This window comes from Coregonus clupeaformis, chromosome 21 (assembly GCF_020615455.1).
Source record: "Coregonus clupeaformis isolate EN_2021a chromosome 21, ASM2061545v1, whole genome shotgun sequence".
Taxonomy (NCBI): domain Eukaryota; kingdom Metazoa; phylum Chordata; class Actinopteri; order Salmoniformes; family Salmonidae; genus Coregonus; species Coregonus clupeaformis.
In genome coordinates, this window is record NC_059212.1 from 4,557,056 (window position 1) to 4,701,234 (window position 144,179).

Here is a 144,179-nt window from a genome sequence, read left to right on the forward strand (position 1 = left end):
ACAGTTTATCCCTTTATGGGCCGGTAGTTGAATAGCCCTGCAGAAGAAACCACTTAATAGTGACGGCCTGCACTAAAAAGTCCTGGGTTGGTAATGTCCTCAATGGCACACTATTCCCTATATAGTCCCCAATGGGACCCTATTCTCTATATAGTCCCAAATGGGACCCTGTTCCCTATATAGTCCCAAACGGAACCCTATTCCCTGTATTTTGACAATAGGGTGCCATTTGGGACGAATCCCGTGCAGGGTTCCTCACCATCATTGTTTGAGTCCATCTGTCTGAAGATCTTGTCTGTCCTCTTCTCAGGCGTGGACTCGTCCTCTGGCATCTTCATGACAGAGGACACCATTTTGTAGATGGCCTAGGGAGATGGCACATAGATGGATAGAAAGAGGACCAAAGGAGTAGAGAGTTAAAGCTATTTAATTGAAACAATAACAAAGCAGACACCCCGCCTCTGTTTTGTTAAAAAGCTGAAGGATGTATACATACAGTATAACCCCTCAAATTCATAGAGCTATGGATAACAGGACTGACCGGAAATTATAGTTTTAACCATGTTTTGTTTACATTTGTAATGTTTACAAACATTGGAGTAAAACAAGCTTATATTTAGGATCTGATGGGGTACGACAGTTGGACTAAGCTCATGAGTAGGGGCCATGCTTTTTGATGCACTTTGTGGCACTGTGCTTTTACCGGTATTTCTAGCATTATCCACTAGTGTTGCTGCAGGCAGAAAATCCTAGGAAATGTTCTATAATTGACACAAGCTGTCTCCAATCAATCAATGTCTGGTTGTGTGTGTGTGTGTATTTGGTGGGGGGGATTGCCTAAACCAAGTTTTCAATATATATAACTTTCAAAACACAGAAAGTGTCACAGTATGATGCGTTTTGCGTCAGATGACTTCTTGACGAGCTCGCTAGATGTTGGCTTGACCTTTTTATTCCAGTGGGCTAAATCAGGGTCACAAAGTGTTCCTTTGTAGTCTTAAACAAATCAACAGTAGTGGTCAAAAGTTTCGAGAATGACACTAGTATCGGTCTTCACAACGTTCGCTGCTTCAGTGTTTTTAGATATTTTTGTCATATGTTACTATGGTATACTGAAGTATAATTACAATCATTCCATAAGTGTCAAAGGCTTTTATTGACAATTACATTAAAGTTTATGCAAAGAGTCAATATTTGCAGTGTTGACCGTTCTTTTTCAAGACCTCTGCAATCCGTCCTGGCATACTGTCAATTAACTTCTGGGCCACATCCTGACTGATGGCAGCCAATTCTTGCATAATCAATGCTTGGAGTTTGTCAGAATTTGTGGGTTTTTGTTTGTCCACCCGCCTCTTGAGGATCGACCACAAGTTCTCAGTGGGATTAAGGTCTGGGGAGTTTCCTGGCCATTGACCCAAAATGTCGATGTTTTGTTCCCCGAGCCACTTAGTTATCACTTTTGCCTTGTGGCAAGGTGCTCCATCATGCTGGAAAAGGCATTGGTAGTCACCAAACTGTTCTTGGATGGTTGGGAGAAGTTGCTCTCGGAGGATGTTGGTACCATTTTTTATTCATGGCTGTGTTCTTAGGCAAAATTGTGAGTGAGCCCACTCCCTTGGCTGAGAAGCAACCCCACACATGAATGGTCTCAGGATGCTTTACTGTTGGCATGACACAGGACTGATGGTAGCGCTCACCTTGTCTTCTCCGGACAACCTTTTTTCCGGATGCCCCAAACAATCGGAAAGGTGATTCATCAGAGAAAATGACTTTATCCCAGTCCTCAACAGTCCAATCCCTGTACCTTTTGTAGAATATCAGTCTGTCCCCGATGTTTTTCCTGGAGAGAAGTGGCTTCCTCGCTGCACTTCTTGACACCAGGCCATCCACCAAAAGTCTTCGCCTCACTGTGCAAAATGTTTTTGGGGGATTAAGTTCATTTTCATGGCAAAGAGGGACTTTGCAATTAGTTGCAATTCATCTGATCACTGTTCATAACATTCTGGAGTATATGCAAATTGCCATCATAAAAACTGAGGCAGCAGACTTTGTGGAAATTAATATTTGTGTCATTCTCAAAACTTTTGACCACGACTGTACTAAAGAAAAGTACACACCTCACACACATGGTTATGGTCTTTAAAAAACGAAGACACCTGTACCATTACAGATATAGAGTTGAAATGTATTACCTTTTGAGTTTGCATCCCAATATTGCACTTTATACACATCACAGAAGACTGAAATATAACAAAATGCGCCATCCCACTTCTGACACCAATGTAGTGAATTCGGGTAGAAGCCCCAAATGGGACTCGAACCCGGATCCCACGTCTGTCAAGCCAACACCTTAACAGTTACGCTAAGAGGTTCGTAGTAGAGACTGTACATTCACACAGTAAATCCAAAACTGTATGTAGCAACTGCAGATTCTAGCTTTAAGGTGGATAAATGAGGGATACATTGATTAGCACTGTGTCTTCTTACTATGTGATAGATGCAGTGTTTTGACGCTTCTGTGTTGGTGTGAATGCTCTGCAGTCTATTAGCTTCCACAAGAATGAGTCATTTCTATAATCCATAGGTCATTGTGTTGATTTTAGAACCAGCTGCTGCTAAATTATTCTCCAGCACTCAAAAGACCTGGTTTGGTCAACATAAATGCAAGAGAATAGAGAAGTGAACATGTTCCAAGAGAGGAAGGGGAAGGTGTTGATTCTAAATTCAGTCATACAATGCTCTAGTCTACAGTGTGACGTTAAAATCTTAGTGTGTTTTTAGGCCCTTGAAGTCCATAAAATAAAATACAAATGCCTACAGGCATTGAAATGACGTCACACCCTAAAGTATAACGATGCTACAATACACCGGTGGAACATAGGTGCTTGAGACTGACCTGTACGATCTCCAGCATCTCCGCGCGGCTGATGTAGCCGTTCCCGTCCAGGTCGTACATGCTGAAGGCCCACTTGAGCTTCTGCTCCAGCTTGCCGCGCGACGTAACGCTCAGCGCGATGATGAACTCCCGGAAGTCTATCGTCCCGTCTGCGTTGGTGTCAAACGTGCGGAAGACGTGCTCTGAAAACTTGGAGGCGTCACCGTAAGGGAAGAAGTTGGCGTAGATCTTCTTGAACTCTTCCACAGTCAGGTGGCCCATGGGGCAGTCTTTGAGGAAGCCTCGGTACCACTCCTGGAGCTCGTGGTCGGTGAACTCTGTGTTCTCGCGCAGGTCGTTCAGCACCTCCGGCCGTAGCTTGCTGTTCTGTTTTCCCATGGCTGAGGCAGCCCCTTCCTCTTGACCAGTTGCTGTTTCTTTTGACGTTTTCTTATTTTTCTTTCAAAGTCTTGCGTTTTCCTCCACTCTGCTGCTGACTCCTTATTCCTGCAGGGGAATGGGCAGCGGGGTTGACCGAGGATATAGCCTATAGAGACAGAGAAGGACAGAGAGAGAACCTGGTAGTAGGGGTAGGTACAGTAGTTATCTTAAAAAATATATATATTTTTTAAATATATTTTAGAAGTCTAGGATCCAGAGTGTTTGGAAAGAACCCATGACAACGTCTGGCCAACTCTGCGGTAGCATCTGCTTGCGTGAATGAGTTATGATGTCATACATGTCTAATTGATCAACAGCACTGCCACAAGCCATCAACAGCACTGCCACAAGCCATCAACAGCACTTCCGCAAGCTTAGTTCTCAATCAATGAAAACTAAGCAGAAGAACTGCAGTCTTCAATAGTGGTATAATCTGAAATGAGTCGACTTATATCTTGAAAACTTCACTGCTGACATACTGCACAGGTTTTTGGGATTGTATTAACATTGGTGTAATGAACAAAATGTAAAAATATCGTTTTTGAGTTAACTATCCCTTTAAAGGTAGTGTAAACATTCTCAAATGAAACAAACAAGAGGTTACCAAGGCAACGAGCAGTTCAAAATATGAAACTCCAGCTATCCGTAATGAAATACAATGAGATCTACATTCATAGATAATTGGCTTCATGCATCTGATGGAAAATCTTCTACAAGACATAAATTAGCTGGTAAATCCTGACTAATTTGCCAATTAATTTGTCAATTAGGAGATGAAAACTTCACATGGAGCACATATTTATTAGCCATCTTTATTAACGTTCAAGAAAAATGAATACATCATAAGAATGTTTTAAAATGATGTCTAAATGGATTTTTAAAATGACTGTCTACATGGATTGTCGTGGAAATTCACTCAGCATATTTATACTATCGCTACGGGTTACACAAAGATAGCCAAGTGCATCCTTTTTCATTAAAGCGTTTGCTCCCAGAGACCAGCTGCAGAGGAGGAGAACACCTGGCAACAACAGTCTGGGCGTTCAGCCAATATTTCCACTCCCGCTGAGCCGACCTTCTGAGAGCAAACCTCAGACACCCTGTCGGACTACAACAGGCCATTTCTAAGTACGCAACAGGTCAAACATGTATGATAAGTATGAGACACTGAAAAAGCAGAAAGAGACACAGTACAATTCCACTACAGGATTTTCAAAATGACTATGTCTGAATGGATTTTCAAAATGACTATGTCTGAATGGATTTTCAAAATGACTATTCCTAAATGGATTTTCAATACGTGTGTGATTTTCCATTGTCGTGAGTGTAGCTATGCACACTGATGTTGAGTGTATTAGTTGTGTGTATGCCGTTTTGAGTGTCTTATAATCCATTAATTAATAAAACTGCATTAAGATTAATAGGAAATGACTACCATCTTCTATTAAAAACAATTGCTAGTTTCAGATGAACTACAGAAGGATGGATGGTACCATAGAGGACATGATGATCTACAGGAGGATGGAAGGTACCATAGAGGACATGATGATCTACAGGAGGATGGAAGGTATCATAGAGGACATGATGATCTACAGGAGGATGGAAGGTACCATAGAGGACATGATGATCTACAGGAGGATGGAAGGTACTATAGAGGACATGATGAACTACAGGAGGATGGAAGGTATCATAGAGGACATGATGATCTACAGGAGGATGGAAGGTACCATAGAGGACATGATGATCTACAGGAGGATGGAAGGTACCATAGAGGACATGATGATCTACAGGAGGATGGAAGGTACCATAGAGGACATGATGAACTACAGGAGGATGGAAGGTATCATAGAGGACATGATGATCTACAGGAGGATGGAAGGTACCATAGAGGACATGATGATCTACAGGAGGATGGAAGGTACAGTACCATAGAGGACATGATGATCTACAGGAGGATGGAAGGTACAGTACCATAGAGGACATGATGAACTACAGGAGGATGGAAGGTACCATAGAGGACATGATGAACTACAGGAGGATTGATGCTACAGTGGCTTGATAAAGTATTCACCCCCCTTGGCAATTTTCCTATTTTGTTGCCTTACAACCTGGCATTAAAATGCATTTTTGGGGGGTTTGTATCATTTCATTTACACAACATGCCTACCACTTTGAAGATGCAAAATATTTGTTCTTGTGAAACAAACAAGAAATAAGACAAAAAAACAGAAAACTTGAGCGTACATAACTAGCAAGTGTCTTCACTGACATTTTCAAACTCTCCCTATCTGAGTCTGTAATACCAATATGTTTCAAGCAGGCCACCGTAGTCCCTGTGTCCAAGAACACTAAAGTAACCTGCCTAAATGACTACCGACCCGTAGCACTCACATCTGTAGCCATGAAGTGCTTTGAAAGGCTGTTCATGGCTCACATCAACACCATTATCCCAGAAACCCTAGACCCACTCCAATTTGCATACCGCCCCAACAGATCCACAGATGATGCAATCTCTATTGCACTCCACACTGCCCCTTCCCACATGGACAAGAGGAACACCTATGTGAGAATGCAGACTACAGCTCAGCGTTTAATACCATAATGCACTCTAAGGTCATCACTAAGGTAAGGACCCTGGGGCTAAACACCTCCCTCTGCAACTGGATCCTGGGCTTCCTGACGGGCCGCCCCCAGGTGGTAAGGGTAGGTAACAACACATCCGCCACGCTGATCCTCAACACGGGGGCCCCTCAGGGGTGCGTGCTCAGTCCCCTTCTGTACTCCCTGTTCACCCATGACTGCATGGCCAGGCACGACTCCAACACCATCATTAAGTTTGCACCCCCCTCCAGTGTTATTTTACTGCTGCTCTTTAATTATTTGTTACTTTTATTTCTTATTTTTTAGGTATTATTTCTTAAAACTGCGTTGTATTCACCTGCTGTATTCGGGTCATATGACAAAATACTTTTGTTTTGACCTGAGCTCAATTTCGAATCTCATAGCAAAGGGTCTGAATACTTATGTAAATAAGGTATTTATGTTTTTTATTGTAATAAATCTGCAAGGATTTCGATAAATCTGTTTTTGCTTTGTCATTATGGGGTATAGTGTGTAGATTGATGTGTCTTTTTTAATCCAGTTTAGAATAAGGCTGTAACGTAACAAAATGTGGAACAAGTCAAGGGGTCTGAATACTTTCCATTGTTTTTTACAGTTTAGTCATTTAGCAGACGCTCTTATCCAGCGCGACTTACAGTTAGTGAGTGCATACATCATTTTTTTTTTTTTTATGCATTGTATGTCCGCTATGTTGTTCTACATAAATCCAATTGCCTTTTTGACTGCAACCCTTTTGATTTGAACCCCAAAATAATTATACATGTTTGTCATGTGGAACGCTCTTGTGGCTAGCCTCATTATGACAGTCATCAATCCTATCTGCCCAAAATATTCCCTCTCCTGGGAATGCTTCATCCAAGCCAGGGCTGTTCAATTACGGTTCTGAAGGGCCAAAACATTTCTGTTTTTTGTTTCTGTGGTAGTTATTTGCACTCACCTGTCCCAGGTCTGAATCAATCCCTGATCAGAAGAGGATGAAAACCAGAAGTGATTCTGCCCTCCAAGACCGACATTGAACAGCCCTGTCCTAGCTTTTCAAATCTAGGCCCTGATCAGTCCTGATCTCCCTCACTCACTCAATCATTCTATTTGCCCTGCGAATATAGTGCAACAATATGTGCACCCTTCTGCTCTCCTGGCTCGGCTGGGTATTGTGTTGGCAGGTGCTTGACACCCCCTGGCTTGGCTGTGTATTGTGTTGGCAGGTGCTTGACACCCCCTGGCTTGGCTGTGTATTGTGTTGGCAGGTGCTTAGCACCCCCTGGCTCGGGTCACGGTGATCCCTCAGTGTGACGGTACAACAGCTGGCACGATGCCGTCACAGCCTTCTGGGACTTCCCTGGGTGGTTTTCTGAGGACTGCTGCACTCACTTCCGCATAAGTACAAACTGGTTGAATCAATGTGTTTCCACGTAATTTCAACAGAAAAATGTAATGTTATGACGTTATGGAAAACATCGGTGTGCATAGCTATATTGTGGAAAACTGGAAAACGGATTGGAAGTCATCAATGTAAAGGAATTTGGCAAATGTGTCTTTTTTTATCCAACTTTTAATCTAAATCCAATGACATGGTTACATTTCTTGTTGATTTCATGTTGAATTTTTGGCTGAAAATGCTATCTGCTGTAAATCAAAACTAGATATTTGTCATGCCCTGGCTCTGGGGACTCTTAAATGTTGAGCCAGGGTGTGGAGTTTCTATGTCATATTTTCTATGTTGTGTTTTCTAGATCGTGTTGATCTATGTTGGCCAGGGTGGTTCCCAATCAGAGGCAGCTGTATCTCGTTGTCTCTGATTGGGGACCATACTTAGGCAGCCTGTTTGGCACTAGTCGGTGTGGGATCTTGTTCCGTTAAGGTTTGTTGTGTGTAACCTAGGACTTCACGTTTCGTTTGTTTGTTGTTTTGTCGTGAGTTAAGTACGTAATAAAATGTACGCTTATCACGCTGCGCCTTGGTCCGTCTCATCAGTAAACGATCGTGACAATATTGAACTGAAGGGATATTGTTTCACCTCAACAACAATGAGCGCAGGGTTCAGTCTGTTCAACCAGGCTAGTTTGACAAAGGATTTAGTAGTTCAATCAAATCTGCACAAAAATAACAATGTTCCTGCCTGCAACTTGAAAAGGTTTATTTGATCATATTACTGGGACTATGCTAAATGGTTTGGGACAGGTCAACTGTCATACATTTCAAATGTATGCATGTACAGTACACTGAACAAAAATATAACTGCAACATGCAACAATTTCTAAGATTTTACTGAGTTACAGTTCATATAAGGAAATCAGTCAATTGAAATAAATTCATTAGGCCCTAATCTATGGATTTCACATGAGTTGGAATACAGATATGCATCTGTTTGTCACAGACACCTTAAAAAAAGGTAGGGCTTGGATCAGAAAACCAGTCAGTATCTGGAGAGACCACCATTTGCCTCATGCAGCGGAACACATCTCCTTCGCATAGAGTTGGCTGTGCGAAGTTGCTGGATATTGGCGGGAACTGGAACATGCTGTCGTACACTTCGATCCAGAGCATCCCAAACATGCTCAATGGGTGACATGTCTGGTGAGTATGCAGGCCATGGAAGAACTGGGACATTTTCAGCTTCCAGGAATTGTGTACAGATCCTTGCAACACGGGGCCGTGCATTATCATGCTGAAACATCAGGAGATGGCGGTGGATGAATGGCATGACAATGGGCCTCAGGATCTCGTCACTGTATCTCTGTGCATTCAAATTGCCATCGATTAAAACGCAATTGTGTTCATTGTCCGTAGCTTATGCCTGCCCATACCATAACCCCACCGCCACCATGAGGCACTCTGTTCACAATGTTGACATCAGTAAACTGGTCACCCACATGATGCTATACACACTGTCTGCCATCTGCCTGGTACAGTTAAAACCAGGATTTATCCGTGAAGAGCACATTTCTCCAGCGTGCCAGTGTCCATCGAAGGTGAGTATTTGCCCACTGAAGTCGGTCACGAAGCCGAACTGCAGGCAGGTCAAGACCCTGGTTAGGATGACGAGCACACAGATGAGCTTCCCTAAGACAGTTTCTGACAGTTTGTGCAGAAATTCTTCAGTTGTGCAAACCCATAGGTTCATCATCTGTCCGGGTGGCTGGTCTCAGATGATCCCGCAGGTGAAGAAACTGGATGTGGAGGTCCTGGGCTGGCGTGGTTACACGTGGTCTCCGGTTGTGAGGCTGGTTTGACATACTGCCAAATTCTCTAAAATAACATTGAGGCGGCTTATGGTAGAGAAATGAACATTCAATTCTCTGGCAACAGCTTTGGTGGACATTCCTGCAGTCAGCATGCCAATTGTACACTCCCTCAAAACTTGAGACATCTGTGGCATTGTGTTGTGTGACTAAACTGCACATTTTAGAGGGGCCTTTTATTGTCCCCAGAACAAGGTGCACCTGTGTAATGATCATGCTGCTTAACCTCTTAAGGATCGGACCCTTTTTTTCCAATTTTCGTCTAAAATGGCATCCCCAAATCTAACTGCCTGTAGCTCAGGACCTGAAGCAAGGATATGCACATTATTGATATAATTTAAGGAAACACTTTGAAGTTTGGAAATTAATGTTGGAGAATATAACACATTAGATCTGGTAAAAGATAATACAAACAAAAAAACATGTGTTTTCTATTTTAATTTTTTTGCATCTTTGAAATACAAGAGAAAGGCCAGACAGTGATGTAAGATTCTAGATGTAATTTAGGAGTTGTCCACCAGATGGCAGCATTGTCCGTGCAAAGTTTCAGACTGATCCAGTGAAGAATTACATCACTACACAGTTTTTTGTCTGCCAGGAGTTTTCCCAAATGTGCTGAATTGGTTTTCAAGTACATAACTATAGAGAACATATGAAAATGCTATGGTAATACAACATTTAAGTTTGCACACTCCCAGGAATGTCATAAATGATGGATCATTAGCTTCCCTACAGAGAAGACACTAACCTTCACACATCTAGATGGCCTGGCGGGGTGGGTGTGGAGTCAGAGGTCAAACTGTAGAACCCAGTTCCTACATTTTAATATAAAAATGGATTTAAAAAAAACCCAAAACTACATTTTATACCTCAGGATGACAAATCAGAGCTAGATTACTGAATGTAAGTACAGTATTTACATTCAAAGGTGAATGTACATTTACATTTTACATTTTACATTTTAGTCATTTAGCAGACGCTCTTATCCAGAGCGACTTACAGTTAGTGAGTGCATACATTTTTTTCATACTGGCCCCCCGTGGGAAAGGAACCCACAACCCTGGCGTTGCAAGCGCCATACTCTACCAACTGAGCTACACCGGGCACTATGCACAGCTTTCACGGGCCTTGTTCCTTGTCGATCTGCGCACCTGGCTCTGCGTCTTCATTTCACAGACTGTGTGCTGGATGGGTGCGAGGGGAGGAGGCGGTGCGGCCTGGTCCTCATGTGGTTCTTACGAAGCTCCAATGCCAGATCCATGATGAAATCGCTCCTCGGCACGGTCTTGCCGGTGCATTGAGTGAACAAAACATGTGCGTTGATTGCAGCCAGGTCGAGAAGGTTGTAGAATACACCAACAGGCCAGCGGTGTGAACCTCCTTTCTCCAACCCGGTCACAACCTCCACCGTATACTGTCTTGCCATCTTATTTACATCAACCATGTTGCAATTATAGAACGTCACGGTCTCCGGTTCTCTCCTTCCGTCGTTCCCGATGGCGACAGTCGGATGTATAGTGCTCAGGATACAGACGTTCTTTCTTGGTTCACTTCTGTAAACCGTAAGTGTTGCTTTGTCATGCTTTAGCACGGTAGTGGAGTATAGCTTTGTCTGTGCCTGATTGCACATCACCGGAGGCAGCTCTCGTCCGCAATGGCTCACGGCCCCGACCATGTTGGTTTTGTTGGCAAGCAACTTATTTGCTAAAGGCAGTGATGTGCAGAACTTGTCCGTGGTGACATTTCTCCCCGCGCCGAGGTAAGGTTCAACAAGCTTCAGTGCCAGATGTTCAGGCTTCTGAATTACATGAGGGATGACATTTAGCACGTACTTGCTGTCTACGTCAGCGGTCAACGAAAACTTGATGACCTCCCCACTTGTGAGGAACCATTGCTCCTCGACAGAAATGTTCAAACCTGGCTTGTAACATGCAACGCAGTTCTGTACAAACGCGTTCCAAACTTTCTGAGACCACGGCAAATTTGTTCGAATTTGTCATGGGGCGTCTGATCTCTCTTGTGTCAAAACGCAGGTACCGCATGATTTCTGTGAAGCGGTCAATTGGCATGGTATCTCGAAAGAAATCCAACTTAGAACATGACCAGAAGACATCCAAAGACGCTAGTCTATTGCCGTATAGCCCACGGACATACAGGAACGCAATGAATGCTTGCAATTCCTCCACAGACAAGTCCCATGTCCCTGATGCGTTGCAACATCTCCATGTCACATAAACAATGAAAGCTGCCGTATGCACTGTCGATTTTGTCTTTTGCATATGGTGTAGGGCCTGACTCCACTCTGGTTTCGTTCTGTGTTGATAATCGACCCGTGGCGTTACCAAGAGGCTGTTTCATCCAAACTGTGCCGTCCATCCCCGTGTTCTCTCTCTCCATCTCAGGTGGGGCTTTATTGCGCCCATGTTGACTATAGTGGCTGCAGGAGCTTTGCTGCTTGCGTTGTGGTGCCGCTGGCACCCTGGGAGGGGTCCCATACGTCTCACAGTCAGAATCGGAATCTACTGAAAAAATGCCATATTTATCATCATAGATCTCTTGATACATCTCATCAAGTTCCCCCCTTGCGTCTGAATCCATGTCATCCATCTCAAGCATCGCAAAACATTGTAGAACTTCTCTTCGCATTTGCCATTTCGCCATTGTAAAATTTCGCATTTGCCATTTGCCATTTCGCCATTTGCCATTTCGCCATTGTAAAATGTACCAAGCCGTGATGTGTTTTGTTGTTGTGCACTATCCTCAAACAATAGCATGGTATTTTTTTTAGCTGTAATAGCTACTGTAAATTGGACACTGCAGTTAAATTAACAAGAATTTAAGCTTTCTGCCCATATAACATTTTACATTTTAGTCATTTAGCAGACGCTCTTATCCAGAGCGACTTACAGTTCGTGAGTGCATACATTTTCATACTGGCCCCCCGTGGGAAACGAACCCACAACCCTGGCGTTGCAAGCGCCATGCTCTACCAACTGAGCTATTAGCATGTCTATGTCCCGGATGGTTGGCTGTTGTTTACAACACCATTTTAGCCACATATCGCATATTGTGCAACAACCGTCCCGTATAAGGGACACGGATCACGTAGAGGTTAACCAGCTTCTTGATATACCACACATGTCAGGCGGCTGGATTACCTTGGCAAAAGGAGAAATGCTCACCAACAGGGATGGAAACAAATTTGTGCACAACATTTAAGAGAAATAAGCTTTTTGTGCGTATGGAAAAATGTCTGGGATCTTTTATTTCAGCTCATGAAACATGGGACCAACACTTTCCATGTTGCGTTTATATTTTAGTTTAGTGTATTTTTCTCAATGCAGAGAAATGCGCTTTTCGGAAGTGCAGGTTGTTTTTGGACACCAAGGTTAGAACACATTAGTGTAACGTTTCTGAAAGATTCTCTTCATAACATAAAGACAACTCATACTGTAACGTTTAAAGTCACATTGCTCAATGCTCTGGCCACATCTACGGTGACCGAGGGTTAGCTCAATGCTCTGGCCACATCTACGGTGACCGAGGGTTAGCTCAATGCTCTGGCCACATCTACGGTGACCGAGGGTTAGCTCAATGCTCTGGCCACATCTACGATGACCGAGGGTTAGCTCAATGCTCTGGCCACATCTACGGTGACCGAGGGTTAGCTCAATGCTCTGGCCACATCTACGGTGACCTAGGGTTAGCGCAATGCTCTGGCCACATCTACGGTGACCGAGGGTTAGCTCAATGCTCTGGCCACATCTACGGTGACCGAGGGTTAGCTCAATGCTCTGGCCACATCTACGGTGACCGAGGGTTAGCTCAATGCTCTGGCCACATCTACGGTGACCGAGGGTTAGCTCAATGCTCTGGCCACATCTACGGTGACCTAGGGTTAGCTCAATGCTCTGGCCACATCTACGGTGACCGAGGGTTAGCTCAATGCTCTGGCCACATCTACGGTGACCGAGGGTTAGTTCAATGCTATGGCCACATCTACGGTGACCGAGGGTTAGCTCAATGCTCTGGCCACATCTACGGTGACCTAGGGTTAGCTCAATGCTCTGGCCACATCTACGGTGACCGAGGGTTAGCTCAATGCTCTGGCCACATCTACGGTGACCGAGGGTTAGCTCAATGCTCTGGCCACAGCTACGGTGACCGAGGGTTAGCTCAATGTTTGTGTTCATGTCAGAAAAAGTTGATCTTTATACATAATTTACTTAATGGTTTACCTTCAACCTGACAATGGTGTTAGTTTGACATTCACTTTTAATAATGCTTTATGACATTACATTCACTTTTAATAATGCTTTATTTCTTCCCCTCCTCTAATCCCGATTCCCTCATTTACTGAGTGCCTGCTCTACCCTTATCTAATAACCAGGAAGGAAGAATAAGGAAGGAGACCTAGATACCAATCTCTAGCTTCCTGGGATACAGACACACACACACCATAAAAACATTGATGGACAGACATTCAATTAATGGCTCCAGACTGATTCCTTGACCGTTCTTTTCAGGATCTGAAAGGACGAGACTAATATCAGCAATATGCGTTTACATGGAGATTCCCTCCTATTGCTCAATGCATCCAGTCATTTCACTGTGTAGGACAACAAGGAATAAGAAAAACAGGAAGTGAAAAATCGGGCAGTCCCAAAATATCCTTTGGGCTGCTGGGTAACAAAAAGGGCTATCCACTTCCTGGTGTGGGGTTTTGGCCATTGCCTCCGTTCCTAGAGGGAAGGAAGTCATTGTGGATGACAATAGGGTTGGAGAGGATACCCAGCCTGGATACACACACACACACACACACACACACATACATGTACAAAACAAGCACGCACGCATGCACACACACTGTGTGAAGGAAGGATCTCTTTTTATACTACTTTAGCACATTGATTGAAATGTAAAGCCTTGTGTCCTGTGTCCCACCACATTAAGTATTTTATATAAATAACTTCCTTCATTTCTTTCTCTCACCTTCTGTGTCTGTGTGAGGGGGTATGCCTTCTCCCAGGGTGCACCACACATGAAATGAGGTGACACTTCACACTCTTAAAGGCCCGATGCAGTCAAAAGTGTGATTTTCCCTGTGTTATATTTCCACACTATGAGGTTGGAATAATACTGTGAAATAGTGAAAATGATGATAACGCCCATTTAGTGTAAGAGCTGTTTGAAAAGACCACCTGAAATATCAGTCTGTTTTGGTGGGATGGAGTTTTGGCCTGTGTGGTGACATCACCAGGCAGTAAATTAGTTAAAGATGCACTCCAGGATCTTAACCTCAACAAATTTGTAACATATAGTACGAATTGGATTTGTGATGTAGTACACAAAAAAAACGGGGACCACTTTTGATTCATGAGCACCACTTTCAAAACTACTGGCTGAAATTATGCAAAAGTTAGAGAGTGCATCTTTAATAGACCAATAAGAAAGAGAGTACCAAACCTCTCTGCCAATAACAGCTACTTTTCAGTTTCCTCCTCCCCACTCAGACCACTCCCAGAAAGTCCAAGCTAAATTCTTGCGTGAGAAATTGCTATTTTCCAAGAAGCTATTTTTGTGTCTTTTTGACTATTTTAGTTTAACACAATCACAGTAAGGTACTTAATTGTTACCCAGAAATGATTTGATATTGAGATAAAAACAGCTGCATTGGACCTTTTAAAGCAACACTACAGGGCAACATTCAGTAGCCAAACGTTATCGAGCATTGCAGATAGAAATGCCACAAACAGCCAATGGGATGCTTCAATCAAACAGCCAATGGGATGCTTTAAATGTGCATACATGTCAGGCATGATTGTTCTACATAGCATATTCCTATCTGAACATTTCAAAAAGGTTTTGTCCTGCTGAATGTGCCCCAGGACGGAAGGGCGAGAGATTTCCTGTCAAACACGATATTAGGAAACGGAATTCCCTACTGTACCTCTCCCCTATCTTAGGGACACGTTTCTGAACGTCTCCATGTTGCTAATGACTTACTGTAGCACGTCTACCTGCATTCGTCTCTCCTTTTGAAATTGAACCTCTGTTTTTAGTTGATACAATGCACGGAGACCAACAGAGACCCTCCAGTTGAGCGTTAAGTTCTAAAGCTGTCAATCACAGGACATGAACGACGCCAGTTCCTAAATCATTATCAGTGACAGTCATGATGTGTAGGGCAGCTATAACCTTTTAGAAAGTGGGCTAACCACAAATTGCTCAGTAAATCAGGACATTGCTAGACTTCAGTGGTCGAGACGGTTCATAGCATTTATCATAGACTCCCTTTGCAATGTTAAAGAAAGAACAAGGAGTTTACACAATAACAGATTGCCTGATGGGTGTCTTGGCCACGTCTGTGTTCAGCACCACTCTGAACTACAATCCAACTCAGTGTTCTGAAGCACATTTCAGGGAATCCAATCAATCCCAATGTATTCACACAGAGAGAGATTATCCCTTTAGCTCTGGGCTCAATTGATTCCTCTGGCATTTGCAGGCTTCTTGTGTGTACTGTGTGGAATCTATAATAATCTGCTGTAGGTTTCTAGCTCACTGTCCGTCTAAATGCATGTCCTTGGCTTGAAACACCATTATATTTATATTAAATGAATGTGTGAATAAAATGTAAATAGTTCACTATCAGACAATTCAGGTGACGTACTGATTTAATCAAAGCAGCAAATGTTTTGAAAATGCAGGACTGATGATTTTGTTATGTCAGTTCCAAATTAATTTCCAAATGTGTTAGTGCAGGTAAATTCATTTGTCCACCGCTCACAGTGGACCTTACTAACATTAGCCATGTCATATAAAAAATAAAAAAAATAAAAAGTACAGTTAGACCCTTTACATTTTTTTTAATGCCAGTTGGCAGTCCCTGAATCAGTTTTTGACTTTCTCCAATTCAGATTTCACCTAAAAAACAGCAGTCATTTTCAAGCTTTTGTATGACAATGACCATTCTTACAAGCAGTCTTAGTAACAATTGACAATATATACAACATCATCAACTATTCGTAACGGCCAATTACAACAGCAAAACTCACAATCAGACAGACAGACAGATAGGACACACAGACAGACAGGACACACACACACACACACACTCCAAATAACAACTATTCATGCCTTAGTTTTCCATTGTCTTTCAAATTTTCTCTCACTTTCTCTCTCGCAGAATAAGCGTGCTTATCTGGTCAGCTTACCACATGGAACTCTGTCTCCCTCTTCCCTCCTCTGTCTTCTCTAAGCCAGAGTGCAACAGGATTCAGAGCGGCTCATCTGATTTGATCATAGTCGAGGCCCCCAGGCAAAACCACCGCTCCTCCACACTCCAAGTACTGACTAATGACGTCACTCCTGGGAGAAATAGAGAGAAGTGAGGGTAATTCTCTCACTGCGGCAGGCAGGAGACATTCACCAGATCCACACACATCCCCCAATCCCTCCCTCCTCCTCTAACATGGTCACTACCCCTCCCAGCACTCACACACACACACACACACACACACGTACACATACACACATACACACACACACACACACACGTACACATACACACACACACACACACACACACACACACACACACACACACACACACACACACACACACACACACACACACACACACACACACACACACACACACACACACACACACACACACACACACACACACACACACACACACACACACGTACATATACACACATACAGACACACATGGTCACTACCCCTCCCAGCACTCACACACACACACACACACACACACATACACACACGTACATATACACACATACAGACACACATGGTCAGTCCTCCTCCCAGCAGGCTTGACGGCTAACACACACTGCAGTTAGTTCAGACATAAGTTAACATACTGTATTAGGACACATTCAGACATAACATACTGTATTAGGACACATTCAGACATAACATACTGTATTAGGACACATTCAGACATAACATACTGTATTAGGACACATTCAGACATAACATACTGTATTAGGACACATTCAGACATAACATACTGTATTAGGACACATTCAGACATAACATACTGTATTAAGACACATTCAGACATAACATACTGTATTAGGACACATTCAGACATAACATACTGTATTAAGACACATTCAGACATAACATACTGTATTAGGACACATTCAGACATAACATACTGTATTAAGACACATTCAGACATAAGGCACATCAAATAATACTGACAAGGCCAAACTGGTAGTGGGGAAGTGGAGTATTTATTTTTTTTCCAATTAAAGAAGAGAGATTTCACAGACTTGATGAGGAGAGCCTTTGACCGAAAGAAAATAAACTGCAATTAATAACAATATACAACGTACACAACAATGAGAGAGGAGATTTCACACACTTGACTAGGAGAACCCTTTGACTGAAATGTTTCTCACATTTTAAAGAAACATTAAGATCTTACAAACTCCACAAGTTTATTCAATGAAAAGACAAGGATATGCAGAGATCTAAACGTGTCAAGGTCTGGTGCCTTTAAGTAAGGATACACAGACTATCAAACTCTGTGTTATGCAATAGTAGTCATTTTACTATTTTAGCCCTACGTTTATTGTCATCAACTCCGCCAGACAGACACTTGCTTTCCACTCCATTGTTTTTTCCATGAGACCCTGAAGGTTTTATAGTGTATTTATGTACATTTCTGACAGTTAAATCATTGTGAGAAATTAGACCTAGAATACTTTTTAATCTTGGTTTAACATTCTATTGGTGTGGCTTAAAAGGGTCAAGTGAGAGTTGGTTTCAGCTTTATATCAATTGTCGTCACCCCAATCTGCTTATAATAATAATAATAATAATAATAATAATCATAATTTATTCAACTTGTATAATGCTCTTCATTACATAAAGAATCTCAAAGTGCTTTAAAGCAACAACAAAAAAGACAAGCAATTTAGAAAATCATTCATAATGTTCATAATGCCATTTCAAACACCTCTTCAGTAGCCCCGTTTATACCTGGTGCTAACATGGGTCCTTCGTCCTGATCTTGTCTACATTCTGATTGTGTCCACATTTCCAGAGATATGTCTACACACGGTACTAAAATGTGTCTGTTATCTGTCCACAGTGTCCACAGACTTTCTGGCCGCTTGATATGAAAATTATTTCACAGCTATTCTTTCAAAATAATGTATTTATTTATTGTAAGACATATTGATGTAATAATATGCCATTTAGCAGACGCTTTTATCCAAAGCGACTTACAGTCATGTGTGCATACAGTTTTACGTATGGGTGGTCCCGGGGATCGAAACCACTACCCTGGCGTTACAAGCGCCATGCTCTACCAATTGAGCTACAGAGGGACCACATTAATGAGTCAATGGTGCCACCTGTCAATGATTTAAATAGTTTCTCTGTCCAGATCTGTCTACACTCAATGCGTGTCTGACTACCTCCGGAGTTAGGATGCAAATCCAAGCCATTGGTTCCAGTAACCACCAAGCCCTCATCACTAATAGATGTCAGTCTGATGTCCCCATCACTAATAGATGTCAGTCTGATGTCCTCATCACTAATAGATGTCAGTCTGATGTCCTCATCACTAATAGATGTCAGTCTGATGTCCTCATCACTAATAGATGTCAGTCTGATGTCCTCATCACTAATAGATGTCAGTCTGATGTCCCCATCACTAATATATGTCAGTCTGATGTCCTCATCACTAATAGATGTCAGTCTGATGTCCTCATCACTAATAGATGTCAGTCTGATGTCCTCATCACTAATAGATGTCAGTCTGATGTCCCCATCACTAATAGATGTCAGTCTGATGTCCTCATCACTAATAGATGTCAGTCTGATGTCCCCATCACTAATAGATGTCAGTCTGATGTCCCCATCACTAATAGATGTCAGTCTGATGTCCTCATCACTAATAGATGTCAGTCTGATGTCCCCATCACTAATAGATGTCAGTCTGATGTCCCCATCACTAATAGATGTCAGTCTGATGTCCCCATCACTAATAGATGGCAGTCTGATGTCCCCATCACTAATAGATGTCAGTCTGATGTCCTCATCACTAATAGATGTCAGTCTGATGTCCCCATCACTAATAGATGTCAGTCTGATGTCCCCATCACTAATAGATGTCAGTCTGATGTCCCCATCACTAATAGATGTCAGTCTGATGTCCCCATCACTAATAGATGTCAGTCTGATGTCCTCATCACTAATAGATGTCAGTCTGATGTCCCCATCACTAATAGATGTCAGTCTGATGTCCTCATCACTAATAGATGTCAGTCTGATGTCCCCATCACTAATAGATGTCAGTCTGATGTCCCCATCACTAATAGATGTCAGTCTGATGTCCCCATCACTAATAGATGTCAGTCTGATGTCCCCATCACTAATAGATGTCAGTCTGATGTCCCCATCACTAATAGATGTCAGTCTGATGTCCCTCATCACTAATAGATGTCAGTCTGATGTCCCCATCACTAATAGATGTCAGTCTGATGTCCTCATCACTAATAGATGTCAGTCTGATGTCCCCATCACTAATAGATGTCAGTCTGATGTCCTCATCACTAATAGATGTCAGTCTGATGTCCCCATCACTAATAGATGTCAGTCTGATGTCCCCATCACTAATAGATGTCAGTCTGATGTCCTCATCACTAATAGATGTCAGTCTGATGTCCCCATCACTAATAGATGTCAGTCTGATGTCCCCATCACTAATAGATGTCAGTCTGATGTCCCCATCACTACTAGATGTCAGTCTGATGTCCCCATCACTAATAGATGTCAGTCTGATGTCCCCATCACTAATAGATGTCAGTCTGATGTCCCCATCACTAATAGATGTCAGTCTGATGTCCCCATCACTAATAGATGTCAGTCTGATGTCCCCATCCACTTTCACTCATAATAGATCAGCAGAAACCAGACCCACTCGCAATGCTACACGGCACTCCACACACACACACACACACACACACACACACACACACACACACACACACACACACACACCAGGGGGACAAAGAGAGGGATACAGGAGTGGAAGAATGGGGGTAGTGTAGGAAAGAAAGAATGAACGGATGAAAACCGGAAAGATCCGATGATGGAAGACATGGACGATGGGCTAGAGAGAGATAGCCACTGGAATAGTTAGGATCAAGCTTGGGGTTAATTCACTCGGGAAATGTTCCGTGAAAATTAATTAATTAATGGTGATTTGTGCCTGAATCAAATTGATGACACCAGTGACCCAATAAAGACATCAGAATGCACATGACCATGTGCTCTCTTTGACACCTGGGTTCACCTGGGTTCAACGTGGATTCACCTGGGTTCAACATGGGTTCTCCTGGGTTCAACATGGGTTCAACTGGGTTCAACATGGGTTCACCTTGGTTCAACATGGGTACACCTGGGTTCAACATGGGTTCACCTGAGTTCAACATGGGTTCAACATGGGTTCAACAATAGCATTGTGTGAGACATACTCATTTGAATTAATATACTTTTTCTATCATTCTATGGTTTTGACAAAGACAAACATATAGGCACCTAAAATGCTTTATGTACTGTGATGTCACGAGAGGCTGTGTCCTGGAGGGACGTTACATCCCCCTGAGGTGGCTGCAAACCCAGACAGCTATGGCTCCATCTGCTGGTATGGTCGGGAACTCCACCCCTCTATGGCCAATCTTCCCACGCAGCTGAAACAAATGAGGAGCTGATGAGCTGAAGGTTTGGGAAGGGAAGAGACACAGTCTCCAACCTGGGCTCTCTGGAGGACAAGAGTGCTGCACGTCCACTTCCATGAGGAATATAAGGATTTGGAGATACTTACCTTTGGGAAATACTCACCTTTGGATATATGCACCTGTGGAAATACGTGTGGGACATTTGGAAGGACGTTTTGCTGGGTTGGCCACTAGCTGCAACGTGGAAGACAGTAAGACTGGGGAAAAGTTATTTGAGCGAGGGAGAGTTATGATGTTGGATGTGGAAGAGACATCCCTGAACTGTTAACCCTTAAGAGCCACCAGAGAACAGTATTGTGTTATACTTTCGTTAGTTTTCCAAGACCTTTAATAAAATCCTTGTTTTGTTTGAACCTTGTCTCCTTGCACTACTTGAGCAATCCCGCTGAAAGCTGTGTAGCCTCTCGTGACGTCACAGATGGTGGAGAATACGGGCACGCTCAAGCGTTAATAGTGCATGTCAGAGGAGGATACCGAAGGTTTGATCACCCAGTTTTCCAAGTTGGCCGTAGGCTCCCCGCCGACTGAAATGGAGGACATATTGAAAGCCCTTGTTGCTGGCCAGCAAGCCCAGATGCAAGCAACCGTGGCTCTCTTGGAGGAGCAAAAGAAAGCCAACCTTCTGAAGGCAGAGGAGTTGCAGTTGCAGAGACAGAGGGTGGTCCAAAATACCCGCCCAATAAAGGCAAGTGACTTTATATCTAAGATGGGAGCTACCGATGACATTGAGGCATACCTGCATGCATTTGAGGCCACGGCCACTAGGGAAGCCTGGCCCAAGCAACAGTGGGTTGGTCTGTTAGCCCCCTTTCTAACCGGGGAATCACTGAATGCTGTCCGGGACCTGGGCCCTGACCAGGTTACTGACTATGATGCCCTGAAGTCTGAGATCCTCAGCAGATATGGACTCACAAAGTTTGGTATGGCCCAGCGCTTTCACAGCTGGACCTTCCAACCAGACCAACCTCCTCGGGCGCAGATGCATGAACTTGTCCGAATCGCAAGGAAATGGCTGGATCCGCAGAGGAATACAGCAGCGGCGGTGGTGGAGGCCGTTGTGGTGGATCGTTACCTACGCGCCCTGCCTTATGAGGCAAAACGGGTCATCAGTCAACAGGCCTTGACCACGGCTGATCTGACCGTGGAAGCTGTGGAAAAGTACCAGGCCACAGCGGAGATGCTGAATGCTTCCCGAAAAGACCCCAGGAGTGCGGCCCCACCACAAATGGGAAGAACCCGTCCAAAGGACCCCAGGTCTCGAACCCAGCCACGTCAGGACTTATCCCGGCTCCAGGGGGAGCCAGAAACCAGGCGGGTCCAAGAAGAGTACACCAGGAGGGGGAAACTCGACAGTGTTACCGGTGTGGGGAGATGGGACATATCTCCTGGCAGTGTGGGAAACCAGCCGATGAACCTATGCCCACTGCGGAGTCCTCCAGCTCAGCACCCACACACCGTGTTGCCTCGCTCTTGGGAGTCGTAGATGGCGGCCCAGATCGACCCCCCCACCTGCCCGGTAACTGTGAATCACCATGATGTGGAGGCCTTACTGGATTCTGGTAGCCGGGCCACCCTGGTGCGTAAGGATTTGGTGGGCCCAACGTGTCTGACCCCGGGAAAGTCCTCCCAGTTTCCTGTGTCCATGGGGACACCAGAGAATACCCCATTACTGAACTTACAATGACCAGCACACGGGGAACCATACACACGACGGCGGGGGTGGTTGATTCCCTCCCCGTCCCTGTCCTAATTGGACGAGACTGCCCAGCCTTTACCCACTCTGGAGAGTCTCAGGAGAGGGATAACCCGAGTACCTCGGAAACGGAGAGGCAAGACTCATCCTGGGAAGGCTCCGGTGCAATCCTCCGAGTTACTCACTCCCGCCCGGGCTCTGATAGGGATGGCAGGTGCCCAGACCGACACAGAGACGGAGCTACAGAATCTGGACAAAGAACTGTCTGGTCTGAAGGGGACCGCTGAGAGGTATCGTTTGTTAAAGCAACAGTTAGACATGAAGACAGAAGAGTTAGATATCCTCCAGGCTAAACTCCAACAGAGCTCCTTCCCTAAGCAACAGGAGGAGCTGGAGAGGCCTGCGCAGGACCATCGAGGAGTGTGAGGAGACCCTGCGCAGGGAGTAAGGAGGTCCAGAAGAAGGCAGAGGAGAAGTACAAGGTGTTGGAGAACAAGATGAAGAATGCGGAGGCAGAGAGAGAGAAGGAACTGAAAGCTGCTCAACAGAAGCTAAACTCTGCTAAAACCAAGGCTGATGCGTTCAGTAAGAAACTCAAGGAGAGACAACAGGAGGCTGAGTCCCTGGTCCTAGAGTTGGAGGAGTTGAAGAGAGAGCAGTCTGGCAAGCACCACGGCAATGCGGACGCCTCTCCCGGCGTGATGCCTTCTTCGCTGCCTTTACCCCGACGAGGACGTCGGTCCCGAGGAGGGGGGGATGTGTGATGTCACGAGAGGCTGTGTCCTGGAGGGACGTTACATCCCCCTGAGGTGGCTGCAAACCCAGACAGCTATGGCTCCATCTGCTGGTATGGTCGGGAACTCCACCCCTCTATGGCCAATCTTCCCACGCAGCTGAAACAAATGAGGAGCTGATGAGCTGAAGGTTTGGGAAGGGAAGAGACACAGTCTCCAACCTGGGCTCTCTGGAGGACAAGAGTGCTGCACGTCCCACTTCCATGAGGAATATAAGGATTTGGAGATACTTACCTTTGGGAAATACTCACCTTTGGATATATGCACCTGTGGAAATACGTGTGGGACATTTGGAAGGACGTTTTGCTGGGTTGGCCACTAGCTGCAACGTGGAAGACAGTAAGACTGGGGAAAAGTTATTTGAGCGAGGGAGAGTTATGATGTTGGATGTGGAAGAGACATCCCTGAACTGTTAACCCTTAAGAGCCACCAGAGAACAGTATTGTGTTATACTTTCGTTAGTTTCCCAAGACCTTTAATAAAATCCTTGTTTTGTTTGAACCTTGTCTCCTTGCACTACTTGAGCAATCCCGCTGAAAGCTGTGTAGCCTCTCGTGACGTCACAGTACCCAATACAGACAGACAGACAGACAGGCAGACAGACAGGCAGACATGCAGACAGGCAGGCAGACAGACAGACAGACAGACAGACAGACAGACAGACAGACAGACATGCAGACAGGCAGGCAGGCAGACAGACAGACAGGCAGGCGGACAGGCAGACAGACAGGCAGGCAGACAGACAGACAGACAGACAGACAGGCGGACAGGCAGACAGACAGGCAGAGCAGACAGACAGGCAGACAGGCAGACAGACAGGCAGACAGGCAGGCAGACATGCAGACAGGCAGGCAGGCAGACAGACAGACAGGCAGACAGACAGGCAGACATGCAGACAGGCAGGCAGGCAGACAGACAGACAGACAGGCAGGCGGACAGGCAGACATGCAGACAGGCAGGCAGGCAGACAGACAGACAGGCAGGCGGACAGGCAGACAGACAGGCAGGCAGACAGACAGACAGGCAGACAGGCAGACAGACAGACAGACAGACAAGGCCCCAAAAAACAAGCACCAATACACACAAACGACAACCAACTTGTTTCTACAAAAGAGGGCTATCGGAAGGTCAACTCTCCAGACTCAAAACCACTAGTTCAGACAGATAATTCAATTGGTGCTGAAGAGAATACTATTATAATGTGGCACTAGCCCAGAGACCTGCTGACGTCACAACCAGACACACCAGATAATAGCCAAGCCACAGGGTCAGTCGCCATTGATCCTGCCACCCTATCAGGGCTGACGTCTCACATGGCTGTAGGCCTGAACTCCCAAAAGGTGGGTGCGTCAGACTTTAGTATCTTAAACATTCCAAAAGTTTGTCAATTACAAAAAAAGTATAGGAGCAAAGCAGCTGATAATGATGTCGTTATCAGAGTTGCTGTTAGCAATAAGCATTATCACCTGTAGCCTAACTGATGAAGCATAGTGGCTATAGCATGTGCATAGGCTGAAGCATGGGGGTTTGTCCATCTGCATTTACCCCAATCGACACAACATCCTGATTGTTATTATTATTATTATTATTATGAGTCATTATTTTATTATAAATATATAAACCATTACTCATTATTATTATTCACTCGAAAAATGTATTTTTTTTTTTTTTCTATTACAAAGTATGTAATTGCCTTTTTAAACGCCATTGTGCCTTTGAGCTCTGTTCTGTAGTGATGGGCATTCCGAGTATTTTCTGTGAGCCGAATCATTTGGCTCCCGTTTACCCAAAAGAGCCGTTCATTTGGCTCCCAAACGGCTCTTCGTTCAGTAGAAATTGAAAAATCATAAAAAAAATTGTCAGCATCTAATTTAAACCCTTAAATGCTGCCTAACATGATGTCATATAGTGAAATGTGAGTTCAAATAATTTACATTCTTACCTGACCAAATTATTAGATGGCGTGTAATTTTCTAATTACGCACTGAAAAAATGTGTTCTACCAAAATGAGGCTCTCTCCTAACTATATTGTTCCTCAAATCAAATAACATTTTATTTGTCACATGCGCCGAATACAACAGGTATAGATCTTACCTTGAAATACTTACTTACAAGCCCTTAACCAACAATGCATAATTGGTCCAAAGTAAGTAAGAAAACTTTGCTCAAGAAACGAAAGGAAAAATCTTAACACAATAAAATAACAATAACGAGGCTACATCCAAGGGGTACCAGTAGCGAGTCGATGTGCAGGGGAACGGGCTAGTTGAGGTAATTGAGGTAATATGTACATGTAGCTAGGGGTAAAGTGACTATGCATAGATAATAAACAGAGAGTAGCAGCAGCATATGTGAAAAGTGTGAAGGAATGTGAATGTGAATGTGTGTGTGTGTGTGTGTGTGTGTGTGTGTGTGTGTGTGTGTGTGTGTGTGTTGGAGTATCAGTGTAGTATGTGTGACTGTGTGGTTAGAGTCTAGTGAGTGTACATCGAGCCTGTGCAAGAGAGTCAGTGCAAAAAATAAGAATAAATATTAATACAATAAGGGGGTCAATCCAAATAGTCCGGGTAGCCATTTGATTAACTGTTCAGCAGTGTTATGGCTTGGGGGTAGAAGCTGTTAAGGAGCCATTTGGTCACAGACTTGGCGCTCTGGTAACGTTTGCCGTGCGGTAGCAGAGAGAACAGCTGTAGAACCTTTTGAGGATCTGAGGTCCCATGTCAAATCTTTTCAGTCTCCTGAGGGGGAATAGGCGTTGTCGTGCCCTCTTCACGACTGCCTTGGTGCGTTTGGACCATGATAGGTCCTTAGTGATGTGGACACTAAGGAACTTGAAACTCTTGACCCGCTCCACTAAGGCCCCATCAATGTGAATGGGGGCCTGCTCGGCCCTCCTTTTCCTGTAGTCCACCATCAGCTCCTGCACTGAGGAATTACAATCTTCAGAGAATGTTTTTATAATTTATCTGCGGATAATCGATGTCTGGAGCTCAAAAACCTATAGTAACAGTATGCAAATCAGGGGAGCCAAATGAACGGCCCTTTCGCATACCGTACGGGATTCGGTTCCCGACGTTCACCAAAAAAGAGCCATTCAAAATGAGCTGTTCAAAAAGAGCCGTTCGTTCGCGAACGACCCATCACTACTGTTACTCAGCTGCTCCATGCTTGAAACTCCAGTTGTAACTGATTCTGTAGGGGTACAGAAATAAAAAGTTTTTTTTTTTTTTTTTACAAAGGTTACTGCTTTCAAAATACAATTGCCAAAACTGTTTTCAAAAGTGCGTTGACCGCTTGTCAGAATACATGTTTTCCTACCTATCGCAACGTCAATGCGACCTCGAGATTAATATTTCTCTCATAGAGCAACACAACAACAAGCCAACTAAACTATTCTACGTGTGGGGTAGTCTGATTCTGTTTTAATAACATTACATGGCGAAAATAATAGCACTGGAAAGTTCCATCCTGACCTGAGTGATAGGCAACGCCGTTGTTTACGTTGAGCACCGCGAAAGGGCGATGACTTTTTTTAAAAACATGTTGGAGTAACGCAGCTAAGCGTCTCATGTTATAGTATAAAAGTGATCCTTCTTAACAGGGGAAATAACATATTTGGGAATTTATTTCGTAGAACAGACATGCTTCTGTAGAAGGCTATGTCATCTCCAAACCATTATTGCGGAGCTACACTGATCTCAAAAAAACGACCTCTCCAGAATCCATATGATGGACATCTGTCGCAGTGACAGAGAACTTTAACGCCTGCCCTAATGTGTGAGCGAGCAACACCTTTGTTACATGCTTCTCCCTAATGTTACTCTTATGCACAGCCAATCAACACATTTCAACAGCAAACATCCCCCATTTCCTGCCAAGGAAGCAACCCCTTTTTTCAAATTAGTGAGTGGAATCCAACTGAGAGGAAGCTCATCATCTTCACACACACACACACACACACACACACACACACACACACCGTACGCACACACCATCATGCTATGAAAACACGTATGCATACACGTTACTCACTGTGGAAGCACACCACACACACACTTGCCATCATCCCCTCGTGGAAATGGCGCAGGTTGTTGACCTATTTCCTTGGGCAGCCAAACTTGAGGACAACGTCCCACAGGAGCTCTCTGTTGAGTGTGTCAAAGGCCTTGGAGAGATCAACAAAGGTCCTGAACAGATCCTGGTGGTGCTTCCGACACTTCCTCCTGAAGCTGCCATGTTCACAGCGCTCCTGGTTCTCCTGAAACCACACTGTGACTCAGGCAGCAGGTCTTCAGTGATGTTCTGCACCAGTCTGTGGAGCATTACTTTGGCTGGGACTTTTGTCTTCAGTGATGTTCTGCACCAGTCTGTGGAGCATTACTTTGGCTGGGACTTTTGTCTTCAGTGATGTTCTGCACCAGTCTGTGGAGCATTACTTTGGCTGGGACTTTTGTCTTCAGTGATGTTCTGCACCAGTCTGTGGAGCATTACTTTGGCTGGGACTTTTGTCTTCAGTGATGTTCTGCACCAGTCTGTGGAGCATTACTTTGGCTGGGACTTTTGTCTTCAGTGATGTTCTGCACCAGTCTGTGGAGCATTACTTTGGCTGGGACTTTTGTCTTCAGTGATGTTCTGCACCAGTCTGTGGAGCATTACTTTGGCTGGGACTTTTGTCTTCAGTGATGTTCTGCACCAATCTGTGGAGCATTACTTTGGCTGGGACTTTTGTCTTCAGTGATGTTCTGCACCAGTCTGTGGAGCATTACTTTGGCTGGGACTTTTGTCTTCGGTGATGTTCTGCACCAGTCTGTGGAGCATTACTTTGGCTGGGACTTTTGTCTTCGGTGATGTTCTGCACCAATCTGTGGAGCATTACTTTGGCTGGGACTTTTGTCTTCGGTGATGTTCTGCACCAGTCTGTGGAGCATTACTTTGGCTGGGACTTTTGTCTTCAGTGATGTTCTGCACCAGTCTGTGGAGCATTACTTTGGCTGGGACTTTTGTCTTCAGTGATGTTCTGCACCAGTCTGTGGAGCATTACTTTGGCTGGGACTTTTGTCTTCAGTGATGTTCTGCACCAGTCTGTGGAGCATTACTTTGGCTGGGACTTTTGTCTTCAGTGATGTTCTGCACCAGTCTGTGGAGCATTACTTTGGCTGGGACTTTTGTCTTCAGTGATGTTCTGCACCAGTCTGTGGAGCATTACTTTGGCTGGGACTTTTGTCTTCAGGGATGTTCTGCACCAGTCTGTGGAGCATTACTTTGGCTGGGACTTTTGTCTTCAGGGATGTTCTGCACCAGTCTGTGGAGCATTACTTTGGCTGGGACTTTTGTCTTCGGTGATGTTCTGCACCAGTCTGTGGAGCATTACTTTGGCTGGGACTTTTGTCTTCAGTGATGTTCTGCACCAGTCTGTGGAGCATTACTTTGGCTGGGACTTTGGCAGCAACAGCCAGTAGTGAAATGACACAAGTGGACTTGTTATTGTAGGTGGTTATTATGTTGGCGTGCCTCCACTGCTGGGAGATGGTTTCACGCTCCCAGACTTTGGTAATAAACAGAGTGTGCGGGTGCGCAGGTTGCCTCCCTGTTTGGACATCTCAGCAGGGATGCTGTCAGAGCCAGGGGACTTGTTATTCTTCAGGGATTTGACTGCGGATCTCTAAGGTTGATGGAATCTCCAGGTCTTGGCCACAAAGAGGCATAGTCTAGTCTAGTACAGTACAATAGTATAGTCTAGTCTAGTCTAGTATAGTACATTATAGTCTAGTACAGTATAGTAAAGTATAGTACAGTATATTATAATAATAATATAATAATATGCCATTTATCAGACGCTTTTATCCAAAGCGACTTACAGTCATGCGTGCATACATCTTTGTGTATGGGTGGTCCCGGGGATCGAACCCACTACCCTGGCGTTACAAGCGCCGTGCTCTACCAGCTGAGCTACAGAGGACCACCATAGTACAGTATAGTATAAGGGTCTTGATGCAGGAGAGGCTCTGTAATGGCAAGGGGATATACTCACCATAACGGCTAGCTAGCGGCAGTGTCCTCTGCCCTCCTCTCTCTCTCTCTCTCTCAAGGTTTTCTACTTTCCTATTATTCTCGCTCTCTGCCGGTCCTATTTCCACCTGTTCATTCTCACACCTTCTCCATTCTCTTCTCTGTTCACTTCAGCATGACAAAAAGATGGAGGAAATTGTAGGGGTGCTGTGTGACTGTCATTTTCATGGTTTATTCTTGTCTTTCTGAACAAAAAGGCTTACTGTTTGAACATCTTCAAAATCAGGAGAACATCCACCAATCACACCGTTGAAGGAAAAAGAAGAAGAAAAAGGGGAAATGGAGGACGCCCCATGATGTTGGTGAATGAAATCTTTGGAAAAAAATAAATATTCCAAGAACTGCTACACTTAACTGAAATATATAGATATTCCCATGCAGCTTGTTCTATTGTGCTACAGTACAAGTTACATTTAAATACCCAGAACTGTCCAGAAAGGACAGGCAGGGTAAAGTGGCAGACGTCTCTTTGTCCATGTTAAAAGGAAGTAAGTAGCCTTGGCTTGAGCCAGAATGGCTCATAGGAGAGGAGCTCATCTCCTGTTTCTGTAGTGTGATTAAGCTTGACGTACAGGTACACACCCTGGACAGGATGCTAGCCTGTTGCAGGGCCTTACTCCCAATCTACATTCACACATTTTAGTCGTTTAGCAGACACTCTTATACAGAGCAACTTACAAGAGCAATTAGGATCAAGGGCCCTGCTCAAAGGCACATTGACAGATTTTTCACCTAGTCGGCTCAGCGATTCAATCCAGCATCCTCTCAGTTACTGGCCCAACGCTCTTAACTGCTAGGCTACCTGCCGCCCCACAGTGCATTCGGAATGTATTCAGACCCCTTTACTTTTTCCACATTTTGTTACGTTACAGCCTTATTCTAAAATTGATTAAATTGTTTTTTTACCCCTCATCAATCTACACACAATACCCCATAATGACGAAGCAAAAAAAGGTTTTTTAGAAATGTTTGCCAATTTATTAACAATAAAAAAATGAAATATTACATTTACATAAATATTCAGACCCTTTACTCAGTACTTTGTTGAAGCAACTTTGGCAGCAATTATAGCCTTGAGTCTTCTTGGGTATGATGCTACAAGCTTGGCACACCTACAGTACCTGTCAAAAGTTTGGACACACCTACTCATTCCAGGGTTTTTCTATATATATATATATTTTTTTTTTAACCATTTTCTACATTGTAGAATAATAGTGAAGACATCAAAACTATGAAATAACACATATGGAATCATGTAGTAACCATGAAAGTGTTAAACAAATGAGATTCTTCAAAGTAGTCACCCTTTGCCTTGATGACAGCTTTGCACACTATTGGCATTCTCTCAACCAGCTTCACCTGGAATGCTTTTCAAGCAGTCTTGAAGGAGTTCCCACATATGCTGAGCACTTGTTGGCAGCTTTTCCTTCACTCTGCGGTACAACTCATCCCAAACCATCTCAATTGGGTTGAGGTCGGGTGAACAAATGACAGTCCCACTAAGCGCAAACCAGATGGGATGGCATCTCGCTGCAGAATGCTGTGGTAGCCATGCTGGTTAAGTGTTCCTTGAATTCTAAATAAATCACTGACAGTGTCACCAGCAAAGCACCCCCACACCATCACACCTCCTCCATGCTTCACGGTGGGAACCACACATGGAGATCATCCGTTCACCTACTCTGCGTCTCACAAAGACACGGCAGTTGAAACCAAAAATCTCAAATTTGGACTCAGACCAAAGGACAGATTTCCACCGGTCTAATGTACATTGCTCGTGTTTCTTGGCCCAAGCAAGTCTCTTCTTATTATTGGTGTCCTTTAGTAGTGGTTTCTTTGCAGCAATTCGACCATGAAGGCCTGATTCACGCAGTCTCCTCTGAACAGTTAATGTTGAGATGCCCATTTATTTGGGCTGCAATTTCTGAGGCTGGTAACTCTGATGAACTTATCCTCTGCAGCAGATGTAACTCTGGGTCTTCCTTTCCTGTGGCAGTCCTCATGAGAGCCAGTTTCATCAAACCTTCAAAGTCCTTGCATTAAGAAGGAAATCAATTCCACAAATTAACTTTTAACAAGGCACACCTGTTAATTGAAATACATTCCAGGTGACTACCTCATGAAGCTGGTTGAGGGAATGCCAAAGCTGCCATCAAGGCAAGGGGTGGCTACTTTGAAGAATCACAAATATAAAATATATTTTGATTTGTTTAACACTTTTTTGGTTACTACATGATTCCATATGTGTTATTTCATAGTTTTGATGTCTTCATTATTATTCTACAATGTAGAAAATAGTAAAAATAAAGAAAAACCCTGGAATGAGTAGGTGTGTCCAAACTTTTGACTGGTACTGTATATTTGGGGAGTTTCTCCCATTCTTCTCTGCAGATCCTCTCAAGCTCTGTCAGGTTGGATGGGGAGCGTTGCTGCACAGCTATTTTCAATTCTCTCCAGAGATGTTCGATCAGGCTGGGCCACTCAAGGACATTGAGGGACTTGTCCCGAAGCCACTCCTGTGTTGTCTTGGCTGTGTGCTTAAGATACGCCCCAATCTGAGGTCCTGAGCGCTTTGGAGCAGGTTTTCATCAAGGATCTCTCTGTACTTTGCTCCGTTCATATTTTCCTTGATCCTGACTAGTCTCCCAGTCCCTGCTGCTGAAAAACATCCCCCCACCATATTGCTGCCACCACCATGCTTTACCGTAGGGATGGTGCCAGGTTTCCTCCAGACGTGACGCTTGGCATTCAGGCCAAAGAGTTCAATCTTGGTTTCATCAGACCAGAGAATCTTGTTTCTCATGGTCTGAGAGTCCTTTAGATGCCTTTTGGCAAACTCCAAGCAGGCTGTCATATGCTTTTTACTGAGGAGTGGCTTCCGTCTGGCCACTCTACCATAAAGGCCTGATTGGTTGAGTGCTGCAGAGACGGTTGTCCTTCTGGAAGGTTCTCCCATCTCCATAGAGGAACTCTGGAGCTCTGTCAGAGTGACCATCAGGTTCTTGGTCACCTCCCTGACCAAGGCCCTTCTCCCCCGATTACTCAGTTTGGCCGGGCGCCCAGCTCTAGGAAGAGTCTTGGTGGTTCCAAACTTCTTCCATTTAAGAATGATGGAGGCCACTGTGTTCTTGGGGAGCTTCAATGCTGCAGACATTTTTTGGTAGCCTCCCCCAGATCTGTGCCTCGACACAATCCTGTTTCAGAGCTCTACAGACAATTCCTTCGACCTCATGGCTTGGTTTTTGCTTTAACATGCACTGTCATCTGTGGGACCTTATATAGACAGGTGTGCGCCTTTCCAAATCATGTCCAATTAATTGAATTTACCACAGGTGGACTCCAATCAAGTTGTAGAAACATCTCAAGGATAATCAATGGAAACAGGATGCACCAGAGCTCAATTTAGAGTCTCATAGCAAAGGGTCTGAATACTTATTGAAATAAGTTTTTTAAATTTTCTAAAGACATTTTTGTAAAATGTTCTACAAACCTATTGTCGCTTTGTCATTATGGGGTATTGTGTTTAGATTGATGAGGAAAAATTAAGGCTGTAATGTAACAAAATGTGGAAAAAGTCAAGGGGTCTGAATACTTTCCAAATGCACTATATCTCCTTAATGCTGAGTGCCAAGCAGAGACATATTGGACTCCATTTTTACAGTCTTTGGTATCACTTGGCCGGGGATCAAACTCACAACCTTCCAATCTCAGGGCGGCACCTTAACCACAAGGTGACCGAAGTGGTAGTGGTAAGGAGCAGGGCCGGCCCTGCGGCATGAGCAACAAAGGTGGTTGCCAAATTAAAATACTTGGTTGTGCATCAGCAGTTTTCCTCTTGTTATGTCAGTCACTGACAGTCACTCAATTAGCCCATGTCGGCAAAACATTTTTTGATTGGTAGTTAGTCTAGTTAGTCTACCCAGCTATCTAAACTTGTAGTAATCATGTCCGAATTACCGACCAGACACGAAGGACACGTGCTCAGGGGCCCTGACGTCCAGGGGGCCTGTCATGCCAAATAGTGTCCCCCAGCCAAATAGTGTCCGCCTCTGCGTCACAATGGGATTCTATGAGTTCTAGATTTTGTTGCTAGGGCTGTTGCTAGAACTTGCAAAATTCTGACTGGATTACGTAATGACCCAAAGCATCCATTGCTATGCTGGTTGCTTGGCTCTATTTTACCTAGTAGCGGTCACGATGGAAGGAGGATGCCGGCAATTCTAGTTCTATTTCACCTCAGAAGCGCTCGCTCAGTCCACGCTAAATTATTACCTCAGAATTACCTTCCAAGGACAGTATTTTTGACGGTGACAACCTGCTGACTACCTGCTGCTTCAGAGGACTTAAAAGACTGGAAAGAGAACACTCTTTCTTTACCATATAATTGTCTATATATATATATTAGAATATATAGCTAAATAGGAATAAATAATTTAAGCCGTTTTTAGATTGACGTTGCTAGCTACTGTTCTTATTTACCTCAGCCTACCTAGTCAGCTAGCCAGACAGTTTTATTTAGCTAACGTTAGCGAGCTAGCTACTGTAACTGTTATTGTAGCTTTCTGTTTCTATGTTGCTTGCACTTCAATGGCATCCCTCGAGGAAATGTTATTTAATCTTTCCAACCAGGCGAAGTACTATGAAGGCTCCGCTGATCTCGACAAGAGGCGCAACATTCAGAGAAATGCACAATTCAGGGTAACGTTAAGCAGTTAACTTCTATTAGATAACTGGATGGGTTTAGCTATGTACAACCATTTTTCAACACCCATTTTCCAACTAGCTAGTTGGTCATCTACATGTCACTAGCTATACATATAGTTCAGTGGAGGCTGCTGAGGGGAGGATGGCTCATAATAATGTCTGGAATGGAGTCAATGGAATGGTATCAAACACGTGGTTTCCATTCCATTGGCTCCATTCCATTGGCTCCATTCCATTGGCTCCATTCCATTGACTCCATTCCATTGGCTCCATTCCATTGGCTCCATTCCATTGGCTCCATTCCATTTACTCCATTCCATTGGCTCCATTCCATTGGCTCCATTCCATTGGCTCCATTCCATTGACTCCATTCCATTGGCTCCATTCCATTGGCTCCATTCCATTGACTCCATTCCATTGGCTCCATTCCATTGACTCCATTCCATTGGCTCCATTCCGTTGACTCCATTCCAGCCGTTATTATGAGCCGTCCTCCCCTCAGCAGCCTCCACTGATATAGTTATGTGTCTGTCATATTGAGGTATCTAGCTATAAGTTAAACCTGATCAATCAAATGGATAGGTGTAAGCAATTATGGTAATTCCAAATGCCCTTAACTAGGTGTCTTCGCTAGACAGACACAGAGAGGGAGGGGAGAGGGCACAATGTTTCAATTAGTTACTTTTTGCTTAAAAGGTCAGTACCCTGTCTAGCCTGCCAGAAGTTTGTGAGGGGCGAAGGCCGTGGCACTGGAGTTGAGGCCCATTATAGTTGTTTCACCATGGCACATGATCGGTAAGTGTCCCAATTCAAATTCTGCCCTGATAAGTTGTTTTGTAATGGCTGCTTTATTTGACCTCAGCAGAGTTCAATATTATAGAATGTGAGTGTGTGTCAGTATCCTTACTTAATCTGCATACTGTATGACACGTTGTTGTACCCTAGGACATACAATAGATACATATATATTCAACCACAAGGGTGTACTAATGAGCTATGCGAGATAGAAAAAAATGAATCATAAGAGGAATACTGAAATTATATTAATTTCAGTGTAGACAAGGGAAGGTCAGGTTAAAATAAAAACATGACGGCCAGACAAGCCAGTGTATGAATCAAACGGATTTGGATATGAATGGAGTGGAAATTAGCTGACTTCGTGATCTGTAAGGTAAGTAACTTTAATGTGTCAAGCAGATTACAGATTACAGATTATTTCGGATTTAATGTTGTAATGTTAACAAGGACACCAAAAAGTAGTTCGAAGTAATATAATTAGCTAAACAAAACTTGTTTAAACAGCGAAATTGTGACTGAAATCAGCCTCGTTTGCGTAGCGATGATGAAAAGAATGTCATTTAGGCTGTAAGGATCTCCAGAATTCTAATTATTAGGTCATCACACCGTTGATATAGCAACAGATGCTAATAGTTTATCGAATGCCATTGTGGCGCATAGGGGGACACTATTTGGCCGGGGGACATTATTTTAGCATGACAGGCCCCCCCTGATTTTGTTAGTCACTCTCACTCAGATATCCTATTAACATGGCATAGGTCATGGCATCAGAAATGGCTAAATGTGTAGAATTGCAGGAAATTAGCTTTAAAACTACAAAATGTTTTCACTCCGCCCCATTGCAAAACAAGTAGAATTGCATGAAATTTGTTATAGAATTGCAAAATGTTCTCTTCGCCCCATGGGAAAATGTGTAGAATTGCAGGAAATTAACTTTAAAAGTTACTTTTTCAACCAAATCTCGCATAGGGCCCCCAAAAGGCTAGGGCCGGCCCTGTTACGGAACTTATAACGATCACCCTGTCAGAGTGTTTGAGTTTTTAAATGTTTTGTGTATTTTAGTTCTAAAAATGCTTATAAAGTTTTTAATTCACAATTAAAAATATCAGACTTGATTTGCTAGAAGAAAATAAATGTATCAACCCCTACAAAAATGTCCATTAATTATAATCCACATAATAATTCACATTTCCTGTTGCTGTAGGATTATTTTCCTGCTGTGAGAAACTGGTCAAATTAAGATCCTATTTATTATATCTGTATCTCTCTATTCTATAAAATAAAATAATCTTACATGTTAAGAGGAGAGCATGTAGTCGTATTTTGAAATGTGTTATCTTGAGTTTCACATCCCCCTTTCCTTATTCGGTGGTGAGTGGAAACCCAGAGCGGATGCTTCAGGTTTTAACCCCATGTGTAATCTGTGTTTCCCCTTTTATCTGTGGTAATACTGGGCTGACACTGTTCCACTCCCAGCCTGTTATTTCAATACTGTGTCAGGAGGTCAGGTACTGTAAACAGTAAAAATATATACACATTTTAGCTGATACAAAATGTTTGTTGGGGGACTTTTATTTTGAAAACTCCCAATGAATGATGTTGAATAAATGTGTTATGAAGGTTGTTATGAATGATACTGTAACAGTAAATGTGTTATGACTGGTGTTTAGAAAGGCGTAATGTATACCCCCTTCATATAAAGTGTTACTCAACAAGCTTTATAGTTGGTAGCAAAAAACTGTGTTGAAGCAATCGAAGTTACAGCAGTGGCGAATCCAAAATGTACCATTGAAGTCTATGGAGCTTTTATGCAAATGTTTTAAATGGTTATAGTCAAAACGTACACATGTAGTATCCATATACACATACCGTACGCAACAGAATACAGAATAGAAAGTCAGGAGCCATAAAGATGTACCATAAAACCATAGCTCAACCATAGATCAACCATAGATCAACCATATATCAACCATAGATCAACCATAGCATATATAACAGCAGCATCAATCAAACAGCATTAGTAAATACATACTGTACCACAATAAAACACAGTACAACCATTAGCATCAAATATAGAATCAATGAACCAACAAAAACAGACAATTACCATCGTAAGATACCATCACTAATACAAATATTGTCATCCTTAGAAACCAGGCTACTGCACATAAATCAACATATGATCCATCTCATAGATCCATTAAAGAATCGTATTGCAGCCAGTACTAAATAAATATCGCTGTAATCTCTCTGTTCCTTAACAGAATAAGACGTCCGCTGACGGTGCTTTGCGGCTGCAGCAGGACATTGTGCAGGGGCAGAGTCACAGTTCAGAATTGTCCGTGTTTTCACCCCCCTCCTCCTCTCAACTATGACCTCCAGCGGTCAAGCTTCAGTCCCATCCAGAGTCGACTTTCTTGACCAGCGTGTCATTTGAAAAAAAAAAAGAGAGGACACTGGCCAATACACTCTTTCCAAACGTAAAAAAAGCAACTCCGGTTTCTTAAATAGAACAGCCTGTGTGGCCGTCACAATTATCATGACAAACTTATGACTGTGTTTCTTTGAAGGCTTTGGTGTCTACATGGCACAGGGTCACTGAAGAGCCAACCCAAAGCCTAAACCCTGGGTAAAGAGGCTCAGTGAATTTGGCTTGGAACGTGTGCAGGAGAGTTGCTGTGTCTGAGGAGACGCTGTAGAAGGACAGAGTGCCGGCTGGCCAGTCCAGATACACTCCTACTCTGTTGGAGCAGGGGACCGGTATGAAAGTACTCTTATTATTGTACAAGGCAGTGTACCTGTGATCAGAGCACAACATTCTCCAGGACTTGTCATTAAATCCAAACCCACAGTCTTTCCCCACTCCTTTCCTGCCGATTCCTTTATATGTTACTGCTAGATCAACCACATCTCCACTCCACTCTGCCTCCCAGTAGCAGCGCCCAGTCAGACCTTCTCTACAAAGCACCTGTGTCCAGTCCATAAATCTGTCTGGGTGATCTGGATACAGTTTCTCTTCTTTCTCCCATGTCACCTTTCTGTTGTCCTCAGACAGAGAGAGGTGTCTGTATGCTGTGTTCGGGTCCAGTGTTAGCTCACATGCAACTAATGAGGTTAATCAAGGAAGAACAGAGCATGTAAAAGTCATTATGGAATGCGCTGTAAGTATCAGAAGAATTTTCAAAACATTAGTGAAGACGGACGACCGACTTCATTGGTAACAAACCTGATAAAGCTACATTAAAAAAATGTGTTGTTCCTTCATACACTGCAATGAAAAATTACAAATGGAATGAAGTCATGGTCGGCCGCCCGTCTTCACTAGTGTGCTGTTTTTACATGCATTTTTGGATACTTATTCAAGACGTAAAAGCTTGATTTAACAGCAAATTACTTACATCTCTGAAACAGCAAAAACCCTTCAACGTGGCCACTGCAAGAAAAGCACAATGATATGAAGTGACTCTGAAAACCTTATGATATACAGTGGGGGAAAAAAGTATTTAGTCAGCCACCAATTGTGCAAGTTCTCCCACTTAAAAAGATGAGAGAGGCCTGTAATTTTCATCAACTATGACAGATAAAATGAGATTTTTTTTCTTCCTGAAAATCACATTATAGGATTTTTAATGAATTTATTTGCAAATTATGGTGGAAAATAAGTATTTGGTCAATAACAAAAGTTTCTCAATACTTTGTTATATACCCTTTGTTGGCAATGACACAGGTCAAATGTTTTCTGTAAGTCTTCACAAGGTTTTCACACACTGTTGCTGGTATTTTGGCCCATTCCTCCATGCAGATCTCCTCTAGAGCAGTGATGTTTTGGGGCTGTCGCTGGGCAACACGGACTTTCAACTCCCTCCAAAGATTTTCTATGGGGTTGAGATCTGGAGACTGGCTAGGCCACTCCAGGACCTTGAAATGCTTCTTACGAAGCCACTCCTTCGTTGCCCGGGCGGTGTGTTTGGGATCATTGTCATGCTGAAAGACCCAGCCACGTTTCATCTTCAATGCCCTTGCTGATGGAAGGAGGTTTTCACTCAAAATCTCACGATACATGGCCCCATTCATTCTTTCCTTTACACGGATCAGTCGTCCTGGTCCCTTTGCAGAAAAACAGCCCCAAAGCATGATGTTTCCACCCCCATGCTTCACAGTAATTATGGTGTTCTTTGGATGCAACTCAGCATTCTTTGTCCTCCAAACACGACGAGTTGAGTTTTTACCAAAAAGTTATATTTTGGTTTCATCTGACCATATGACATTCTCCCAATCCTCTTCTGGATCATCCAAATGCACTCTAGCAAACTTCAGACGGGCCTGGACATGTACTGGCTTAAGCAGGGGGACACGTCTTGCACTGCAGGATTTGAGTCCCTGGCGGCGTAGTGTGTTACTGATGGTAGGCTTTGTTACTTTGGTCCCAGCTCTCTGCAGGTCAATCTCTAGGTCCCCCCGTGTGGTTCTGGGATTTTTGCTCACCGTTCTTGTGATCATTTTGACCCCACGGGGTGAGATCTTGCGTGGAGCCCCAGATCGAGGGAGATTATCAGTGGTCTTGTATGTCTTCCATTTCCTAATAATTGCTCCCACAGTTGATTTCTTCAAACCAAGCTGCTTACCTATTGCAGATTCAGTCTTCCCAGCCTGGTGCAGGTCTACAATTTTGTTTCTGGTGTCCTTTGACAGCTCTTTGGTCTTGGCCATAGTGGAGTTTGGAGTGTGACTGTTTGAGGTTGTGGACAGGTGTCTTTTATACTGATAACAAGTTCAAACAGGTGCCATTAATACAGGTAACGAGTGGAGGACAGAGGAGCCTCTTAAAGAAGAAGTTACAGGTCTGTGAGAGCCAGAAATCTTGCTTGTTTGTAGGTGACCAAATACTTATTTTCCACCATCATTTGCAAATAAATTCATAAAAATTCCTACAATGTGATTTTCTGGAGAAAAAAAATCTCAATTTGTCTGTCATAGTTGACGTGTACCTATGACGAAAATTACAGGCCTCTCTCATCTTTTTAAGTGGGAGAACTTGCACAATTGGTGGCTGACTAAATACTTTTTATCCCCACTGTATTGTACACATGTATACATTTTACAGTTTAAAAACAAATCTGTTTTACCTGACTGTTTTGAGATGATATTGGGGATCCTCCAGGGCAACAGTGAGCAGCTCAACTCCTGGGTCTCCTGGGTGATTGTAACTCAGGTCCAGTTCTCTCAGGTGTGATGAGTTTGAGCTGAGAGTTGAGGAACATTCTTCCAAGTTTCTCTCTGTGATGTTACATCGGTTCAGCCTAAAAAACAAACAAAAAAAGCTATATCTTAGTGGCTAATGTAATGAAGTAGAATTGTATTGGGGGCTGCCACTAACGCTAGGGTTATCAGGAGGGAACTATTTACAGAGCTATTTGTTTTCTAAACAAATTGTTTTATATTCAGTATGATATATTTGATTGATCAATTTTAACATTTGCTCCAACTACATATGCTATTCTATCCGGTAAATAGATGCAGAACCGTAGCCAGGGAAAGCACACTAGCCAGTGCGCCAGTCAGAGACCCAGATCGGCTACTTTATTTTATTTATTTCACCTTTATTTAACTCGATAAACCAATTCACATTTGCAATAACGATCTGGCTACACTGAGAAACATACAGTGATACACATAACTACTCATTTGACAACAGCAGCAATCTGCTACATCATGAGGTTGGAGTAAGATCTTTCAGATACAGTGCCTTCAAAGTATTCACACCCCTTGACTTTTTCCAAATTTTGTTGTGTTACAAAGTGGGATGAAAATTGATATAGTCGTAATTTTTTTGTTAACGATCTACACAAAATACACACATTTCAAAGTGGAAGAAAAATTCTAACATACTTATCTAATCAAGATGTGTTAGTGTTTTATTTTTCATTTTTATTTATGATAGAATCACTTTTGGTTGTTGATCATTGCTAGACAGCCATTTAAGTCTTGCCATAGATATTCAAGTCGATTTAAATAAAAACTGTAACTAGGCCACTCAGGAACATTCTATGTAATCTTAGTAAGCAACTCCATTGTATATTTGGCCTTGTGTTTTAGGTTAGGTTATTGTCCTTCTGAAAGGTGAATTTGTCTCCCAGCGTCTGTTGGAGAGCAGACTGAACCAGGTTTTCCTCTAGGATTTTGCCTGTGCTTAGCTCTCTTCCATTTCTTTTTCTCCTAAAAAACTTTGTAGTTCTTGCCGATGACAAGCGTACCCATAACACGATGCACACACCACCATGCTTGAAAATATGAAGAGTGATACTCAGTGATGTGTTGTGTTGGATTTGCCCCAAACATAATGCTTTGATTTCAGGACATGAAGTTAATTTCTTTGCCACCTTCGTTGCAGTTTTACTTTAGTTGATTATTGCAAACAGGATGCATGATTTGGAATAGTTTTATTCTGTACAGGCTTCCTTCTTTTCACTCTGTCATTTAGGTTAGTATTGTGGAGTAACTACAATGTTGTTGATCCATCCTCAGTTTTCTCCTATGACAGCCATTAAACTCTGTAACTGTTTTACAGTCACCATTGGCCTCATGGTGAAATCCCTGAGCAGTTTCCTTCCTCTCCAGCAACTGAGTTAGGAAGTCCATCATTACTTTAAGACATGAAGGTCAGTCAATGCGGAACATTTCAAGAACTTTGAAAGTTTCTTCAAGTGCAGTCGCAAAAACCATCAAGCGATATGATGAAACTGGCTCTCATGAGGACCACCACAGGAATGGAAGACCCAGAGTTACCTCTGCTGCAGAGGATAAGTTCATTGGAGTTACCAGCCTCAGAAATTGCAGCTCGAATAAATCCTTCACAGAATTCAAGTAACAGACACATCTCAACATTAACTGTTCAGAGGAGACTGTGTGAATCAAGCCTTCATGGTCGAGTTGCCATATTATTATTATTATTATTTAATTGTTAATATTATTAGACAGTAGTTGCCATATTATTCGTGTTACTAAGTGTTGTTTGTTTGTTTTGTTGTTTCCATTTGGACACTTGAAAACGAGATGTTGCATCTCAAGAGATTTCATTCTGCAAAATGTCTAATAAATAAATAAACTACAACTGTTTTTTTAAAGTCAGTTCAAGCCCTCTGATGTGATCATACATGAGTTCACTTCATAAATCTGACATGAATGTTAACGTGCATGCAGCCTGAAATTAACATAATTACACACCCAACATCACCATATTTGGGTAGAAAAATCCACTATTGTATAGACAGTAGAGCAGAGAGGAGAGAAGAGATGTCAAGAGGTGACCGTAACAAATTGATATTCTATGTACAGACGTTCACTTGTTCACCAGTAAAACTGAGTGTACGCACATCTCAGAGCAGACATGGGATTCATTTGAACACACCATATGATCACGTTGATGTTGATAAATACAGAATCTTGCTTGGAAATAAGCGCATGTCCACTTTACTATCTGTCACCTTCATTTGATAAAGGAGGGCCAAAGTTAATATATGGTTGTAAAGTCAAGTCGCTAAATAATTCACCTCAGCGTCTCCAGTTTACACTGCAGACTCCCCAGTCCAGCAGACAGCAGCTCCACTCCTGAATCCTGCAGGTCATTGTCACTCAGATCCAGCTCTCTCAGGTGTGAGTTTGAGCTGAGAACCGAGGCCAACTCTTCACAACATCTCTCTGTGAGTTTACATCTATTCAACCTAAAAGAAAACAAGTTGGACAAAACAAATTGGATCAAAATTCACAGGTATTTGCACAGTGTAACACCAGAACTCCCTGAATATATATTTATTTTAAAAGCTTAGTCACACTTCAAAGGAATTCAACAAGGTTCTGCTTATCAATAATGCCAGTAATACTGACCTCAGTGTCTGTAGTCTACAGGTTGAACTCCCCAGTCCGGCAGAGAGCAGCTTCACTCCTGAATCCTGCAGGTCGTTCACACCCAAGTCCAGCTTTCTCAGGCATGAGGAATTTGAGCTGAGAACTGAGGCCAGTGCTTCACAACATTGCTCTGTGAGGTTACATCCATGTAGCCTATAATATAAATAAATTGTTGAAGTAATTACATTTTATACAGCATTTAGGCCTCAGTTTTCGATGTATTCCTATTTTTTAGACGGTGTGCAGGTCTCCATCTCTTCCAGTATTCTCATTTTGATACTACATGGAACCCAAAAGTGTTCCACCTGGAACCAAAAGCGTTTTACTTGGAACCAAAAAGAGTTATTCAAAGGGTTCTCCATTGGTGACATCCGAAGGACCCTTTTAGGTTCTAGATATCACCATTTTTTCTAAGATACTGTTTGTCGTCCAACATTTCTGTCATCCCTCTCCATGTCTCTAATCACTTCTTTTTCAAAAATCATTTTCTGTCTTCCAACCCCACCCACTCAACCCCTACCAAGACGGTTACATGCGGTCGCAACCTTCGCTCTCCCTCTTCCACTTCGCTCTCCTCCTCTGCCCTACACTCTTAGAAATAACGGCGCTATCTAGAACCTGGAAGGATTCTTCGGCTGTCCCCAGAGGAGAACCATTTGAAGAACCCTTGTTGGTTCCAGTTAGAACCCTTTTGGATCCAAGTAGAACAGTTGTGGGTTCCATGTAGAGCCCTTACCTGGAACCAAAAAGGGTTATCTTATGGGAACAGCTAGGGCTGTTACGGTGACCATATTACTGCCACACCAGCGGTCACGAGTCATGACGGCAGTCAAATTCCACGTGACCGTTTAGTCACTGTAATTGGGCTTCTCCAAACTCTGATGCTGCTGATGGTCATTAGCAGCCTACCAAACTTGCTAAAACTCTGGTACCCAGAACTCTATTGTCCCTCTAATCACTCTGACATCAAGTCAAATGTAATCGAAAATCAAATCAAACACTTCATGAGAGCCCATGAGCTCATGTTGCGCATCATTTCTATAGGCTAAGCAATTGTGTAAGAAAACAGAGTGATGGCCTCTATTAAAAAGAGGAGGATCCCATCAGCTTTCTATAGGCTAGGCCTACTATAGTTATTTCTCAACTTTCCTAATATTAAGCACATTGCTTATCTTTACAACAGGAGTATAGCCGACCTGGCTGGCATGAAAATGAACCAAGGGAAAAGCGTCCTCCATTCTTTATTTAAGTGCATAGATGACATGTATGTTTTCCCCTGCCCCTGTTTCCAGACAGGTGCATGATAATGGTCCATTCTAAATCACAACACATATTATTTAGTATATGTAAAGACAAAATTAAATCAAGAATAGTGTGATGGGTGACACTATTAGCTTATCACTGAAGGCAAGAAACAGCACATGCTTTTTTTGGTGACTTTTTCTAAAACTACTTCCCGAGGGGGAGAGCTCAACATCGTCAAGGAGCGGGTGATCAGGACAGTTAGCTCTCTTCACCACTTGCTTGCTGAACACCTCCAAGAGCTGTACCTGCTGGTAACCGCCCTGTCTAGCCTGTTTTTGTTGCCAACATCAATATTACCAAACCAGGCCACCGTAGAAAAAGTCTAATTAAATAAAACTCCTATAAAACATTATCATCATTGTCTTGCTGACATTAAAAGAGTTAATCTTTCTCAGAAAGAAAAGTTGCTGCTGTCCTTTTTTACACACTCTTAGAAAACAGGGTTCCATTAGGGTTCTTCGGCTGTCCACACAGAAGAATCCTTTTTGGTTCCAGGTAGAACCATTTTGGGTTCCATGTAGAACCTTCTGTGGAAAGGGTTCTACATGGAACCCAAAATGGTTCCACCAGGAACCAAAAGCGTTCTACCTGGAACCAAAAAGGTTTCTTCAAAGGGTTCTCCTATGGGGACAGCGGAAGAACCCTTTTAGGTTCTAGATAGCACCTTATTTGCTAAGAGTGCTGATGGCATCTGTGTTCTCCTCAAAGGTCAACTGATTGTCCACAAAAAAGTAATAATAATTGCCCGCGCTGCAGGCGGCTATATCGGTCCGCAAATATAGGACTATTAAAGGCCCAGTGAACTGCTTTTGTGAAAAAAAGATTTCAACAACAAAAAATATATTTTATTAATATATTTTATATTTATTGTGATTTTTCAGGGGGTGTTGCAGCACCCTCAGCATCCCTACTTCCTGCGGCTCTGCCACCACCGTTCCCAGGTACTTTTAAGCACTGACCAGCTAGCTCAATGTACTGTAATTGTCCATAACCACAGCGGGCGTGGGGTTCTGTGGCTGCCTTCTAAAGTCAAATGGCCATGTCTCTAGTTTTGGAGACATTCAGTTGGAGGAAGCAGTTCTCACACCATGACACAAAGTAATCTACCACAAGCCCACGCTCAGACTCTCCATCCTGTAGTAGACTGATAATGACTGAGTCATCAGCAAACTTGATGATGTCTGTTTTCGTATTACAATCATTAGTGTAGTATGTACGGGAAGGGAGAGAGCACGCAACCTTGTGGGGATCCGGTGGAGGAGCAGAGCTGCTTCCACATGACGCCATTTACTCTCACTTGTTGGGACCGGTCAGTAAGGAAGTCCACTATCCAGCACAGGGAGACACCATCCAAAGTGTAATGAATAACTTCACCATGCTCAAAGGGATATTCAATGTCTGCTTTTTTATTTTCAACCATTTATATTAGTTGTATTGGTAGTTGTAGCAGTAGTTTATATTAGTTGTATTAGTAGTTGTAGCAGAAGTTTATATTAGTTGTATTGGTAGTTGTAGCAGTAGTTTATATTAGTTGTATTGGTAGTTGTAGCAGTAGTTTATATTAGTTGTATTGGTAGTTATAGCAGTAGTTTGTATTAGTTGTATTGGTAGTTGGGGGGGGGGAACTATTTCATCCATTTTAGAATAAGGCTATAACGTAACAAAATGTGGAAAAAGTCAAGGGATCTGAATACTTTCCCGAATGTACTGTATTCCTCTTTTTTGACAGTGTGCGAATCTCCATCTCTTCCAGTATTCTCATTTTGATACCTACGCACCTGGAACAGACTTGATTTGGTACAAAGGACATTTAAAGAGTGCAGATCCACTATTGTATAGACAGTAGAGCAGAGAGGAGAGAAGAGATGTCAAGAGGTGACCGTAACAATTTGATATTCTATGTACAGACGTTCACTTGTTCAACAGTAAAATTGAGTGTACGCACATCTCAGAGCAGACGTGGGATTCATTTGAACACACCATATGATCACGTTGATGTAGATCAGGGGTGTCAAACGTACGGCCCGCGGGCCGGATCAGGCCCGCAAACGGGTTTAATCCGGCCCGCGAGATGATTTTGAAAATAAATAAATTGTAAAGTATAAAAATGCTTATAAACGCAATAAAATAAACTGCTGTTCCAATTGCGTCCACTGGATGGCGCAATAGCAATTGTGTTAAGCAAGCAAACTGTTTATACTGGGGCAGAGCAAGTAGGTCAAGCACGTGCAGCCAATGAGCTACTTTGTTTTGCCCGCGATATTTATTACGGCTTCTACTTTTAACATTATGTGCTTTGGCACCCTCATTGCCCCAATATGTCTCTGTCAAAAAAGAGAAAAGTGGACGCAGAGTGCAGAGTGTTCCAAGAAAAATGGTCATCCTATTTAATCACGGAATTGAATGGGAAAGCTGTATGTTTGGTGTGTTCAGAGCATGTTGCAGTGCTGAAAGAATATAACCTTCGTCGCCACTATGTGAGTCTTCATGCCGACAAATATGACAACTTTCAAGGACAGCGGAGATGAGAGAAGGTGAATGAACTGTTGGCGGGTCTGAAGAAACAGCAGTCTGTGTTTACTCACAGCCGAGACATCAGTGACGCTGCAGTGAAAGCTAGCTACCTCATTGCTAATGAAATCGCAGTGGCTTCAAAACCATTTAGTGAGGGTGAATTTGTAAAAACATGCATGATGAAGGCAGCGGAGATTGTGTGCCCTGAAAAGCGGCAGGCTTTTGCAAATATCAGCCTGACAAGAAACACAGTTGCAGACAGGATTTCAGATCTTTCAGTGGATTTGGACAGCCAGTTGAAGCAAAAAGTAAAGTCATTTATTGCGTTTTCGGTTGCAATTGATGAAAGCACGGACATTACAGATGTTGCACAACTGGCCATTTTTTCATCCGCGGAGTTGATGACACATTGACCGTCACCGAGGAGTTCGTGGAGTTGGTGCCGATGACAGATACAACGACAGCAGCTGATATTTTTACCGCACTCGTCGGCGCGCTGGACAGGGTCGGAGTGGACTGGTCCCGCGCTGTCAGCCTGGCTACAGATGGTGCGCCCTCAATGATCGGGAAAAAAGCAGGCGTTGTGACAAAGTTCAGAGAGAAAGTGCAATCTGCAAATGAAGGACGTGATTTTTTGACTTTTCACTGTATTTTGCACCAGGAGGCTTTGTGTTGCAAGTCATTAAAGATGGATAACGTCATGAAGGTGGTCATCCAAACTGTTAATTTCATCCGATCCAGAAGCCTGAATCACCGTCAGTTTGACAGCCTTCTCAGAGAGAAAGACCACATCTATGGCCTGCCATACCACACTGAGGTAAGATGGTTAAGCCGAGGTGCTGTGCTGAGGCGTTTCTTTGATTTACGAGAAGAAATTGAACAGTTCATGGAAGAAAAGGGCAAACCAGTGTTAGAATTTCATTCCGCAGAATGGATGCCGGACCTTGCATTTATGGTGGATGATACAGAGCACCTGAATAACTTGAACAAACAGCTGCAAGGGCGCAACAAAGTTGTCACGCAGTATTATGACAGCATACGTTCTTTCAAGTTAAAGCTGTCATTGTGGGAGACGCAACTTGCCAGTGGTGATGCAGCTCACTTCCCCTGTCTGAAAAATGTGTGCGCGACCCAACATGTGGCAGACATGAAGCGGTTCAAAGATAAAATAACGGGACTGTTACGGGAGTTTGAGCAACGCTTTCAGATTTATGTTTATATGTTTTTATGTTGATGTGCTATTGTTTTTAATTGATTTGATTTGATTTGTATATTTAACCTATTCTTGACTCTGTGGTTCTTGCACTTGTTTGGGGAACAGGATTTCATTATTTTTATCTACATTTCTGCCTGAGAAATGACACCCTGATATAGTTCTGTGATCTGTGATATACTTCTGTGAATCACTGAGTTATTGTGTGTTTGTGTGTTCTTTGTCCTCAGAACTTTCAAATAACTTGAGGTGTTTTATGATTAATAGTGATGTTGTGCTTTTGGACACTGTCCTCAGGCTCCAGCTTTATGTTTATATGTTTTTATGTTGATGTGCTATTGTTTTTAATTGATTTTATTTTATTTGTATATTTAACCTATTCTTGACTCTGTGGTTCTTGCACTTGTTTGGGGAACAGGATTTCATTATTTTTATCTACATTTCTGCCTGAGAAATGACACCCTGATATAGTTCTGTGATCTGTGAAACAGTTCTGTTAATCACTGAGGCATTGTGTGTTTGTGTGTTCTTTTTCTTTAGAATTTTCAAATAAACTTGACGTGTTTTATGATTAATAGTGATGTTGTGCTTGTACTATTTTGGACACACTGTCCTCAGGCTCCAGCTTTATGTTGTATGTTGATCGTATTAAAACAAAGAAAACAATCTGAAGTTGTTGTTTTTAAGTTATATATATCATGATTTTTCCGGTCCGGCCCACTTGGGAATAGATTTTCCTCCATGTGGCCCCTGAGCTAAAATGAGTTTGACGCCCCTGATGTTGATAAATACAGAATCTTGCGTGTAAATAAGCGCATGTCCACTTTACTATCTGTCACCTTCATTTGATAAAGGAGGGCCAAAGTTAATATATGGTTGCAAAGTCAAGTCGCTAAATAATTCACCTCAGTGTCTCCAGTTTACACTGCAGACTCCCCAGTCCAGCAGACAGCAGCTCCACTCCTGAATCCTGCAGGTCATTGTCACTCAGATCCAGCTCTCTCAGGTGTGAGTTTGAGCTGAGAACCGAGGCCAACTCTTCACAACATCTCTCTGTGAGTTTACATCTATTCAACCTAAAAGAAAACAAGTTGGATACAAATGATCCACTAGTTAGATTCTACTCATTAAACTCTTAGAACCTAAAGTAACAGGACATTATCACTTCAGAGGCAGAACAATAGACTGATTCATTAACCACATTTCCATTCACAGTTTTTATGCGAGTAAAGTCATACCGTATTTTTAAAAAATCACTACAGCTGTGCTGGAAACAAGAAGTTTCGGTACAATTTTATAAAATGGCAACAGATCATTTGTTCGTTCGACACGGTGGGATCTTTTTGTGTCGGTAAAAACAATGATATCGAGAAATGGCGGTGGAAACACCTTTATGCACAAATATTGATATGATAACCATCCTATAGAAGTAAACTTGGAGTCACGCGATGATATGTTGTGTGGTCCTCCCACTACATCTCAGGAAACCATGTAGTTTATTAGGCTACAGATGAACTAACTGATGAACGTCACAGGGTGGTGAAAGTGCACGGTGATCTTGATGCTATTTTCCAATAAATATCAAGGGTCTGGTTCTGGTGACATGATGATCGATGCTTGGCTGCCATTTTGACACATACTAATATTCTCTCTCTTATCCATAATATTATCATGTAGACTACCCTACCTGCTACTCCCTACCTACTTACCCGCACTGTATATGTGAGCTGTTGCACGTGCCAAGACCAGAGAAGCCACATAACATGTTGCTATTTAACGCAACAGTTTTTGTGACAAAACTATTGGTAGAGTTGAAAATGTGATTGAAACACATTGAACTTTAGATTTTTATTTGGGTACAAAAAAAAAAAAGTACATTTTGTGTACACTACGTCATCACACACTGATTTTTATCCGCAACAAGTCAGTTTGGTGGAAACACACCACTGGTGGGAAAATGCACATATTTTCTTTATGCAGATTTTAGAATATTTGCATGAAAATGTGTCGCCAACTGGATGGAAATCTAGCTACTGTTAGCCTTTATACTTTGGATGGGCAATTTTGATGGGGGTGGGGCCACAAAATAGTTTTACTTATCATGAGGGGCCGCAGTGGCTCGTGGGTCTGCGTCAGTGGCGTTGCGCAGTTTCACGGAGCCCCCCCCCCGCAAGGTCTGAGCAAGCCCCCCCAGAGAGAAAAATTTGCAGTTATATAGCTAATCTCATGCTATTTTACATATTTTGCCATGAGGCTGAGAAAAATGTTTGCTGCTTAAGAGCTCAGGGATTCTTGAAAGACGGGACAATCAACTTTTTTTCCACAAATATTTTTCTTTAGGCCTTATCACTTGTTGGACTATAATTGTAAAAATGAAAGACTTTATGGTCTCTGACGAAGCTGACATAAATCCAATGAGTTGCTGTCACGTCTCCTCCCGTTGCTCGCCTCCAGCGCTCTGATTCGCCGGTCTACTGAGCCACCGGTCTGAGCGCACCACCTCGGCAACACCGGAATGGAAACCCAACGCACCCTAATCACCTCCAGCGCACCTGCACCTCATCATCTCATCACTACCCCTATACAGCCCTGGACTGTTCAGTGTTGTGTTGTGTGATTGTTAGTGTCGTGTACTCGCTCTTTGTTGTTCTCTTGCTCAGTGTTAAGGAAACCTTTACATTGTTGATTCCTGCGTCTGCTTCCTGCCTCTTCATATTTTCAGTACTCGTCAAAGTTATCTTATATGTTTTGCTTTTTTCTACAAAATTAGGAGGTTGTTCCTTTACATGGTGTGATAGCTGATACTTTGGTCTATCAAAATATATATTTCAAATGTTGTTAATATTGATTGTTTAATTAAACATTAGATGATTGAAATATGTAATACAAATCTCCAAACTTATTTTTGTTTTGCTTTATAGTACTATTAAATGCTCCAGGGTTAATTTCGTTAGCTTTTTGCCATGTTTTTCTAGCTCAGCAAATACTTCAATTGTTTAAGCATATGTTGCAGAACAGTGATTAAAATATTATTTCAGAATATTGACCAAATAAATCTATCTTAAGGGGGTTAGCCATCAGTGACGGAGTTATCAAAAAGCCACTGACAGAGTTGACAACAGATACTCAAAACAAACATATTTCTGCATCTAAAAGTCCAATACGAACATTTGTAAAATATGGAAAATGATTCATTTGGAATTCCCCAATAAAAACGACCTTTCTATCAGATCTTTCAGCACTCTTACGGAGTGGACGTTAGACTTAAATCTGACTGTGTTTATGTTTTACGGAGTTGACAAAAATGGCATTTTCTTCTTCATTCAAGTGGTATACACAGTAGCAATTTAGTTTTTCCTCAGTAGTTTTATGACCCCTAAACCTAATTAAATGTAATATATTTGAACCAAAACTCATATTTTATCTTAATCTATCAGGCCGATGGAGTTGATAGTTTATGGTTGTGACCATGGTGATTCCAATATTGTTTGTTTAAATAATCAAAAGTAGAGAACTTTACAGATCATGAGTGGTCTTGTTGCACTACATGTAATGAGGACATGAAGAAGGGGTCCTCGTGGTAAAGCTGAACTTGCTAATTCCTGATTAATCAGTTGAGTTGACCAAATCTCCTGACACATCTTTTAGGGATCACAGTTTTTAGAGAAATATTCTCTGGCCTCAAGCAGCAGTTATTGGAAACGCGGAAAGAGCCAAAACAGGAAATGCAGTGCAAGGAGGTTGGTTGTGAGGGGCAAGGGTGTGATATGCAGGACTCGTAATCCACGAGCGGCAGTGGTTCAGATCCAACAAAGGTGCATGCCTGAGTTATCAAAGTTTTGTATTTGACGGACCTGATTGTCCCGAGTTAAATCCGAGTTCAATGTTTACCTGCATGCGACATGAAACTAACATAATTACTCACCCTTACATCGCAATATTTGGGTCGGAGAATACACTTCACGATCATATCAGCGCACCTTTATTTGATAAGGGCCAATGTAAATAACTCACCTCATTGTTTCCAGTTTACACTGTGGAATCCCCAGTCCAGCAGACAGCAGCTCCACTCCCGAATCTTGCAGGTCATTGTCACTCAGGTCCAGTTCTCTCAGTTGTGAGGAGTTTGAGCTGAGAGCTGATGCCAACTCCTTACAACATCTCTCTGTGAGTTTACATCTGTTCAACCTGAATAGGACATCAATTGAAATTGAATCAACACAATGTGAACATTTTCAAACAGAACTGCCAAAATATTCAAATCTAACACACCCAGCCAAGTTATTAAACCATTATAACTACTTACAGAGCTGTTCTGGAGGCTTTGACCACTGGCAGCAATCTCAGAAGACCCTCCTCTGATCTGGAGAATGTATTTAGGTCAAGAACATCCAGCTCCTTTTCTGAAGTCAGCAACACAAAGACCAGAGCTGACCACTCTGTATCAGACAATTTGGCTTCTGAGAGACTTCCTGAGTTCAAGTAACTTTGGATCTCCCACACTAGATAGTGGTCATTCAGCTCATTCAGACAGTGGAACAGATTGATGCATTTCTCTGGTGAGGGATTCTCCCTTATCTTCTCGTTGATGTACTTGACTGTTTCCACATTGGTCAGTGAGCTGCTCCCCGTCTGTGTCAGTAGGCCTCGTAGGAGAGTCTGATTGGACTCCAGTGAAAGGCCCAGAAGGAAGCGGAGGAACAGGTCCAGGTGTCCATTCTTGCTCCGTAAAGCTTTATCTACTGCACTGTTGTAGAAGTCGATCGTAGATTTGTGTCTGATTGACGATTCCTGTTCCCTGAATGAAGATCTATTTTTGACCAGTGGATTCTCTCTGCTTTGGTTGAATGTGAGAAACACATATAATGCAGCAAGAAACTCCTGGATGCTCAGATGCACAAAGCAGTACACATTCTCCTGGTGTAGCCCACACTCCTCTCTGAAGATCTGTGTGCACACTCCTGAGTACACTGATGCTTCTCTGACATCAATGCCACACTCCTTTAGGTCTTCCTCATAGAAGATCAGATTGCCTTTTTCCAGTTGTTTGAGGGCCAGTTTTCCCAGAGAGAGAATTATCTTTTTATCCCAGTGTGGATCTCTGTCATGGTCTTCAAGATACTTTTGAATCCCTTGTTTGATGTGAAATACCAGGAAGTGTGTGTACATTTGAGTCTGATTCTTGGGCATCTCTCCACTCTCTGCCTGACACAACAGTCTCTCTAGAACAGTGGCCGTAATCCAACTGAACACTGGTATGTGGCACATGATGTAGAGGCTCCTTGATGACTTAACGTGGGTGATGATTCTGCTGGCCAGGTTCTCATCACTGATTCTATTCTTGAAGTACTCCTCCTTCTGTGGGTCGTTGAAACCTCGTACCTCTGTCACCTGGTCAACACAGTCAGGAGGGATCTGATTGGCTGCTGCTGGTCGGGATGTTATCCAGAGGAGAGCAGAGGGGAGCAGATTCCCCTTGACGAGGTTTGTCAGCAGCACGTCCACGGAGGTTGACTCTGTGACATCACAGCAGCTCTCGTTGTTCTTGAAGTCTAGAGGAAGTCGAAACTCATCCAGACCATCAAGGACAAACAGAACTTTGTAGCTGTCAAAGTTGGAGATTCCAGATTCTTTCATCTCAATGAAATAGTGATGTATAAGTTCATTCAAACAGATTTTTTTATTTTTCATCAAATTCAGCTCCCGAAAAGGAAGTGGAAATATGAACTGGATATCCTGATTGGCTTTTCCTTCAGCCCAGTCCAGAATGAACTTCTGCACAGAGACTGTTTTTCCAATGCCAGCAACTCCCTTTGTCAGCACAGTTGTGATAGGTTTGTCTTGTCCAGGTGAAGGTTTAAAAATGTCATTACATTTGATTCGCGTCCCTTGTGCTGCTGATTTCCTGGACGCCGTTTCAATCTGTCTCACCTCATGTTCATTATTGACATCTCCGCTTCCCCCCTCTGTGATGTAGAGCTCTGTGTAGATCTTATTGAGAAGTGTCGAGTGTCCTTGTTTAGCCATTCCCTCAAATATGCACTCATTTCTCTTCTTCAGGGTAGATTTGAGTCGGTACACCAGAGGAAGTTCATCTATTTGTTGAAACAATTATTATAATAGCAAAATCCTTAACTTTACGGATGTAGTTTGTCAGATAATTACTAAAGTGTAGTGTACCCCTCAATTTTTTAAGAATGCAAATTACAAATATATTTTCAGCATCAGTGTTCAAATAAATGTATTTAGGAGGAATAACATGCAGTCCTATGGACTCTCAACATTAGAAACACTGACATGAAGGATGGTAAGACTCCTCATTTTGATTTGTTAGCTCTATCAGTATAGAGGATAATTAAAAAGGGATGTTCCACTCAAAATACAATCTTACATGATTTGTCCACTTACCTTGGCTGTTTTTGGCTTTTGGATATGTATTTTGCTTACTTCTGTATTTGATAGATATGCTAATTTATCAAACAATCGCAGAAATAAGTGTGGATTTGAGCACAGATGTGGTTGTACCCAAAAGTGTACATCTGATTTATCAAAGTTTTGTTTTTGACTGATCTGAGCGTAAACGAGTTCACTGCTTAAATACATTTTACATGATCATTTGCTTGCGCGCAAACAAACAAAAATTAACATCATTACAGATCCATACGTTGGCCAGATATGAGCAGAATATTCTGCTCCATACTTGAGAAATCCACTTTAGTTTGCAGAATGCTGGGTGACAGTAGAGTAGAGTGGGGATGAGAGATACTACAGTAATACAGGAGGAGACATTATCAGACTACAGGAGGAGACACCAGACGACAGTAATACAGGAGGAGACAGACTACAGTAATATAGGAGGAGCCAGACGACAGTAATACAGGAGGAGCCAGACTACAGTAATACAGGAGGAGACAGACTACAGTAATACAGGAGGAGGCAGACTACAGTAATACAGGAGGAGACAGACTACAGTAATATAGGAGGAGACAGACTACAGTAATATTGGAGGAGACAGACTACAGTAATACAGGAGGAGACAGACTACAGTAATACAGGAGGAGACATCATCAGACTACAGTAATATAGGAGGAGACATCATCAGACTACAGTAATATAGGAGGAGACAGACTACAGTAATATAGGAGGAGACAGACTACAGTAAAATATAGGAGGAGACAGACGACAGTAATACAGGAGGAGACAGACTACAGTAATACAGGAGGAGACAGACAACAGTAATACAGGAGGAGACAGACTACAGTAATATAGGAGGAGACAGACTACAGTAATCCAGGAGGAGACATCATCAGACTACAGTAATATAGGAGGAGACAGACTACAGTAATATAGGAGGAGGCAGACGACAGTAATACAGGAGGAGACAGACTACAGTAATCCAGGAGGAGACATCATCAGACTACAGTAATCCAGGAGGAGACATCATCAGACTACAGTAGTACAGGAGGAGACAGACTACAGTAATATAGGAGGAGACAGACTATAGTAATACAGGAGGAGACAGACTACAGTAATATAGGAGGAGACAGAGGACAGTAATACAGGAGGAGACAGACGACAGTAATACAGGAGGAGACAGACTACAGTAATATAGGAGGAGACAGACTACAGTAATACAGGAGGAGACAGACGACAGTAATACAGGAGGAGACAGACGACAGTAATAAAGGAGGAGACAGACGACAGTAATACAGGAGGAGCCAGACTACAGTAATCAAGGAGGAGACATCATCAGACTACAGTAATATAGGAGGATACATCATCAGACTACAGGAGGAGACATCAGACTACAGTAATCCAGGAGGAGACATCATCAGACTACAGTAATCCAGGAGGAGACATCATCAGACTACAGTAATACAGGAGGAAACATCATCAGACTACAGTAATCCAGGAGGAGACATTCAGACTACAGTAATACAGGAGGAGACATCATCAGACTACAGTAATATAGGAGGAGACATCATCAGACTACAGGAGGAGACATCATCAGGCTACAGTAATACAGGAGGAGACATCATCAGACTACAGTAATATAGGAGGAGACATCATCAGACTACAGTAATATAGGAGGAGACATCATCAGACTACAGTAATACAGGAGGAGACAGACTACAGTAATATAGGAGGAGACATCATCAGACTACAGTAATCCAGGAGGAAACATCATCAGACTACAGTAATATAGGAGGAGACATCATCAGACTACAGTAATACAGGAGGAGACATCATCAGACTACAGTAATACAGGAGGAGACATCATCAGACTACAGTAATACAGGAGGAGACAGACTACAGTAATATAGGAGGAGCCAGACTACAGTAATATAGGAGGAGACAGACTACAGTAATATAGGAGGAGACAGACGACAGTAATACAGGAGGAGACAGACTACAGTAATACAGGAGGAGACAGACTACAGTAATATAGGAGGAGACAGACTACAGTAATCCAGGAGGAGACATCATCAGACTACAGTAATATAGGAGGAGACAGACTACAGTAATATAGGAGGAGACAGACTACAGTAATACAGGAGGAGACAGACGACAGTAATACAGGAGGAGACAGACTACAGTAATCCAGGAGGAGACATCATCAGACTACAGTAATCCAGGAGGAGACATCATCAGACGACAGTAATACAGGAGGAGACAGACGACAGTAATACAGGAGGAGACAGACGACAGTAATAAAGGAGGAGAAGGTCGACAGTAATACAGGAGGAGACAGACTACAGTAATCAAGGAGGAGACATCATCAGACTACAGTAATATAGGAGGAGACATCATCAGACTACAGGAGGAGACATCATCAGACTACAGTAATCCAGGAGGAGACATCATCAGACTACAGTAATCCAGGAGGAGACATCATCAGACTACAGTAATACAGGAGGAGACATCATCAGACTACAGTAATCCAGGAGGAGACATTCAGACTACAGTAATACAGGAGGAGACATCATCAGACTACAGTAATATAGGAGGAGACATCATCAGACTACAGTAATACAGGAGGAGACATCATCAGACTACAGTAATCCAGGAGGAGACATCATCAGGCTACAGTAATACAGGAGGAGACATCATCAGACTACAGTAATATTGGAGGAGACATCATCAGACTACAGTAATACAGGAGGAGACATCATCAGACTACAGTAATATAGGAGGAGACATCATCAGACTACAGTAATACAGGAGGAGACAGACTACAGTAATATAGGAGGAGACATCATCAGACTACAGTAATATAGGAGGAGACATCATCAGACTACAGTAATATAGGAGGAGACAGACTACAGTAATATAGGAGGAGACAGACTACAGTAATACAGGAGGAGACAGACGACAGTAATACAGGAGGAGACAGACTACAGTAATCCAGGAGGAGACATCATCAGACTACAGTAATCCAGGAGGAGACATCATCAGACGACAGTAATACAGGAGGAGACAGACGACAGTAATACAGGAGGAGACAGACGACAGTAATAAAGGAGGAGACAGTCGACAGTAATACAGGAGGAGACAGACTACAGTAATCAAGGAGGAGACATCATCAGACTACAGTAATATAGGAGGAGACATCATCAGACTACAGGAGGAGACATCATCAGACTACAGTAATCCAGGAGGAGACATCATCAGACTACAGTAATCCAGGAGGAGACATCATCAGACTACAGTAATACAGGAGGAGACATCATCAGACTACAGTAATCCAGGAGGAGACATTCAGACTACAGTAATACAGGAGGAGACATCATCAGACTACTGTAATATAGGAGGAGACATCATCAGACTACAGGAGGAGACATCATCAGACTACAGTAATACAGGAGGAGACATCATCAGACTACAGTAATCCAGGAGGAGACATCATCAGGCTACAGTAATACAGGAGGAGACATCATCAGACTACAGTAATATTGGAGGAGACATCATCAGACTACAGTAATACAGGAGGAGACATCATCAGACTACAGTAATATAGGAGGAGACATCATCAGACTACAGTAATACAGGAGGAGACAGACTACAGTAATATAGGAGGAGACATCATCAGACTACAGTAATATAGGAGGAGACATCATCAGACTACAGTAATATAGGAGGAGACGTCATCAGACTACAGTAATCCAGGAGGAGACATCATCAGACTACAGTAATATAGGAGGAGACATCATCAGACTACAGTAATACAGGAGGAGACATCATCAGACTACAGTAATATAGGAGGAGACATCATCAGACTACAGTAATCCAGGAGGAGACATCATCAGACTACAGTAATATAGGAGGAGACATCATCAGACTACAGTAATACAGGAGGAGACATCATCAGACTACAGTAATACAGGAGGAGACATCATCAGACTACAGTAATATAGGAGGAGACATCATCAGACTACAGTAATACAGGAGGAGACATCATCTGACTACACTAATACAGGAGGAGACATCATCAGACTACAGTAATATAGGAGGAGACATCATCAGACTACAGTAATCCAGGAGGAGACATCATCAGACTACAGTAATCCAGGAGGAGACATCATCAGACTACAGGAGGAGACATCATCAGACTACAGTAATCCAGGAGGAGACATCATCAGACTACAGTAATATAGGAGGAGACATCATCAGACTACAATAATCCAGGAGGAGACATCATCAGACTACAGTAATATAGGAGGAGACATCATCAGACTACAGGAGGAGACATCATCAGACTACAGTAATACAGGAGACATCATCAGACTACAGTAATCCAGGAGGAGACATCATCAGACTACAGTAATCCAGGAGGAGACATCATCAGACTACAGGAGGAGACATCATCAGACTACAGTAATACAGGAGGAGACATCATCAGACTACAGTAATACAGGAGGAGACATCATCAGACTACAGTAATACAGGAGGAGACATCATCAGACTACAGGAGGAGACATCATCAGACTACAGTAATACAGGAGGAGACATCATCAGACTACAGTAATACAGGAGGAGACATCATCAGACGACAGTAATACAGGAGGAGACATCATCAGACTACAGTAATATAGGAGGAGACATCATCAGACGACAGTAATACAGGAGGAGACATCATCAGACTACAGTAATACAGGAGGAGATATCATCAGTTCGCTGCAGCAAGCGACTGGAATGAGCTGTAAAAAAAACACAAACTGAACAAATTCTTATTTTCAATGACGGCCTACACCGGCCAAACCCGGACGACGCTGGGCCAATTGTACCATGTTTTGTGCTGCTGCCATGTTGTGCTGCTACCATGTTGTTGTTTTTCCCCTCATCAGTTAAGAATGTATTCTTAACTGACTTGCCTAGTTAAATAAAGGTTAAATAAATAAAAATTACAATAAATTAGACCACAGTAATATAGGAGGAGAAATCAGAATACAGTAATATACAGTGCCTTGCAAAAGTATTCACCCCCCTTGGCGTTTTTCCTATTTTGTTTCATTACCTGTAATTTAAATTGATATTTTTTTGGATTTCATGTAATGGACATACACAAAATAGTCCAAATTGGTGAAGTGAAATGAAAAAATAACTTGTTTCAAAAAATTATACAAAATAAAATCACGGAAAAGTGGTGCATGCATATGTATTCACCCCCTTTGCTATGAAGCCCCTAAATAAGATCTGGTGTAATCAATTACCTTCAGAAGTCACATAATTAGTTAAATAAAGTCCACCTGTGTGCAATCTAAGTGTCACATGATATCTGTATATATACACACACACCTGTTCTGAAAGGCCCCAGAGTCTGCAACACCACTAAGCAAGGGGCACCACCAAGCAAGCGGCACCATGAAGACCAAGGAGCTCTCCAAACAGGTCAGGGACAAAGTTGTGGAGAAGTACAGATCAGGGTTATAAAAAAATATCCAAAACTTTGAACATCCCACGGAGCACCATTAAATCCATTATTAAAAAATTGAAAGAATATGGCACCAGAACAAACCTGCCAAGAGAGGGCCGCCAACCAAAGCATTAATCAGAGAGGCAACAAAGAGACCAAAGATAACCATGAAGGAGCTGCAAAGCTCCACAGTGGAGATTGGAGTATCTGTCCATAGGACCACTTTAAGCTGTACACTCCACAGAGCTGGGCTTTACGGAAGAGTGGACAGAAAAAAGCCATTGCTTTAAGAAAACAATAAGCAAACACGTTTGGTGTTCGCCAAAAGGCATGTGGGAGACTCCCGAGTGGCGCAGTGGTCTAAGGCACTGCATCGCAGTGCTAGCTGTGCCACTAGAGATCCTGGTTCGTATCCAGGCTCTGTCGTAGCCAGCCACGACCGGGAGACCCATGGGGCGGCGCACAATTGGCCCAGCGTCGTCCAGGGTAAGGGAGGGAATGGCCGGCAGGGATGTAGAGCATGGCGTTTGCAACGCCAGGGTTGTGGGTTCAATTCCCACGGGGGCTAGTATGAAAAAAAAAAAAAGATAATGTAAGTCGCTCTGGATAAGAGCGTCTGCTAAATGACTAAAATGTAAATGTAAAAATGAGACTCCCCAAACATATGGAAGAAGGTACTCTGGTCAGATGAGAATAAAATTGAGCTTTTTGGCCATCAAGGAAAACGCTATGTCTGGCGCAAACCCAACACCTGTCATCACCCAGAGAACAACATCCCCACAATGAAACATGGTGGTGGCAGCATCATGCTGTGGGGATGTTTTTAATCGGCAGGGACTGGGAAACTGGTCAGAATTGAAGGAATGATGGATGGCGCTAAATACAGGGAAATTCTTGAGGGAAACCTGGGACGGAGGTTCACCTTCCAGCAGGACAATGACCCTAAGCATACTGCTAAAGCAACACTTGAGTGGTTTAAGGGGAAACATTTACATGTCTTGGAATGGCCTAGTCAAAGCCCAGACCTCAATCCAATTGAGAATCTGTGGTATGACTTAAAGACTGCTGTACACCAGCAGAACCCATCCATCTTGAAGGAGCTGGAGCAGTTCTGCCTTGAAGAATGGGCAAAAATCCCAGTGGCTAGATGTGCCAAGCTTATAGAGACATACCCCAAGATACTTGCAGCTGTAATTGCTGCAAAAGGTGGCTCTACAAAGTATTGACTTTGGGGGGGGGTGAATAGTTATGCACGCTCAAGTTTTCTGTTTTTTTGTGTTATTTCTTGTTTGTTTCACAGAAAAAAGTATTTTGCATCTTCAAAGTGGTAGGCATGTTGTGTAAATCAAATGATACAAACCCCCCAAAAAATCTATTTTAATTCCAGGTTGTAAGGCAACAAAATAGGAAAAATGCCAAGGGGGTGAATACTTTCGCAAGCCACTGTAGGAGGAGTGTCACACCAGCCTTTGCTTTGGCTCCTCCTCCTGTCCAGCTCAGGCGTTCGGCGTCACCGGCCTTCTAGCTGCTGCCGAACCTGCTGCTGGCAAACGCCCTTCACTCATCAACCCCGGACTTGTCTCGTCATCATTACACACACCTGGTTCCAATCCCCACTCTATCACTGTATATATACTTCCTCTGTCATTTGCCTTTGTCAGTCATTGTATATGTTGCTTGTTTTCCTGAGAGGAATCTCTCCTACTATTTCCTGAGTACTTTATATTTTGCACTGTGGGTTTCGTCCCGCTTTAAGCTATGGTGCTTTAATAAATTCAATAGTTTTTTTTCAAACAAAGTCAACACAGTAGCCATTGCTAGCTAGCCAACACGACCAGCTAACTGTACTGTAGCAGCTAAATACAATATATTTGTGCTAGCTAGCCAACGTTTAATTATTGCTGCGTTATGAAAGGAACTAGACACGGACACGAATTATCTGTTTAGTGTGTTAACACACTATTGGTAGTTTGTTGTAACCAAGTATTGGTGCTAAACTGTGTGTTATTGGATGCTAGCATGCTAGTTAGCTATGGCGTCATAGTTAGCTAGCTGAACAAAGTAAGTTGAGTCTATTCCTTGAAACATTGAACCGCTGTAGTTCACAACAATTCTAATTTCTAAAGTGGAAGTTGGGAGAGTTTTTATTCGGGTGGTTCAGTGAAACAATTATAGTTTCTGAGGTGGAAGTTTTGGTGAGGGAGGCCCTACTCTCTCCTTTCCCAGATGTTTAGTTAATTTCATTCCGATCTCCTCTGCATTATTGTAGCCATTTGCTACAGCCTGTCAACTATGCCTCTGCCTATCCCTGTTCTCTCCTCTCCGCACAGGCTACACAAACGCCTCACACCGCGTGGCTGCTGCCTCTCTAACCTGGTGGTCCCTGCACGCATCCCACACCTGGAGTTCCAGGTCTCAGGCAGCCTCTGGAACTGCCGTTCTGCTGCCAACAAGGCTGACTTCATCCCAGCCTATGCTAACCTCCAGTCCCTCGACTTCCTGGCGCTGACGGAAACATGGATTACCACTGAAAACACTGCTACTCCTACTGCTCTCTCCTCGTCTGACCATGTGTTCTCGCATACCCCGAGAGCATCTGGTCAGAGGGGTGGTGGCACAGGAATCCTCATCTCTCCCAAGTGGACATTCTCAATTTTTCCCCCTAACCCATCTGTCTATCTCCTCATTTGAATTCCATGCTGTCACAGTCACTAGCCCATTTAAGCTTAATATCCTTGTCATCTATCGCCCTCCAGGTTCCCTTGGAGAGTTCATCAATGAGCTTGACGCCTTGATAAGTTCCTTTCCTGAGGATGGCTCACCCCTCACAGTTTTGGGGGATTTCAACCTCCCTACGTCTACATTTGACTCATTTCTCTCTGCCTCCTTCTTTCCACTCCTCTCCTCTTTTGACCTCACCCTCTCACCTTCCCCCCCTACTCACAAGGCAGGCAATACGCTTGACCTCATCTTTACTAGATGCTGCTCTTCTACTAATCTCACTGCAACTCCCCTCCATGTCTCCGACCACTACTTTGTATCCTTTTCTCTCTCGCTCTCCTCCAACACTACTCACTCTGCCCCTACACAGATGGTAATGCGCCGCCGCAACCTTCGCTCTCTCTCTCCCACTACTCTCTCCTCTTCCATCCTATCATCTCTTCCCTCTGCTCAATCCTTCTCCCTCCAATCTCCTGATTCTGCCTCCTCAACCCTCCTCTCCTCCCTTTCTGCATCCTTTGACTCTCTGTGTCCCCTATCCTCCCGGCCGGCTCGGTCCTCCCCTCCAGCTCCGTGGCTTGATGACTCATTGCGAGCTCACAGAACAGAGCTCCGGGCAGCGGAGCGGAAATGGAAGAAAACTAAACTCCCCTGCCGACCTGGCATCTTTTCACTCCCTCCTCCCTACATTTTCTTCATCTGTTTCTGCTGCTAAGGCCACTTTCTACCACTCTAAATTCCAAGCATCTGCCTCTAACCCTAGGAAGCTCTTTGCCACATTCTCCTCCCTGCTGAATCCCCCCCCTCTCTCTCTGTGGATGACTTCGTCAACCACTTTGAAAAGAAGGTTGACGACATCCGATCCTCGTTTGTTAAGTCTAATGACACTGCTGGTCCTGCTCACACTGCCCTACCCTATGCTTTGACTTCTTTCTCCCCTCTCTCTCCAGATAAAATCCTGCGACTTGTGACTGCAGGCCGCCCAACAACCTGCCCGCTTGACCCCATCCCCTCCTCTCTTCTCCAGACCATCTCCGGTGACCTTCTCCCCTACCTCACCTCGCTGATCAACTCATCCTTGACCGCTGGCTATGTCCCTTCCGTCTTCAAGAGAGCGAGAGTTGCACCCCTTCTCAAAAAACCAACACTCGATCCCACTGATGTCAACAACTACAGACCAGTATCCCTTCTTTCTTTTCTTTCCAAAACTATTGAGCGTGCCGTCTTTAGCCAACTCTCTTGCTATCTCTCTCAGAATGACCTTCTTGATCCAAACCAGTCAGGTTTCAGGAATGGTCATTCAACTGAGACTGCTCTTCTCTGTGTCACGGAGGCTCTCCGCACTGCTAAAGCTAACTCTCTCTCCTCTGCTCTTGTCCTTCTAGACCTGTCTGCTGCCTTTGATACTGTGAACCATCAGATCCTCCTCTCCACCCTCTCCGAGCTGGGCATCTCCGGCGCGGCTCACTCCTGGATTGCGTCCTACCTGACCGGTCGCTCCTACCAAGTGGCGTGGCGAGAAGCTGTCTCCGCACCACGTGCTCTCACCACTGGTGTCCCCCAGGGCTCAGTTCTAGGCCCTCTCCTATTCTCCCCTATACACCAAGTCACTTGGCTCTGTCATATCCTCACATGGCCTCTCCTATCATTGCTACGCTGACGATACACAACTAATCTTCTCCTTTCCCCCTTCTGATAACCAGGTGGTGAATCGCATCTCTGCATGTCTGGCAGACATATCAGTATGGATGACGGATCACCACCTCAAGCTGAACCCTGGCAAGACGGAGCTGCTCTTCCTCCCGGGGAAGGACTGCCCGTTCCATGATCTCGCCATCACGGTTGACAACTCCGTTGTGTCCTCCTCCCAGAGTGCGAAGAGCCTTGGCGTGACCCTGGACAACACCCTGTCGTTCTCCGCTAACATCAAGGCGGTGACCCGATCCTGCAGGTTCATGCTCTACAACATTCGGAGAGTACGACCCTGCCTTACACAGGAAGCGGCACAGGTCCTAATCCAGGCACTTGTCATCTCCCGTCTGGATTACTGCAACTCGCTGTTGGCTGGGCTCCCTGCCTGTGCCATTAAACCCCTACAACTCATCCAGAATGCCGCAGCCCGTCTGGTGTTCAACCTTCCCAAGTTCTCTCACGTCACCCCGCTCCTCCGCACACTCCACTGGCTTCCAGTTGAAGCTCGCATCTGTTACAAGACCATGGTGCTTGCCTATGGAGCTGTGAGGGGATCGGCACCTCTGTACCTTCAGGCTCTGATCAGTCCCTACACCCAAACGAGGGCATTGCGTTCATCCACCTCTGGCCTGCTGGCTCCCTTCCTCTGCGGAAGCATAGTTCCCGCTCAGCCCAGTCAAAACTGTTCGCTGCTCTGGCACCCCAATGGTGGAACAAGCTCCCTCACGACGCCAGGACAGCGGAGTCACTCACCACCTTCCGGAGACATTTGAAACCCCACCTCTTTAAGGAATACCTGGGATAGGATAAAGTAATCCTTCTACCCCCCCGCCCCCTCCACCCCCCCAAAAAAAACAAAAAAAACACATATTGTAAAGTGGTTATCCCACTGGCTATAGGGTGAATGCACCAATTTGTAAGTCGCTCTGGATAAGAGCGTCTGCTAAATGACGTAAATGTAAATGTAAATAGTTCTAAACCTGCGACTGCCTCCTGCCTACTCCTTTCTACACTTGTGACAAGGAGACGTCAGACTACAGTAACCATTTGCTGTCCTCCACACCGACTATTTAGTGAATAAATGATTGTATCATGTTTCACTGCACCATGATTTTTGTGAAAATTAAGTATTTAAATGATTTGGGCGTCGACTGGGGCGTCGCGACAACAGTAGGTTTTTAGCTGCTACGTTGTGTCGTAGCTTTGCCGGCGTGAAGAGCGCGAGACACTATCAATTGTTATCAAAATGCACACAACAGCTTTCCTGGGGATTCGACTACAGCCAAGATAAGTGGACAAATCATTAAGCTGTATTTTGAGAGAAACATCCCTTTAAACTATGTATTATTTATTAATTATTTAATTTAAACAATCATAATGATTCATTCCTTTTGAATTGATACCAAGAAAGGATTACAGCCTTACCAATCAGTGAACAAGTGTACTGACCACTGGGAATTTCTGAATCTGATCTCTGCTCTTGGTCACCAATCGTTCTGAAAAAAAAGAAGAAGCAATTCAGAATTAAATAAAATACAATTTTTAATGCACTTTAAATAAAAATGTGATTTGATTTAGTCCTATTCTTTAACTTAGATTTTTGGTTGAGATGGAGAAGTGAATCCAACAAATAAATTATTAATTTGTAGACAAACTGGAATTAAAGCAAGACTAAGTCAGTGGCCCAATGAAATCATTCAAGCAGAAGATACATCTCCTTCAAATGTTGATATTTGGTTGCGTTGACAACCAAACACAATTCAATATCACTAAATATAATTCAATTTTTAAATCAACCAGAGCTTGAAACCCTAGGCCTATTCTATTGGCTATTTTTTGTTGAATTCTGGGTTGAATTCAAACAATTGATGTTGATGGCTTTGCAAATGCTATACAGGCCTAAATAGCATCATTGATGATTGATCAAGTATTCTCACATTTCATTTGCTCTGTTAAACCTACCCTTCAGAATGACTTCGATAGCAACAGTGAATCTATTTTGATTTTTGAGCGATCTCGACTTAAAAACTTTCTCACGATAGCACATTGGTAATGGTCAGAGACAAATATCGTAGCTAAGCAGGGCTGGGAATGGTTAAAACCTTGGATGGGAGACCAAATGGTAGCTGTAGATAAATACATTCTCCCCTAGGAGGTGCGAACCAATGTACTGTGTTTTTTTCTGATAGTAGATTTAACGTTGAAAATCTGACATTGTTTTAAAAGGTGCACATTCAACATATTTTATGTAAGGTTTGTTAATGTTGAAATTTGGTTACCCTGCTGATATATCCTGTGGTTGAAATTTCACCCTCAAAACAACAGTTGATTACTTTTTTCAAATCCAATGTATATTCCACGTAGATTCCATGTCACAATACATTGACAAATTAGGTTGAAACAACGTTGATTGAACCAGTTTCCAGAGTCTAATGTCAAGATGAGTCCATCTGTGTTTTGTACATCAGATGGCTGAAAGGAATCGGACAATGTGACTTCGATTTGAGTGCAATTCATTTATTCCAAATACAGTGCATTCAGAAAGTATTCAGACCCCTTGACTTTTTCCACATCTTTTAAGTTACAGGCTTATTCTAACATGGATTAAATTGTTTTTTCCCCCCTCATCAATCTACACACAATGCCCCATAATGACAAAGCAAAAAAAGGTTTTTAGACATTTTAGCAAATGTATAAAAAATAAAACACTGAAATATCACATTTACATACAGTTGAAGTCGGAAGTTTACATACACTTAGGTTGGAGTCATTAAAACTCGTTTTTCAACCACTCCACAAATGTCTTGTTAACAAACTATAGTTTTGGCAAGTCGGTTAGGACATCTACTTGTGCATGACACAAGTCATTTTCCCAACAATTGTTTACAGACAGATTATTGCACTTTAATTCACTGTATCACAATTCCAGTGGGTCAGAAGTTTACATACACTAAGTTGACTGTGCCTTTAAACAGCTTGGAAAATTCCAGAAAATGATGTCATGGCTTTAGAAGCTTCTGATAGGCTAATTGACATAATTTGAGTCAATTGGAGGTGTATCTGTGGATGGATTTCAAGGCCTACCTTCAAACTCAGGCCCTCTTTGCTTGACATCATGGGAAAATCAAAAGAAAATCAGACAATACCTCAGAAAAAAAATTGTAGACCTCCACAAGTCTGGTTCATCCTTGGGAGCAATATTTCCAATCGCCTGAAGGTACCACGTTCATCTGTACAAACAATAGTACGCACGTATAAACACCATGGGACCATGCAGCCGTCATCCCGCTAAGGAAGGAGACGCGTTCTGTCTCCTAGAGATGAATGTACTTTGGTGCGAAAAGTGAAAATCAATCCCAGAACAAGAGCAAAGGACCTTGTGAAGATGCTGGAGGAAACAGGTTCAAAAGTATCTATATCCACAGTAAAACGAGTCCTATATCGTCATAACCTGAAAGGCCACTCAGCAAGGAAGAAGCCACTGCTCCAAAACCGCCATAAAAAAGCCAGACTACGGTTTGCAACTGCACATGGGGACAAAGATCGTACTTTTTGGAGAAATGTCCTCTGGTCTGATGAAACAAAAAAAGAACTGTTTGGCCATAATGACCATCATTATGTTTGGAGGAAAAAAAGGGGTTGCTTGCAAGCCGAAGAACACCATCCCAACCGTGAAGCACGGGGGTGGCAGCATTATTGTGTGGGGGTGCTTTGCTGCAGGAGGGACTGGTGTACTTCACAAAATAGATGGCATCATGAGGAAGGAAAATTATGTGGATATATTGAAGCAACATCTCAAGACATCAGTCAGGAAGTTAAAGCTTGGTCACAAATGGGTCTTCCAAATGGACAATGACCCCAAGCATACTTCCAAAGTTGTGGCAAAATGGCTTAAGGACAACAAAGTCAAGGTATTGGAGTGGCCATCACAAAGCCCTGACCTCAATCCTATAGAACAGGGGTGTCAAACTCATTTTAGCTCAGGGGCCACATGGAGGAAAATCTATTCCCAAGTGGGCCGGACCGGAAAAATCATGGTATATATAACTTAAAAACAACAACTTCAGATTGTTTTCTTTGTTTTAATACGATCAACATACAACATAAAGCTGGAGCCTGAGGACAGTGTGTCCAAAATAGTACAAGCACAACATCACTATTAATCATAAAACACCTCAAGTTATTTGAAAGTTCTGAGGACAAAGAACACACAAACACACAATGCCTCAGTGATTAACAGAACTGTTTCACAGATCACAGAACTATATCAGGGTGTCATTTCTCAGTCAGAAATGTAGATAAAAATAATGAAATCCTGTTCCCCAAACAAGTGCAAGAACCACAGAGTCAAGAATAGGTTAAATATACAAATAAAATAAAATCAATTAAAAACAATAGCACATCAACATAAAAACATATAAACATAAATCTGAAAGCGTTGCTCAAACTCCCGTAACAGTCCCGTTATTTTATCTTTGAACCGCTTCATGTCTGCCACATGTTGGGTCGCGCACACATTTTTTCAGACAGGGGAAGTGAGCTGCATCACCACCGGCAAGTTGCGTCTCCCACAATGACAGCTTCAACTTGAAAGAATGTATGCTGTCATAATACTGCGTGACAACTTTGTTGCGCCCTTGCAGCTGTTTGTTCAAGTTATTCAGGTGCTCTGTAACATCCACCATAAATGCAAGGTCCTGCATCCATTCTGCGGAATGAAATTCTAACACTGGTTTGCCCTTTTCTTCCATGAACTGTTCAATTTCTTCTCGTAAATCAAAGAAACGCCTCAGCACAGCACCTCGGCTTAACCATCTTACCTCAGTGTGGTATGGCAGGCCATAGATGTGGTCTTTCTCTCTGAGAAGGCTGTCAAACTGACGGTGATTCAGGCTTCTGGATCGGATGAAATTAACAGTTTGGATGACCACCTTCATGACGTTATCCATCTTTAATGACTTGCAACACAAAGCCTCCTGGTGCAAAATACAGTGAAAAGTCAAAAAATCACGTCCTCCATTTGCAGATTGCACTTTCTCTCTGAACTTTGTCACAACGCCTGCTTTTTTCCCGATCATTGAGGGCGCACCATCTGTAGCCAGGCTGACAGCGCGGGACCAGTCCACTCCGACCCTGTCCAGCGCGCCGACGAGTGCGGTGAAAATATCAGCTGCTGTCGTTGTATCTGTCATCGGCACCAACTCCACAAACTCCTCGGTGACGGTCAATGTGTCATCAACTCCGCGGATGAAAATGGCCAGTTGTGCAACATCTGTAATGTCCGTGCTTTCATCAATTGCAACCGAAAACGCAATAAATGACTTTACTTTTTGCTTCAACTGGCTGTCCAAATCCACTGAAAGATCGGAAATCCTGTCTGCAACTGTGTTTCTTGTCAGGCTGATATTTGCAAAAGCCTACCGCTTTTCAGGGCACACAATCTCCGCTGCCTTCATCATGCATGTTTTTACAAATTCACCCTCACTAAATGGTTTTGAAGCCACTGCGATTTCATTAGCAATGAGGTAGCTAGCTTTCACTGCAGCGTCACTGATGTCTCGGCTGTGAGTAAACACAGACTGCTGTTTCTTCAGACCCGCCAACAGTTCATTCACCTTCTCTCATCTCCGCTGTCCTTGAAAGTTGTCATATTTGTCGGCATGAAGACTCACATAGTGGCGACGAAGGTTATATTCTTTCAGCACTGCAACATGCTCTGAACACACCAAACATACAGCTTTCCCATTCAATTCCGTGAATAAATAGGATGACCATTTTTCTTGGAACACTCTGCACTCTGCGTCCACTTCTCTCTTTTTTGACAGAGACATATTGAGGCAATGAGGGTGCCAAAGCACATAATGTAAAAAGTAGAAGCCGTAATCAATATCGCGGGCAAAACAAAGTAGCTCATTGGCTGCACGTGCTTGACCTACTTGCTCTGCCCCGGTATAAACAGTTTGCTTGCTTAACACAATTGCTATTGCGCCATCCAGTGGACGCAATTGGAACAGCAGTTTATTTTATAAAAAATTGCAGCGCATTTTTATACTTTACAAATATATATATATATATATATATATATTTTTTTAATCATCTCGCGGGCCGGATTAAACCCGTTTGCGGGCCTGATCCGGCCCGCGGGCCGGACGTTTGACACCCCTGCTATAGAACATTTGTGGGCAGAACTGAAAAAGTGTGTGCGAGCAAGGAGGCCTACAAACCTGACTCAGTTACACCAGCTCTGTCAGGAGGAATGGGCCAAAATTCACCCAACTTATTGTGGGAAGCTTGTGGAAGGCTACCCGAAACGTTTGACCCAAGTTAAACAATTTAAAGGCAATGCTACCAAATACTAATTTAGTATATGTAAACTTCTGACCCACTGGGAATGTGATGAAAGAAATACAAGCTGAAATGAATCATTTTCTCTACTATTATACTGAAATGTCACATTCTTAAAATAAAGTGGTGATCCTAACTGACCTAAGACAGGGAATTTTTACTAGGATTAAATGTCAGGAATTGTGAAAAACTGAGTTTAAAAGTATTTGGCTAATGTGTATGTAAACTTCAGACTTAAACTGTAAGTATTCAGACCCTTTACTCAGTACTTTGTTTTAGCACCTTTGGCAGCGATTACAGCCTTGAGTCTTCTTGGGTATGACGCTACAAGCTTGGCACACCTGTATTTGGGGAGTGTCTCCCATTCGTCTCTGCAGATTCTCTCAAGCTCCGTCAGGTTGGATGGGGAACGTCGCGGCACAGCTATTTTCAGGTCTCTCCAGAGATGTTCGATCGGGTTTAAGTCCGGGCTCTGGTTGGGCCACTCAAGGACATTCAGAGACTTGTCCTGAACCCACTCCTGCATTGTCTTGGCTGTGTGCTTAGGGTCGTTGTCCTGTTGGAAGGTGAACCTTCGCCCCAATCTGAGGTCCTGAGCGCTCCGGAGCAGGTTTTCATTAAGGATCTCTCTGTACTTTGGTCCGTTCATCTTTCCCTCGATCCTGACTAGTCTCCCAGTCTCTGCCGCTGAAAAACATCCCCACAGCATGATGTTGCCACCACCATGCTTCACCGTAGGGATGATGGCAGGTTTCCTCCAGACGTGACGCTTGGCATTCAGGCCAAAGAGTTCAATCTTGGTTTCATCAGACCAGAGAATCTTGTTTCTCATGGTCAGAGTCCTTTAGGTGCCTTTTGGCAAACTCCAAGTGGGCTGTCATGTGCCTTTTACTGAGGAGTGGCTTCCGTCTGGCCACTCTACCATAAAGGCCTGATTGGTGGAGTGCTGCAGAGATGGTAGTCCTTCTGGAAATTCTCCCATCTACACAGAGGAACTCTGGAGCTCTGTCTGAGTGACCATTAAGTTCTTGGCCACCTCCCTGACCAAGGCCCTTCTCCCCCGATTGCGCAGTTTGGCCTGGCGGTCAGCTCTAGGAAGAGTCTTGGTGGTTCCAAACTTTTTCCTTTTAAGAATGATGGAGGCCACTGTGTTCTTGGGGACCTGCAACGCTGCAGAAATGTTTTGGTACCCTTCCCCAGACACAATCCTGTCTCTGCGCTCTATGGACAATTCCTCTGACCTCATGGCTTGGTTTTTGCTCTGACATGCACTGTCAACTGTGGGAACTTAGACAGGTGTGTGCCTTTCCAAATCATGTCCAATCAATTGAATTTACCACAGGTGGACTCCAATCAATTTGTAGAAACATCTCAAGGATGATCAATGGAAACAGGATGCACCTGAGCTCAATTTCGAGTCTCATAGCAAAGGGTCTGAATACTTATGTATATAAGGTATTTCAGGTTTTTATATTTTATAAATTTGCAAACATTTCTAAAAACCTTTTGTGCTTTGTCATTATGGGTTATTGTGTGTAGATTGATGGGGATTTTTAAAAATGTAATCCATTTTAGAATAAGGCTGTAACTTAACAAAATGTGGAAAAAGTCAAGGGGTCTGAATACTTTCCAAATGCGCTGTATATAGTCATATATAGATATATTGTTTTACTGTACCTTTGTTCATGGGTAAAGTCTCCACCACTGAAGTTTATTGGCATATATATAGACTGTTCACTCTTCATAGATACACAGCTGGGTACAGGTGAGCCTGGTCTCTCCTGATGGACCCTGATAAACACAAAGACACTAGGCTCATTCCATATCAAAATGAAACTATGGAGTCATTTCCCATCTGGATTCTGTTTTGTGCTATGTCAAATTGCAATTTAAGGAATGACACTTCAAGTTAAAAGGGACATTACACTCCAAAATCACATTCTGCAATGTTGTGGTTGATATTTATTGTCATGGATCTTGCCCTGGAGGCAGAACTGAGCGATTCCCGCTAAATGGGCCAGCTGCAAAGTCAAAATTGGCAACATCGTAAATATTTATGAAAACAAAAATACACTTTTTGGTCTTAATTTAAAGTTAGGGTTAAGCATTAGGATTAGCAGTGTGGTTAAGGTTAGGGTTAAGAGTAGGGTAAGGTTTATGTGCAGAGCTGCCTCATGACAATAAATGCCAACCTGCACGTTTTGAGACCTGAGAGTTTTGTATATCGGAGGTCTGACAATGTGATTTTGAAGTGTAATTTAGTTTTACATTTCGGTACGCAACATGTATTTTTTGTTAATCTATTTTAATGAATAAATAATAATAATAATGAGTGCTATAATGAAAAGGGCATGTGCAGTTTCTGTCTAGTTTGAGAAACCGACTCCTCAAAGGTCCTCAACTGGCAGCTTCATTTAATAGTACGCGCAAAATACCAGTCTCAATGTCAACGGTGAAGAGGCGACTCCGGGATGCTGACCTTCGAGGTAGAGTTGCAAAGAAAAAGCCATATCTCAGACTGGACAATAAAAATAAAAGATTAAGATGGGCAGCCTGAGATATGGCTTTTTCTTTGCAGCTCTGCCTCGAAGGTCAGCATCCCGGAGTCGCCTCTTCACCGTTGACATTGAGACTGGTATTTTGCGCGTACTATTAAATGAAGCTGACAGTTGAGGACCTTTGAGGAGTCGGTTTCTCAAACTAGACAGAAACTGCACATGCCCTTTTCATTATAGCACTCATTATTATTATTATTTATTAATTGGCCTCAACTGGCCTCTTCACTGTTGACGTTGAGACTGGTGTTTTGCGGGTACTATTTAATGAAGCTGCCAGTTGAGGACTTGTGAGGCGCCTGTTTCTCAAACCAGACACTCCCACTCCTCTTTCTATTCTGGTTAGAGCCAGTTTGCGCTGTTCTGTGAAGGGAGTAGTACACAGCGTTGTACGAGATCTTCAGTTTCTTGGCAATTTCTCACAAGGAATAGCCTTCATTTCTCAGAACAAGAATAGACTGACGAGTTTCAGAAGAAAGTTATTTGTTTCTGGCCATTTTGAACCTGTAATCGAACCCTGATGCTCCAGATACTCAACTAGTCTCAAGAAGGCCAGTTTTATTGCTTCTTTAATCAGCACAACAGTTTTCAGCTGTGCTAACATAATTGCAAAAGGGTTTTCTAATGATCAATTAGCCTTTTAAAATGATAAACTTGGATTAGCAAACACAACGTGCCATTGGAACACAGGACTGATGGTTGCTGATAATGGGCCTCTGTACGCCTATGTAGATATTCCATTAAACATATACAATAGCCATTTACAACACTAACAATGTCTACACTGTATTTCTGATCAATTTGATGTTATTTTAATCTACAAAAAAAATGCTTTTCTTTCGAAAACAAGGATATTTCTAAGTGACCCCAAACTTTTGAACGGTAGTGTAGAAACAAGAATGGATTTGAGCACAGAAAAAAGCAGTTTGTAAAAAGTCTGATTTATCACAGTTTCGTATTTCGCTGATCTGGCCCTATGAGTTCACTGTTAACAGCTGCAATATGTAACTTGTAACTTTTTGGGCGACCCGACCAAATTCACAGACATTTTAGTTATACAGTAGATCTGTCATTATCATTGAAAGCAAGTCTAAGAAGCGGTAGATCATTTATGTGCGCTATTTTTATCCTTCCCGCCAGTATGAAAAAATAAATAAATAAATGTATGCACTCACTAACTGTAAGTCGCTCTGGATAAGAGCGTCTGCTAAATGACTAAAATGTAAAATGTTAACTTTCGTTTTTTGCATCTTACACCGGCTTCAAACAGCGAAAATATAATATTTTTGGTTATGGAAAATACATTTCACAGCGGTTTAGACGGTTCAATGATTCTCGACACTATACTTGCTTGTTTTGTCACAAACTGAAATTAGGCGAACTATTAAAATTTTAGCAAAAAGGAAATGGCGGAGCGATTTCTGCATAGTGCATCTTTAATGAATCAGACTGATATTTTGTCTGCACGCTACTTGAAATGAATATCAGATATGGGTAGACAATTCATGATCCATTCCTTAAAAAAGGCCAGTGATATGGTATTTTTCGTAATCTTGACATGCCAAAACTCTGGCCAAGATTGTATTTGTTGATTTTGCGAGTGAATATAATACAAATCTCCCCCCCCCCCACCCCAACAAACACTTACAGTAACTTAGCAACTTACAGTGGATATCTATGCCCACATCCCCCTTTTCTGTTGATCTCCATCTGGCTCCTCGGGTGAAGTAAAAGGAAATTGACAAACAAGTTACTGGTGGGATCGTACTTAAAGCTATTTTCAGGTCTCTCCAGAGATGTTCAATCGGGTTTAAGTCCGGGCTCTGGTTGGGCCACTCAAGGACATTCAGAGACTTGTCCTGAACCCACTCCTGCATTGTCTTGGCTGTGTGCTTAGGGTCGTTGTCCTGTTGGAAGGTGAACCTTCGCCCCAGTCTGAGGTCTTGAGCACTCTGGAGCAGGTTTTAATCAAGGATCTCTCTGTACTTTGGTCCGTTCATCTTTCTCCTCGATCCTGACTAGTCTCCCAGTCCCTGCCGCTGAAAAACATCCCCACAGCATGATGTTGCTTCACCGTAGGGATGGTGGCAGGTTTCCTCCAGACGTGACGCTTGGCATTCAGGCCAAAGAGTTCAATATTGGTTTCATCAGACCAGAGAATCTTGTTTCTCATGGTCAGAGTCCTTTAGGTGCCTTTTGGCAAACTCCAAGCGGGCTGTCATGTGCCTTTTACTGAGGAGTGGCTTCCGTCTGGCCACTCTACCATAAAGGCCTGATTGGTGGAGTGCTGCAGAGATGGTAGTCCTTCTGGAAAGTTCTCCCATCTACACAGAGGAACTCTGGAGCTCTGTCTGAGTGACCATTGAGTTCTTGGCCACCTCCCTGACCAAGGCCCTTCTCCCCCGATTGCGCAGTTTGGCCTGGCGGTCAGCTCTAGGAAGAGTCTTGGTGGTTCCTAACTTTTTTCCATTTAAGAATGATGGAGGCCACTGTGTTCTTGGGGACCTGCAACGCTACAGAAATGTTTTGGTACCCTTCCCCAGATCTGTGCCTCAACAAAATCCTGTCTCGGTGCTCTACGGACAATTCCTCTGACCTCATGGCTTGGTTTTTGCTCTGACATGCACTGTCAACTGTGGGAACTTAGATAGACAGGTGTGTGCCTTTCCAAATCATGTCCAATCAATTGAATTTACCACAGGTGGACTCCAATCAATTTGTAGAAACATCTCAAGGTTGATCAATGGAAACAGGATGCACCTGAGCTCAATTTCGAATGTCATAGCAAAGGGTCTGAATACTTATGTATATAAGGTATTTCAGGTTTTTATATTTTATAAATTTGCAAACATTTCTAAAAACCTTTTGCGCTTTGTCATTATGGGTTATTGTGTGTAGATTGATTGGGATTTTTAAAAATGTAATCCATTTTAGAATAAGGCTGTAACTTAACAAAATGTGGAAAGAGTCAAGGGGTCTGAATACTTTCCGAATGCGCTGTATATAGTCATATATAGATATATTGTTTTACTGTACCTTTGTTCATGGGTAAAGTCTCCACCACTGAAGTTTATTGGCATATATATAGACTGTTCACTCTTCATAGATACACAGCTGGGTACAGGTGAGCCGGGTCTATCCTGATGGACCCTGATAAACACAAAGACACTAGGCTCATTCCATATCAAAATGAAACTATGGAGTCATTTCCCATCTGGATTCTGTTTTGTGCTATGTCAAATTGCAATTTAAGGAATGACACTTCAAGTTAAAAGGGACATTACACTCCAAAATCACATTCTGCAATGTTGTGGTTGATATTTATAGTCATGAATCTTGCCCTGGAGGCAGAACTGAGCGATTCCCGCTAAATGGGCCAGCTGCAAAGTCAAAATTGGCAACATCGTAAATATTTATGAAAACAAAAATACACTTTTTGGTCTTAATTTAAAGTTAGGGTTAAGCATTAGGATTAGCAGTGTGGTTAAGGTTAGGGTTAAGAGTAGGGTAAGGTTTATGTGCAGAGCTGCCTCATGACAATAAATGCCAACCTGCACGTTTTGAGACCTGAGAGTTTTGTATATCGGAGGTCTGACAATGTGATTTTGAAGTGTAATTTAGTTTTACATTTCGGTACGCAACATGTATTTTTTGTTAATCTATTTTAATGAATAAATAATAATAATAATGAGTGCTATAATGAAAGGGCATGTGCAGTTTCTGTCTAGTTTGAGAAACCGACTCCTCAAAGGTCCTCAACTGGCAGCTTCATTTAATAGTACGCGCAAAATACCAGTCTCAATGTCAACGGTGAAGAGGCGACTCCGGGATGCTGACCTTCGAGGTAGAGTTGCAAAGAAAAAGCCATATCTCAGACTGGACAATAAAAATAAAAGATTAAGATGGGCAGCCTGAGATATGGCTTTTTCTTTGCAGCTCTGCCTCGAAGGTCAGCATCCCGGAGTCGCCTCTTCACCGTTGACATTGAGACTGGTATTTTGCGCGTACTATTAAATGAAGCTGACAGTTGAGGACCTTTGAGGAGTCGGTTTCTCAAACTAGACAGAAACTGCACATGCCCTTTTCATTATAGCACTCATTATTATTATTATTTATTAATTGGCCTCAACTGGCCTCTTCACTGTTGACGTTGAGACTGGTGTTTTGCGGGTACTATTTAATGAAGCTGCCAGTTGAGGACTTGTGAGGCGCCTGTTTCTCAAACCAGACACTCCCACTCCTCTTTCTATTCTGGTTAGAGCCAGTTTGCGCTGTTCTGTGAAGGGAGTAGTACACAGCGTTGTACGAGATCTTCAGTTTCTTGGCAATTTCTCACAAGGAATAGCCTTCATTTCTCAGAACAAGAATAGACTGACGAGTTTCAGAAGAAAGTTATTTGTTTCTGGCCATTTTGAACCTGTAATCGAACCCTGATGCTCCAGATACTCAACTAGTCTCAAGAAGGCCAGTTTTATTGCTTCTTTAATCAGCACAACAGTTTTCAGCTGTGCTAACATAATTGCAAAAGGGTTTTCTAATGATCAATTAGCCTTTTAAAATGATAAACTTGGATTAGCAAACACAACGTGCCATTGGAACACAGGACTGATGGTTGCTGATAATGGGCCTCTGTACGCCTATGTAGATATTCCATTAAACATATACAATAGCCATTTACAACACTAACAATGTCTACACTGTATTTCTGATCAATTTGATGTTATTTTAATCTACAAAAAAAATGCTTTTCTTTCGAAAACAAGGATATTTCTAAGTGACCCCAAACTTTTGAACGGTAGTGTAGAAACAAGAATGGATTTGAGCACAGAAAAAAGCAGTTTGTAAAAAGTCTGATTTATCACAGTTTCGTATTTCGCTGATCTGGCCCTATGAGTTCACTGTTAACAGCTGCAATATGTAACATGTAACTTTTTGGGCGACCCGACCAAATTCACAGACATTTTAGTTATACAGTAGATCTGTCATTATCATTGAAAGCAAGTCTAAGAAGCGGTAGATCATTTATGTGCGCTATTTTTATCCTTCCCGCCAGTATGAAAAAATAAATAAATAAATGTATGCACTCACTAACTGTAAGTCGCTCTGGATAAGAGCGTCTGCTAAATGACTAAAATGTAAAATGTTAACTTTCGTTTTTTGCATCTTACACGGCTTCAAACAGCGAAAATATAATATTTTTGGTTATGGAAAATACATTTCACAGCGGTTTAGACGGTTCAATGATTCTCGACACTATACTTGCTTGTTTTGTCACAAACTGAAATTAGGCGAACTATTAAAATTTTAGCAAAAGGAAATGGCGGAGCGATTTCTGCATAGTGCATCTTTAATGAATCAGACTGATATTTTGTCTGCACGCTACTTGAAATGAATATCAGATATGGGTAGACAATTCATGATCCATTCCTTAAAAAAGGCCAGTGATATGGTATTTTTCGTAATCTTGACATGCCAAAACTCTGGCCAAGATTGTATTTGTTGATTTTGCGAGTGAATATAATACAAATCTCCCCCCCCCCCCACCCCAACAAACACTTACAGTAACTTAGCAACTTACAGTGGATATCTATGCCCACATCCCCCTTTTCTGTTGATCTCCATCTGGCTCCTCGGGTGAAGTAAAAGGAAATTGACAAACAAGTTACTGGTGGGATCGTACTTAAAGCTATTTTCAGGTCTCTCCAGAGATGTTCAATCGGGTTTAAGTCCGGGCTCTGGTTGGGCCACTCAAGGACATTCAGAGACTTGTCCTGAACCCACTCCTGCATTGTCTTGGCTGTGTGCTTAGGGTCGTTGTCCTGTTGGAAGGTGAACCTTCGCCCCAGTCTGAGGTCTTGAGCACTCTGGAGCAGGTTTTAATCAAGGATCTCTCTGTACTTTGGTCCGTTCATCTTTCTCCTCGATCCTGACTAGTCTCCCAGTCCCTGCCGCTGAAAAACATCCCCACAGCATGATGTTGCTTCACCGTAGGGATGGTGGCAGGTTTCCTCCAGACGTGACGCTTGGCATTCAGGCCAAAGAGTTCAATATTGGTTTCATCAGACCAGAGAATCTTGTTTCTCATGGTCAGAGTCCTTTAGGTGCCTTTTGGCAAACTCCAAGCGGGCTGTCATGTGCCTTTTACTGAGGAGTGGCTTCCGTCTGGCCACTCTACCATAAAGGCCTGATTGGTGGAGTGCTGCAGAGATGGTAGTCCTTCTGGAAAGTTCTCCCATCTACACAGAGTAACTCTGGAGCTCTGTCTGAGTGACCATTGAGTTCTTGGCCACCTCCCTGACCAAGGCCCTTCTCCCCCGATTGCGCAGTTTGGCCTGGCGGTCAGCTCTAGGAAGAGTCTTGGTGGTTCCTAACTTTTTCCATTTAAGAATGATGGAGGCCACTGTGTTCTTGGGGACCTGCAACGCTACAGAAATGTTTTGGTACCCTTCCCCAGATCTGTGCCTCAACAAAATCCTGTCTCGGTGCTCTACGGACAATTCCTCTGACCTCATGGCTTGGTTTTTGCTCTGACATGCACTGTCAACTGTGGGAACTTAGATAGACAGGTGTGTGCCTTTCCAAATCATGTCCAATCAATTGAATTTACCACAGGTGGACTCCAATCAATTTGTAGAAACATCTCAAGGTTGATCAATGGAAACAGGATGCACCTGAGCTCAATTTCGAGTGTCATAGCAAAGGGTCTGAATACTTATGTATATAAGGTATTTCAGGTTTTTATATTTTATAAATTTGCAAACATTTCTAAAAACCTTTTGCGCTTTGTCATTATGGGTTATTGTGTGTAGATTGATTGGGATTTTTAAAAATGTAATCCATTTTAGAATAAGGCTGTAACTTAACAAAATGTGGAAAGAGTCAAGGGGTCTGAATACTTTCCGAATGCGCTGTATATAGTCATATATAGATATATTGTTTTACTGTACCTTTGTTCATGGGTAAAGTCTCCACCACTGAAGTTTATTGGCATATATATAGACTGTTCACTCTTCATAGATACACAGCTGGGTACAGGTGAGCCGGGTCTATCCTGATGGACCCTGATAAACACAAAGACACTAGGCTCATTCCATATCAAAATGAAACTATGGAGTCATTTCCCATCTGGATTCTGTTTTGTGCTATGTCAAATTGCAATTTAAGGAATGACACTTCAAGTTAAAAGGGACATTACACTCCAAAATCACATTCTGCAATGTTGTGGTTGATATTTATAGTCATGAATCTTGCCCTGGAGGCAGAACTTGCTTGTTTTGTCACAAACTGAAATTAGGCGAACTATTACAATTTTAGCAAAAAGGAAATGGCGGAGCGATTTCTGCATAGTGCATCTTTAATGAATCAGACTGATATTTTGTCTGCACGCTACTTGAAATGAATATCAGATATGGGTAGACAATTCATGATCCATTCCTTAAAAAAAAAAAAAAAGCCAGTGATATGGTATTTTTCGTAATCTTGACATGCCAAAACTCTGGCCAAGATTGTATTTGTTGATTTTGCGAGTGAATATAATACAAACCCCCCCCCCCCCCACCCCAACAAACACTTACAGTAACTTAGCAACTTACAGTGGATATCTATGCCCACATCCCCCTTTTCTGTTGATCTCCATCTGGCTCCTCGGGTGAAGTAAAAGGAAATTGACAAACAAGTTACTGGTGGGATCGTACTTAAAGCTTTTTTCAGGTCTCTCCAGAGATGTTCAATCGGGTTTAAGTCCGGGCTCTGGTTGGGCCACTCAAGGACATTCAGAGACTTGTCCTGAACCCACTCCTGCATTGTCTTGGCTGTGTGCTTAGGGTCGTTGTCCTGTTGGAAGGTGAACCTTCGCCCCAGTCTGAGGTCTTGAGCACTCTGGAGCAGGTTTTAATCAAGGATCTCTCTGTACTTTGGTCCGTTCATCTTTCTCCTCGATCCTGACTAGTCTCCCAGTCCCTGCCGCTGAAAAACATCCCCACAGCATGATGTTGCTTCACCGTAGGGATGGTGGCAGGTTTCCTCCAGACGTGACGCTTGGCATTCAGGCCAAAGAGTTCAATATTGGTTTCATCAGACCAGAGAATCTTGTTTCTCATGGTCAGAGTCCTTTAGGTGCCTTTTGGCAAACTCCAAGCGGGCTGTCATGTGCCTTTTACTGAGGAGTGGCTTCCGTCTGGCCACTCTACCATAAAGGCCTGATTGGTGGAGTGCTGCAGAGATGGTAGTCCTTCTGGAAAGTTCTCCCATCTACACAGAGGAACTCTGGAGCTCTGTCTGAGTGACCATTGAGTTCTTGGCCACCTCCCTGACCAAGGCCCTTCTCCCCCGATTGCGCAGTTTGGCCTGGCGGTCAGCTCTAGGAATAGTCTTGGTGGTTCCTAACTTTTTCCATTTAAGAATGATGGAGGCCACTGTGTTCTTGGGGACCTGCAACGCTACAGAAATGTTTTGGTACCCTTCCCCAGATCTGTGCCTCAACAAAATCCTGTCTCGGTGCTCTACGGACAATTCCTCTGACCTCATGGCTTGGTTTTTGCTCTGACATGCACTGTCAACTGTGGGAACTTAGATAGACAGGTGTGTGCCTTTCCAAATCATGTCCAATCAATTGAATTTACCACAGGTGGACTCCAATCAATTTGTAGAAACATCTCAAGGATGATCAATGGAAACAGGATGCACCTGAGCTCAATTTCGCGTGTCATAGCAAAGGGTCTGAATACTTATGTATATAAGGTATTTCAGGTTTTTATATTTTATAAATTTGCAAACATTTCTAAAAACCTTTTGCGCTTTGTCATTATGGGTTATTGTGTGTAGATTGATTGGGATTTTTAAAAATGTAATCCATTTTAGAATAAGGCTGTAACTTAACAAAATGTGGAAAGAGTCAAGGGGTCTGAATACTTTCCGAATGCGCTGTATATAGTCATATATAGATATATTGTTTTACTGTACCTTTGTTCATGGGTAAAGTCTCCACCACTGAAGTTTATTGGCATATATATAGACTGTTCACTCTTCATAGATACACAGCTGGGTACAGGTGAGCCGGGTCTATCCTGATGGACCCTGATAAACACAAAGACACTAGGCTCATTCCATATCAAAATGAAACTATGGAGTCATTTCCCATCTGGATTCTGTTTTGTGCTATGTCAAATTGTAATTTAAGGAATGACACTTCAAGTTAAAAGGGACATTACACTCCAAAATCACATTCTGCAATGTTGTGGTTGATATTTATAGTCATGAATCTTGCCCTGGAGGCAGAACTTGCTTGTTTTGTCACAAACTGAAATTAGGCGAACTATTACAATTTTAGCAAAAAGGAAATGGCGGAGCGATTTCTGCATAGTGCATCTTTAATGAATCAGACTGATATTTTGTCTGCACGCTACTTGAAATGAATATCAGATATGGGTAGACAATTCATGATCCATTCCTTAAAAAAAAAAAAAAAAAGGCCAGTGATATGGTATTTTTCGTAATCTTGACATGCGAAAACTCTGGCCAAGATTGTATATGTTGATTTTGCGAGTGAATATAATACAAATCTCCCCCCCACCCCAACAAACACTTACAGTAACTTAGCATCTTACAGTGGATATCTATGCCCACATCCCCCTTTTCTGTTGATCTCCATCTGGCTCCTCGGGTGAAGTAAAAGGAAATTGACAAACAAGTTACTGGTGGGATCGTACTTAAAGCTATTTTCAGGTCTCTCCAGAGATGTTCGATCGGGTTTAAGTCCGGGCTCTGGTTGGGCCACTCAAGGACATTCAGAGACTTGTCCTGAACCCACTCCTGCATTGTCTTGGCTGTGTGCTTAGGGTCGTTGTCCTGTTGGAAGGTGAACCTTCGCCCCAGTCTGAGGTCTTGAGCACTCTGGAGCAGGTTTTAATCAAGGATCTCTCTGTACTTTGGTCCGTTCATCTTTCTCCTCGATCCTGACTAGTCTCCCAGTCCCTGCCGCTGAAAAACATCCCCACAGCATGATGTTGCTTCACCGTAGGGATGGTGGCAGGTTTCCTCCAGACGTGACGCTTGGCATTCAGGCCAAAGAGTTCAATATTGGTTTCATCAGACCAGAGAATCTTGTTTCTCATGGTCAGAGTCCTTTAGGTGCCTTTTGGCAAACTCCAAGCGGGCTGTCATGTGCCTTTTACTGAGGAGTGGCTTCCGTCTGGCCACTCTACCATAAAGGCCTGATTGGTGGAGTGCTGCAGAGATGGTAGTCCTTCTGGAAAGTTCTCCCATCTACACAGAGGAACTCTGGAGCTCTGTCTGAGTGACCATTGAGTTCTTGGCCACCTCCCTGACCAAGGCCCTTCTCCCCCGATTGCGCAGTTTGGCCTGGCGGTCAGCTCTAGGAATAGTCTTGGTGGTTCCTAACTTTTTCCATTTAAGAATGATGGAGGCCACTGTGTTCTTGGGGACCTGCAACGCTACAGAAATGTTTTGGTACCCTTCCCCAGATCTGTGCCTCAACAAAATCCTGTCTCGGTGCTCTACGGACAATTCCTCTGACCTCATGGCTTGGTTTTTGCTCTGACATGCACTGTCAACTGTGGGAACTTAGATAGACAGGTGTGTGCCTTTCCAAATCATGTCCAATCAATTGAATTTACCACAGGTGGACTCCAATCAATTTGTAGAAACATCTCAAGGATGATCAATGGAAACAGGATGCACCTGAGCTCAATTTCGCGTGTCATAGCAAAGGGTCTGAATACTTATGTATATAAGGTATTTCAGGTTTTTATATTTTATAAATTTGCAAACATTTCTAAAAACCTTTTGCGCTTTGTCATTATGGGTTATTGTGTGTAGATTGATTGGGATTTTTAAAAATGTAATCCATTTTAGAATAAGGCTGTAACTTAACAAAATGTGGAAAGAGTCAAGGGGTCTGAATACTTTCCGAATGCGCTGTATATAGTCATATATAGATATATTGTTTTACTGTACCTTTGTTCATGGGTAAAGTCTCCACCACTGAAGTTTATTGCCATATATATAGACTGTTCACTCTTCATAGATACACAGCTGGGTACAGGTGAGCCGGGTCTATCCTGATGGACCCTGATAAACAGAAAGACACTAGGCTCATTCCATATCAAAATGAAACTATGGAGTCATTTCCCATCTGGATTCTGTTTTGTGCTATGTCAAATTGCAATTTAAGGAATGACACTTCAAGTTAAAAGGGACATTACACTCCAAAATCACATTCTGCAATGTTGTGGTTGATATTTATAGTCATGAATCTTGCCCTGGAGGCAGAACTTGCTTGTTTTGTCACAAACTGAAATTAGGCGAACTATTACAATTTTAGCAAAAAGGAAATGGCGGAGCGATTTCTGCATAGTGCATCTTTAATGAATCAGACTGATATTTTGTCTGCACGCTACTTGAAATGAATATCAGATATGGGTAGACAATTCATGATCCATTCCTTAAAAAAAAAAAAAAGGCCAGTGATATGGTATTTTTCGTAATCTTGACATGCCAAAACTCTGGCCAAGATTGTATTTGTTGATTTTGCGAGTGAAAATAATACAAATCTCCCCCCCCCCACCCCAACAAACACTTACAGTAACTTAGCAACTTACAGTGGATATCTATGCCCACATCCCCCTTTTCTGTTGATCTCCATCTGGCTCCTCGGGTGAAGTAAAAGGAAATTGACAAACAAGTTACTGGAAGACCTCCACCTTTTGAGCGTAGCGCAGATGTTTGGCAAAATCTTCGTCCAATATTATGTGAGTAATCGCTGTCCTGATATCCAGAAGCTATTTTTGGTCATAAGAGACAGTGGCAGAAACATTACGTACAGAATAAATTACAAATAACGCGAAAAAACACACATAATAGTACAATTGGTAAAACGGCAGCCATCTTCTCCTGCGCCATCTCTTGCTGTGTTTTACACAGGATGTAAGAGAGCGGGACAGAATGTAAATAAACCCAGGGTTCACATATTCCTCACACTGGATTCCCCTCATTACTAAGAACAGATACACCACAGCAACCACAAAAACAATCAGGAACATCAATAATCATATCAAATAAACTAGTACAATGGGACTGTAAAAATGTGAATAAAAACAGACTTACAGGTTTGGTGTATTTACTGTTGGTTTTAGAACCACCCCATTGCATTTGACATGGTAAACTCACTGCTCCTAGCTGGTCTTTTCCCACACAGAAAATGCAGGTCTGCTTATTAGGTAGCTTTAAACCAGAGGGGAAGAGGCAAAGCGAGAGGTTTCACTCTGCCCACAGAAAATGCCGGTCTGCTTATTAGGTAGCTTTAAACCAGAGGGTAAGAGGCAAAGCGCGAGGTTTCACTCTGCCCAAAATCTATCCACAAAAATAATCCCACGAAGTAATAATAATAATTTGCTACATTAGTCTTATTTTATCGAATATAAGTTTTGTAATGGTTAGGTTGTTACGAATACACTGTTATAAGTAGAGGCACGTCGCATTTTGGCAACTTAAACTTAAATGCATTTATATCTTGTGCCTGTTATCATAGAGATAGATAGACTTGTCATGGATATAACCCGTTTTAGCATGGACATTGCCATTGAGAGCTTCCACCATTTAAAAGCAGTCAACTGGGTGTGGATTCCTATGAGTTGGGAGAGATCAGCCAATGAAGAAGAACAACATTTACTACTTTAAAATGGAGATAACCTCAATGGCACTGCCCATACTGTCACAGATGCTATAATAGCACAGATACAAAGATGAGTCCTCTATCAATTCAATTTTCAATTTAAGGGGCTTTATTGGCATGGGAAACATATGTTTTCATTGCCAAAGGAAGTGAAATAGATAATAAACAAAAGTGAAATAAACAATAAAAAAATGAACAGTAAACATTACACTCACAAAAGTTCCAAAAGAATAAAGACATTTCAAATGTCATATTATGTCTATCTATCTCTATGGCCTGATGTTCACATGCATATGTGCCCTCTCATTGGATAGAATCGTCCCACCTGATCTCGCCTTCTCCTGCCGGCCTTCCATCTATGAGGACATGTATTTCCATAGTTAGAGCGGTCACTTGACTATCTTGTCAATTTAATAGACAATCTTTGATTAAACTGGCTTCCTAGAAGTCTGGTCTCCTGTCAAACTGCAAAAACAGGAAGTGGTCAAATGCGGTGAGATCACGGGTGATCTCTTTTCCGGGTTCATTCTAGGTCAGGCGCTGGCACAGTTGCCCCTCCCTTGCATGTAGCATGGCTCACTTCGGACAACTTTAGAGATGACTGTTTTTTCTAAAGCCGAAAGACTACAATAGCCAAAAGGCTGTTGACAACCAATTGGCAACCATGACTGCAGTTGTTTAACGCTAGAACCGCTGCCGATGTCTTTTGAACATATTTAAAATGTTAATATCTTTGCGATTTTAAAGTCATGTCCTCCTCTGTCCTTGAGATTTAAAAATAAAAATAATTCCCAATGTCAAAATAATTCAATATTTATATTTATGATTACAGTAAATTAAGCACAATCCAAAAAAAAATCAACAATGACATCTATTTCTTACTACTTTAACCATGAAAAGAGCTAAAAAAAAAAAGTACTCCTAAACACAATTTAACTGGGTGCTCTGAAGAGCTTCCATGGGGACTGTGCAGCAGCCTGAATGTTTGACGTCCCTACTACTGAAGAGATATTGGTGGTCATTTGGCATTTATAATGGACCAACATTTGTAATAGGGAAATATATGTAAATGGGAAAGAGTCCAATGACTAAGGGGGGGAAGGAATATGTAACTGGGCAAAAAGTGTACATTTCTAAACAAATTATGGGTAAAATCTTTTAAAATATATAATTCTAATAATAAGTAAGCAAGGCTAATAACTTTCTACACTAATTTAAAAGCTAAAAATGTTTGTCTGCTGACATGATTTTCGAAATGGGATTTGTGTCACAAATGCTAAAACGTTAGCATGTGGAAACAATGCCAGGGAAACTAAACCAAAGCATGAATTGCTGTCATACCTTGTCTATAGACTGCTTACAGGGTAAGGAAACCAATGGGTCATTTTGTAATTAAGGTCAACTAACCTTTTAAAGGTCAACTAACCTTTTAACCATGAGCACACATACAAATTCTGTTGTTTCCTTTCAGCCAAAAGGGAGGAGAGTACCAAGGGGGGAGTCAACCAAGAGAGTTATCGACTGCTTTGCAGAGGGAGGAAGACTGAATAACAGCGCAACGCCAGTTCTGTTATGGTGGAATGGCGTGTAAGAATGACAACTACTCCTGTGTCTTGAGGTACTGCACATCTCCCTTAGCGTAACCATCTCCAACCAGGCCGGACAAAGGATTGGTCACAGACAGACCAGCTGTCAGCTACTCAGGTGGCCTGTGGTAGCCGAGGTACTGTCTCTCCTCTCTCTTTGTGTTTACAGACCAAGTGTTTCGTGTTTCCAGGCATTGGTCCATGTCCATGCCAGCAGCTCCAACAGCCACAGTCACAGCGAGATAGCTGAGTTATACGCTATTTACACTCTCTGGTGCTGTTGGCCTTTCACATGACCATTGTACCCCAAAGCTCTGAATTAAAACATTTACTTTGACCGGATCCTGCAAGTCAAGTCTCCTCTTTTACCTTTTCAAAGTCATCTTGCACTGTTTTTACTGTATACTTTTTTGTAGTTATGACGTCCAGATGTTCCTCCGATCGCAAGTGATGAATTTAAGCCATCCAAAAGATAAACAGGTCTCAGATGTTGCCCAATGTGAGTGTCGGACACGAAATACACGACACCTGTGGGGATGTATCAAATACCGTCAAAGCAACACTGAGCCTGATGGAGGACATCTAGGGGCAGGGGGTAAAGCCTACTGTACCCAAACCACATGTTAAAGTGGTCATTGGGGAGAGGTTTTCAGAGATGTCAATAGTTGTTGCCCGTCTACTAGCTTTACCTTCAGTGGCTCAGGTAGGCTTGGCGGATCATGTTTCGGAGGATGCATGACTTGACCTTTGCCTCTCCCGAGCCCATTGGGGAGTTGCAGCGATGAGACGAAGATCGTGATTGGATATCACGAAATTGGGGAGAAAAAGGGGCTAGAATTACAACAACAACAAAAAAAGCCAGTAAATGAGGCTGAATGAACTGTTTCGCTGCCAGACAAGGCTCTGCTGATAGCCAGGTGTGTAGCAGTTTTAAGCTGTTGGGACTGCTGTTGGGACAGCTTTATGTAGGCCCGAACAGTTTGTGGGCACCGTTTGTCACCGTTATTAGCACAATTAAAGTATTCTTTAGTGTTGTGTTGTGTTGTGGCTTTGCTGGCATGCATCCCCCCAAAGAAATTTGCGTTTGCCCCACCAAAATGTACATGCAAAAATCGCCACTGAATAATATACATCAAATGTAGTTGTGTATAAGCTGTGTTCTGGACTTGTTCTAAGAAAAAATGTAATGCATATCAAATTGAGATTGCCATTCATGACAACCCAACATATTCCCCAACATTCTTCTTTCTTCTTGAACCTGATTGGCTAGTCTGACTGCATGTTCTCCTCCACCTCATTTGACAGTAATGCTGTTCTGGATCAACGTCAGTGAAATTCCCAAACCTGAGAGTTGACAGTGATTTCATATTAAGGCATGATTCCAGAGCAGTACCCAGTGCCCTTTCCAGCTAAGGTAACTAACCTTTTTATTACATTTCCATTTTAGTCATTTAGCAGACACTCTTATCCAGAGCGACTTACAGTTAGTGAGTGCATACCTTATTTTTTTTATTTTTATTTTTTATTTTTTTTCATACTGGCCCCCCGTGGGAATCGAACCCACAACCCTGGCGTTGCAAACGCCATGCTCTACCAACTGAGCTACATCCCTGCTGGCCATTCCCTCCCCTACCCTGGACGACACTGGGCCAATTGTGCGCCGCCCCATGGGTCTCCCGGTCACGGCCGGCTACGACAGAGCCTGGATAGAGGGGAGAACCTCTGATACATTTCTGTTCTCTTTACGGGTCCATGAATTACAATACATTTATATTTGTGTGTGTGTGTGTGTGTGTGTGTGTGTGTGCGTGCGTGAGAGTGAGATCATACTCAAAGTACAGTTATATTTGATTATCCATTCACATTTCATGTACATTTACGTTTACGTCATTTAGTGGACACTCTTATCCAGAGCGACTTACAGTTAGTGAGTGCATACATTATTATTTTATTTTTTTCATACTGGCCCCCCGTGGGAATCGAACCCACAACCCTGGCGTTGCAAACGCCATGCTCTACCAACTGAGCTACATCCCTGCCGGCCATTCCCTCCCCTACCCTGGACGACGCTGGGCCAATTGTGCGCCGCCCCATGTACATGTTATTAGCAGGTCACATTTACATTGAGAATTTCCCCCCACAAACTTCACAGTGTGTAAATAATCCACCTGCCCTCAACTAAACAGGGTTCAGGATAGAACTGTAACGGGTAAGGAACCACCCCACTGACTGTGTTTAAACCTGCATTGATATGGTCCTGTAAACGTTAGAGGCTAACATTTGACAGGCTCTGCTGCACTCTAGTGGTTAGAGTGAGACTGACATTACATAGAGGAGAGTGAACATCTGTGCATTCAACAGCACACATTAAAACACACCACTACTCCTCTAACTGCCTGGAGGTCCAACAGAACACATTAAAACACACCACTACTAATCTAACTGCCTGGAGGTCCAACAGAACACATTAAAACACACCACTACTAATCTAACTGCCTGGAGGTCCAACAGAACACATTAAAACACACTACTACTAATCTAACTGTCTGTAGGTCCAACAGAACACATTAAAACACACCACTACTACTCCTCTAACTGCCTGGAGGTCCAACAGAACACATTAAAACACACCACTACTAATCTAACTGCCTGGAGGTCCAACAGAACACATTAAAACACACTACTACTAATCTAACTGTCTGTAGGTCCAACAGAACACATTAAAACACACCATTGCTCATCTAACTGCCTGGAAGTCACGTAAATGTAATGTAATGTAACAGAACACATTAAAACACACCACTATTAATCTAACTGTCTGTAGGTCCAACAGAACACATTAAAACACACCATTGCTCATCCAACTGCCTGGATGTCCAACAGAACACATAAAAACACACCACTACTCATCCAACTGCCTGGAGGTCCAACAGAACACATTAAAACACACCACTACTTCTAATCTAACTATCTGTAGGTCCAACAGAACACATTAAAACACACCACTACTACTAATCTAACTGTCTGTAGGTCCAACAGAACACATTAAAACATACCACTACTTCTAATCTAACTGTCTGTAGGTCCAACAGAACACATTAAAACACACCACTACTCCTCTAACTGACTGGTGGATTTCTTACAGTGGAAACCCACATCATGACCCTGTTAGTTGTTTTTTTTAAGTCTTTGGTATCTACCTGACACAGGGTCACTGAAGAGTCCACCCAAAACTCTGGGTAGAGGGGCTAAGTGAAGTGTAGAGTGGAATGTGTGCAGGTGGGTCAACGTGTGAGAGGAGATGCTATAGAAGGACAGAGTGCCTGATGGCCAGTCCAGATACACTCCTACTCTGTTGGAGGGGGAGGAGGAGGGGACAGGTATGGCAGTTCTCTCATTATTGTGCCTTGCACTGTAACTGCTACTGTAGCACTCCAGACTCCACGAGTTGTTATTGAGTCCAAGACGACTGTCAGGACACCCTCCTCTCCTGCTGATTCTTTTATATGTCACTCCTATAACAGGCCTATGCCCACTCCACTCTACCTCCCAGTAACAGCGCCCAATCAGAACCTCTCTACACAGCACCTGAGGCTTGTCCTTAAATCTCTCTGGGTGATCAGGATACAGCTGCTCCACTCTCCCCACTGTCATCTTCCAGTTTCCCTCACACAGAGAAAGGTTATCTATATGCTGTGTTTGGGTCCAGTGTGAGATCACGGGCACCTGATAAGGCAGACAAGGACATCATGATACAGAATGAATGTTATATTATATTACTTGACTGTTTAGAGTTTATATGTGGGATCCTCCAGTCCAGCAGAGAATAGCTTCACTCCTGAGTCTCCTGGGTGATTGTAGCTCGGGATCCAGCTCTCTCAGGTGGGAGGGGTTTGACCTCAGAGCGGGAAGCCAAAGCAGCACAGCCTTCCTCTGCGACGCCACAGAATGACAACCTGTGGAAATAGTTTTACTTTATCTGGTATTCAGTCTCTGAATATTCTACAGTTGTATAAATGTACTGCTTTCATTTCTACAACGTGATGCATCTTCATTTACCAGCTGGAAACCACAGGAGTAGTGCTAGAGATGATATTATTCACATGTAGTACAGCTCCATTGATACACCTCAAACAAGATCCTGCTCAGTTATCTCCTAGACCCATAAAGTAACTGACCTCAGTTCTCTCCAGTTTACAGTGTGGACTCTCCAGTCCAGCAGAGAGCAGCTTCCCTCCTGAATCCCGCAGCTTGTTTGTCACTCAGGTCCAGCTCTCTCGGGTGTGAGTGGTTTGAGCTGAGAGCTGAAGCCATCGCTTCGCAGCATCTCTCTGTGAGGTTACATCCATTCAGCCTGAATGAAGAAGGAAAGATCATGAAGAGACCTAGGCAATCAAGATACGCAATATGTGTCATATTTAACTGACCGTACATTTGTCAAAAATCCTTTCTGTAATATAATTTAATGTGCACTAAATTGTTGTATAACAACTAAAATGTATTTTAGTTATCTATATACCATCTGATGTCTATTGCCATTACTCACAGAGCTGTTCTGGAGGCTTTGACCACTAGCAGCAGCCTCAGAAGACCCTCCTCTGATCTGGAATATTTATTCAGGTCAAACTCATTCCAACTCCTCCTCTGAAGTCAGCAACACAAAGACCAGAGCTGACCAAAGTGCAGGTGACAGTTTGGCGTCTGAGAGACTTCCTGAGCTCAGGCAGCTTGGTATCTCCTCCGCTAGAGAATGGTCGTTCAGCTCACTCAGACAGTGAAACAGATTGATACACCTCTTTGGAGAAAGATTCTCCCTGATCTCCTTTTCTCATTGGTCTGTGAGCTGCTTCCTGTCTGTGTCAGTAGGCCTTGAACGAGAAACTGATTGGACTCCAGTGAGAGGCCCAGAAGGAAGCGGAGGAACAGGTCCAGGTGTCCATTCTCACTCTGTAAGGTCTGATCTACTGTACTCTTGTAAGAAACTGACTTCAGGCTTGTCTCTGGACAGCACAAAAGGGTTTCTGAAAGTTGATCGCGGTTTGGCCATTAGATTCTCATTGTTGTTGATGAATGTGACAAACACATATACAGCAGCAAGAAACTCCTGGATGCTCAGATGAACAAAGCTGAACACATTCTCCTGGTGTAGCCCACACTCCTCTCTGAAGATCTGTGTGCACACTCCTGAGTACACTGACGCTTCTCTCACATCAATGCCACACTCCCTTAGGTCTTCCTCATAGAAGATCAGCTTGCCTTTCTGTAGCTGTTGGAAAGCAAGTTTTCCCAGAATGCTCTCTTTATCCCAGTGTGGGTCTCTATCTCCAAGATACTTTGGACTCCTCTGTTTGGTCTGAAATACCAGGAAGTGTGTGTACATTTGAGTCTGATTCTTGGGCATCTCTCCACTCTCTGCCTGACACAACAGTCTCTCTAGAACAGTGGCCGTAATCCAACTGAACACTGGTAAGTGGCACATGATGTAGAGGCTCCTTGATGACTTAACGTGGGTGATGATTCTGCTGGCCAGGTTCTCATCACTGATTCTATTCTTGAAGTACTCCTCTCTCTGTGGGTCGTTGAACCTTCGTACCTCTGTCACCTGGTCCAAATACTCAGAAGGGATCTGATTGGCTGCTGCAGGTCGGGAAGTTGTCCAGAGGAGAGTTATTTTTTAAAACATTTAGGAGTAATTCATTCTGCACAAGCAACTGAAACAAACCAATACAAAAGAAGACATGTATTTAAAATGATATTCAGGCTTATTTTCAGCAGTTTTTACATTTAGGGAAACACATTGGGAATTCAGACTAAAGATTTCAGTTAAATTCTATTTCATAGTTTTATCTAAGACAGCTCACCGTATATTGAGTCCAGGTCTGTTGTATGACTCTGGGAAGACTGACCACTGGAAATATCTGGTTCTGATCTCTCCTGTTGTTCTCTGTAAGAAAAATAAGTTGACTACAACTGACCAACCAGCTTCCCCCCAGAACAATGACACAATAATTCTTACCCCTGTTTAGTAGAGAAGTCTCCCTCTCTGAGGTTTATTGCTTTTTTCATAGACTGTTCAGTCTTCATGGACAGCCAGCTGGGTACAGGGGAGTCTGGGCACTTGAGTCTGATCATGTCAGGTCACTCTTTCAGTTTTAATTCTGATATCATTTAATTCTGAGTGTTGTTTTTCTTTGACAATGCTTTTATTTTCATGAATCATTTGAAATAAGACAAAGTTCTTACCATGCAACATCAGTTACATCAGTAATATATAGCTATAGATTATACAAGTCAATACCACAGGCGGCCCGGTGGTACCTTAATTGGGGAGGACGGGCTCATAGTAACATTATTATGGGCTGTCCATCCCTAAGTAGGCTCCTGTGGTTATTATACATATTATCAACACCAAGAGACCCTGACCCCTTCAGGTCTTACCCTTGTTTAGCAGAGTAGTCTCCAACACTGACGTTTATTGGTTTCCCCATAGACTGTTCACTCTTCATGGATACACGGCTGGGTACAGGGGAATCGGGTCTCTCCTGATGGATTTTGCTTCAACACAACACCAAAACACCTTTGATCAATGATTTGTTACCCTTTGAGTAAAATTGGCTGAGCACTTTATGCGGATACATTTCAACACAGGAAATTGCCTAACAATATAATACAAATATAAATCTCTTACCCACAGCTTCAACATGTGGGTCGTTCTCTCCAGAAATACTCATTTTAGAGGCAGTGGTCCCCTCCTCTCTCTCCCCAAAGACACTCATTTTAGAGGCAGTGGTCCCCTCCTCTCTCTCCCCAAAGACACTCATTTTAGAGGCAGTGGTCCCCTCCTCTCTCTCCCCAAAGACACTCATTTTAGAGGCAGTGGTCCCCTCCTCTCTCTCCCCAAAGACACTCATTTTAGAGGCAGTGGTCCCCTCCTCTCTCTCCCCAAAGACACTCATTTTAGAGGCAGTGGTCCCCTCCTCTCTCTCCCCAAAGACACTCATTTTAGAGGCAGTGGTCCCCTCCTCTCTCTCATTTTAGAGGCAGTAGTCCCCTCCTCTCTCTCATTTTAGAGGCAGTGGTCCCCTCCTCTCTCTCCCCAAAGACACTCATTTTAGAGGCAGTAGTCCCCTCCTCTCTCTCATTTTAGAGGCAGTAGTCCCCTCCTCTCTCTCATTTTAGAGGCAGTAGTCCCCTCCTCTCTCTCATTTTAGAGGCAGTAGTCCCCTCCTCTCCCTCATTTTAGAGGCAGTAGTCCCCTCCTCTCTCTCATTTTAGAGGCAGTGGTCCCCTCCTCTCTCTCCCCAAAGACACTCATTTTAGAGGCAGTAGTCCCCTCCTCTCTCTCATTTTAGAGGCAGTAGTCCCCTCCTCTCTCATTTTAGAGGCAGTAGTCCCCTCCTCTCTCTCATTTTAGAGGCAGTAGTCCCCTCCTCTCTCTCATTTTAGAGTCAGCAGTCCCCTCCTCTCTCTCATTTTAGAGGCAGTAGTCCCCTCCTCTCTCTCATTTTAGAGGCAGTAGTCCCCTCCTCTCTCCCCTTTTAGAGGCAGTAGTCCCCTTCTCTCTCTCATTTTAGAGGCAGTAGTCCCCTCCTCTCTCTCATTTTAGAGGCAGTAGTCCCCTCCTCTCTCTCATTTTAGAGGCAGTAGTCCCCTCCTCTCTCTCATTTTAGAGGCAGTAGTCCACTCCTCTCTCTCATTTTAGAGGCAGTAGTCCCCTCCTCTCTCTCATTTTAGAGTCAGCAGTCCCCTCCTCTCTCTCATTTTAGAGGCAGTAGTCCCCTCCTCTCTCTCATTTTAGAGGCAGTAGTCCCATCCTCTCTCTCATTTTAGTAGCCTGCACAGAAGAAACATGCAGAAGAAAGTAAAATAAGTGAAAAAAATCAACTGTAAAAGTAATCAACTGTAAAAGTATGAACATCCCTTCTGGTGTGCTGTTGTTGTGTTAATGTCAGATTAGCCAGCTTCACTCTAAACTTGTTTTTTTTCTCTCAAATGTATTCCTTTCAAACAGTTACTGACACATTAAGACTTTTCTATAAGAGCTTTACTATCTGAAGGAAACATTGTCCAATGAGATTGTATGTCTCCATAGAATAGATGTTACAACCCTGTATATTACTGTAGTCTGATTTCTCCTCCTGTATTACTGTAGTCTGGTGTCTCCTCCTGTATTACTGTAGTCTGGTGTCTCCTCCTGTATTACTGTAGTCTGGTGTCTCCTCCTGTATTACTGTAGTCTGGTGTCTCCTTCTGTATATTACTGTAGTCTGGTGTCTCCTCCTGTATTACTGTAGTCTGGTGTCTCCTCCTATATTACTGTAGTCTGGTGTCTCCTCCTGTATTACTGTAGTCTGGTATCTCCTCCTATATTACTGTAGTCTGGTGTCTCCTCCTGTATTACTGTAGTCTGGTGTCTCCTCCTGTATTACTGTAGTCTGGTGTCTCCTCCTGTATTACTGTAGTCTGGTGTCTCCTCCTGTATATTACTGTAGTCTGGTGTCTCCTCCTGTATTACTGTAGTCTGGTGTCTCCTCCTATATTACTGTAGTCTGGTGTCTCCTCCTGTATTACTGTAGTCTGGTGTCTCCTCCTGTATTACTGTAGTATGGTGTCTCCTCCTGTATTACTGTAGTCTGGTGTCTCCTCCTGTATTACTGTAGTCTGGTGTCTCCTCCTGTATTACTGTAGTCTGGTGTCTCCTCCTGTATTACTGTAGTCTGGTGTCTCCTCCTGTATTACTGTAGTCTGGTGTCTCCTTCTATATTACTGTAGTCTAATTTATTGTAATTTTAATGTATTTAACCTTTATCTAACTAGGCAAGTCAGTTAAGACTAGTTTAAATAAAGGTAAAATAAACAAAATAAAAATAGAATAGATGTTACAACCCAACCCTGTCAGGTTGTCAGTCTAACCTTAACTCAAGTACAGTACATCTGACCTCTTAATTCCCTTTCTAACTAAAGCATTTTATGTAAATACAGCACATGGACATACTGTATTACTCTGGTGTTAAACACACACACAGAGGCAACTCTCACACGCACACGCCGGCACACACACACACACACACACACACACACACACACACACACATACACACACACACACACACACAGCAACACACGCACACAAACAGTTTTAGAGTTGTGATCTATTTGTCCCCTCTGTGTTGAGCTCTGCTCTCCACCCTGTCTCCATCCTGTCTCCATCCTCCATCTGTTTCCAACTGAGTACACCAAGTTTGGTACACTTGACTCATTGCCAACCTTTCTAAACAGTTACGTTGTTAAAAAGGATAATCCGAGTTACAGTTTTTTACGATTGTTTACACACTAAAATTTAAATTTCCACACAATTAGCAAAATTGTACTCCAATGAGCAAAACACCTCCACAGATTTGCACAACATTACACACAATGTCCGCCTCACCCTTTTTTTTTTTTTTTTCACACAGTGATTTGTAAAACTCTACACACATTTTCACACCTTAGACACAGATAAGGATCGTGAGGTTACTTCCTTGTAATTACAAAGCACCGGATTGCCAATTACCACACTAATGAACGAATTGGATAAACACATCTACCAGGTGTGGAAGCACACATGTGCTAATTTGAAAACGCAGCACTCAGGTGTGCTATAAAAGGCAGCAGGTGAGTTCACCTGTCTTCAACAAAAATGGAAGGAGTTAGAAGAAGAAGAAGAGTGAGAATGAGAGGGGGAGCTCAAAGAGGAGATGAAGGCGGTAGAGGAAGAGGAGAAGGAGGTAGAGGAAGAGGCATAGGTAGAGGAGAAGAAGGTAGAGGAAGAGAAGGAGGTAGAGGAAGACACCTAGGTAGAGGAAGAGGTAGAGAAGGACTTGAATTGTTGATAGAACCTGAACAAAGAAGATGAGGAACAAATTTGACTCGAGAAATCCGTGCAACACTTATTGACCATGTTATCAACCATGGACTGACACTGATGGAAGCTGGACAAAGAGTTCAACCAAATCTCAGCAGAAATACTGTTGCGTCAGTAATTCGGACATTTCATCGAGAAAACAAGTAAGCTAACCACACAGTATACATTGAAACTGAAGCTTGTATAATCAATATTGTTTACTGTGACATTTGACAGTAGGCTGCATATATATATATATATATATATATATATATATATATATATATATATATATATATATATATATATATATATATATATATATATATATATTTATTTATTTTTATCTTATTTTGTTTTTTACATAGGATTGAGGGTCGAGGACACCAAGGTGGAAGGGGCCCCTATGTTTAGTCGTGCACAAGAGGCCGCCATTGTGAACATGGTTTTGGCCAATAATTGTATCAGGCTACGAGAAATCCAAGCCAATATCATCAATGATGACAATATTTTCAATAACATCCAACGAGTCTCTCTGTCAACATTAGGTCGAATCCTAAAGAAAAATCAAATATACATGAAGCAACTGTATCGGGTACCATTTGACAGAAATTCAGAGAGAGTGAAACATCTGCGCAATGAGTATGTGGAGGTATGCATTGTTCATCTGACTATGGTGTGGTATCATGCACTGCTCATAATGTTCTGTCACAAAAAAATACTGTGCTATAGATATTGAATAGCATCCTATTTTCTTTAATGTGTTTCAGAGAGTCTTGCAAATGGATGCTGCTGAAATTCAACATGAATGTATATATGTGGATGAGGCTGGATTTAACCTTGCAAAAACAAGAAGAAGAGGGAGAAATGTAATTGGGCACAGGGCAATCACCAATGTGCCAGGGCAGCGAGGGGGTAACATCACCCTTTGCGCTGCTATCACACAAAATGGGGTCCTCCACCACCATGCAAATCTGGGACCCTATAATGCAAATCTGATACTTGCATTTCTTGACCGATTGCATGAGATTGTCACAGCATTACACCAAGTGGACCAGATGCGGTACATTGTCTGGTGTCTCCTCCTATATTACTGTAGTCTGGTGTCTCCTCCTGTATTACTGTAGTCTGGTGTCTCCTCCTGTATTACTGTAGTCTGGTGTCTCCTCCTGTATATTACTGTAGTCTGGTGTCTCCTCCTGTATTACTGTAGTCTGGTGTCTCCTCCTATATTACTGTAGTCTGGTGTCTCCTCCTGTATTACTGTAGTCTGGTGTCTCCTCCTATATTACTGTAGTCTGGTGTCTCCTCCTGTATTACTGTAGTCTGGTGTCTCCTCCTGTATTACTGTAGTCTGGTGTCTCCTCCTGTATTACTGTATTCTGATTTCTCCTCCTGTATTACTGTAGTCTGGTGTCTCCTCCTGTATATTACTGTAGTCTGGTGTCTCCTCCTGTATTACTGTAGTCTGGTGTCTCCTCCTATATTACTGTAGTCTGGTGTCTCCTCCTGTATTACTGTAGTCTGGTGTCTCCTCCTGTATTACTGTAGTCTGGTGTCTCCTCCTGTATTACTGTAGTCTGGTGTCTCCTCCTGTATTACTGTAGTCTGGTGTCTCCTCCTGTATTACTGTAGTCTGGTGTCTCCTCCTGTATTACTGTAGTCTGGTGTCTCCTCCTGTATTACTGTAGTCTGGTGTCTCCTTCTATATTACTGTAGTCTAATTTATTGTAATTTTAATGTATTTAACCTTTATCTAACTAGGCAAGTCAGTTAAGACTAGTTTAAATAAAGGTAAAATAAACAAAATAAAAATAGAATAGATGTTACAACCCAACCCTGTCAGGTTGTCAGTCTAACCTTAACTCAAGTACAGTACATCTGACCTCTTAATTCCCTTTCTAACTAAAGCATTTTATGTAAATACAGCACATGGACATACTGTATTACTCTGGTGTTAAACACACACACAGAGGCAACTCTCACACGCACACGCCGGCACACACACACACACACACACACACACACACACACACACACACATACACACACACACACACACACAGCAACACACGCACACAAACAGTTTTAGAGTTGTGATCTATTTGTCCCCTCTGTGTTGAGCTCTGCTCTCCACCCTGTCTCCATCCTGTCTCCATCCTCCATCTGTTTCCAACTGAGTACACCAAGTTTGGTACACTTGACTCATTGCCAACCTTTCTAAACAGTTACGTTGTTAAAAAAGGATAATCCGAGTTACAGTTTTTTACGATTGTTTACACACTAAAATTTAAATTTCCACACAATTAGCAAAATTGTACTCCAATGAGCAAAACACCTCCACAGATTTGCACAACATTACACACAATGTCCGCCTCACCCTTTTTGCAAAACATTACACACAGTGATTTGTAAAACTCTACACACATTTTCACACCTTAGACACAGATAAGGATCGTGAGGTTACTTCCTTGTAATTACAAAGCACCGGATTGCCAATTACCACACTAATGAACGAATTGGATAAACACATCTACCAGGTGTGGAAGCACACATGTGCTAATTTGAAAACGCAGCACTCAGGTGTGCTATAAAAGGCAGCAGGTGAGTTCACCTGTCTTCAACAAAAATGGAAGGAGTTAGAAGAAGAAGAAGAGTGAGAATGAGAGGGGGAGCTCAAAGAGGAGATGAAGGCGGTAGAGGAAGAGGAGAAGGAGGTAGAGGAAGAGGCATAGGTAGAGGAGAAGAAGGTAGAGGAAGAGAAGGAGGTAGAGGAAGACACCTAGGTAGAGGAAGAGGTAGAGAAGGACTTGAATTGTTGATAGAACCTGAACAAAGAAGATGAGGAACAAATTTGACTCGAGAAATCCGTGCAACACTTATTGACCATGTTATCAACCATGGACTGACACTGATGGAAGCTGGACAAAGAGTTCAACCAAATCTCAGCAGAAATACTGTTGCGTCAGTAATTCGGACATTTCATCGAGAAAACAAGTAAGCTAACCACACAGTATACATTGAAACTGAAGCTTGTATAATCAATATTGTTTACTGTGACATTTGACAGTAGGCTGCATATATATATATATATATATATATATATATATATATATATATATATATATATATATATATATATATATATATATATATTTATTTATTTTTATCTTATTTTGTTTTTACATAGGATTGAGGGTCGAGGACACCAAGGTGGAAGGGGCCCTATGTTTAGTCGTGCACAAGAGGCCGCCATTGTGAACATGGTTTTGGCCAATAATTGTATCAGGCTACGAGAAATCCAAGCCAATATCATCAATGATGACAATATTTTCAATAACATCCAACGAGTCTCTCTGTCAACATTAGGTCGAATCCTAAAGAAAAATCAAATATACATGAAGCAACTGTATCGGGTACCATTTGACAGAAATTCAGAGAGAGTGAAACATCTGCGCAATGAGTATGTGGAGGTATGCATTGTTCATCTGACTATGGTGTGGTATCATGCACTGCTCATAATGTTCTGTCACAAAAAAAATACTGTGCTATAGATATTGAATAGCATCCTATTTTCTTTAATGTGTTTCAGAGAGTCTTGCAAATGGATGCTGCTGAAATTCAACATGAATGTATATATGTGGATGAGGCTGGATTTAACCTTGCAAAAACAAGAAGAAGAGGGAGAAATGTAATTGGGCACAGGGCAATCACCAATGTGCCAGGGCAGCGAGGGGTAACATCACCCTTTGCGCTGCTATCACACAAAATGGGGTCCTCCACCACCATGCAAATCTGGGACCCTATAATGCAAATCTGATACTTGCATTTCTTGACCGATTGCATGAGATTGTCACAGCATTACACCAAGTGGACCAGATGCGGTACATTGTCTGGTGTCTCCTCCTATATTACTGTAGTCTGGTGTCTCCTCCTGTATTACTGTAGTCTGGTGTCTCCTCCTGTATTACTGTAGTCTGGTGTCTCCTCCTGTATATTACTGTAGTCTGGTGTCTCCTCCTGTATTACTGTAGTCTGGTGTCTCCTCCTATATTACTGTAGTCTGGTGTCTCCTCCTGTATTACTGTAGTCTGGTGTCTCCTCCTATATTACTGTAGTCTGGTGTCTCCTCCTGTATTACTGTAGTCTGGTGTCTCCTCCTGTATTACTGTAGTCTGGTGTCTCCTCCTGTATTACTGTATTCTGATTTCTCCTCCTGTATTACTGTAGTCTGGGTGTCTCCTCCTGTATATTACTGTAGTCTGGTGTCTCCTCCTGTATTACTGTAGTCTGGTGTCTCCTCCTATATTACTGTAGTCTGGTGTCTCCTCCTGTATTACTGTAGTCTGGTGTCTCCTCCTGTATTACTGTAGTCTGGTGTCTCCTCCTGTATTACTGTAGTCTGGTGTCTCCTCCTGTATTACTGTAGTCTGGTGTCTCCTCCTGTATTACTGTAGTCTGGTGTCTCCTCCTGTATTACTGTAGTCTGGTGTCTCCTCCTGTATTACTGTAGTCTGGTGTCTCCTTCTATATTACTGTAGTCTAATTTATTGTAATTTTAATGTATTTAACCTTTATCTAACTAGGCAAGTCAGTTAAGACTAGTTTAAATAAAGGTAAAATAAACAAAATAAAAATAGAATAGATGTTACAACCCAACCCTGTCAGGTTGTCAGTCTAACCTTAACTCAAGTACAGTACATCTGACCTCTTAATTCCCTTTCTAACTAAAGCATTTTATGTAAATACAGCACATGGACATACTGTATTACTCTGGTGTTAAACACACACACAGAGGCAACTCTCACACGCACACGCCGGCACACACACACACACACACACACACACACACACACACACACACACACACACACACACACACACACAGCAACACACGCACACAAACAGTTTTAGAGTTGTGATCTATTTGTCCCCTCTGTGTTGAGCTCTGCTCTCCACCCTGTCTCCATCCTGTCTCCATCCTCCATCTGTTTCCAACTGAGTACACCAAGTTTGGTACACTTGACTCATTGCCAACCTTTCTAAACAGTTACGTTGTTAAAAAGGATAATCCGAGTTACAGTTTTTTACGATTGTTTACACACTAAAATTTAAATTTCCACACAATTAGCAAAATTGTACTCCAATGAGCAAAACACCTCCACAGATTTGCACAACATTACACACAATGTCCGCCTCACCCTTTTTGCAAAACATTACACACAGTGATTTGTAAAACTCTACACACATTTTCACACCTTAGACACAGATAAGGATCGTGAGGTTACTTCCTTGTAATTACAAAGCACCGGATTGCCAATTACCACACTAATGAACGAATTGGATAAACACATCTACCAGGTGTGGAAGCACACATGTGCTAATTTGAAAACGCAGCACTCAGGTGTGCTATAAAAGGCAGCAGGTGAGTTCACCTGTCTTCAACAAAAATGGAAGGAGTTAGAAGAAGAAGAAGAGTGAGAATGAGAGGGGGAGCTCAAAGAGGAGATGAAGGCGGTAGAGGAAGAGGAGAAGGAGGTAGAGGAAGAGGCATAGGTAGAGGAGAAGAAGGTAGAGGAAGAGAAGGAGGTAGAGGAAGACACCTAGGTAGAGGAAGAGGTAGAGAAGGACTTGAATAGTTGATAGAACCTGAACAAAGAAGATGAGGAACAAATTTGACTCGAGAAATCCGTGCAACACTTATTGACCATGTTATCAACCATGGACTGACACTGATGGAAGCTGGACAAAGAGTTCAACCAAATCTCAGCAGAAATACTGTTGCGTCAGTAATTCGGACATTTCATCGAGAAAACAAGTAAGCTAACCACACAGTATACATTGAAACTGAAGCTTGTATAATCAATATTGTTTACTGTGACATTTGACAGTAGGCTGCATATATATATATATATATATATATATATATATATATATATATATATATATATATATATATATATATATTTATTTATTTATTTATTTTTTTATCTTATTTTGTTTTTACATAGGATTGAGGGTCGAGGACACCAAGGTGGAAGGGGCCCTATGTTTAGTCGTGCACAAGAGGCCGCCATTGTGAACATGGTTTTGGCCAATAATTGTATCAGGCTACGAAATCCAAGCCAATATCATCAATGATGACAATATTTTCAATAACATCCAACGAGTCTCTCTGTCAACATTAGGTCGAATCCTAAAGAAAAATCAAATATACATGAAGCAACTGTATCGGGTACCATTTGACAGAAATTCAGAGAGAGTGAAACATCTGCGCAATGAGTATGTGGAGGTATGCATTGTTCATCTGACTATGGTGTGGTATCATGCACTGCTCATAATGTTCTGTCACAAAAAAATACTGTGCTATAGATATTGAATAGCATCCTATTTTCTTTAATGTGTTTCAGAGAGTCTTGCAAATGGATGCTGCTGAAATTCAACATGAATTTATATATGTGGATGAGGCTGGATTTAACCTTGCAAAAACAAGAAGAAGAGGGAGAAATGTAATTGGGCACAGGGCAATCACCAATGTGCCAGGGCAGCGAGGGGGTAACATCACCCTTTGCGCTGCTATCACACAAAATGGGGTCCTCCACCACCATGCAAATCTGGGACCCTATAATGCAAATCTGATACTTGCATTTCTTGACCGATTGCATGAGATTGTCACAGCATCACAGCGGTACATTGTCGTTTGGGACAATGTCTCATTTCATCGGGCTGCTCTAGTCCAGAACTGGTTCCATGATCACCCTGATTTTGAAGTTTTATACCTTCCCCCATACTCCCCCTTCCTGAATCCTATAGAATAATTTTTTTCAGCGTGGCGGTGGAAGGTATATGACCTGCGGCCTTATGACCGTTTGCCCCTCATTCAGGCCATGGAACAGGCATGTGATCTTATTGAAGCAGCTTCAGTGCAGGGGTGGATTCGTCACACAAGGCGATTCTTCCAACGTTGCCTTGCCAATGAAGACATAGCCTGTGATGTGGATGAAATGTTATGGCCTGATCCAGCCAGACGGAGAGACGGATAGTTACAGTATTCTTGTTGCTTTTACAGTAGTTTTCTTTCATTTCTGTTTACTTTTACTTTACTTTTCTTCAGAGTCAAAGTGTATGTACTGTAATTCATGCAGTAATTTTTATTTGTCTACGGATTTTATTTGTTTACAGTAATTGATATCATTGTTGGTTGATTACTGTAACTGATTATGGTAAGAAATACTGTAAGTATTGAAATAAATACTTGAAATATTCAGTCTGCAGCATCAAGTGTTGTGCAGTGCTTGGTAAGGTTATAGTAGGCCTACAGTATTTGTCTACATTCTCCTTATATCTCAAAACAAATCATGAATAATGTTGTGAGTTTCTCACTATTTTTTGTCACCTAAATTATATCTCACATACAGTAAGAATGTCTGGCCAAAAATCTTTTTTTTTTTTTTTTTTTTTTACAAATGTGTTTTTTATTTATCACAGCAGTGTGAAACTGGCTGCAATAGTGTATGATCATTGATGACTGTGTTGGTTAAATGAAAACAAATAGCATTTTCACAAAAATGTGTATATGTTTTGACTGAAGTGTGTATGTTTTGACTGAAGTGTGTCATTTTGCAAACAATCTAGGAATTTTGCTAATTGATTGTGGTGTTTGGATAATTGTGATTATATTTTGACAAAAAGAACTCTGTTTTCAAAATCGCGTGTAAACAATTGAAAAAAAACTGTAACTTCAGAGAGTAGCCGTTCCATAAGGGAAATATGCAAATACATGCTGAAACAGGCCAATAGGATCTGGCTGCCTTGTGCTTGGCTCTGCCCACCTTCTTCCTTTTTCGGCCCACTGTGTGAGAGTGGAGGTGTAGGAACCAGTTGGTCCACATTGTGTCACCACTGATACACTTCCTCCCTGCATGAACACTGATCAGACCTGCAGGGCTCAAATGCAACCACTTGGGCAGCCTGGTCTCATAGGCTTGACGTAACATAGAAAATGTAAATCTGGGACACTCAAATTAGTATGATATGTTTTGTTTGGTATGGTTACATAAGACAGATGGTTACTTAAGGCAAAAATGAAAGGAGAGTGATTGGTTGGGGTGGATGGGTAGGTGTATAATGTGAATGTCTAAAAACCCAAAGGTTGTGAGTTCAAATCTCATCATGGACAACTTTAGCATTTTAGATAATTAGCAACTTTTCAACTACTTACTACTTTTTAGCTACTTTGCAACTACTTAGCATGTTAGCTGAACCCTAACCTTAACCCTAACCCTTTTAGCTAACCTAATCTTAACGCTAACCCCTAACCCTGACCACTAACCCTTAGCCAGCAAGCTAACATTAGCCACCTAGCTAAATTTCGTAACATATTGTACATTTTGCAAATTCGTAACATATAAGACAAATCGTAATTAGTAACATATCATACGAAATTGGTGATGGACAACTACAAATTAATACATACCATATGAAACATACGAAATGCTCTGAGACCAAGTTGCAGCCAGCTAGCCAGCCAGCGAATGATGCTATGGCAGTGCCAGAAAGCACACTACATTTCAATAATAATTCAAGAGCAGCCTTGTAACTTTGTCCTCCCTAAGATCCTCATCACTGCACACCTCTGCCGTCTTGCTTTCGGCTTAAATAACAATTTGGTTTAGGATTTTCCATAAACAAATTAAAATTATACAGTTGTTTTAATATGAGCCCAACCATTTCAGAGGTACAGTTTTGGCCAGAATACATTTGTTACGTCCAGCTACTGATTTTACTCTTTATTTTTAACCAATTTAACCAAATTCCAGTGGCTTCTATTTTTGTGAACAAATTTGTTCATGATTTTCACGAATACTATTCATTAATATCATTAATAATCGAAAAATGTCAGCAAATACATTTATAGCGTTTTAAAAATGTCTTATTTATTCAACATTTATGTTTTTTATTGTAACGGCAAAGTATTTCAGTTTTTAAGGACAACTGTTTGTTTTAATAACCTGTAATAAAGCTGAAAGAACAATAAACTAATAAACGAAACAAAACGAATATTATTATACATCAATTGTAGCTATACTAGATGTGTTTTAGTTTTATTTGTTCTAATAAAAATAATGTGTGCATATCAAATTCAGAATAAAACTGATCTCACGAATAAGCTTGCATGTGACGCTTGGTGCCGCACTTTGCATGAACAATGGAAAACAAAATTGCATCTCCAACCTCGTCACATCGTTTGCCTAGCCTAGTGTGCGTAAAGCTGCCGCGGGTCACACACCCGCCCCGAACCAACACCGAACTTGTGATCCTTTCTTCCCAGGTCTCATTTTCGATTGGACAACTTTCTCCCACGTGTGTTGGCCGGTGATCCTTAAATATTGCCCCAGAGAGCAAATTATTGTATTCGTGGTTTAGTATTATGAATTGCCTCTTGATAGGGACCTATTAAAAGAACCAACTGCCTGCCACAGGATGAGATCGTTAATCGGAGGACTCGTCTGTTGCATTTCCTTCCTTACCCTGGAAGTCCAAGCAACATACCGACTTTATGGAGGATACCATCCTCGGCAGCATCATGCAGACAGCCCTAACGTGCCACCGCAAACGTTTCAGCGGAGCATCCAACAGCAACAACCATTTCAGAGTGTTCAGCAAGGACAGCAACATATTGGGAATGTGCAGCAACCAGCTCAGTTTTCTCAGAATCAAAGAACTATTGATTTGGGAGGTTGGTTAATTTTCGTGCCATGTCCATTATTCTGTAGAGAGGCCTTTGCTTGCTGTCCATGGTGCGTAGACAGCGGTAATGGATATTTGGAATAGTCGGTGCAGACTGCTAAATTATTGCTGTTTATATTTCATTATATTTGAGATTATAGTATATTTAAATTTGAAATAATTTGACATTGACGTCCATGTATGATGTGCATAAAAGTTCCGAATTTAATCAAATCTCGTGTATTGGCCAGTCGTCGGGCATTACAGCATAAATACTTAGGTAGATGATTTGATACTGTAAATATACATTGTTATCTTGCCAGACAATAACAGACATTTAGAAATTCATTAGTAGGAAAATGTTTCACAAATAGCACACCAGAGGAAGGACTGTCAATGTGTAGGTGACTCAGTCCTTTGGGCTAAATTAAACATTCCGGCTATTATATGTAAAAGTTCAGAACCCTTTACATTGTGAGAAATAAGAAACATTATACTGTATGTCAACTTGGTATGTCGGTTACTACTGTAGAAATTGTATTTTTCATCTAGGTTTTTTTCATCTGTACTCAATTGCTAACAGCCAGCCTCTTACTGATGCTTAAGGCGAACAGCCAGCCTCTTACAGATGCTTAAGTCTAACAGCCAGCCTCTTACTGATGCTAAAGTCTAACAGCCAGCATCTTACTGATGCTTAAGGCGAACAGCCAGCCTCTTACTGATGCTTAAGTCTAACAGCCAGCCTCTTACTGATGCTTAAGTCTAACAGCCAGCATCTTCCCCCGATGATGCTTAACGCTAACAGCCAGCATCTTCCCGATGCTTAAGTCTAACAGCCAGCCTCTTACTGATGCTTAAGGCTAACAGCCAGCCTCTTACTGATGCTTAAGGCTAACAGCCAGCCTCTTACTGATGCTTAAGGCTAAGAGCCAGCCTCTTACTGATGCTTAAGGCTAACAGCCAGCCTCTTACTGATGCTTAATGCTAACAGCCAGTCTCTTACTGATGCTTAAGGCTAACAGCCAGCCTCTTACTGATGCTTAAGGCTAACAGCCAGCCTCTTACAGATGCTTAAGTCTAACAGCCAGCCTCTTACTGATGCTTAAGTCTAACAGCCAGCATCTTCCCCCGATGATGCTTAACGCTAACAGCCAGCATCTTCCCGATGCTTAAGTCTAACAGCCAGCCTCTTACTGATGCTTAAGGCTAACAGCCAGCCTCTTACTGATGCTTAAGGCTAACAGCCAGCCTCTTACTGATGCTTAAGGCTAAGAGCCAGCCTCTTACTGATGCTTAAGGCTAACAGCCAGCCTCTTACTGATGCTTAATGCTAACAGCCAGTCTCTTACTGATGCTTAAGGCTAACAGCCAGCCTCTTACTGATGCTTAAGGCTAACAGCCAGCCTCTTACAGATGCTTAAGGCTAACAGCCAGTCTCTTACTGATGCTTAAGGCTAACAGCCAGCCTCTTACTGATGCTTAAGGCTAACAGCCAGCCTCTTACAGATGCTTAAGGCTAACAGCCAGCCTCTTACTGATGCTTAAGGCTAACAGCCAGCCTCTTACCGATGCTTAAGGCTAACAGCCATTCTCTTACTGATGCTTAAGGCTAACAGCCAGCCTCTTAATAATAATAATAATAATATGCCATTTAGCAGACGCTTTTATCCAAAGCGACTTACAGTCATGCGTGCATACATTTTTTTGTGTATGGGTGGTCCCGGGGATCGAACCCACTACCTTGGCGTTACAAGCGCCGTGCTCTACCAGCTGAGCTACAGAGGACACTCTTACTGATGCTTAAGGCTAACAGCCAGCCTCTTACTGATGCTTAAGGCTAACAGCCAGCCTCTTACTGATGCTTAAGGCTAACAGACAGTCTCTTACTGATGCTTAAGGCTAACAGCCAGCCTCTTACTGATGCTTAAGGCTAACAGCCAGCCTCTTACAGATGCTTAAGTCTAACAGCCAGTCTCTTACTGATGCTTAAGGCTAACAGCCAGCCTCTTACTGATGCTTAAGGCTAACAGCCAGCCTCTACTGATGCTTAAGGCTAACAGCCAGCCTCTTACTGATGCTTAAGGCTAACAGCCAGCCTCTTACTGATGCTTAAGGCTAACAGCCAGCCTCTTACTGATGCTTAAGGCTAACAGCCAGCCTCTTCTGTTGGTGTTATTATTATTTTTTAAATCTCTTATCTTGTCATATGATTGAGCAGGTGCTGTGATAAAAGTCACTATTGGGTTGTTTTTATTTTGTCCTCTGCAGGGGAATCTTGAGAGAAGAAGGCTAAACGTGGGCATTCTATTTTGTTTAAAATTTAAAATTGGTTTGGTTGAATTGATCTGACTTTCCCTGTTGCTAAGTTACAATGTTTATTTGCCTCAGAGAAGTTCAGAAACTCCTCTCACTAGGCTTTGCTTTACCTCATATCCATTCCTGATTTTAGAAGTTTTGTATTCATCCACTTCAGACTCCTTTATTACTTCAGACTCCTTTAGACTTTCATTTGTTCTGCTTTGTTTGTAGCATATCATTGCTGTGTGTAATGAAGCGTGCACGATTGCCCGCTTAAAAACAAACGCTCCCATCCAATCCTTTTAGAATAGTAGCACTTAGTAAATGTACTTGTAAAACATGTAAAGGTGACTTGCTTAAAACTTCAGCAACTCCAGGCCTGAATGTGAAACCTGAATGTGTTTGATATACACTGAATGTACAAAACATTAGGAACACCTGCTCTTTCCATGACATACACTGACCAGGTGAATTCAGGTGAAAGATATGATCCCTTATTGATGTCACTTGTTAAATACACTTCAATCAGAAGGGGAGGAGACAGGTTAAAGAAGGATTTTAAAGCCTTGAGACATGGATTGTGTATGTGTGCCATTGAGAGGGTGAATGGGCAAGACAAAATATTTAAGTGCCTTGGAACAGGGTATGGTAGTTGGTGCCAGGCGCACTGGTTTGAGTGTGTCAAGAACTGCAACGCTGCTGGGGTTTTCACGCTCAACAGTTTCACGTGTGTATCAAGAATGGTCCACCACCCAAAGGACATCCAGCCAACTTGACACAACTGTGGGAAGCATTGGAGTCAACATGGGCCAGCATCCCTGTGGAACGCTTTCAACACCTTGTACAGTCCATGCTCCGATGTATTGAGGTTGTTCTGAGGGCAAAAGGGGGTGCAACTCAATATTATGAAGGTGTTCCTAATGTTTTGTACACTTAGTATATTTGACAGAGGATCTCTGGCTAGCAGTTCCCTGTCAAAGTGTGTAGAGTAAACCATTTCACCCTCTGTGGTAAAAACCTATGCCACATCTTTTCCCTCGCAGAAACCCACTGCAAAAGCCGCCCCCTAGATCTGGTGTTCATCATCGACAGCTCCCGTAGCGTGCGTCCCCAAGAATTTGAAAAGGTCAAAATCTTCTTGGCTGACATGGTCGACACCCTCGAGGTTGGCGCGGACGCCACACGTGTGGCCGTTGTGAACTACGCTAGCACGGTGAAGATTGAGTTCCTGCTCAAGACGCACTTCGACAAGCCGGGCCTGAAGGCAGCGCTGGCCCGCATCGAATCCTTAGCGGCTGGCACCATGACGGGGCTAGCCATCAAGACAGCCATGGAGGAGACCTTCACAGAGGAGTCGGGCGCCCGGCTAACCAACAAGAACATCGCCAAGGTGGCCATCATTGTGACGGACGGGCGGCCCCAGGACACGGTGGAGGTTGTTGCCGCGACGGCGAGGGCTGCAGGCATCGAGATCTACGCAGTGGGGGTGGACAGGGCGGACATGAAGTCCCTGCGTCTCATGGCCAGTCTGCCACTGGACGAACACGTGTTCTACGTGGAGACCTACGGCGTCATCGAGAAGCTCACGTCCAAGTTCAGAGAAACCCTTTGTGGTAAGAGAAGGAGGCTATTGCTTAGCTGAGGGATAGGTCATGTTTGCAAGTCTTCCTATAATAGCAGTGCACAATTCCTTAGGGGCCTCAGTCCTGCTGGTTTTTGTTTCTTCCAGTCCTTGACACCTACTTGATTAACTAATGTTACTGATCACCCAGGAAACAAATCTGGTTTCACAGGTCTAAACTAGTTGTTGGTTTCCCAGGTCTGAACTAGTTGTTGGTTTCCCAGGTCTAAACTAGTTGTTGGTTTCCCAGGTCTAAACTAGCTGTTGGTTTCCCAGTTCTGAACTAGTTGTTGGTTTCCCAGGTCTGAACTAGTTGTTGGTTTCCCAGGTCTAAACTAGTTGTTGGTTTCCCAGGTCTAAACTAGCTGTTGGTTTCCCAGTTCTGAACTAGTTGTTGGTTTCCCAGGTCTAAACTAGCTGTTGGTTTCCCAGTTCTAAACTAGCTGTTGGTTTCCCAGTTCTGAACTAGTTGTTGGTTTCCCAGGTCTAAACTAGCTGTTGGATTCCCAGTTCTGAACTAGTTGTTGGTTTCCCAGGTCTAAACTAGCTGTTGGTTTCCCAGGTCTAAACTAGCTGTTGGATCCCCAGTTCTAAACTAGTTGTTGGTTTCCCAGTTCTAAACTAGCTGTTGGTTTCCCAGGTCTAAACTAGCTGTTGGTTTCCCAGGTCTAAACTAGCTGTTGGTTTCCCAGGTCTAAACTAGCTGTTGTTTAAAAATCAAGAATGGTAACCAGCAAACGAGGCCCTCGAGGACTGGTGTTGTGCACCTTTACCCAAAAAACATTGATTAATAGTAATAATTATTTTAACATTTAATGCGAAACAGCGATTTATGATTTGATTCCGTATGATAACCCTCAATTGACCAATTAGAAAGTAATTAATAATTTACCTGAATTATTCCAAACCTGATTAATTCTGTTCAAGGTGATGATGTTGTCAGACTAAACCAATCAGCTGTGAGGATGTTTGTTTACAGGTGTGGACGCCTGTGCCCTGGGACACGACTGCGACCACATATGTGTCAACAACAACAACTCGTACACCTGCAAGTGTCGAGAAGGCTATACACTGAATGCAGACAAGAAAACATGCTCACGTAAGGACCACAAGCCTCTATCGGGAATGTGGATAGCACTTTGTTCGATAGGTACCTATATAAGGACTTCATAACACATTCATAACCCATGAATAACCCATATATAAGCAAGCATTTAATAAATTCTAATGCCAACAACCACAGGTTGATTTTTATGTTACAGGAACGTTTTCAACGATTGTTGACATAAGTAATTATGAAATGCTCATGTACTGCTTATGAATGTGTTATGTTATGTATGAGTTATGAATGTATTATGAAGTCCTTATGTAGGTACCCTTCAAATAAAGTGTTGCCGGAATGTTTTTGTGTGTAGGGGACATTTTTACTATATTTATTGTGTAATACAGAAAGGAGAAGGTAACGAAACAAGCCTTGTATTTAGGGGCAAAGGTTCAATATTAATGTGAAAGATTTTGTCTTGTGTTTACATTTAGCAGCAAGTTCTTTGCAAAACCAAAACCAAAATGGACCAGGTTTGAACGGTTGGTGCACCTTTATTCCAGAATTCATAGGCTAGAAATCCTAAATGCTGCAGTTATGGTATGCATGCCCAGTGCTTGAAGTGGACTGAACTAGGTGCCACACTCATTCTGGGTGCTGGTACTGTTATATTTAGGTGTCGGAACTCCGCAATATTTTTAAGCCGATATTCTACAAGAGGTGCAGGAACTCATGCTGTAGAAAATGTAAGGTGCCCGGAACTCAGTCCCTGTGTGTTCCTGCCGAAGTCAAGCACTGTGCATGCCACTATCCAATGCGTTTACGCTAGCTAACATTGCTGTCCCCCCCCTTTCACCTTATACGGCTAATACAGTGGGGAAAAAAAGTATTTAGTCAGCCACCAATTGTGCAAGTACTCCCACTTAAAAAGATGAGAGAGGCCTGTAATTTTCATCATAGGTACACGTCAACTATGACAGACAAAATGAGGAAAAAAAATCCAGAAAATCACATTGTAGGATTTGTAATGAATTTATTTGCAAATTATGGTGGAAAATAAGTATTTGGTCAATAACAAAAGTTTCTCAATACTTTGTTATATACCCTTTGTTGGCAATGACACAGGTCAAACGTTTTCTGTAAGTCTTCACAAGGTTTTCACACACTGTTGCTGGTATTTTGGCCCATTCCTCCATGCAGATCTCCTCTAGAGCAGTGATGTTTTGGGGCTGTCGCTAAGCAACACGGACTTTCAACTCCCCTCCAAAGATTTTCTATGGGGTTGAGATCTGGAGACTGGCTAGGCCACTCCAGGACCTTGAAATGCTTCTTACGAAGCCACTCCTTTGTTGCCCGGGCGGTGTGTTTGGGATCATTGTCATGCTGAAAGACCCAGCCACGTTTTATCTTCAATGCCCTTGCTGATGGAAGGAGGTTTTCACTCAAAATCTCACGATACATGGCCCCATTCATTCTTTCCTTTACACGGATCAGTCGTCCTGGTCCCTTTGCAGAAAAAACAGCCCCAAAGCATGATGTTTCCACCCCCATGCTTCACAGTAGGTATGGTGTTCTTTGGATGCAACTCAGCATTCTTTGTCCTCCAAACACGACGAGTTGAGTTTTTACCAAAAAGTTATATTTTGGTTTCATCTGACCATATGACATTCTCCCAATCCTCTTCTGGATCATCCAAATGCACTCTAGCAAACTTCAGATGGGCCTGGACATGTACTGGCTTAAGCAGGGGGACACGTCTCGCACTGCAGGATTTGAGTCCCTGGCGGCGTAGTGTGTTACTGATGGTAGGCTTTGTTACTTTGGTCCCAGCTCTCTGCAGGTTATTCACTAGGTCCCCCCGTGTGGTTCTGGGATTTTTGCTCACCGTTCTTGTGATCATTTTGACCCCACGGGGTGAGATCTTGTGTGGAGCCCCAGATCGAGGGAGATTATCAGTGGTCTTGTATGTCTTCCATTTCCTAATAATTGCTCCCACAGTTGATTTCTTCAAACCAAGCTGCTTACCTATTGCAGATTCAGTCTTCCCAGCCTGGTGCAGGTCTACAATTTTGTTTCTGGTGTCCTTTGACAGCTCTTTGGTCTTGGCCATAGTGGAGTTTGGAGTGTGACTGTTTGAGGTTGTGGACAGGTGTCTTTTATACTGATAACAAGTTCAAACAGGTGCCATTAATACAGGTAACGAGTGGAGGTCAGAGGAGCCTCTTAAAGAAGAAGTTACAGGTCTGTGAGAGCCAGAAATCTTGCTTGTTTGTAGGTGACCAAATACTTATTTTCCACCATAATTTGCAAATAAATTCATTAAAAATCCTACAATGTGATTTTCTGGATTTTTTTTCCTCAATTTCTCTGTCATAGTTGACGTGTACCTATGATGAAAATTACAGGCCTCTCTCATCTTTTTAAGTGGGAGAACTTGCACAATTGGTGGCTGACTAAATACTTTTTTTCCCCACTGTACATGGTGAGTTTGTTGTGATGCGTTGGCGTGGCTTATTTAGCATTCACACCCGTGGAGCTGCAGAGCAGCCTGAGCTGCAGGGCTGGAGCTCTCGACCTGTCTTGGTCATTGACGGCTATAAGAGTGTCCGCATGGACAACTTTGATCTGGTGAAGAGTCAACGCTGGCACTGTACAGGTTGGCCTGATCCAGTACTCCAGCCGAGTCCGGACCGAGTTCACCTTAAACTAGCACCGGACCACCAAGGCTTTGAAGAAGGCGGTGAGAGGTGTTCAGTACATGGGCTCCATGACCAGTCTGGCCCTGGTCCATCTGCTGGACAGGAGCTTCACCCAGGGAGAGGGCACCAGGCCAAAGTGCCCCGGGTGGCCATCGTGCTGACGGACGGACAGTTGCAAGACGACATCTCGGAGCACGCCAGGAACCTCAAAGAGCAGGGTGAGAGCCCTTTTTCTTAAACAGTGTATAATGTAACACCATTCTATTGAGTTGAACATGTCTGAAGTTGTAAGATGATGACTCCAAACTCTAAAATTACTCACAGTTTTCTGTTGTACATCCAGTAAATATTTCGAGTTCATTATATGAATGCACGTTTCCTCCTACCATAGCTGTGTAATACTTAAACGTCCAATCCCATGTATATAGTTTTGAGTTTGTCAAAAGAGGTGAACATTGTCCTGTCCTGTCGTCCTTCTCTCTTTCCTCAGGTGTTGAGACGTTCGCGGTGGGTGAAACGGAGGAGAGCGAGCTCCTGGAGATAGCCTCTGAGCACCACAGCCAGCATTACTTTCACTCAGCCGACTTTAGCACCGCGGACTCCATAGCTCACACCTTAAAGAGCAAGTTCTGCCACAATAAGGAAGAAGGAAATGGATGAGCAAGGGGAGGCGCAGCATGAGCTGCTAGGGGAACCCAAAGGGGCCTGGCCGTCTGACTTGTGTTTGGCCTCATGCGTTTGTTGGACTGATGCCTGGGTATTTAAAATTGCATGCGGTCACCTATGGTTTGTTTCACATCTACGGGAGACCTTGAAAAATCAAAGTATATTAACCACTACCTGATGGGTTTGTTTTATGATGAACAAGTGCTTGAATGAATGGCTGGTCTACTGCCTTGGTTAAAGATTGAATGAATGGCTGGTCTACTGCCTTGGTTAAAGCTTGAATGAATGGCTGGTCTACTGCCTTAGTTAAAGCTTTGAAGTGATTGTTAACCTTTTGCAAAACCCAATTGACTTACCACTGACTTCCCGTCAATGATCTAAAAAAGCTTCACCTGATCTTTGACTAACTTCTTGATGCCACTTGACTGTATGCATTGTCTGTATTGACTTTACATGAAGTAAACTAGCTGTCACACTTTACATTAAGTTGCTCCAATACCTCATAGTACCAGCGAATTGTAATATTTGATAGCATTGTGCAATTTGTAACTACACAGTTAGTTTCCTTGTAACCACTATGGAAAAGGGTTTTAATAGATTCTTAGGTGTGGAAGAAGTTACACTTTAAGTTTCTAGCTACTGTGTAACACAGGGGGCTGCTGAGGGGAGAACGGCTCATAATAATGGCTGGAACGGAGTGAATGGAATGGCATCAAACCATGTCTTTGATGTATTTGATACCATTCCACCTATACCGCTCCAGCCATTACCACGAGCCCATCCTACTCAATTAAGGCGCCACCAACCTCCTGGTGCATAATACTGATCAGCCTATCGTATTTAGATGACCAAAATAATTCAGGAACAGCTAAACTGATAAAGTTGTTTATTGGTAACTGCAGTAACTTTAATGTCAAGTTCCTCTTTCAGAGGACGCGAACGAGATGAGTGGGAATGAGCTGAGTGAAGATGCCTGCATGTGTGAGGCTCAGATTGCTTTCCAGATGAAGATGCAGACCACCATACAGCAGCTGACCAACAAACATATCCTTTTACCTCACCGTTATAATGGGTCAGGGTGGCATTTATACAGGGCTTTTCACAAAGCCACTACCACCAGCTGCAATGTTGTACATATGGCCCGAGTGGATATCGCTCTACTTTGAACTTTTACACTTCCCTATTACACTTCAGTGTATGTATTGAAGAAGACAAAATCATTTCCTTGACTGTTATTTCCACTAGATGACCTATCGAGGAAAGTGACCCAGTTTGGACGCAGCCGTTGATTCTAAAGAAGGGGGACGCTGCAAAGAGACCATTCAGAGCTCACCCAGTTCACCACAACCTAAAATGGCTGTGTAGTTTTCCTCTTTTTCGCAAACCGTCATTATTAACAACAGTCCATTTTGGAGTTATTGTACTGTATAACAACCTTCAATATATGTGTTTTAGGTCTAAAACAATGTGTTTACCATTGAATGACATGACCAATAATGTTCCATTTGCTCACAACAGATGCCCCCATTTCATTCCATTTAAAGCTAGGAACAAAGAGCAAAGTTGACTTTTTTTGCACAATACTTGTCTCCCCATGGTGGCACCTTTCCAGTTGAACAACATTCCATCTTCCACCACATCACCTATAATAAAGAGGAAGCAATAATGGCTCCATCAAATGAAAGACAAGACACATGGAATGTAATTTCTGTCAATATATACTGTTCTATTGTTCTATTTTCTAGTGTTCTATTTTGGATATTTGTACAAATGTATACATTAAATACATATTTTGAAGAAATGTCATATTAACATTGTTTCTGTCAATATTTTTGGTTTCACATGGTAAAATATCAAAAGGTCATAAAGACTAAAGTGCTACATGCATATACTGTATATACGTCAAGCACAATATAACAAAACACAAGATATACCTTTGTCTTCAAGTCCACCAGCTACCGAACAATTTGTAACTAGAATAATTAACCCCCCCCAAAAAAAAGGAGAGACTGAAAAGGGATTGTCAACTTCATATATGCCATTTATCAGCCCCCTGTAGCTCAGTTGGTAGAGCCTGGCGCTTGCATGATTCCCACGGGGGGCCAGTATGAAAAAATGTATGCACTCACGAACTGTAAGTCGCTCTGGATAAGAGCGTCTGCTAAATGACTAAAATGTAAAAAATCAGACACTTATATCCAAAGCAACTTATAGACATGCGTGCATACACTTTCATGTATGGGTGTTGCAAGCGCCATACTCTACCAGCTGAGCCATACGGGACCAAGGAATGTTCACAGACTATAGCTGAATGATAAAAAGTAGGCACATAATGTAGCCAGGGTTTTCCCAGACTGAGCCATACTGTAGATGTTCTAATACATGGCTCTGGCATTTCCCATTTCAGAAGTGATTACATACACACATGTGAACAGTGCATTGAGATAATAAACTCGGAATAAAGAGACTCTATGCCCAAGTTTCTAAAGAGATGCAGAAGGGAGTGCAACCAACAAGGACTACGACACAACACGGAGATATATCATTACGGACTACAATTACCACAATGTTGAGAGCAGAAGCCTCGAGAAAGAGCTTTCCGGTGTGTGGTTACCAGGGATACCGATGAAAGCGACGTCGAAGTGCTGCAAAAAAAATCTGCCTTGTGAATTTAGTTTATGAAGGAAAACCATGGTTATTAGATTAAATAAATACCAACCTATGAATGTATCTTGCGCGGAGTTTGCTAGCTATATTCTACAATAGTTCGTTTGTAAACTGTTTCACAACGGTGACTGAATCTCCAGCTAGCTACTTCCATAAGCTAGCTAGCAGTAGCAAGCTGCTAGCTCTCTAACGTCGCTAGCTAGCTAATGTTAGCTTTAGCAAGCAAATTCTAGTGAACGTGTGTTGGGTCACTTACCAGCAACGATGTTTATTTATCTCAGTAAGAAGGTAAGCATCCATTTCGGTGACATTTAACTATCAGATATTTTTGTTGATACGCGTGAAGCTTCCATACGTCTCTCACTTGTTGTTGCCTATCAAGACGAGAGCATCATCATCATCATAATAATTATGATTGTCATGCCATTATGATTAGGCTAATATTGTATTCATCTCCATCATGCACAAAGTCTCTTGCATGTTTGAGCCATCCATTTACTGCTAGCTAGCTAGTTATGAGACCTGCAAACTAACGTTAGTCATACTGTGCATGTTACTTCCTGGGATAGCAGGCACATTTTTCAGAGCCTGTTGGCATAAGCGATACAATCAGTGTCCCTTTTGCCTACAACAGTAACAACCAGTTATAATCCATTTGATCTAAATGCACAATCCTCTTCCCCTCCCAGATTGCCATCCCCAACAACATACGGCTGAAGTGTGTGTCTTGGAACAAAGACCAAGGCTTTATAGCATGTGGAGGGGATGAGGGTCTTCTCAAAGTCCTAAAGTTGGAGACACAGACAGGTGAACTGGGTTTCCAACACAATGTACCTCTATAACATTTTCTTAGTCGAGATTTGCTGAGAGTACCATCTGACCTAAGTTATGCAATGTTTCCAAACACATTTGATTCAGATTCATTTTAGTTATTTAGCAGACGCTCTTATCCAGAGCGACTTACACCTAATTAGGGTTAGGTGCCTTTCGCTTACTGGCCAAATGCACTCTAATTGGCCCAAGTCTTTAGTGTCACACTCCTGATGGAAACGCAATTACACACTAGCGCTTACATTAACATAAAACACTGGTGCGGGGTAAGTCTTAGGTGGAAGTACAGCGCAATGGTGTCAGGAACCAATTTGCTTGGGCTTCTCTGTATTAGGCTACTTTAGAGCTATCGTATGATTCAAGCAGCTTGTGACGTTGACAGGCGTATTTAACTCACTATCGGCTAGATATAGGCTTGGTTTAGGCTTGAGCGTTTCAATGCAAAATGTGCAGCTTTTGTATCCAGAGAAGAAGACACACATAAAGAATAATGACTTAGTGTCAGCGATTACTGTAGTAGTGTGCTAGATACGTAAGTAGCCTAAACGATAGTGTTGTCACTGTAATTGTAAAAACACACAAAACATGACCTCTTGTTCTCTTTGGGGCCGTGAACTTTCAACAGACGATGCCAAACTCAAAGGACTTGCAGCACCCAGCAATTTGTCAATGAATCAGACACTTGAAGGCCACAGTGGTAAGTAAGGTGACATTATGGAACATGTGGCAAGCAGTCTGCTGATAAAAAAAACAAAAAAAAAACGATTTCTGGGAGCCAGTGGGACCTCTGAACTCTTCAGTGTGACCTCTGAACTCTGTTTGTTGTTTGGTATGCCACAGGTGCAGTCCAGGTTGTTACGTGGAACGAGCAGTACCAGAAGCTCACCACCAGTGACCAGAATGGCCTCATTATTGTGTGGATGCTCTACAAAGGTAGGCTACACTGTATAGTGACATGCACTGAGAATAATGTATGGCGGGGGTTGGTAAAACGCAAGATCCATCAGGACCCATGTGGCCAATTCTATATCATTTTGTCTTACAGCCTATATTTTCGGTTTCAAGATCATTGTGATGTCTAACTGATTATTATGGCCCAGAAGTGAGTCTCAGATAGGATGTTCGGGGTGACGTTTTCCCCTTCTAATGGCAGAAAGACTGTAGGTCTATTACACTGAAGGATATTTCAAGTCAAGTCAGAGAAACACTTCAGCCATGTTGAAGCCATCTCAGTGTTGTCAATTTCTGTTTACTATTTGATGTATGACATAATGATATGGTGTGTGAATAGGCTGCTGGTACCAGGTGATGATCATAATGATATGGTGTGTGAATAGGCTGCTGGTACCAGGTGATGATCATAATGATATGGTGTGTGAATAGGCTGCTGGTACGAGGAGATGATTAACAACAGGAACAAGTCCGTGGTGAGGAGCATGAGTTGGAATGCAGACGGCCAGAAGATTTGTATTGTTTACGAGGACGGGGCAGTCATTGTTGGATCTGTAGATGGTAAGTGCTCCTCTCTTTAACACGTCTGTCTGGACAGAAATATTTTTCTAATTCATGCACTGGGTTCATCAGGTTATTTCAGATTTAACAGTCAGAACAAGTTGTCATTGCATTGCTATTGATTTCTCACACCCGTTGTATAGTATAATGGTAATGACAAAAGCATCATGACGAATATGGCACATGGTTGTTTTATAATGGATGTGTTCTGTCTTTTTAGGTAACCGAATCTGGGGGAAAGAGCTCAAGGGAATTCAGCTCGCTCACGTGGCCTGGTCGCCAGATAGCAAGATCCTCCTTTTTGGGATGGCCAATGGGGAAATCCACATCTACGACAATCAGGGAAACTTCATTGTAAGTCTGGTAGCCTTTCAAAAAGGGGAAAAGATAGCAGCACCCCAAAAGTAATGATGGATAGCACTTTTTGTACACTTATTAAAGGTGCACGTTTCAATTGTTTTAGGGTGTTTAATGCATCCCCACTTCTGAAGAGTGGATAACTTAGTTCTAGGAGACTTAGAAATGATCATTATGTTGCAGATGAAGATGACGGTCAGCTGTCTGCATAACGTGACTGGAGCCATCAGTATCGCAGGGATCCACTGGTACGCAGGGTCAGAGGGCTACGTGGAGCAAGACTGCCCCTGCCTGGCCATCTGCTTTGATAACGGACGGTGTCAGGTCATGCGCTACGAGAACGATGAAAGTGAGTGAATTGGGGTTCGGGGGCGGAACAGTTGAAATGGCGCTGCATTGGATAGCTGTTTTTTTATCATTTCCTAAGACCAAAAACAGCTTCTGGACATCAGAACAGCGATCACTGATCTCGATTTGTACTACATGAAACTACGTTGGCGTGCAAATGAACTGCCCCTACCCTCCGTTCTTTTTGGCGAACGTACAGTCACTAGAGAACAAACTGGACGAGCTCCGTTCGAGACTATCCTATCTACGGGATCTGAAGAACTGTCATATCCTATGTCTCTCCCAGTCATGGCTGAACAATGACATGGATAATATACATCTAGCTGGTTTTTCTATGCATCGTCAAGACCGAACGGCATTGTCGGGTAAGGTTAGGGGGGAGGGGTGTGTCTCTTTGTTAACAACAGCTGGTGCGCGGTCTCTAATGTTAAGGAAGTCTTGAGGTTTTGCTCGCCATTAGTTAGAATACCTAATGATCAGCTACAGACCACACTACTTACCAAGAGAGTATTCATCTATATTTTGCGTAGCTGTCTATTTACCACCACAGACCGATGCTGGCACTGAGACCGCACTCAACGAGCTGTATAGGTCCATAAGCAAACAGGAAAACGCTCATCCAGAGGCGGCGCTCCTAGTGGCCGGTGATTTTAATGAAGGAAAAATGAAATCCGTTTTCTCCCATTTTTTACCAGCATTTCACCTGTGCAACCAGAGGCGACAAAACTCTAGACCACCTTTACTCCACATACAGAAACGCATACAAAGCTCTCCCCCGCCCTCCCTTTGGCACAGGGCCTAAAATTAACACCTGCCAAATGCGGGTAGATTTTGGCATTGGCGGGTAAGATGTCTATTTTACCAGCCACGTTGTCGGGTGGTCAGGGCTCCACAGTGCGAGCATTTCACTCGCATTTTCGAATAAAAATAGTAAAGTATGATTATAGTAAAATAAATGCTGCAGTAGCTGTTTTCAAAGTATTTCCACCGTTTTGTTTCATAACTGATAAATAATCACACAAAATCGAAGAACTATGAATCCTATATAGCCTATTCCACCTCGCGTTGCAACACTGCCTGGCTGGGGGCTGTGCGCACGTGAAGAGCTGAGTGAAAGATTCATTTTTAGAAGCGCTGCGCACAGGCATAAAAGTTGGTCTAATTTACTTAAAACGAAAAGTACTGAAATGAGACTGTCCTTGTGTTTCTTGGCTATTTACATTGTTTTGTTCATAAGTTAGGTTGTTTTTCTATGTTTAAGTTTAAACTGCTAGGGAAGAGAAGACAACGCTTCTACTAGTCAGACTCAATCTCACCGGCACAAACATTACTCGAAACGCGCTACCACGGTAACCTCCCGTTCCTATTAAAGGGGCAGGTGAAAATGTTTGTCTCATCTGTGATATTTTGAGACAGGTCACGAAAAATTTAATTATTCAATATACCACATTAGTTACATCTGACTAGTAATACATGTATTGTTTTAGAAACATTACAAAGCATGCTCATCCGTTTCTTTGTGGTTTGTTGGTGTAATTTTTGCATTAAAAAAAATGTATTTTTGCTGGTGACTGATAAACTGGTAAACTCCTCAATGCCATCGGATGAATCCCGGAACATATTCCAGTCTGTGCTAGCGAAACAGTCCTGTAGCTTAGCATCCGCTTCATCGGACCACTTCTCTACTGTGGCTGGTAGATTTTGTCTACCTGCCACAGTGGCTGGTGGAACTAAAAATTAAATGTTATGCCCTGCTTTGGCAAATCTGACCATTACTCTATCCTCCTGATTCCTGCTTACAACCAAAAGGCTAGAGCTGCCGCTATCAAGGAGCGGGACACTAATCCGGACGCTTATAAGAAATCTCGCTGCGACCTCCGACAAGCCATCAAACACAAAAAGTGTCAATACAGGAAAACAATCGAATCCTACTACACTGGCTCTGACGCTCGTCAGATGTGGCAGGGCTTGCAAACTATCATGGATTACAAAGTGAAACACTGCCGCGAGCTGCCCAGTGACGTGAGCCTACCAGACGAGCTAAATACCTTCTATGCTCACTTCGGGCAAGCAACACTGAACCATGCATGAGAGCACCAGTTGTTCTGGACAACTGTGTCATCTCGCACTCCGTAGCCAATGTGAGCAAGACCTTTAAACAGGTTAACATTCACAAAGCCGCAGGGCCAGACGGATTACCAGGACGCGTACTCTGAGCATGTGCTGACCAGCTGGCAAGTGTCTTCACTGACATTTTCAACCTCTCCCTGACCCAGTCTGTAATACCTACATGTTTCAAGCAGACCACCATAGTCCCTGTGCCCAAGAACGCCAAGGTAACCTGTCTAAATCGCCCCGTAGTACTCGCATCTGTAGCCATGAAATGCTTTGAAAGGCTGGTCATGGCTCACAGCAACACCAGATCCACAGATGACGCTATCTCTATTGCACTCCACACTGCCTTTTCCCACCTGGACAAGAGGGACACCTATGTCAGAATGCTGTTCATTGACTACAGCTCAGCGTTCAACACCATAGTGCCCTCCAAGCTCATCACTAAGCTAAGGACCCTGGGACTAAACACCTCCCTCTGCAACTGGATCCTGGACTTCCTGATGGGCCGCCCCCAGGTGGTAAGAGTAGGCAACAACACATCTGCCACGCTGATCCTGAACACGGGGGCCCCTTAGGGGTGTGTGCTTAGGCCCCTCCTGTACTCCCTGTTCACCCTTGACCGCATGTATAAGCGAATATGTACTACTCCAACACCATCATTAAGTTCGCTGATGACACAACGGTGGTAGGCCTGATCACCGACGACGATGGGGAGGGGGGGAATGGGGCTGGAGAATGGGGAGCTTTGTGGAGATGGAACAATCCTTGACTGTTAAATGTCTGCTGTAATGACTTATTGCCAAAATAATGCCAGAATCCCAAGGTCTAAACTGTATAAGAGCTATTTGCATGTTTTCATTTGAACATCATTGCAATCAGTTTTGCCTGCTGGGTGGAAATCCCTGGCTAAGTTAGTTACATTTGAGTAAGTTTGGAGTAATATCGTGATAATGACAATGAAGGTCCTTGTTCCACCGATAATTCCCCTTTTTCTCCTGTCCCTCTCCAGGCCCAGTGTTCATAGACACACTGATGAACGTGGCCAGTATCCAGTGGAACCAGTGTGGCAGCGTGCTGGCTGTGGCAGGCTCCCTGAGGGCCATGGCTATGGAGAAGGAGGTCAATGTGGTGCAGTTCTACACACCATTCGGAGAGGTGAGAGAGCCAGGACATCCCAGACTCCAACCTCTCGTAGCATAGCTTTCAGATGTTCCCTGTCAATGTGGATATACAGTAGCATATACAGTAGATCTCCAGTTGGGATTCGGCCCCTACAGAGTACACAATATTGTCATTAGGCTATATGGCATTTGACCAAAGCAATTTTGACTCCCTTTTCCATAGCATTTGCGAACTTTGAAGGTGCCTGGCAAGCAGATGACAGAGGTTGCTTGGGAAGGGGGAGGACTGAGGATCGGACTGGCTGTGGACTCCTACATTTACTTTGCCAACATAAGGCCTGATTACAAGGTAAAACAATAATCTGGGGAATAATCGGCTCCGCTTGAAGTGGTAACAGGGTTTCTTATGCTTGTAGTTTGGTTCAATTCTCTGTGTTTTAAAACTGTTAACACAAGCCGTTTGTAAATGGAGGTTAATATGAAATGAAAGGATTTTAGTGCGATAGGTAAGCCATTAAGGACCCTATAAAATCCCCAGTGCGGAGAATGACGACGGAATCACGGAATCCAGACATTAAAACAGAATTCAACAATATTAATACATTTTATTGAACTTATTAGAACATTTATTTGTAGTTTCTCATAATACATGAACAGAATGCATCGGTGATTTGGATTTGATATCAACTGAAGAATCAACATCATGCCATGGGAATGTGTTCGCGGTGCGCTCGTAGCCATTTCTGATACCGCTATCTATAATTTATTCCGGTAGATGCAAAGGCTTTCCTGAAAACCTTCTCAATTAAATGTTAACTACAAAGTAGCCTAGGCCTCCCTGGCAGAATCATATCATGATTATTTGCATCAATCCGGTGGGCATTTACAGGAACAACTCTAGCCAAACACGACAGTCTACACACGGAGTGATAGACAAACGCCCACACCACACAGACAGAAAGGGGAAATATTGCTGGAAATCAATTGGCAGATATTGTGTTAGGTTTGGCTTTTTAAGCCAATAGTGGCCAACCAGGGGTGGGATAATGTCAATGTTGCGATGATTAGACAGTAGCTGGGGGAGCTTGTGGTGTCTGATACTAGTGAGATTTGTTTATGACAGTTTGCGATAGAACGAGTGATAATTGCACGTACTTTCAGAATTGTTTGGGGAGCTACTCATAGGTGGTCTACGAGCTGCTGATAGCTCGCGATCGACCTGTTGGGGAGACCCCTGAGTTAAGGAAACTGACAAAATGAACACTAGCAGAGATGACACATCACAACTCTGGTGTAGCAGTACTTACTGTACCTACAGTAGTATTTTATTAAATGCTCTCATTCTGTCCAGTAGCGGTGCATGGGTAAAATCACTGGGGAAGCCATATCACAACCTATGTTGTGATAATTGCTTTGTTTGCTCTATAACCCATTCGTTAATAATAATAATAATATAATAATAATAATATGCCATTTAGCAGACGCTTTTATCCAAAGTGACTTACAGTCATGCGTGCATACATTTTTTATTTGTGTATGGGTGGTCCCGGGGATCGAACCCACTACCTTGGCGTTACAAGCGCCGTGCTCTACCAGCTGAGCTACAGAGGACCACATTAATAATCTACCGTGATATACAATAAGGCTGATCACACAGTGGCATAATAAATTCAACCACATGTTTGTTTCATTCACAAAACCGGAGAGCAACATCTGTCCGGTGAAGTCCACAAAGCAAATATAGCAATGTAACAAACAGTTACATGACCTACAGCATGGTCGAGCAAGTTGATGTTTCCGACAGTTTACTAAACAGCTACTGATTTAGAACCACGGAGAGTTACCGCAAGTCAGCGAAAACAGGAGCATTACCTCTAGTCATTTCCACTTCAAACACTTAAACATCATTATAGAGTGACTGCCTTTAAAAAGCAACTAATCCCTTTCAAAATGGCCTATGTGGCGTCTATATGAGTCAGAAACAGTTAATCTAGTTAACTACAAAATGTACTACAAAGTGTAAATAGGATAATTTTGGTCATAAAGTCAGTCGTCTAAAACGGAGTTTGGAACATCCGTGCATCACAACAGATAAATGAAGGTTGGGTTTTGATTTGACGATGTCCATTTGCCCGCTAACATGGGGTTAACACCTGTGGTATGAAACATGTATGCACTCACTAACTGTAAGTCGCTCTGGATAAGAGCGTCTGCTAAATGACTAAAATGTAAAATGTGGTGATTGCTCTCTAGCCAATAGCATAGACGGCAAAATAGCAAAAAAAAACATGTCGAAACCCTACTTGTAGACTAGTTGAACGCCAATGCCATCCTCTCTTTCATCTTGTCAAACGGTCTATGACTCTGGCATATGGTAGTAACATGCTTTTATTTGTTGTTGATAGGCTGCCTGGCTAAAATGCTTGCTAGCCTAACTTTCTCGCATGGGCAACAATGAACCAGCTAAGTTAGCTAGCTTGTTAACGTGAGTCTACTAGGCTACATATTGAATTTCAATCGTCTCAGGCCGGTGGCACAACATATAAATGTATGGTTAGATCAGAATCGCCTTTATAATCATTGGCCTGTACGGAGAATTAAGTCAAAATCCCCATCTCCAGCCATGGCTTAGGAAAGGGCCGATTTAGCTAGCTAGCTACTGCAGGACAACAACACAAGCAGACCAGAAACAGGCTAGTTTTTCTGACAATTACGTTTTTGCTTTTGATGTGATTTGGTTGGTGTGAATCCAAATCCAAACTGGCCTCCCCTCGGGGGGCGTTTTGCCGCACCAGGACTACCCACAGTTGAGCTAATTGGCAATTTTTTTGTATTATTTTTATTATCAAGGGAGGTCAAATGCTTGCTGGCATTAATCAATCAAATGCGACGACGGCAACATGTCATACTCTTTTTGTCCAGACAGCATCAGAAACATAGGCTACATACAGTGCATTCGGAAAGTATTCAGACCCCTTGACTTTTTCCCTACATTTTGTTACGTTACAGCCTTATTCTAAAATTGATTGAATTGTTTTTTTCCCCTCATCAATCTACACACAATACCCCATAATGACAAAGCAAAATCAGGTTTTTAGACATTTTTGCAAATCTATTACAAATAAAAAAACATAAATATCACATTTACGTAATATTCAGACCCTTTACTCAGTACTTTGTTGAAGCACCTTTGGCAGCGATTACAGCCTCCAGTCTTGTTGGGTATGACGCTACAAGCTTGGCACACCTGTATTTGGGGAGTTTCTCCCATTCTTCTCTGCAGATCCTCTCAAGCTCTGTCAGGTTGGATGGGAAGCGTCGCTGCACAGCTATTTTCAGGTCTCTCCAGAGATGTTCAATCGGGTTCAAGTCTGGGCTCTGGCTGGGCCACTCAAGGACATTCAGAGACTTGTCCCAAAGCCACTCCTGCATTGTCTTGGCTGTGTGCTTAGAATCGTTGTCCTGTTGGAAAGTGAACCTTCGCCCCAGTCTGAGGTCCTTAGCGCTCTAGAGCAGGTTTTCATCAAGGACCTCTCTGAACTTTGCTCTGTTCATCTTTCCCTTGATCCTGACTAGTCTCCCAGTCCCTGCCGCTGAAAAACATCCCCACTGCATGATGCTGCTTCCACCATGCTTCACCGTAGGTATGGTGCGAGGTTTACTCCAGACGTGATGCTTGGCATTCAGGCCAAAGAGTTCAATCTTGGTTTCATCAGACCAGAGAATCTTGTTTCTCATGGTCTGAGAGTCCTTTAGATGCCTTTTGGCAAACTCCAAGCGTACTGTCATGTGCCTTTTACTAAGGAGTGGCTTCTGTCTGGTCACTTTACCATAAAGGCCTGATTGGTGGAGTGCCGCAGAGATGGTTGTCCTTCTGGAAGGTTCTCCCGTCTCAATAGAGGAACTCTGGAGCTCTGTCAGAATGACCATCGGGTTCTTGGTCACCTCCCTTTATCCTATCCCAGGTATTCCTTAAAGAGGTGGGGTTTCAAATGTCTCCGGAAGGTGGTGAGTGACTCCGCTGTCCTGGCGTCGTGAGGGAGCTTGTTCCACCATTGGGGTGCCAGAGCAGCGAACAGTTTTGACTGGGCTGAGCGGGAACTATGCTTCCGCAGAGGAAGGGGAGCCAGCAGGCCAGAGGTGGATGAACGCAATGCCCTCGTTTGGGTGTAGGGACTGATCAGAGCCTGAAGGTACAGAGGTGCCGTTCCCCTCACTGCTCCATAGGCAAGCACCATGGTCTTGTAACGGATGCGAGCTTCAACTGGAAGCCAGTGGAGTGTGCGGAGGAGGGGGGTGACGTGAGAGAACTTGGGAAGGTTGAACACCAGACGGACTGCGGCATTCTGGATGAGTTGTAGGGGTTTAATGGCACAGGCAGGGAGCCCAGCCAACAGCGAGTTGCAGTAATCCAGACGGGAGATGACAAGTGCCTGGATTAGGACCTGTGCCGCTTCCTGTGTAAGGCAGGGTCGTACTCTCCGAATGTTGTAGAGCATGAACCTGCAGGATCGGGTCACCGCCTTGATATTGGCGGAGAACGACAGGGTGTTGTCCAGGGTCACGCCAAGGCTCTTCGCACTCTGGGAGGAGGACACAACGGAGTTGTCAACCGTGATGGCGAGATCATGGAACGGGCAGTCCTTCCCCGGGAGGAAGAGCAGCTCCGTCTTGCCAGGGTTCAGCTTGAGGTGGTGATCCGTCATCCATACTGATATGTCGGCCAGACATGCAGAGATGCGATTCGCCACCTGGTTATCAGAAGGGGGAAAGGAGAAGATTAGTTGTGTATCGTCAGCGTAGCAATGATAGGAGAGGCCATGTGAGGATATGACAGAGCCAAGTGACTTGGTGTATAGGGAGAAAAGGAGAGGGCCTAGAACTGAGCCCTGGGGGACACCAGTGGTGAGAGCACGTGGTGCGGAGACAGCTTCTCGCCACGTCACTTGGTAGGAGCGACCGGTCAGGTAGGACGCAATCCAGGAGTGAGCCGCGCCGGAGATGCCCAGCTCGGAGAGGGTGGAGAGGAGGATCTGATGGTTCACAGTATCAAAGGCAGCAGACAGGTCTAGAAGGACAAGAGCAGAGGAGAGATAATTAGCTTTAGCAGTGCGGAGAGCCTCCGTGACACAGAGAAGAGCAGTCTCAGTTGAATGACCAGTCCTGAAACCTGACTGGTTTGGATCAAGAAGGTCATTCTGAGAGAGATAGCAAGAGAGTTGGCTAAAGACAGCACGCTCAATAGTTTTGGAAAGAAAAGAAAGAAGGGATACTGGTCTGTAGTTGTTGACATCAGTGGGATCAAGTGTTGGTTTTTTGAGAAGGGGTGCAACTCTCGCTCTCTTGAAGACGGAAGGGACATAGCCAGCGGTCAAGGATGAGTTGATCAGCGAGGTGAGGTAGGGGAGAAGGTCACCGGAGATGGTCTGGAGAAGAGAGGAGGGGATGGGGTCAAGCGGGCAGGTTGTTGGGCGGCCTGCAGTCACTAGTCGCAAGATTTTATCTGGAGAGAGAGGGGAGAAAGAAGTCAAAGCATAGGGTAGGGCAGTGTGAGCAGGACCAGCAGTGTCATTAGACTTAACAAACGAGGATCGGATGTCGTCAACCTTCTTTTCAAAGTGGTTGACGAAGTCATCCACAGAGAGGGAGGAGGGGGGGGTGGGGGGAGGATTCAGCAGTGAGGAGAATGTGGCAAAGAGCTTCCTAGGGTTAGAGGCAGATGCTTGGAATTTAGAGTGGTAGAAAGTGGCCATAGCAGCAGAAACAGATGAAGAAAAAGTAGAGAGGAGGGAGTGAAAAGATGCCAGGTCGGCAGGGAGTTTAGTTTTCTTCCATTTCCGCTCAGCTGCCCGGAGCTCTGTTCTGTGAGCTCGCAATGGGTCATCAAGCCACGGAGCTGGAGGGGAGGACCGAGCCGGCCGGGAGGATAGGGGACACAGGGAGTCAAAGGATGCAGAAAGGGAGGAGAGGAGGGTTGAGGAGGCAGAATCAGGAGATTGGAGGGAGAAGGATTGAGCAGAGGGAAAAGATGATAGGATGGAAGAGGAGAGAGTAGTGGGAGAGAGAGAGCGAAGGTTGCGGTGGCGCGTTACCATCTGTGTAGGGGCAGAGTGAGTAGTGTTGGAGGAGAGCAAGAGAGAAATGGATACAAAGTAGTGGTCGGAGACATGGAGGGGAGTTGCAGTGAGATTAGTAGAAGAGCAACATCTAGTAAAGATGAAGTCAAGCGTATTGCCTGCCTTGTGAGTAGGGGGGGACGGTGAGAGGGTGAGGTCAAAAGAGGAGAGGAGTGGAAAGAAGGAGGCAGAGAGAAATGAGTCAAATGTAGACGTAGGGAGGTTGAAATCCCCCAAAACTGTGAAGGGTGAGCCATCCTCAGGAAAGGAACGTATCAAGGCGTCAAGCTCATTGATGAACTCTCCAAGGGAACCTGGAGGGCGATAGATGACAAGGATATTAAGCTTAAATGGGCTAGTGACTGTGACAGCGTGGAATTCAAATGAGGAGATAGACAGATGGGTTAGGGGAAAAATTGAGAATGACTACTTGGGAGAGATGAGGATTCCTGTGCCACCACCCCTCTGACCAGATGCTCTCGGGGTATGCGAGAACACATGGTCAGACGAGGAGAGAGCAGTAGGAGTAGCAGTGTTTTCAGTGGTAATCCATGTTTCCGTCAGCGCCAGGAAGTCGAGGGACTGGAGGGTAGCATAGGCTGGGATGAAGTCAGCCTTGTTGGCGGCAGAACGCCAGTTCCAGAGGCTGCCTGAGACCTGGAACTCCAGGTGTGTGGTGCGTGCAGGGACCACCAGGTTAGAGAGGCAGCAGCCACGCGGTGTGAGGCGTTTGTGTAGCCTGTGCGGAGAGGAGAGAACAGGGATAGGCAGAGGCATAGTTGACAGGCTGTAGCAGATGGCTACAATAATGCAGAGGAGATCGGAATGAAATGAACTAAACATCTGGGAAAGGAGAGAGCAGGGCCTCCCTCACCAAAAAAAATATAACTCTCCCAACTTCCACCTCAGAAACTATAATTGTTTCACTGAACCACCCGAATAAAACTCTCCCAACTTCCACTTTAGAAATTAGAATTGTTGTAAACTACAGCGGTTCAATGTTTCAATGAATAGACTCGACTTACTTTATTCAGCTAGCTAACTATGACGCCATAGCTAACTAGCATGCTAGCATCCAATAACACACAGTTTAGCACCAATACTTGGTTACAACAAACTACCAATAGTGTGTGAACACACTAAACAGATAATTTGTGTCCGTGTCTAGTTCTTTCATAACGCAGCAATGATTAAACGTTGGCTAGCTAGCACAAAGATATTGTATTTAGCTACTACAGTACAGCCAGCTGGTAGTGTTGGCTAGCTAGCAATGGCTGCTGTGTTGACTTTGTTTGAAAAACGGCGTCGCTGCGGACGAATGTAGCTGGCTAAAAGGATATTGTTTTTAGTTGCTACCGTTGCTAATAGCTACTCGCCAGCTAATCCAGGAGGTGAGTTAGCTAGCTAGCTTCGTGCTACACCCGGCACCGCCGAATACAGAAATGTTTTGGTACCCTTCCCCAGATCTGTGCCTCGACCCAATCCTGTCTCTGAGCTCTACGGACAATTCCTGTCCAATCAATTGAATTTACCACAGGTGGACTCCAATCAAGTTGTAGAAACATCTCAAGGATGATCAATGGAAACAGGATGCACCTGAGCTCAATTTCGAGTCTCATAGCAAAGGGTCTGAATACTTATGTAAATAAGGTATTTGTGTTTTTTATTTGTAATAAATTTGCACCCAAAAAAACTTTTCGCTTTGTCATTATGGGGTATTATGTGTAGATTGATGAGGATTTTTATTTATTTAATCAATTTTAGAATAAGGCCGTAACGTAACAAAATGTGGAAAATGTCAAGGTGTCTGAATACTTTCCTAATGCGCTGTATACTTAGACAGAGGGGCGCTGTTTCCCTCTCTTGGATGATTTCTCTCCTGAGATACTGTAGATTCAACGAATGAAGGAAAATTATGAAAACACAGAGAGACGAAAGATAAATTGTTTTATATTTTTTTATTGATCAAATATTCGGGGAAGCCTGGCTTCCATTGGCATCCATGAAAACACACCACTGATTTTCTCTCTCCATCTGTCTCTGTCTCTGTCTCTGTCTCTCTCCCTTAACAGTGGGGCTACTGCTCCAACACAGTGGTGTATGCCTACACGAAGCCTGACCGGCTGGAGTACTGTGTGGTGTTCTGGGACACCAAGAACAACGAGAAGTTTGTCAAGTACGTCAAGAGCCTCATGTCCATCACCACGTCGGGAGACTTCTGCATCCTTGCCACCAAGGCAGATGACACACACCCACAGGTACACACTCTGGCACACACACAGGTACACACACACACACTCACAGGTACCCACACACAGGTACACACACTGGTACACACACACACACTCACAGGTACCCACACACAGGTACACACACTGATACACACACTGGTACTGGTACACACCCACAGGTACACACACTAGTACACACACTGTCTGGTACACACACTGGTACAAACACTCACAGGTACACACACTGGCACACACACAGGTACTGGTACACACACACACCCACAGGTACACACACACTGATACATACACAGGTACACACTGGTACATACACAGGTACACACTGGTACATACACAGGTACACACTGGTACATACACAGGTACACACTGATACATACACAGGTACACACTGGTACATACACAGGTACACACTGATACATACACAGGTACACACTGGTACATACACAGGTACACACTGATACATACACAGGTACACACTGGTACATACACAGGTACACACTGGTACATACACAGGTACTGGTACACACACTGACACAGGCAGAAGGACTGGCAGCCTTGCCAGTCACTCTGCACTAACTACAGCTATGTTGAATGGAATCAAGACTACGTTTTCAAAGGGAGTAGTTGTTGATATCGGAGAGGCCTAACACCCATCATAATACCTAGAGTCCATAAGGAACTTGGCTTGACAAAACAGCCACATTATGTTCAAAGCATCAAACTGTTTAACTGTTTAACAGGTACACACTCTGGCACACACACAGGTACACACACACACACTCACAGGTACCCACACACAGGTACACACACTGGTACACACACACACACTCACAGGTACCCACACACAGGTACACACACTGATACACACACTGGTACTGGTACACACCCACAGGTACACACACTAGTACACACACTGTCTGGTACACACACTGGTACACACACGTACTGGTACAAACACTCACAGGTACACACACTGGCACACACACAGGTACTGGTACACACACACACCCACAGGTACACACACACTGATACATACACAGGTACACACTGGTACATACACAGGTACACACTGGTACATACACAGGTACACACTGGTACATACACAGGTACACACTGATACATACACAGGTACACACTGGTACATACACAGGTACACACTGATACATACACAGGTACACACTGGTACATACACAGGTACACACTGATACATACACAGGTACACACTGGTACATACACAGGTACACACTGGTACATACACAGGTACACACTGATACATACACAGGTACACACTGGTACATACACAGGTACACACTGGTACATACACAGGTACTGGTACACACACTGACACAGGCAGAAGGACTGGCAGCCTCGCCAGTCACTCTGCACTAACTACAGCTATGTTGAATGGAATCAAGACTACGTTTTCAAAGGGAGTAGTTGTTGATATCGGAGAGGCCTAACACCCATCATAATACCTAGAGTCCATAAGGAACTTGGCTTGACAAAACAGCCACATTATGTTCAAAGCATCAAACTGTTTAACTGTTCAAGTAAAGTACTGTAAGAAGCAGTAGTGTAGCTTGATCAGTGTCAGTGTCAGTGTGTCTCTGCATGTCATGACTTCTCTTGTTTTCACACTCATTGCCACAAAGGAGGATGCTGACGTAGAGTCGGGAAATAATGCAATGGTAATGTACTCCCTCTAAACATGACCCTGTACGGTAATGTACTCCCTCTAAATATGATCCTGTATGGTAAGGTACTCCCTCTAAATATGACCCTGTATGGTAAGGTACTCCCTCTAAATATGACCCTGTATGGTAATGTTCTCCCTCTAAATATGACCCTGTATGGTAATGTACTCCCTCTAAATATGACCCTGTATGGTAAGGTACTCCCTCTAAACATGACCCTGTATGGTAAGGTACTCCCTCTAAATATGACCCTGTATGGTAAGGTACTCCCTCTAAATATGACCCTGTATGGTAATGTGCTCCCTCTAAATATGACCCTGTATGGTAATGTACTCCCTCTAAACATGACCCTGTATGGTAAGGTACTCCCTCTAAATATGACCCTGTATGGTAATGTACTCCCTCTAAACATGACCCTGTATGGTAATGTACTCCCTCTAAATATGACCCTGTATGGTAAGGTACTCCCTCTAAACATGACCCTGTATGGTAAGGTACTCCCTCTAAATATGACCCTGTATGGTAATGTACTCCCTCTAAACATGACCCTGTATGGTAATGTACTCCCTCTAAACATGACCCTGAATGGTAATGTACTCCCTCTAAACATGACCCTGTATGGTAAAGTACTCCCTCTAAACATGACCCTGTATGGTAATGTACTCCCTCTAAACATGACCCTGTATGGTAAGGTACTCCCTCTAAATATGACCCTGTATGGTAATGTACTCCCTCTAAACATGACCCTGTATGGTAATGTACTCCCTCTAAATATGACCCTGTATGGTAAGGTACTCCCTCTAAACATGACCCTGTATGGTAATGTACTCCCCTCTAAATATGACCCTGTATGGTAAGGTACTCCCTCTAAATATGACCCTGTATGGTAAGGTACTCCCTCTAAATATGACCCTGTATGGTAAGGTACTCCCTCTAAATATGACCCTGTATGGTAATGTACTCCCTCTAAATATGACCCTGTATGGTAATGTACTCCCTCTAAACATGACCCTGTATGGTAAGGTACTCCCTCTAAATATGACCCTGTATGGTAAGGTACTCCCTCTAAATATGACCCTGTATGGTAATGTACTCCCTCTAAATATGACCCTGTATGGTAATGTTCTCCCTCTAAATATGACCCTGTATGGTAATGTACTCCCTCTAAATATGACCCTGTATGGTAATGTTCTCCCTCTAAATATGACCCTGTATGGTAATGTACTCCCTCTAAATATGACCCTGTATGGTAATGTATTCCCTCTAAACATGACCCTGTATGGTAAGGTACTCCCTCTAAATATGACCCTGTATGGTAAGGTACTCCCTCTAAACATGACCCTGTATGGTAAGGTACTCCCTCTAAATATGACCCTGTATGGTAAGGTACTCCCTCTAAATATGACCCTGTATGGTAATGTACTCCCTCTAAATATGACCCTGTATGGTAATGTTCTCCCTCTAAATATGACCCTGTATGGTAATGTACTCCCTCTAAATTTGACCCTGTATGGTAATGTTCTCCCTCTAAATATGACCCTGTATGGTAATGTACTCCCTCTAAATATGACCCTGTATGGTAATGTACTCCCTCTAAACATGACCCTGTATGGTAAGGTACTCCCCTCTAAATATGACCCTGTATGGTAAGGTACTCCCCTCTAAACATGACCCTGTATGGTAAGGTACTCCCCTCTAAATATGACCCTGTATGGTAAGGTACTCCCTCTAAATATGACCCTGTATGGTAATGTACTCCCTCTAAATATGACCCTGTATGGTAAGGTACTCCCTCTAAATATGACCCTGTATGGTAAGGTACTCCCTCTAAATATGACCCTGTATGGTAAGGTACTCCCTCTAAATATGACCCTGTATGGTAAGGTACTCCCTCTAAATATGACCCTGTATGGGAATGTTCTCCCTCTAAATATGACCCTGTATGGTAAGGTACTCCCTCTAAATATGACCCTGTATGGTAATGTACTCCCTCTAAATATGACCCTGTATGGTAATGTACTCCCTCTAAATATGACCCTGTATGGTAATGTACTCCCTCTAAATATGACCCTGTATGGTAATGTGCTCCCTCTAAATATGACCCTGTATGGTAAGGTACTCCCTCTAAATATGACCCTGTATGGTAATGTACTCCCTCTAAATATGACCCTGTATGGTAATGTACTCCCTCTAAATATGACCCTGTATGGTAATGTTCTCCCCTCTAAATATGACCCTGTATGGTAAGGTACTCCCTCTAAATATGACCCTGTATGGTAAGGTACTCCCTCTAAATATGACCCTGTATGGTAATGTACTCCCTCTAAATATGACCCTGTATGGTAATGTACTCCCTCTAAACATGACCCTGTATGGTAAGGTACTCCCTCTAAATATGACCCTGTATGGTAAGGTACTCCCCTCTAAATATGACCCTGTATGGTAAGGTACTCCCTCTAAATATGACCCTGTATGGTAATGTTCTCCCTCTAAATATGACCCTGTATGGTAATGTACTCCCTCTAAATATGACCCTGTATGGTAATGTTCTCCCTCTAAATATGACCCTGTATGGTAATGTACTCCCTCTAAATATGACCCTGTATGGTAATGTACTCCTTCTAAACATGACCCTGTATGGTAAGGTACTCCCTCTAAATATGACCCTGTATGGTAAGGTACTCCCTCTAAACATGACCCTGTATGGTAAGGTACTCCCTCTAAATATGACCCTGTATGGCAAGGTACTCCCTCTAAATATGACCCTGTATGGTAATGTACTCCCTCTAAATATGACCCTGTATGGTAATGTTCTCCCTCTAAATATGACCCTGTATGGTAATGTACTCCCTCTAAATATGACCCTGTATGGTAATGTTCTCCCTCTAAATATGACCCTGTATGGTAATGTACTCCCTCTAAATATGACCCTGTATGGTAATGTACTCCCTCTAAACATGACCCTGTATGGTAAGGTACTCCCTCTAAATATGACCCTGTATGGTAAGGTACTCCCCTCTAAACATGACCCTGTATGGTAAGGTACTCCCCTCTAAATATGACCCTGTATGGTAAGGTACTCCCCTCTAAATATGACCCTGTATGGTAATGTACTCCCTCTAAATATGACCCTGTATGGTAATGTGCTCCCCTCTAAATATGACCCTGTATGGTAAGGTACTCCCTCTAAATATGACCCTGTATGGTAAGGTACTCCCTCTAAATATGACCCTGTATGGTAATGTACTCCCTCTAAATATGACCCTGTATGGTAATGTACTCCCTCTAAATATGACCCTGTATGGTAATGTTCTCCCTCTAAATATGACCCTGTATGGTAATGTACTCCCTCTAAATATGACCCTGTATGGTAATGTACTCCCTCTAAACATGACCCTGTATGGTAAGGTACTCCCTCTAAATATGACCCTGTATGGTAAGGTACTCCCTCTAAACATGACCCTGTATGGTAAGGTACTCCCTCTAAATATGACCCTGTATGGTAATGTACTCCCTCTAAACATGACCCTGTATGGTAATGTACTCCCTCTAAATATGACCCTGTATGGTAATGTGCTCCCTCTAAATATGACCCTGTATGGTAAGGTACTCCCTCTAAATATGACCCTGTATGGTAAGGTACTCCCCTCTAAATATGACCCTGTATGGTAATGTACTCCCTCTAAATATGACCCTGTATGGTAATGTACTCCCTCTAAACATGACCCTGTATGGTAATGTACTCCCTCTAAATATGACCCTGTATGGTAATGTGCTCCCTCTAAATATGACCCTGTATGGTAAGGTACTCCCTCTAAATATGACCCTGTATGGTAAGGTACTCCCTCTAAATATGACCCTGTATGGCAATGTACTCCCTCTAAATATGACCCTGTATGGTAAGGTACTCCCTCTAAATATGACCCTGTATGGTAAGGTACTCCCTCTAAATATGACCCTGTATGGTAAGGTACTCCCTCTAAATATGACCCTGTATGGTAATGTACTCCCTCTAAATATGACCCTGTATGGTAAGGTACTCCCTCTAAATATGACCCTGTATGGTAAGGTACTCCCTCTAAATATGACCCTGTATGGTAAGGTACTCCCTCTAAATATGACCCTGTATGGTAAGGTACTCCCTCTAAACATGACCCTGTATGGTAAGGTACTCCCTCTAAACATGACCCTGTATGGTAATGTATCCCTCTAAATATGACCCTGTATGGTAATGTACTCCCTCTAAACATGACCCTGTATGGTAAGGTACTCCCTCTAAATATGACCCTGTATGGTAAGGTACTCCCTCTAAATATGACCCTGTATGGTAAGGTACTCCCTCTAAATATGACCCTGTATGGTAATGAACACTCTGAATTTGACCATATATGATGAAGGTGATTGGGTTGTATGTCTGTTGAAGAAATACATGACTTTGTCTTGTTTTCCAGTATGTGCTGGTTCTCTGTAACTCCATTGGAACCCCACTGGATTCTAAATACATTGACATTGGTGAGTGATATCAGAAAGATAAGAGAGCATTATGTTTCTAGCAGATTATAATAAACTGGAACAGTATCAAGGATAGTTTGGTTCAATTTCCCTAAAACACTTCAAAAGTGGAGACGTCAGAAATGTCAAGAAGTGCACATTACTGGAGAGACGCCTTGCCGTTTTGGATCATGTAAATACCTTAAACACCTTGGCAGGCTTTGTAACAGATTCCCCTGGAATGAGAAAGCCCAACACTTCCTAGCGCTGATCTGTCACCCAGGTTCAAAAGGCTGCTTTCTCGTCTGGGTTTCTACCACCAACAATCCTTCCCTTTCATGGGCTTGTTCATGACAGACACCGAAGATGCCCCCATCTGTAGGTCAACTACACATTCGGTAATATTCCCTCTGCCGCGTGGCAAGCCAAGTCTGTGCTACTGGCCAAACGTTTACCCAGAGACCATAGTGGAGGCAGTTCAACGTCTGTCATCTGAGAGGGCTGGGAGAGCCTAAAGGAGATCCAAGTATGAGAGCATGCTGAATCAACAATAAAGGATGTATACTTCCTCTTTGTGGAGAATCTTCCTCACTGTGACCTGAGTAGACCTGTTCTTGGGCCTGGAGCGTTGCATTGAAAGAAAGTGCCTCTCACTGTTTTTGTTTCTGAAAATGATAATGAATTTGTTTATTTAGTCTGATTATTATTTTAGCTGTGAAGTTTTTCCTTGTATCACTCTGAGATATGATTTATGAATTATATAAATGCATTTTTGGTTTCTGTTGCTACGTTTTGCTCCGGTGTATCTAACTGAACACGACCCTGGTTACAGATTTTGATTGAATTTAGGGTCCTTAGTTTACTGAAATAACCTTGGATCATGTCACCTCGACAGATCCGCTGTTCGTCACCATGACTAAGACCCATGTGATCGCTGCGTCCAAGGAGGCCTTCTACATCTGGCAGTACCGCGTGGCCAAGAAGCTAACTGCCATGGAGATCAACCAGGTGTCCAGGACCAGGAAGGAGGGTAGGGAGAGGTGAGTGCTGCCGGTACCGGGCCGGTTCAGAGGATATAACCTTACAGAACCTTCAGTACAGATAGAAATGTATGGTGTTGTTACGCACTCCTCTCGGAAGAGGGAACGCAACACCCTGCTACAACTCAACTCTCCGTGGGGTGAAAGAGGTATGGGACTGTAGGTGTGAGTAAGGATGACAAAAGGCAGAGAAATACCGTTAACAGGGAATTTCTTTCTTTCGCACGGTAACTTTGGGGAAAAGGGGCTGGACGGAACCAAAGCAAAGAAAGTAAATATCAAAGCCCCGTCTCCTACCTTACCTGCCTACTCACTACTTACTTAATTAGCACCTCCTGGTGCACTAACCAGAATACAAGGGATGGTCCGCCCAGGTCTTTCCTAGTTTGCATAGACAGTATGCCTCTATGGGTAATGTATGCCCGAGGGCCTCTTGCCTAAGCACTCCCTAGGTGCCTTCCCCTTCCCCCCTTGGGAACAAATGAAACAAAATTGCACAAACTGGTTCACAACAAAACCTGAGAAAAACTAACTCAGGACATTAAAGAAACTCTGAGCCACAAACTAACACAAAACATTACGATTGGTTCTCACAACAACACAGTACATACCAAAATCTTAGCATACAACCAACATGCTGTAACTCTCAGCCATTCTGGTTCCCCCTCTTTTCTGAGCAACTGGGGCTTATATAGCTTCAGGAGGAGTTGGTAAATTGGAGACAGCTGCGTCCTGACGAGGGCACGGGGTCAGCTCTCCAATCATCAATGTTCATCCAATCAATCTGCTGCTTGTTGGGGAATTTCAGGAACCCATTTCCTGAAATACCTACATGAAAATACACAAACCTCAAACATAGAAACTGGGGAACGTAACAGGTGTATAACAGAAATTACTGTCTTGTCAGATAGAATAGGGAATCGTGTCAGCTTTACTAATTCTGTTTCTATCTGGAAAGTCCAGGTGGCACGGTTAAGACACCTTGCACAGGAGCAACAAACCAGAAAAAACATATTCTCTGTCATTTGTGAGGATATATCCCGACTGAAACCAAAATAAGCTGAAGGAACCACCCTTGATGTTATTCTGAACTGTTGATTTGTCCTGTGGCACTAATATCATGAAAATCTTCCTTATTTTTGGGGTCAGAAGATGTTTACAAGATTAAGATAACTTTATTTGTGATTTGTACACAAGGTCCAACCGAAATGTGACTTCTGCTTTATCCCAACCGCTCCGAAAGACACACATACACACATACAGGTGGCAGGTATGGTACAGGTGGCAGGTAGCCTAGCGGTTAGAGAGGCCAGCCAGCAACCGGAGGGTTGCCAGTTCGAGCGGAGGACTGCCACACTGGGCGCCCATGAAGCACTTGTTGTGGGGGTTAAGTGCCTTTGCTCGGCAAGCAATGGCATCTAGGATTGCCAGCTCACTTCCCTACAGATTTTTCTGCTCAGACCCGAGATTCGAACTGGCAACCCTCCGGTTGCTGGCTGGCCTCTAACCGCTAGGATACCTGCCGCCCCAGGTCCTGGCTTGTTTGATCCTGTGCAAGGTGTTGACATTGATATGAAGAAGGTCCATTCATCTGCCTGAAACAGTAGACATACAGTAGACAGCGGGTTGACCAGTGAGTCAGTGATACTGACCTCAGACAGACAGGCGAGGGTAGGACCGACTGTCCTGCCAGGGATGTTCCTGTCTGCATGCCAACACATCAGCTTGAAGGAAAGTCTAATGTACTCTCTCAATTAAATTCTCTCTCTCTCTCTCTCTCTCTCTCTCTCTCTCTCTCTCTCTCTCCCACCCAAATCTCTGCCCCCCCGCCATTTCTGTCTGGCTGTCTCTCTCTTTCTCTCTCCCTGCCTGTCTGTCTGTCTGTCTGTCTGTCTCTTTGACCCCACCTCCATCTCTGTCTATGTCTGTCTGGCTGTCTCTTTCGCTCCCCGTCTGTCTGTCTGTCTCTCTCTCTCTCCCTGTCTGTCTGTATTTTTCTCTCCTTGTGTCTGTCTCTCTTTCACTCCCTGTCTGTCTGTCTGTCGGTCTGTCTCACTCTCTCTCTCGCTCCCTGTCTCTCTCTGTCTCTCTCCCCTGTCTTTCTGTCTGTCTGTCTGTCTCTCTTTCACTCCCTGTCTGTCTGTCTGTCTCTAGGGTCTATCATATTGATGATAGTCCATCTGGGACCACTGAGGGCCCCCTGGACTTTGCCAAGGCCTTCACTGTGAGTTGCATTTTTAGAAAGCACACAACACTCCCTTTGTTAACACAAGCTGAAGATTTCACCCTCGGTTACAATGCCTGTTAAAACCCCAAGAGAGAGCCAACATAAATACATTCAATAAAGTTGAATGGAAATAGCTCATTCGTAACCCATTGCCTCATATATTTCCCTTTTCTATTTTAGGCAACACGAGACCCCATTTGTTGCATCACAGCAACAGACAAGACACTGATTGTGGTAGGTATTTCTCTCAGGATTTTATAGAGTATTAGTTCATCAGTCTATCAAGAGTTGGAAAAGTTAAGTTAGGAAATGTTTTTTACTGTGTTTGTCTGTTTGTGATCAAAGGGCCGTGAGTCTGGTACCATCCACAAATACAGCCTGCCTAACGTTGCTCTGGTGCAGAAATACTCCTTAAACTACCGGGCCTACCAGCTCTCACTCAACTGTACCTCCAGGTCAGGACTCACTGTTGGCTGGTCCCTGTAATATTACACGGTACATGGTGTTTCAGTAGCAGAAAATAGTTTATGCCAATGGAGCTTATTGCTTGCATTACAGAAGTACAACCGACATAGCATTGTTAGGAACCATCTGAACAGTTATTGCCTGGTCCAAAAGCAGTTTGGTGAACTTCATGCACTTTTTTTTTATTATTATTGTACAATCTTGTATTGATAAAACCCATATTTTTCTTTAGCCGCCTGGCGATAATTGACATTTCGGGAGTGCTGACGTTTTTGGACCTGGCGGTGCGTTCGTCTTCGGGTGATGGCTCTGGGAGCCAGGCGGGGACAGGCGACCCCTCCAAGTTTGAGCGCAAGGACGTCTGGGACATGCAGTGGGCCAATGACAACCCCGATCTGTTTGCCATGATGGAAAAGACCAGGATGTACGTGTTCAGGAACCTGGACCCAGAGGTGAGTCCCTCTGACCTATATCATATATAGCCTCTATATAAATATATATCTCATATATAGCCTCAATATAAATATATATCTCATATATAGCCTCTATATAAATATGTATCTCATATATAGCCTTTATATGAATATATATATCATATATAGCCTCTATATAAATATATATCTCGTATATAGCCTCTATATAAATATACAGTGAGGGAAAAAAGTATTTGATCCCCTGCTGATTTTGTATGTTTGCCCACTGACAAAGACATGATCAGTCTATAATTTTAATGGTAGGTTTATTTGAACGGTGAGAGACAGAATAACAAAATAACAAAAAAATAATCCAGAAAAACGCATGTCAAAAATGTTATAAATTGATTTGCATTTTAATGAGGGAAATAAGTATTTGACCCCTCTGCAAAACATGACTTAGTACTTGGTGGCAAAACTCTTGTTGGCAATCACAGAGGTCAGACGTTTCTTGTAGTTGGCCACCAGGATTGCACACATCTCAGGAGGGATTTTGTCCCACTCCTCTTTGCAGATCTTCACCAAGTCATTAAGGTTTCGAGGCTGACGTTTGGCAACTCGAACCTTCAGCTCCCTCCACAGATTTTCTATGGGATTAAGGTCTGGAGACTGGCTAGGCCACTCCAGGACCTTACATTTTTTACATTTTAGTCATTTAGCAGACGCTCTTATCCAGAGTGACTTACAGTTAGTGAGTGCATACATTTTTCATACTGGTCCCCCGTGGGAATCGAACCCACAACCCTGGCGTTGCAAGCGCCATGCTCTACCAACTGAGCTACAGGAGGCCTTAATGTGCTTCTTCTTGAGCCACTCCTTTGTTGCCTTGGCCGTGTGTTTTGGGTCATTGTCATGCTGGAATACCCATCCACGACCCATTTTTAATGCCCTGGCTGAGGGAAGGAGGTTCTCACCCAAGATTTGACGGTACATGGCCCCGTCCATCGTCCCTTTGATGCGGTGAAGTTGTCCTGTCTCCTTAGCAGAAAAACACCCCCAAAGCATAATGTTTCCACCTCCCATGTTTGACGGTGGGGATGGTGTTCTTGGGGTCATAGGCGGC

At 43.0% G+C, this 144,179-nt stretch overlaps 4 protein-coding genes across 12 annotated transcripts in view; 2 read left to right on the forward strand and 2 right to left on the reverse strand.

The window, feature by feature from the left end:
* Window positions 1-16,551, reverse strand: part of LOC121539051 (hippocalcin-like protein 1) — a 19,198-nt gene extending 2,647 nt beyond the window's left edge. Inside the window, exons 1-3 of the mRNA XM_041847267.2 lie at window positions 16,398-16,551; window positions 2,897-3,422; window positions 260-365 (exon numbers count right to left, since the gene is read on the reverse strand). Of these exons, the coding sequence (XP_041703201.1) occupies window positions 260-365; window positions 2,897-3,274 (484 nt within the window). The 5' untranslated portion in view covers window positions 3,275-3,422; window positions 16,398-16,551. The remainder of the gene's footprint in view (window positions 1-259; window positions 366-2,896; window positions 3,423-16,397) is intronic.
* A 20,034-nt stretch (window positions 16,552-36,585) lies between these two features.
* LOC121539046 (NACHT, LRR and PYD domains-containing protein 3) lies at window positions 36,586-85,442 on the reverse strand. 5 transcript variants are annotated; one of them, XM_041847251.2, is made up of 16 exons: window positions 85,319-85,442; window positions 84,814-84,864; window positions 84,170-84,283; window positions 82,157-82,270; window positions 80,143-80,256; window positions 76,232-76,345; window positions 72,318-72,431; window positions 65,721-65,791; window positions 52,275-54,063; window positions 51,983-52,156; window positions 48,874-49,044; window positions 42,916-43,089; window positions 42,582-42,752; window positions 40,158-40,331; window positions 38,430-38,464; window positions 36,586-38,136 (listed from the first exon to the last, which is right to left on the reverse strand). In XM_041847251.2, exons 2-16 carry the CDS (start codon window positions 84,855-84,857, stop codon window positions 37,580-37,582), a joined length of 3,930 nt encoding a protein of 1,309 aa, XP_041703185.2. In that variant the 5' UTR covers window positions 84,858-84,864; window positions 85,319-85,442; the 3' UTR covers window positions 36,586-37,579. The 5 variants fall into 5 exon arrangements, with proteins under 5 accessions (XP_041703185.2, XP_041703186.2, XP_041703187.2 ...); XM_041847252.2 differs by lacking the exons at window positions 48,874-49,044; window positions 85,319-85,442 and having other exon boundaries at window positions 84,814-84,886; XM_041847253.2 differs by lacking the exons at window positions 84,170-84,283; window positions 84,814-84,864; window positions 85,319-85,442 and adding an exon at window positions 82,801-82,913.
* Window positions 85,443-106,649: 21,207 nt separating this feature from the next.
* LOC121539048 (matrilin-3-like) lies at window positions 106,650-117,200 on the forward strand. Of its 3 annotated transcripts, none has more exons than XM_041847257.1 (6): window positions 106,650-107,094; window positions 110,426-110,995; window positions 111,983-112,102; window positions 112,540-112,587; window positions 116,341-116,454; window positions 116,653-117,200. In XM_041847257.1, the coding sequence occupies exons 1-6, from the start codon at window positions 106,839-106,841 to the stop codon at window positions 116,697-116,699; spliced, it is 1,155 nt and encodes a 384-aa protein (XP_041703191.1). In that variant the 5' UTR covers window positions 106,650-106,838; the 3' UTR covers window positions 116,700-117,200. The 3 variants fall into 3 exon arrangements, with proteins under 3 accessions (XP_041703191.1, XP_041703192.1, XP_041703193.1); XM_041847258.1 differs by having other exon boundaries at window positions 112,543-112,587; XM_041847259.1 differs by lacking the exon at window positions 112,540-112,587 and having other exon boundaries at window positions 116,653-117,199.
* An 830-nt stretch (window positions 117,201-118,030) lies between these two features.
* Window positions 118,031-144,179, forward strand: part of wdr35 (WD repeat domain 35) — a 39,331-nt gene continuing 13,182 nt past the window's right edge. For 2 of the 3 annotated variants that reach the window (XM_041847247.2, XM_041847249.2), the window contains exons 1-17: window positions 118,031-118,365; window positions 118,767-118,884; window positions 119,534-119,605; window positions 119,749-119,841; window positions 120,292-120,420; window positions 120,641-120,774; window positions 120,961-121,126; window positions 124,250-124,395; window positions 124,585-124,710; window positions 132,550-132,735; window positions 134,379-134,414; window positions 138,872-138,932; window positions 139,807-139,951; window positions 142,106-142,175; window positions 142,359-142,412; window positions 142,524-142,633; window positions 142,876-143,095. In XM_041847247.2, coding sequence (XP_041703181.1) covers window positions 118,342-118,365; window positions 118,767-118,884; window positions 119,534-119,605; window positions 119,749-119,841; window positions 120,292-120,420; window positions 120,641-120,774; window positions 120,961-121,126; window positions 124,250-124,395; window positions 124,585-124,710; window positions 132,550-132,735; window positions 134,379-134,414; window positions 138,872-138,932; window positions 139,807-139,951; window positions 142,106-142,175; window positions 142,359-142,412; window positions 142,524-142,633; window positions 142,876-143,095 — 1,890 coding nt within the window. In that variant the 5' untranslated portion in view covers window positions 118,031-118,341. The remainder of the gene's footprint in view (window positions 118,366-118,766; window positions 118,885-119,533; window positions 119,606-119,748; window positions 119,842-120,291; window positions 120,421-120,640; window positions 120,775-120,960; window positions 121,127-124,249; window positions 124,396-124,584; window positions 124,711-132,549; window positions 132,736-134,378; window positions 134,415-138,871; window positions 138,933-139,806; window positions 139,952-142,105; window positions 142,176-142,358; window positions 142,413-142,523; window positions 142,634-142,875; window positions 143,096-144,179) is intronic. The other variant, XM_041847248.2, reaches the window with a different exon arrangement.

Bases quoted from the DNA above. Each gene is read 5' to 3' on its own strand.
- LOC121539048 (XM_041847257.1), top strand. From the start codon at position 106,839: ATGAGATCGTTAATCGGAGGACTCGTCTGTTGCATTTCCTTCCTTACC. The intron at 107,095-110,425 runs GTTGGTTAATTT...TTTCCCTCGCAG, and splicing joins AAGAACTATTGATTTGGGAG to AAACCCACTGCAAAAGCCGC. The intron at 110,996-111,982 runs GTAAGAGAAGGA...GTTTGTTTACAG, and splicing joins GTTCAGAGAAACCCTTTGTG to GTGTGGACGCCTGTGCCCTG.
- LOC121539046 (XM_041847251.2), bottom strand. From the start codon at position 84,857: ATGGAGATCAACAGAAAAGGGGGATGTGGGCATAGATATCCACT. The intron at 38,465-40,157 runs GTAAAACAGATT...CTTTTCTTGCAG, and splicing joins TATCATCTCAAAACAGTCAG to TGGCCACGTTGAAGGGTTTT. The intron at 38,137-38,429 runs GTAAGTAATTTG...TAACCTCATTAG, and splicing joins GTTTTTGCTGTTTCAGAGAT to TTGCATGTGAGCTAACACTG.